Genomic DNA, 144,179 nt, shown 5'->3' with positions numbered 1-144,179 from the left:
ATGCCATACACATGTGATCCAGCGCCGTGTGCATTCAGTATTATATTTTCCGTCTCCTCTTGTAAAATAAGCCCCTGAGTGTATATCAGCCTATCCATGAATTATCTTTCCTTCTGAAGCACACACATTCCTGAGCCTGTACCACTGTTACTGTAGTAAGGGTTAAAGGAAATCAGATTCCTGAGCTGGAATAACAGGCAGCCGGAGGGTAGACAGGACATCAGATGGATCCTCTATACACATCACTTACACTGTCCCCGCCACCCTCCCCCTTTAACTGAAGGCAGGGAGGGGGACCAATCAGAGAAGAGGGCTTATCTCTCTTTTTTTTTTCAACCTGATCCAAAGCTCCGCCCCTTCTGCCAAACCGAAAAGGTAAAAAAAGAAGAATCCGTTGGCTGGATCTCCAGCCTTGTACTGCTGTTTTCCTCAAGCTCCAGCCAGTCCCCGCCCTTCTCTCTCCCAGTCCCCGCCCTTCTCTCTCCCAGTCCCCTCCTTATTATTGAGGTTTTTTTTCTCTCCGTCCACTCTGCGCTCCGTTTCTATATAAGCTCTCCGAGCTGTGCCCAGACATAGCTACACATCATATTCAGCTCCGTACATCGTCTTGAGAAGGTCCCCGACCAGCCATGGCCACTTTCAACGTCTCGCTGCAGGAGGACGTAATGCCGGCGCTGCCCAGGTTGGCACTCGGCTCCGCCGGTCGGGGCGTCTGTAGAAGCTTGTTCGGCCCCATCGACCACGACGAGCTGCGATCGGAGCTGAAGAGGCAGCTAAAGGAGATCCAAGCCTCAGACTGTCAACGCTGGAATTTCGACTTTGAGGCCGGTGCCCCCTTGAAGGGTACTTTCTGCTGGGAGCCCATGGAGATCAAGGAAATGCCACCTTTTTACAGGGAGAGCAGGCTGTGTCCTGCCAGCACTACCCCAGCGAGCAGGCAGCAGATCCACCTGTGCACCAGGCTGGCAGGGACACAAGTGGATACCAAGGAAGATGTACCCACAGAAGCGGTGGGCACACGAGAAAACCCAAAATGTGCCAAGGAGAACGCAGACAAGGCTGTCAAGAGATGCCAGGGAGTTAAAGGGCCAAGCAAAGTATCAACCCAGCTCAGGAAAAGAGAGAGCTGCCTGGTTATCACAGGTAAGATCCTTCACTGCTTTATAACGGATCGAATGACTAGCTTGGCAAGTATGTCAGTGAAGGTTCTTGCTTATCCAGGTCATGATATATCTGTCAGTAATTGGTCAGCTTCAACTGGACTGGTTCTGTAATGTTGAGAAAAAAATAATAATAATATGTGTGTGTGTGTTAGTCATACTCAACTGGACTGGCTCTGTAATGTTAAATATATATGTATGTAGTAGTAGTAGTAGTTGGTTGCTCTCAACTGGCCTGGTTCTAAAACATCAAATGTATATGTAAGTAGTTGGGTATGTTCAACTGGACTGGTTCTGTAATGTTGAAGGTATATTTTGTAGTAGACACACTCAACTGGACTTGTTTAGTAAAGTAGAAGATATAGCTGGTATAAGTTGCCCTCAAGTGGACTGGTTCTGTAATGTTAAAGATATATCTAGTAGTTGGTTCCTCTCAACTGGACTTGTTCCATAATGTTGAAGATATATGTAGTAGTAGTTGGTCACTCTCAACTGAAATGGTTATGTAAAAACAAATGTATATGTAGGTAGTTGGGTATGTTCAACTGGACTGGTTCTGTAATGTTGAAGGTATATTTTGTAGAAGACACACTCAACTGGACTTTTTCTGTAATGTTGAAGATATATCTAGTAAAAGTTGTCCTCAGCTGGACTTGTTCCGTAATTATGTGTGTGTGTGTGTGTGTGTGTGTGTGTGTGTGTGTATATATATGTATGTATGTATGTGTGTGTGTGTGTTGTTGGTTATGTACTTCAAATGGACTTGTTCTGTAATTTTATAGGCATATCTTGAAGTCGTTTTGTCACACTCAACTGGACTGGTTCTGTGACATTAAAGATATATCTAGTGGTAGTTAGTCTGGTTCAGCCGAACTGGTTCTTTGATGTTTAAGATCTACCTAGTAGTAGTCAGTTAGGATCAACTGGACTGTTTTTTTGACGTTGAAGATCTATCTAGTAGCAAGTAGTTGGTCAGATTTAACTTGAAAGATTCTGAAATGTAGATTATATTTCTAGTAGTAGTTGGCCATTTTCAAGTGGACTGGTTCTATGACATTAAGGATATATCTAATAGTAGTTTGTCAGGTTCAACTGGACTGGTTCTTTAATGATGGGCATATTTCTAGCAGTACCTAGTAGTAGTTGTTGGTCATTTTCAACTGGACTGGTTCGGTAATATATTTCTAATTGTATCTAGTAGTAGTTAATAATTTTTCGTTGGAAACTGTTCTGTGACGTTAAAGATCTATCTAGTAAGTAGTTGGTCAATTTCAACTGGATTGGGTCTGTAATTTTGAGAAATTTTTTAGTTTCTCTAACCTGAAGAAGTGGTTTGGAGAAGCTACAACATGCAGTCCAACCAAATGTGACCAACTGCTACTACTACATAATTATTGTCACAATAAACTTGGCTGGTTTAAGTGGAAGTTCTAATACTTATTCTGGCCACAGATTTGTTTGTTTGTTTGTTTTTTTTCTTGTTTTTGTGCTTTTTTTTTTTTCTTGTTTTATTTGTTATATAAAATCTGATTTGTTTGTTTTTGGGCAATTATAACCAGCTTTTGTTTGTAAAAACAGAGAGTTCTGGCCAGTTAGATAGCAATATACATGTATATTGTGGTTGAACTGGATGGACTTGTGTCTTTTCAACCTGACTAACTATGTAACTATGTATATATAGAGATGGGTCACCTTGATCCTTGTTTTGTAAGGCTAGTTTAAATTACCATATATAACTTGATTGAAACATTTTGGATGAAAATGTCATGACAATCAGATGTATTCTCCTAAATATTGATTACTTGCTCCAATTCTGGTTGATATTTGATTTCTTCTACTTGTAGAGAAAGCTCTGTTTTCCCATATTCATGTTAATTTTTTATTTTTTTTCCTTTAGATTATTTCCCCAAGCAGAAAAGACAAGTTACAAAATTTGACAGTCAAAAAGCAGTTCACACCATTTGCACTTTGGAACAGACCCCCAGGAAAAAAATCAGATGAATCTCTGGTGAGTAATCCAGGGTGGTGGACCTATAGAACGTCAGAATGTCTGTAAATAGGGCCTAAGTTACCGGTGTGACCTGAGGACAGCTGGGTTTGTAGGGTGGGGGTAAATAACAGCAATTTACAAAAGTGCAGAGATGTCTTAGTGAGGTTGTTTTGGTTGTAGAAAGTGGGAGTTTGCTCTTATTTTTCCATGCAGTTACTCAATCTCTTTAGCTCCTCCTTGGAAAGTTCTTTAAAAGAAAAAAAAAAAAAAAAGTTGCAAAACAAGCTGTACTGGCGGGAAGGGGGGGGGGGGGGGTTACAAGAAGGGAAGAATGTGGGGGAAGGGAGGCAGAGTTGTTCACAAGATAAACAAGGGCAGGGTCTTCTATTGGCAGGGAGCTGGAAGAGAAGGCGAGGGAAGAAGAGATTGAGTTGTACTAGCTTCACCCTGTTCCATAACACTGCTGCCTGTGTGCCGTCTTTTATATAATAACTGTATTTTTCTTCAATGTTTCAGGTTTGTTTAACGAATGACCAGTGAGAATTTAAAACTAAACACCTCTCTCCCGTATTCCTTCACAGATCAAGGAACGGAGGGGAAAGTGAGAGTGCAAAAGAGATCTCTATGTGCTGGACTGCAAAAGATTGATTTATCAAGAATGCTTGTGTCTGCCGCAGGGAGGTGCTGGTCTGGCTCGGATTGTGGACTTATCAGAGCCCCGTTTTAACAGCTCCCTTTGTACGCACTGTGCTACTTATCCACACTCAATAGTTTGAGGTCTACGCTATCTTTTGTTCCATTACCAAAAAAAAAAATCAGCTTATACTTAGCTGAGGGAAGAAAGTCAGATTGGTATGGTAGTCTAGACCTAGCCTGTGAATGTAACTACCATCTATGCCAGTTTGTATTTGGAAGGGCTGGTGACAACAGTTTTTTGGTTGTCCAACTTCATAGCTCCTCTTAATCTAGCCATATATTATATATTTTGATTGAACTACACTTTAGATTTACTCAAACGGAGGACAAACCTAAACAATATGTCCTCAAAGCTGGTTGGTCAATTCACTGCATAGTTGATGGTAGATGTAATGGAAAATGTACAATCAGATTGTATAGGGTATGTCCAGGCTTTGGCTTAATCTGGCCATACTCTATACAATCTGATTGTACAATCTATTTTAGATTTTCCAAAACTGTAATATAAGGACAAACCTATATAATCCATCATCAAATCAAGCAGGTCTCTGTACTACATAGTTGTTAGATTGAAGGCCACAACTATGCGTTGAAATTTTTTTGCAGTAATGCACTACAGTCCATATAACATGATTTCATATGAGTCATGTTCACAATTGTGCGCTTTCAAATGGAGCGTTTTTTGGAAAGGGTCAGGGACTTTTTTACTTGAAGCAGGTTGCGTTTTTGGTTCCATAGACATCAGAAATGCAATGCTTGTGGTGTTTCTGGTTTCTCCTGCATGGCAACTGATACTGCCCAAAAATTCTGAATTTGAGGAGCTGTTGTGTAACACAGGTTGCTTGGTTTATTTATTATAAAAAGTTACAAAAAGTAGTGAGCTTTAACCTCTGGCAACCAAAACGATCCCATCTGATTGGTTCCATGGTTCATTGCATGCCACTGCTGTTGCATTTTACATTCCCAGTTGTAGCTTATGCAAACCAATAGACATGTACAAACCTTATATGTAGCATTTGTATAATCCATGTTTTTGCACTGTTTTTATTATTTATATATATATATATATATATATATATATATATATATATATATATATATATATATATACCACCATTATGTACAGCAAATATGTAACATAAAGCATAAAGTTAAGTTATATATTTATATAACGTGTTGGATATATTCCAATGTTAAGCCATAATATTGGCTACAAAACGGTTATAGAGATTATACGTATGTCTCCATTTGGAGAGATAAAAAGTATGTGTTCAATAACTATGCATGTACAGTTATTTACCATATTTTATTCTGTTTGTATGTTTTTGTTGTTGTGCTTCTTTTTTTTTTTTGCAAAAAAACTAAATGTACAGACTATTGCTTTTCTGGCAATAGAAAAAAGTAAACTATATGCATTTTATACCTATGTTTTCTTGTTTGAGTAGTTTCTTGGTAGTTTAACAGTAGGGCAAGATTTGCATATTGTGGGTGATGGCAGTAGAGCCACATTTACACGGATGGCAGAAGAAATAGACATTTGAGCTGCAGTTTTACTGACCACCCAGCCTGCAAGTTAACATGGCTGGCGGACATGTTGGTACAAACAAAAGTACAATACAGATTGAGTATGGCAGTACCACAACCATACATGACCCATTCAAGGTGCAGTGCTGAGTTTGTGGCGCACTGGGCTTTCAGGCATTATCCAGGAGGTAGCATAACGCTACCTGTCAAATGCCTCTGAAAAGTGATCCACCATGGATGCTGAGGATATCTGCAAGTAAACAAGCTCGAACTGTGCTAATGTGACTGTGGTAAGCTAAAAAAAATTGATTGATTGCTATGGGTTGCTACACTAGGTAAACATACGACTGAAATATGGTCTGTGATTGGTTGCATACAACTATGGTATGCATATATGTTGTAACTTTGATGTCATTGTGCCTCACTTTTCTCTAAGCACCCCAGAGGGCATTCTTATAGGATCTATAGCACCCAGCTTTCTAGTGAGGTGCAGTGATATCATTGCTACCACTAGCAAGTGGGAAGAAGCCAGGTGAAATGTATTTTTTACTCACAAATATTTATTTTTTACAGCATTTACTAGGTGTTTCCTATTTAGGGTAGAGGAGAGGTCAGTAAAGACTGTATTTTAAGCAAATAAACCTAAAAACATTGGTCACTTCTGTCATAAACTCTCCTCCCTGGCTGTCAGCATTTATGTACACTGCGCTTACTACATTTAACCCTTTCATTATCAGGCCCTGCGCTCCATTTTGTACACTCAGGTGGCCAGACCATTTTTGCAATTTTTCCTTTGTTTTCTTATTTTTCACTTATATCTTTCAGAGTTTGTAAAAGACCCCCAAACCATATATTTTTTTGAAAGCACATGATCAGTAGAATAAAAAAAGTGCTACTGATTTTTTTAGACCCTGCGGTATTTGCGCAAAGTAAATTTGCAAAAAATACATTAAAACTATTATTAGTAGATAAAAACCACAGCACATTTTACAAAATTCATACTAAATATAAAAGCGATTGTAAAGGTAAAAGTTCTATGCATTAAGGTGAAAAAACATCTGACAATACCGGCCCCCTGAGCCCCCCCCCGTTATACTTACCTGACCCCTCGAAAGGTCCGCACCTGTCCCCAACATCCTCTTCACTGATCAGCCTGGCTGCTGATTGGTTGCAGTGGATGGATTGAAAGCAGCGCAATCATTGTCTCGCGCTGTTGTCAATCACATCCAATAACGTGGCGCGCTGGGGGTGGGGCCGAGTGATACAGCGAGCGGCTACAGCTGCCGGCTGTATCGCGGAAGCGCGCCTGCAAGCACTCCAGTTGTGGAGTCCTTCCAGGAGGGAGCCGAGACAGCCGCCGAGGGACCCCAGAAGACCAGGTTTGGGGCCACTCTGCAAAACGAGCTGCTCAGTGGAGGTAAGTGTAACATGTTTGTTATTTAAAAAAAATAACTTTATAATAACTCAACCCCTTTAACCTGTATTGAGTTAATAAATTACAAATATTTGTAATTTTTAAATAACGCCTCTTTACCAAATGGTGAAAATTGAAAAGACACAAAAGTGTAAATATCCAAATCTCTCAAAAAATGTGACGGTTTTAATTTTTCCCTTACAGCTTTCAGAATTTGTGAAAGACCCCCAAATACACTAAAGCCATTATTAGCAGATAAAAACCCAGCTAATTTAAAAATTCCTGCTAAATCCTTATTAAAAATAAAAGCCTGTATGGAGTTAAAGCTGAGTTCCACCCAAAAATGGAACTTCCACTGTCAGGATTCCCCCCCCCTCCGGTGTCACATTTGGCATCTTTGGGGGGGGGGGTGGTCAGATACCTGTCTAATGCAGGTATTTTCTCTCACTTCTGGCAAAAGATCGCTACAGTATCCACGGCATTCTACGCCATGTCCAGCTCCTCTTCCATTCCCATTGTCTTCAGAAAGATGCACAGGTCCCAGAAGACAGCAAGGACCACTTAGAACACGCAGCACGACTTACGTATGTGCATTAGGGAACCAGGCTGTGAAGCCGTAAGGCTTTGCTTCCTGATTCCCTTACTAGAAGTGCCAGCGCCTCATCCCGGAGCCCAGGGGATGGATCGGCTTTGGGTGAGGACATTGCGGGCACCCTAGACAGGTAAGGGTCCTTTTAAAAGTCAGCAGTATTTGTAGCTGCTGACTTTTATTTTATTTTTTTAAGCGGAAGTCCGTTTTAGTAATTAAAAGATTTGAATTTTTACATTGCGTCTTTTTGCAAAATGGTGAAAATCTAACATACGCAAAAATGTAAATATTCATAAAAAATGCTAATGCTGAAAAACTTAAAAAATTGCTAATACATGCTAAAAAATTATATTGCAAAACCGTTAAAAAAAACTTTGAAAAACCGTGTACAAACATAAAAATACAAAAAGTGACAAACAAGGGCTTAAATAAAAGAACACGGAGAGGAGAGTAAAAAGTTGAAACAAAGACCAGGCCCTCCAGCCAGGAATCAAAAATTCCACCAGGCCCAGCCCAGGTGGAAAAAAAGTGTGATATGGTGCAGTGACCGTGGTGCCATAAATAAAAGTGACCCGCACTCACAATGATTGTACGGAACCCCTGGACTGCCACTCCAGGGGCACATACACCATGGGCTTTTCAGGTTCGACCCTCAGCTGGACAAGTGCGGCTCTCCATCCCTGCCAGATAGAGAGCCCTTCCAGGTTTTCTCAGGGAGAGCCGCCGACTATAAAGCAGCCTTCACCGGTACAAGCCTTTCCAGGCCCCCATCAATCCGACAGATTTTTTTTTTTTAGTTTTGTGGCATTTTTTTTTTTTTTGTTTCAATGTTTTTATTGAAGAATTATCACATTAGATATAAACAGATATAAAGCAAAATATTACATCACATTCCAGTCTTGAAGTGGACTGTTGAACTGCAATATTATCAACTACGTGCTTATAGACTGCAAGAGAACTACAAACAATCAAGTACTAACCTCAGCACTCAGCTAAAGCTTGTAAAACTACCAGAGATTTCTATTAACTGAGAAGGTGCTGTAATATCTCTTGGAGGACTCTGTATTGGCTGACACCGAAAATTTCTGAATGAGATTGGGTATTCGGCCTCAACACCCACACACCCCGACCGGGATCAAACTGTGTGCAGGTGGCTGTCGGACTTCAAGTGGCCATATTACTCTTGAATGTCTTGTGCTTTATGCATAGTCGTTTAGTTAGCTATGTGCCGCCCAGATATTGTCATACCATTACGGTGCACTGGTAATGCACTAGAATGCTGTCTGTGAAGCCAACATAAAATTATGTTGGGGGGGGGGGGTAAAGGATGTGTAGGGAGGAGATGGAGGGGAGGGAGGGGGAGTGTGTGACTGTGTGAGCAGGTCCGGCTCATGAATTTAATCTGGCAGATTTGCATAGCACCACCCTGTGTCCACTCCAGGGTGACGCTGGCTCCTCCTCCGGATGCTGACAGGAACAGCGACCGCACCAATCTTAGCCAGAAGGCTGGGAAAACCCAGCCCTTCGGCCAGACCAAATGCAGCACCCATCCTCACCAGGAGCACCCTTCAAGCCTGCTCAGACTAAAATGATTAATATTTCACATAAGCACGACGTAACTTACAAAATTCCTGCTAAATTAGTACTAAAGCATCGTTCACATGTGGCATACTAAATTGTATGCCCATGGAGGGCCATGTATACCCACACAGGGATGCACAGGTGTTCCATGCATCCCTGTACAGGTAGTCCCATTTATGTAAATTGGGATGCAACGGTTGCACAGGCATAGCTGCTGTTCCCAATCTGACATCCGTGTGGGTGTGGGTACATGACAATGTGCATGTACAGACAATGTGAGCTCAGGAACATGCATGCGGACCTACATGGATGTAAAATTGGGAGCAACGGCTCTGTTCGTGCAGTTGCTACATCCCCAATTACATCAATAGGACTATAAAGGTACGTTGTGTATGCCCTGTGTGAACAAGGCCTTAGGCCCCTTTCACACAAGCAGACCAATAGGGTCTGCCTGTCTGCTTTTCAGGCGGGCCCAATTGGACCAGACATTGTTCTCTCTGGAGAGGCTGATATAAATAGACATGTGTCCGTTTACACCCGCCTGCATCCGATCCAGTCCAGTCTGCTAAAAACAGAAGGATGGGGATTCCATTCCCCATCTATCAAGCAGATCAGATCAGATGGTATCCAATGAAAATGGACAGGCAGTCCGTTTCCAGCCGACTGCCCTATAGAGAACAGCGGGCTGTTTCTGTGTCTGCTCTACATCAGCAGATCGGATGCAGACTTGTCATCCGCCTTCTCAGCAGGCAGATCCCCTCCTGAGCAGGCAGATCTGCTTGACAGAGTCCATGTGAAAGGGGTCTTAACAGGACCGGCCAGTCCATCAGGGGCGCCTGACTCATACGTTTTTTGTATGAGTTTTTTTTTTTTTAAGTTTGGGCTCGGGGCGCAGAGCATTGCACCCCGAACCCACTCACTTGTGACAATAGCAAATTAATATTTGCTATGGCCTTTCAGCTTCTTCCAAGGAAGCCATGGAGGGGTGAGTGTGGGGGGGGGGGGGGGACGGGCACTGAAAGTAGTCCTTTTCTCTGTATCAATTTACGTGAATGGAATAAAGATTCCATTCATTAACCATGTGGTTTAGTTACCCTGACTGGGCGTCATATGAAGTCCTGCAGGATAACAGCCACCACATTGTGGCGATCGGTGGTGCAGTGTGTCAGTCTGGCACACAGCTACACCAATCTCGGTAAAGAGCCTCCGACGGAGGCTCCTTACCACATGATCAGCCATGTCCAATCGCGGCTGATCACGATGTAAACAGGACAGACGGTGATCGGCTTTTCCTCACTCGTGTCTGACAGACGCGAGTAGAGGAGAGCTGATTGGTGGCTCTCCTGATTGGGGGCGGTCAGCGCAGCCCCATCCTCGAATGCCCAACTGGACCACCAGGGAAGCTGCCAGGACCACCAGGGAAGCTCCCTGCATGAGGATGGCCAGGTGCATCTCCCATGGCTATCCACATGTGAAAATTGATGCCCAACATATGCCAATCACTGCTCACAAATGGGCACTGACTGGCACCTCTGTGGCACAATAAAAAACAGTGATGCCCAGCAATGCCACCCATCAGTGTCATCAGTGCCTCCCATTAGTGCCACCTATCAGTGCCCATCTGTGCCCATCAGTGCCACCTATGGGTGCCCATCAGTGCCGCCTATGGATGCCCATCAGTGCTGCCTATGAGTGCCCATCAGTGCCGCCTATGAGTGCCCATCAGTGCCGCATACCAGTGCCACCTATCAGTGCCCATCAGTGCTGCCTACCAGTGCCACCTCATCTGTGCCCATCAGTGCCATATTATCAGTACGGCCATATCAGTGCCCATCATTGAAGAAGAAAACGTACTAATCTACAAAAAAAATTAACAGAAACAAAGAAAAACTTTTTTTATTTGTTGCGCAAAAAATAAATATCGCAGAGGTGATCAAGTACCACCCAAAGAAAGCTCTATTTGTGGGAACAAAATGATAAAAAAATTGGGTACAGTGTAGCATGACCACGCAATTGTCATTCAATTTGCGACAGCGCTGAAAGCTGAAAATTGGCTTGGGCAGGAAGGTGTACAACTGCCTGGTATTAAAGTGGTTAATAAACTGACAGTCTGATACATAGTAACACTTGCGGTTACTATTATCAGATGTCAGTGGGCATATAGGAGTGATCATAGTGATTGCTGCATGCGCCCAGGTGGTACACTGAGGGGGTGGTAAACACGTTTATCAAGCCCAAACATCCCCCACATCCACACTGCTCCCCCCTCCCCCAGCCGCGATCCCCAGCCTTTCAGATTACTGGAGCAGAAGCTGCAGGAGGGAAGGTGAGATGCCGTCCCCAGCATGGATGGATCGGGGGGTGCGGGGGCTGGTTTGGGGGGTGATTGGGGGGACACATCTAGACCCTCCCAAGCCCCATGCAGCACCTGACGCAAGCAGGCCTGGCAGAGGAGGGATGCCAGCTTATAATGGTAGCTGCAGGGGATCCAATTTGCGGGGGGGGCAGATCAGTTGGGAGAGGGGGGTACTCAGTGCTGGGGGTGAAGAAGGGGTGTGAAGGGAATAGGAAAGGAGAGTGGGGGGGGCAGTTTTAGGTGGAAGGGAGCGGCGGGGATGGAGAGGCTTGGGACAGGGAAGCAGTGGCAAGGAGGGGGGGGGGGGGGCGGTTACATTTAGGGTTAATAACTCTGATCAGCAGGTTGTAATTTGCTGATCAGCAGATTCTGGACAATTCTACTATAAATGTATGGTCATTGAAGTGGCCATGAGCTTATAAGAGAGGGAGAAAAGAGGCCACCTGGGGGGCAGTGTTGTAGGTCCGTACGGACCTGACAGCGAAAGGGTTAAGGCACCACTCTGTGCTGTACTGATGTGACTCCTGAATGCATGCGCAGGAGTGACGTCATTGCGGCTGAAGAGTTAAAGTGGTTGGAAAGTCAGAAGGTTTTTTTATTTTTATCTTAATGCATTTTATTATAAAGCATAAGTGGGTGTGGTCAAACGTAACATTGGAAGGGAAGTTAATGCAAAAGTTGACCTGCCCCCCACTACCACCTGCCACTTCCACCTCATGCCAAGATACTACAAGTGGCTAAAGAATCATTTCAGATCTTTATTTACATATTGAGGGGATCATTCAAAAGAATTTTAAGGAACAGTATGTCAAAATGTGGACAGTTTCTCCAAAATCTTTTGACTATTCTGGAGCAGGAGTAGGCACTAGGCAACAGATCAATCTGAACCAAATTAAAAATGCCTAAAATAGGGAAAAAAATACAATAAAACAAAATGTCACCGTTAAAATATAAACTTAAGCCTACCATAAAAGTGGACAGTCTCTGAAGGGGATTGAACGGTGTCAGTTGGGAGTGGACGTTGTCAGTAGGGGAGTGGACAGTATCAGTAGGGAAGTTGACAGTGTTAGTAGGGGCGTGGACAGTGCCAGTAGGGAAGTGGACAGTGTCAGTAGGGAAGTGGACAGTGTCAGTAGAGCAATGGATGGCGTCAGTAGGGGAGTGGACGGTGTCAGTAGAGAAGAGGACGGTGTCAGTAGAGCAGTGGACGGTGGCAGTAGAGCAGTGGATGGTGGCAGTAGAGCAGTGGACGGTGGCAGTGGATGGTGGCAGTAGAGCAGTGGATAGTGGCAGTAGAGCAGTGAACAGTGTGTGGGCAGTATCAATACAGCAGTGGACAGTGTTAGTCAGTGGATAGTGTCAGTAAGGCTGTGGATGGTGTCAGTAGGGCAGTGTCAGTAGGGCAGTGGATGGTGTGTGGGCAGTGTCAGTAGGGCAGTGGACACAGTGTGTGTACAGTGTCGGTAGGGCAGTGAACAGTGTGTGGACACGGTGAGTTTTCTTTTTAACCACTTAAGCCCCGGACCATTTGGCTGCCTAAAGACCAGAGGACTTTTTACAATTTGGCACTGCCTTAACTGGTAATTGCAGGGTCATACAATTTTGTACCCAAATTTTTTTCCCACAAATATAGCTTTCTTTTGATGGTATGCGATTGCCTCTGCGATTTTTATTTTTTGCGATATAAATGGAAAAAGACAGAAAATTTTGAAAGAAAATTATAATTTCGAATTTTTGTTATAAGAAAAATCCAATAAAGTCAATTTTAGTCATACATTTAGGCCAAAATGTATTCAGCCACATGGCAAGGCAGTACAACCCCTCCCCTCAACTGTCCCAATTTTGGAAAGTAGACACCCAAAGGAAATTGCCGGGAGGCATGTTGAGCCCATTGTATATTTATTTTTTTGTTCCAAGTGATTGAATAACCACAAAAAAATAAATAAATAATTTCTTTACAAAAAGTTGTCACTAAATGATATATTGCTCACACATGCCATTGTTATATGTGGAATTGCATTTAGCTGCTTCTCCTGAGTATGGGGATACGACATGTGTGGGACTTTTGGGAGCCTAGCTGCATACAGGGCCCTGAAAACCAAACAACGCCTTCAAGATTTCAAAAAAAAATATTTGATTTCACTGTTCACTACCTATCATAGTTTTGAAGGCCATAAAATATCAAGATGGCACAAAGTAGAAAATAGACACCCCAAGCTATTTGCTGAGAGGCATGTTGAGTCCATGGAATATTTTATATTTTGCCACAAGTTGCAGGAAAAAGAAAAACCTCTTCTTTTTTTTTTTTGCACAAAATTGTCACTAAACGATATATTGCTCAAACATACCATGGGCATATGTGGAATTACACCCCAAAATACATTCTGCTGCTTCTCCTGAGTACGGGGATTCCACATGTGTGGGACTTTTTGGGAGCCTAGCCATGAAAACCAAACACCGATTTTTAAGGGTGTACATTTCTGATTTCACTTCTCACTACCTATTAAAGTTTTGAAGGCCAAAAAAAGCCAAGATGGCACAACCCCTCCCCCCCCCTCCCCAAATGACCCCATTTTGGAAAGTAGACAACCCAATCTATTTGCTTGGAGGCATGATGAGTATTTTGTAGCTCTCATTTGTTTTTGAAAATGAAGAAAGAAACGAAAAATGTTTTTTTTTTCCTTTTTCCAATTTTCAAAACTTTGTGACATAAAGCGAGATCTGCAAAATTACCATACCTCTCAGCAAATAGCTTGGGGTGTCTACTTTCCAAAATGGGGTCATTTGGGGAAGGGGGGGTTGTGCCATCTGGGCATTCCATGGCGTCCGAAACTGTGATAGGCAGTGAGGAGTGAAATCAAAAATTTACACCCTTAGAAAGCCAGAAGGTGGTGCTTGGTTTTCAGGGTCCCGTACGCGGCTGGGACTCGACATGCCTCTCAGCAAATAGCTTGGGGTGTCTACTTTCCTAAATGGGGGGTTGGAACTGTCTTTGCATTTTATGCACAATATTTAGAAGCTTATGTCACACATCACCCACTCTTCTAACCACTTGAAGACAAAGCCCTTTCTGACACTTTTTGTTTACATGAAAAAAAAAACATTTTTTGCAAGAAAATTCCTTTGAACCCCCAAACATTATATATTTTTTTAAAGCAGAGGCCCTACGGATTAAAATGGTGGGTGTTTTATTTTTTTGGGAAAAAACACACTTGTTTAAATTTTAATGCACTAAAACACATGAAGTACATGGATACCAAACACTAAATGCTTTATAACTGCGCACAAACGCGCAGCAGCGACAAACTGCATACATTTTTAACCACATGCCGACCAGTCGCTGCAGTTATACTGCGGCAGAATGGCTCGGCTGGGCGAAATTACATTATGTAACGTTACTTTGTCCTGTGGCCACTAGGGCCCCCCCGAGCCGATGTGAGTGGCCAGCGGTCTCAATCAATCGCTGATCGCCGCCATTACTATAAAAAAATATATATTAACCATTTAAGGACCAGGCCTCTTTTTCAGATTTGGTGTTTACATGTTTAAAACAGTTTTTTTTTTTTTTGCAAAAAAAGAAAATTACTTAGAACCCCCAAACATTATATTTAATTTTTTTTCTAACACCCTAGAGAATAAAATGGCGGTGATTGCAATACTTTTTTCACACTGTATTTGTGCCGCGGTCTTACAAGTGCTCTTTTTTTTGGAAAAAAAATCACTTTTTTGAATACGCTGAGTAAATTGATACCCAACATGTCATGCTTCAAAATTGCTCCCGCTCGTGCAATGGCGTCAAACTTTTACCCTCAAAAATCTCCATAAGGGACATTTTAAAAATTCTACAGGTTGCATGTTTTGCATTACAGAGGGGGGCTAGAATTATTGCTCTCACTCTACCGATTGCGGTGATACCTTACATGTGTGGTTTTACCTCCTTTTTCATATGCGGGCACTACTCACGTATGCGTTCGCTTCTGTGCGCGAGCTCATCGGGACGGGGTGTTTTAAAAAAACATTTTTTTTAATTATTATTTTACTTGATTTTATTTATTTTTACACTTTAAAAAAAAAAAAAAAATGGATCACTTTTATTCCTATTCCAAGGAATGTAAACATCCCTTGTAATAGAAAAAAGCATGACAGGTCCTCTTAAATATGAGATCTGGGGTCAAAAAGTCCTCAGATCTCATATTTGGACTTAAATGTAATAAAAAAAAATAATTTAATTTGAAAAAATGACATTGAAAAAAATGTTCTTTTAACCACTTCAGTACCCAGCCATAGTCAAATGACAGCCACAGGTGGGATCTCCCATCCTGGGTGGCCGTCATATGACGTCCTCGGCTTTCCGCCGCAGAGCAGCTTTACCGGCTGTGATCCGCCACAAGCCGGCGCTGCATAGCCATATCTGGGAAGCTGCATGCACGGCGCATGTGCACGCTCCCGGGGGGGAGATGTGTAGTGATCGGGGCTGAGGCTGGCTGAAGCTTTTTCCCTAGCTACAGCCCAGCCCCAATCAGTGTAAAAAGCCAAGGAAATTGGCTATTTAGTGACTGGCTGTGTCCAATGACAGCCTGTCACTAAATGTAAACAAACCTGTGTGTAACTCCTGTAGCTGGGTTCTCCTCTTCACACACCGATCCAGTGTGAGGAGGAGATCAGCTAACAGTGAGTTACCACTACTGTACCCCAGTATATGTGTTACTGTGCCCAGATTGCCCCCCCTAAATAAAGAGTACCTGTCACCAGGAGTACTTGTCACCAGAGTACCTGCCACTGGAGTACCTGCCACCAGAGTACCTGCCACCAGAGTACCCGCCACCTTACCACCTGCCACCAGAGTACCTGCCACCAGAGTACCTGCCACCTCACCATCTGCCACCAGAGTACCTGCCACCAGAGTACCCGCCACCTCACTACCTGCCACCAGAGTACTACCAGAGTACCTGCTACCAGAGTACCCACCACCAGAGTACCCACCACCTGCCACCAGAGTACCTGCCACCAGAGTACCCGCCACCTCACCACCTGCCATTAGAGTACCTGCCAACAGAGTACCACCAAAGTACCCCCCCACCTCACCACCTGCCACCAGTGTACCTGCCAACAGAGTACCACCAGAGTACCTGCCACCTCACCACCGCCACCTCACCACCTGCCACCAGAGTACCTAAAGCCACTATGTTCAGAAAGGTGTACACCCCAGAAGAGGCATACCTAATACTCGGCCTGACCGATGAGCGCAATGGGGAGCTCTCACCGCTCAGTTTTGTTTCCGATTCTGTTTCGGAAAATATGAGCCCCCTGAAGGCAGCACATCAGGATCCAAATTGGAGGAGGAAGCAGTCCGTCCTAAAAGAAAACGGTCTGAACACCAGGCAGCTACCAGCAGTGCCAACAGCGGTAGACCCCAGGAGGAGAGGCCCGGTACAAGCACTGCTAGACCCCAGGAGGAAAGGCCCAGTGCCGCCAAAGAATTAGGGCCCAAACCCAGCTTTCAGAAGGCTTGGCAAACCCATTGTGGCTGCCTTCTACCACAGGGTCAGCCACGATCCCCCCTTTGCACAACAATTTATTGCAAACAACCTCAGCTCCAGCTATGCCCGCCCTTTTGAATGGCGATACCTAACAGTGGCGGAGTTTAAATTGTTTTAGGCCTAATGCTCAACATGGGGCTTACAAAAAAAATAGGATTTTTATATACAGCTTACCTGTAAAATCCTTTTCTTGAGAGTACATCACGGGACACAGGAGCTCATTACATAGTGGGTTATATAGGTCGCCTCTGGTGATTGGACACTGGTTAACCCCAATTAAGGAGAATTCCTCCCCTATATAACCCCTCCCATATGGGAGGCACCTCAGTTTTGTAGCAAAGCAATAGGAAACCACGTAAAACCCAAGAGGGGCGGGAGCCCTGTGTCCCGTGATGTACTCTCAAGAAAAGGATTTTACAGGTAAGCTGTATATAAAAATCCTATTTTCTTGATCATACATCACGGGACACAGGAGCTCATTACATAGTGGGATGTCCCAAAGAAATGCTCAGATTGAGGGGAGGGAGACACAGATCATAATTATAGACCACCATGGGCTGGAGGACCTAAACTGCAGCCTGCAGTACACTGCGCCCAAAGGCGATATCCTCTTGCCCTCTGACATCCACCTGATAGAATCTGGTGAATGTGTGGACTGATGACCAAGTTGCAGCCTTACAGATCTGAGCCAGGGAGGCCTGGTGATGCACTGCCCAAGAAGCACTTACAGCCCTAGTAGAGTGCGCTTTCACTTGAAAAGGAGGGATTTTCCCTCTAACACTATAGGCCTGAGAAATAATCTGTCTGATCCACCTTGAGAGAGTGGATTTTGATGCCGCCTGGCCCTTCCTAAGTCCTTACGGCAAAATAAATAAGCAATCAGTTTTCCTTATTTGAGCCGTTGCTTGAAGATAGATACTGATTGCCCTAACCACATCCAAAGTGTGCAAGGATTCTTCTTCTGCGGACTGTGGGTCCGGAAAAAAGGATGGTAGGATTACATCTTGATTCAAATGGAATCCCCAAACCTCCTTAGGTAGAAAGGACCTGTTGGGGCGCATGACCACCCGGTCCTTATGAACAATTAGATACGGCTCTTTGCTGGAGAGAGCTGCTAGTTCTGACACTCTTCTAGCCGTGGAAATGGCTACCAAGAAAACCAATTTTTTTGTCAAAAGAACTCATGAAGCCAGATGCAAAGGTTAAAAAGGTTGCCCCTGCAAAGCCTAAAGAACCAAATTTAGATCCCATGGGCATACCGGAGGTTTGACTGGCGGCCTTATCCGCATAGCCCCCTGGATGAAAGCCCGCACCAGGGAATGCGATGCAAGTGGCTTCTGAAAAAATACTGACAAGGCCAAAATCTGCACCTTGATAGTGTTTACGGCCAAATTCATTTCTAGGCCTACTGGAGAAAGGCCAAGATCCTGCTAATGACATACTTTCTAGGATGCCATGCCCTGAGTTCACACCAGGAAACATATGCCCTCCAGATTTTGTAGTAAATAAGCCTGGAGGCCGGCTTTCTGGCATTAACCAGAGTAGAAAGGACTGGCCCCGAAAGCCCACGGTCTCTCAGAATGTGGGTCTCAGCAGCCAAACCGTCAAATTCAGACTGTGTAGAGCAGGATGGTAGATTGGACCCTGTGAGAGCAGATCTGGTTGGAGAGGGAGGATCCATGGCCTGCCTACTGCCAACTTCATGATCTCTGCGTACCACGGTCGCCTGGGCCAAGCCGGGGCTACCAAAAGGACCGACTTCGTTTCCCTTATGACTCTTCCCAGGAACCGCGACAGAAGCGGGCACGGGGGGAAAGCATAAATCAGATTGTACTGATCCCAGGGAACTGTCAGAGCATCTGATCCCTGAGCAAGTGTATCTCTTGTTCTTGACACAAATTTGTCCAGCTTTCTGTTGAACCTGGACGCAAACAGATCTACGTCTGGAGTACCCCACCTGTGACATATGTCCAAAAACACATCGGGTGCAGAGCCCATTCTCCTGGGCACAACTGCTTGCGGCTCAGAAAATCCGCCTGCCAATTTTCCATTCCTGGAATGAAGACTGCAGAAAGGCATGGAACATGCTTTTCTGCCCAGACAAGTATGCGATTCACCTCTTTTTGCGCTACCAGACTCCTGGTACCGGCCTGGTGATTGATATAGGCCACTGCTGTGGCATTGTCGGACTGAACCCAAACAGGGAGGCCCCGTAGTCAGGAAGACCACCTTATGAGAGCCATATAAACTGCCCGGATCTCCAAGACATTTATGGGAAATAGCCTCTTGATCGCAGACCATCTCCCCTGCGAGCATGTCTCCTCTAACACTGTTCCCCAGCCTATCAGGCTGGCATCTGTCGTAATAACCTTCCCTGGAAGAGGAAGAAAGGTTTTGCCTTTCAACAAAAACTCGGTTTGTAACCACCAGACGAGACTCCTGCGTGTCCCTGGGTATAGACGCATAGGAAGATCCAAGGATTGGGGCTTCCTGTTCCAGGCCGCAAGGATGCATCTTTGCAGAGGCCTTGAGTGGAACTGGGCAAATGGAATGGCCTCAAAGGAGGCAACCATTTTCCCTAACAGTCTCATGCATAACCGAATGGGGGAAGATCTCCTGCCCAGAATGAGGCGCACCAGATCCCCAATGGCCAAGGCTTTTGGCCTTGGAAGAAACACCTTGCCCTGAGCAGTGTCGATAAACATACCCAGGTATTCCAACCTGGTAGCAGGCTGTAGGGACGACTTTTCTAGGTTTATAGTCCAACCTAGACGTTCCACGTGTTCTAGTGTTGTGGAAACACTGTGGTTCAGGGACGCTACTGTTTTCTCCATGAGAAGCAAGTAGTCTAGATAAGCCATGACGGCTATACCCTGAGCTCTTAGGTTTGCCAAGAGAGGGTCCAGAATCTTTGTGAAGACTCGAGGGGCCGTAGTGAGCCCAAACGGCAAGGCCACAAATTGAAAATGGCGCCGCTCTCCCACGAACCTTAGATACTTTTGGTGTGCGGGAAAAATTGGCACATGGAGATATGTATCCTTGATGTCTATTGATGCCATAAACTCTCCCCCTTGCAGGGAGGAGACCACAGTGCGAATTGACTGCATTCGGAAGGACCGGATGCGTAAAAACTGGTTCAGATCTTTCAGATCCAGGATAGGTCTGACACTTCCATTTGGCTTCGGAACAGTGAAGAGATTCGAGTAAAACCCTGAACCCTGTTCTTTTGGGTCCACTTCTACTATCACCCCTTGGGATAGTAAGTGATCCAAGGCCAGAAATAGCGTTTTTTTGCTTTACTGGATCCCTGGGGATCCTTGACCTTAGAAAGCAAGAAGGTGGAATCTCCTGAAACTCTAGCTTTCCCGCCCTTGAAGCATTCGCTCAGATTCTGGCAGCAGACTACATGAGCGTCATTTTCCAGACCACATTCCACCATCAGAATCCGGAAGACGACACCAAAAAAAATTTCGGGTGTACACCAAAAGAGGAATTAGGAAAGACACCAGCTTCCATTGCCCCGACTGTCCCTCCCAACCTGGCCTTTGCATCGGACAATGCTTCAGACGATACCACACTGTGGAAAACTATTAGCCCATATTTCTAATACTGCCATTTCCCCATTTTCAATTTCCATCATGAATATTTCCCTGCCTCAACCAACCATATCATTGTCTTCCATGTGAACTGACCCTGGCCTGTTTCTTGACTATGCCTACTGTCTGCATTGTTTATCCGCCATGTTTCTGCCTTTCAAGTGAACTGACATTGGACTGTATCGACTATGCCTCTGCCTACTGTCTATTTCTGCCTTTTACCTGCACTGACCTCAGCCTGTTGACCATGTTTTTGCCTGCCCCTTGGATTGATCTTTTACCCTGCTACACAGGGGTCTCACATATGTGAGGGGCTCCAGAATAGTATTCAGACTTCAGAAAACCAGTTTTTGTTTTTTTGTGTTCCCAGTACAGGGTCTGGTTGTCCGGAAGCTTCAAAGTGATTTGGGTGGGAGAAGCCTCTACCCCTGTCCCCATTCTTTCCTCACTGATGCCCTAAGCTTGATGGTCCTGCCTGCTCCCTGGACAAATACTCTGGCTTTGCTGACCATACCTCTGCCTGCTGCATGTACTATGGACAGTATTCCTGCCTGCTGCATGGACAATCCTTTGATCCTTTTGCTTCTGCTGACCACATCTCTGCCTGATATCTGGACCAATGCATTGGCTGTGCTGACAACATCTCTACCTGTACTGACTATTCCTGCCTGCTGCCTGATTTGCTGTCGCTGTCCATGTTCCTGCCTGCTGCCTGGGCCGATGCTCTCCTCTGTGGACCACTGCACTACTAAAACCGCAGGTAATCTTTTCTTTACCCTTTGCTCAGCAGAATGTATTTTGGTTTGTAATTGGTATGTACAGTACATGCTATGTGTTAGAAATATGAAGGGCCTTCAACAATGTGATAGGTTTGCAGGAATTTATGTGTGTAATTTATGCTCCTAGAACACCTGACGGTGCTACTTGGATGTTGGGCCTCGTATAAAAAAATGCGTTTTCATTTTTTGCCCACAGTTTCCAAAAACGTCTGAAAAAAATGAACCATGCAAAAGACTCATTATGCCTCATAGATTATACGTTGGGGTGTTAGCTTTCCAAAATGGGGTCATTTTGTGGGTGTTTACATTGTCCTGGTGCTCCAGGGTCTTCACAACTGTAATATGTGGTTGAGAAATGAGATGTGTAATATATGCTTGTAGAACACCGGACGGTGCTACTTCAATGTTGGGCCTCTGTATGTGGCCAGGCTGTGTAAAAGTCTCACACATGTGGTATCGCCATACTCGGGAGGAGTAGCAGAATGCATTTTGGGGTGTTAGTTTTGCTATGTACATGCTATGTGTTGGAAATATCTTATAATTGGACAACTTTGTATATTAAAAAAAATGCCCTTTCTTTTTTTTTTTTTCACATATTCCAAAAACTTTGGGAAAAAAATGAACCATTCAAAAGACTCATTATTCCTCATAGATTATACATTTTGGTGTTAGCTTTCCAAAATGGGGTCATTTAGTGGGCGTTTCCATTGTCCTGGTGCTCAAGGGCCTTCAAAATGTAATAGGTGGTTGAGAAATGAGATGTATAATTTATGCTTGTAGAACACCGGACGGTGCTACTTCAATGTTGGGCCTCTGTATGTAGCCAGGTTGTGTAAAAGTCTCACACATGTGGTATCGCCATACTCAGGAGGAGTAGCAGAATGCATTTTGGGGTGTCAGTTTTGCTATGTACATGCTATGTGTTGGAAATATCTTATAATTGGACAACTTTGTATAAAAAAAAAATGCGTTTTCATTTTTTTTCCACATATTCCAAAAACTTTGGGAAAAAAATGAACCATTCAAAAGACTCATTATTCCTCATAGATTATACATTTTGGTGTTAGCTTTACAAAATGGGGTCATTTAGTGGGCGTTTCCACTGTCCTGGTGCTCAAGGGCTTTCAAAATGTAATAGGTGGTTGAGAAATGAGATGTATAATTTATGCTTGTAGAACACCGGACGGTGCTACTTCAATGTTGGGCCTCTGTATGTAGCCAGGCTGTGTAAAAGTCTCACACATGTGGTATCGCCATACTCAGGAGGAGTAGCAGAATGTCTTTTGGGGTGTCATTTTTGCTATATACATGCTATGTTTTATAAATATCTTATAAATGGACAACTTTATGTTAAAAAAAATGCTTTTCATTTTTTTCCACAGTTTCCAAAAACTTCTGGAAAAAAATTAACCATTCAAAAGACTCATTATGTCTCATAGATTATATGTTGGGGTGCTAGCTTTCCAAAATGGGGTCATTTTTGTGGGCGTTTCCATTGACCTGGTGCTCCAGTGCCTTCAAAAGTATGATAGGTTGTCATCAAATGAGATGTACAATTTATACTCGTAGAATGCCTGACGGTGCTACTTGGATGTTAGACCTCTGTATGTGGCCAGGCTGTGTAAAAGTCTCACACATGTAGTATCACTATACTCAGGAGGAGTAGCAGAATGTATTTTGGGGTGTCATTGCAAGTATGCATATGCTGTGTGAGAGAAATAACTAAAATTATAATTTTCCCAAGAATTGTGGGAAAAAATTACAACTTCACAAAACTCACCATGCCTCTTACTAAATATCTTGGAATGTCTGCTTTCCAAAAAGGGGTAATTTGGGGGGTATTTGTACTTTCCTGGCTTGTTAGGGTCTCAAGAAATGAGATAGGCCTTCAGTGCATCAGGTGTGAACAGATGTGATAATTTTTCAATGATTTGCACCATAGCTTTTAGACGCTATAACTTTCACAGAGACCAAATAATATACACTTATTTGGGTTATTTTTACTAAAGATATGTAGCAGTATACATTTTGGCCCAAATTTAGGAAGAAAAATGTTTTATTTGCAAAATTTTATAATAGAAACTAAAAAAAATGTGTTTTTTTTTTAATTTCTCTTTTTTTCGCTTATATTGCAAAAAATAAAAAACCCAGCAGTAATTAAATACCACCAAAAGAAAGCTCTGTTTGTGAGAAAAAAATGATACAAATTTGGTTTGGGTGGAGTGATTGCCATTCAAAGCTAAAAATTGGTCTGGTAAGGAAGGGTGTATAAAAGCCCTGTATTGAAGTGGTTAAGAGGTATGGGCGGAAGTGATATTTTGACATCGCTTCCGCCCTCCTACGGTATAGAGGCGAGTGGGGGCAACCTTAGCCTCACTCGTCTCCATACCCAGCAGATGAAAGGACCTGATCGCCTCCGCCGATACCGATGGCTCCGGTAAGCCTCGGAGGGTGCAGGCGGGGGCGGCGGGAGGGGGGTGGCACCTCCCAAGCATTTCTTCAGGGAATTGACCTCCCAGCAGAATATAATTAAACATCTTTGTGAGGCTAGGGGTCAGTAAAGGGGCACATTTTTTGTAATAGGTGGATGAGAATCCATCCGGACCAGGGGCTGTTGAAGTTTTGAGGGATTTAATAATAGATGAGATTTCAGCATCTGTACAAGGTTCATTGAGTGTAGCAATTTGCTGGTCATTGAGTGTTGGAAGCTGAAGGGCATTCAACCAGTCCAAAGCAGCTGGTTGAGGATGGGACTGGGGGCCTGATAAAAGATTTTCATAAAAGGAGGTGAAGATTTGAAATATGTCTTGGGGGTGTGTCATTAGATTTCCCTTTGGATCGTGTAATTTGTATACATGGGGGGGGGTTGGAGTCATGGTTTAACTTTCTGGCAAACATTGCAGAGGATGAATTTCCATGCAGTAAAAATGTAGCTTTTTGAGAATCTCAGTGACTTTTCTGTGTCTTCAGAAAGGATTGTGTCTAGTGTTTGGCGTTTGGACTGAATACGTTTTGTTAACTCTGAAAAGTTGCATGGTAAAGTTTATTATATAAGTCCCCGAGCTCTTTAGTGAAGCATTTTATATCTGCCAGTTTGGCTTTGTTCTTGGCAGCAGCAGTGTTTAAAATATGACCTCTCAGAACAGCTTTATGAGCTGCCCAAATGGAGGTAGGAAGAACTTCTTCCGAGGTATTATATTTAAAATATTCTTCTAGGTGAGATCTGAGTTGCTGATGTATAGAGGGATCCGATAGAAGGGAGTCATTAAGGGCCAATTGAAGGGGGTGGGGGCTAGACCTATGTGTGAGGTCTCAAATGCTACTATATTATGGTCTGACCATGGGCATAGGAAAATAGAGGCATTGGAGGAATTTGTTAGCAGAATAGGTGTGCAAAAGATGTAGTCTAGCCTGGCGTAGCAATCATGTGGGTGGGAGTAGTGAGTATAGGCTTTAATACCTATATTGTGGGCTCTCCAGGAGTCGATCAACTGGAGTTTACTAAGGGAGCAATTGATACATTTAGAAAAGGCCTTAGAAGTGGGAACCACTTTGCTTCTATCAAGGGCAGGGTGGGCTGAAAGGTTGAAATCACCGCCAATGATCATATGTGGGGAGGTGAACTTGTCCAAGGTATCAAAAAATTTCGTAAAGAAAGATGACTGTGCTTCATTGGGGGCGTAAATTGATGCTAATGTAATATTACGTCTATTTATATTGCCCTTCATGATGATATATCTGTACATTATGGGAGAAGATTTTAAGACCCATTGTTACCTGAGGGTGGGAATTCTAGGTGGCATTTAGGAGATAGGAGATCCATCAGTACTGTACTAACATTGGTAAGTTGTATTTTTGTGTGGGTTGTACAGAAAGTTATAATTCTATGTACAAAGAATGTCACAATGTATATCGTGAGAGAGTGGATATGATTTGGATGTGTCCTATAGTAAACCAGTGTGGTAAAATTTTGTTTGAAACAGTTTGAGAGGTAATAGGAAAAGAGTCTTCCAGTAAACTTTTTACAAGAATTTGTTGCCAAAATGGCTAAACAGTAACAATAACAAATCAGAAATAAATGGAGGCCAGCAGACAGAAAGTCATCTGGCCTAGCAATGACTACCTGAGGACAAATCTGTCCTAATACCACCAGCAGGACCCGCCACCCCGCCCCCGGGGAGGATGGGGCAGCGCGCCCCGCAAGCGGAATGTGAGGCAAACCAACGATGGCGGATAAGCCAGGCAAAAAATTTACAATCTGAAAATAAAACAATATAACAGTGCATAGATATAAGAAAAACGCTCCACCAAGAACCAACAGTAACCCGTTATCAACATGGTAAGAGTATTGCGATGTATATATAGATAAGTATATATATGTGATACCGATCCACGCCAATGGGCATGATGAAAAAAGTTTGCAAAGAGAATCGATAACCCTTCTGTATAAGTGGTCATAGAAGCAAAAAAAAAAAAGGGGGGGAGGGAGGATGGGGTTTGGGAACAGTAGAGGAGAAGCATAATAGTTAGCCCATATCCATAGTGTCAATCATAGGAATGCTGATCTGAAGTAAGTTGATCTGGAGTGTTGATTACCTTTCTGAATAATGATAAAAAAATAAAAAATTTAATAAAAAAATAGAAAATAAAAATAAAAAAAAATTAAAAAAGGATGGGGGGGGGGCAGAATTGGGAGAGGACAATTTAGAATTGTAGAAAGGACAAAGAAGAAACATTATTTTGATTCCTGGTGTAGGGGAGTTTGTGGCTTAATCGTTTCTGTTGAGACCACCCGAGTGGCTAAAAGCCGACCATCTCATAAAGGGGGCTGAAGCCTGTAAACTTGTCTTAGCAGGTGATGAGACGTATACAGTTTTCATCTTTGTGCCTTTAAACCATATGTCTGGAGCTTAAGATGGCTGACATCTTGGGGTGCAGCGGGGGGAAGGAGGAGACCCATCAATGTTTGTAAGGGCGATTAGGGGAGCAGTCCAAGATGGCAAAACAACAAACAATAAAAAAAGTGCCAAAAAAGTTCAAGTCCCCTATCTTTATACTACTCCCATCCTCACTCACCCAGTCTCAGATGGAAATGGGGGCATAAGCCAGGCTTATTCAATCAAACTTGTGCACCAGAGAATGTCTAGGTTCATTAACCTGTCTGGTCCTGGAGAGAGTGTTGCCATCTTCTCTGATCTCTCTGGGTGCGTCTGGTCAAAGGCGTGGGCCATATAGGAGACGATCTAGGAGTGCCAGGTGGACGGTGTGATGGTGCTTGTTCCAAAAGGCCCAGCTTAATTAAGAGGTCTTTCCCTTCTATTACATTATACACAGTGTGAGTTGTGCCATTATGCAATATAGAAAGTTTAAAAGGGAAGCCCCATCTGTATTTAATTCTAGCTGATTGCAGGATGCTAGTAACCTCCTTCATCCTGCATCTGCGGTGTAAAGTAGCAGGGGAGATGTCAGGGTATATCTGTAGCCTAACTCCATCCAGCTCAATTCTTGGGGCATTTCTGGAGGCTCTCATGATATCTTCCTTGATGATAAAGTCCTTCATGTACATTATCACATCTCTGGGGGATTTGTCAGGAGTTGGTTTTGGCAGCAGTGCTCTATGCATTCTATCACAGGCAAAGGCAGATAATGGTTTTTCTGGAACCAGGTTGTGAAACAGTTTAGTGATAGCTTGATTCAAATCTGTAATAGATTTTGGGATACCGCGCACCCTTATATTGTTATGTCTGTTCCTATTGTCTAAATCTTCTTTGTGCGCTTGCATGAAGGAAAAGCTATCAGCCAGAGTTTCATAATCTTTCCTGAGATCATTGTGTGCAAGGGCTAGTTCATCATGCTTAGTTTCCAGAATATCTGTGCGGCCCCCAATGCTGGCTATCTCCTGTGACAGTACATTAGTAGATTTGTGCAGCTCATTTTCCAGCTTGTCTACCAGTCTCTCATAAATAGCTGACAGGCTAGCATCTAAATCAGCCTTAGTGAGGGGCTGAGGGTACTCACTGTTATTGGAAGGCACAGAAGAAATCTGTGTGGGGCTGTCGGAGGCCGCATGGTGGCCGGCGCCATTTTGGGTCATCTTCCTGGAAGTGCCAGATCTCTCCAGGCTTAGAAGGCAATTAGCGAGCGAGTGCTGGGAGCGTTTAAGCCCCTTTTTGCTCGATGGCATGCACGAGGGTGTCCCGCGGGGGTGATGGGGAAAAAATCCTGTGTTTTTGCAGAAAATAGCCCCGGGAATCTTGCCTGGCTGTTCCGGTCAGACGGAGCTCACATCAGCAGCGTCTGTCCCGCATCGCGCCGCGCATGTGCCTCCCCGGCAAATCCAAGCCTGATTGCAGAAAACTAAGGATATCCTAAACCTCTGGAGAAGCACACGGATTAGGTCTAGAGGACATGTGTTCTGAAAACTTTGACCAGATCCGTTCGTAAACTCTATTCGTACTCTTCCTTTCGGCATTAAGAAGAGTCGGAATGGCTTCTTCGGGACAACCTAAGGCTTAAAGCCTTGCCCTCTCAAAAACCAGACCCTGAGGTTTAGGGGATGTCAGGGCTGGCTTAGCCCTTCCTTCTCTGGGCTGGCTGCTCAGCTGTCAGCTAATTGCCAGCTCTTATCTCTCTCCATAGTTACCAGCTGTTCCTGATCATACTCGTCTGACCTGCCTACTTAAAGCTATCCAGCTCACTTCACCTCTGCCTTCGCCTTGGTCACATCACAAGAAACCATCTCCTGCGGTTCTGTTTAAAGACTGGCTTGCTGACATCCCTTCGGGCTCCTTTTCCTGCTTGCTGTTGCTCTACTTGGATCCCTGACTTCTGGCTTGGCTGATTACCCGATCTGGTTATTGAACTTTGGCCTGGCTGACTACTTGATCCGGTTACTGGACTCTGGCTATGCTTTGACTACGCTTTTTCTATTTACCTTTTTATTTTTATTTAATAAACAATTAATTGTACTTCTGTCTCAGTCTGATTCATGGTTTCTGACAGGGGAGCAGGACATAGATGCAGGGTTGTGCCTTGGGACAGAAGATCCGGCCTGAGAGGTAAAGGAATTGAGTCTCTATAACTGAGGAGTGTTAAGAGGGGAAACCATGGCCTGTTGGTCCAAAATGGTATTAAAAATGGTATTACTGCTATGAGATCCACCTCCTCTGTCCTGAGCCTGCGGAGAAACTGGAGTATCACCAGTACCGGAGGGAATGCATACACCTTGCCGAACTTCCACCGGTCCGTGAGGGCATCTATCCCATAGGCTTGGGGATCCTGAAACCTTGAATAATACCTGGTCAGCTTGTAATTGCATGGAGATGCAAAGGGATTCACTTCAGTAGACACTCCCAGTGTTAGGAGTCATTTGAACACCTCTTTGTGTAGGGACCACTCGTTGTCCATTTCAACACAAGATAGAAAGTCTGCCTGTAAATTCTGAACCCCTGGAATGTAGACTGCCAAAATGTTGGACAAATTCTTCTGAGCACATTTCATGATTGGCTCCACCTCTCATGGGAGAGACCAGCTGCAAGTTCCACCTTGCTTCCTTATGTAAGCCACCGCGGTTGTATTGTCCAACCGGAGAATCACTGAGGCGTTCTCTATCAGATGGTGGAAGGACCTGAGCGCCTGAAAGTTCTAGTCTATTGAATACAATCCTTTGAGATGGTGAGTTCCACCTGCCCTGAGCCACCTCCGATAGGCAATGAGCACCCCAGCCCTGATTGCTGGCATCTGAGGTTATTGTAACCCATGTGATAGGAAGGATCGAATGGCAGTTGTAGAGATTTTTCCCTTGAAGCCACCAAAGGAGAGACACTCTCATGGATGGAGTGAGAAGGACACGCTGACTCTTACTGGGATAATCCTATTGTTGGAGAAACCCTTTTTGGAATGGTCTAGTGTGCCATTGCGCCCACTTCACCATGGGAATGGTGGCTGCCATGGTGCCAATCACCTTCAGACATTGAAGAGCGGTCAGGTGAGATGAAGTGAGGCTTGAGCAAATCCTATCCCGGATCACCACAATCTTCTCCTCGGGAAGCGAGGTGGTGCCTTCCACCATGTTGAAATGGGCACCTAGAAATACGAGAGACTGAGATGGATTCAGGTGACTTTTCTCCAAATTCAGGAGCAACCCAAACTCTTGGAGAGTAGAAATTACTAGGTGTCTGTACTCTAGAAGTTGACCTTTGTCCTGGGCTAGAAGAGCAGGTTGTCTAGATAGTGGTGAAGACGAACTCCTTTAACTCGGAGCAGAGCACCAACACCTAACAGAACCTTGGAGAATACCCAAGGTGATGTCATGAGACCAAATGGGAGGCAGATAAACTGTAAGTGTTGATGGCCCACTGCAAAGCGAAGGTACTTTTGGAAGTCTGCTTCCACAGGAACATGAAAGCAGGCATTTTTCAAGTCTACTGACACCAACCAGTCCCCTGGATGAACCGACTGCTGAATCGTTAATAGTGATTCCATCTTCAATTTTTCCTTTCCGATAAACCGGTTGAGATAAGTCAAGTCTATGACTGGCCTCCATGTACAGTTATTTTTCTGCACCATGAATCGAGGGGAATACATACCTTTGCCTCGTTCACCATCTGGAACAGGAATGGCTGCGCCTTGAACCAATAAAGAGCTTACGTAAGCTAAAATAACTTGTTTCTTTTCCTCTGAACTTGGAAGATTTATAGGCATAAATCTTAGTCTGGGAGTGCTGTTGAAAACCCACATGTAGCCTGAGGAGACCGTCTTGATGGTCCAGAAATCCAGAATTGAGGCTGCCCTAACATGCCAGAAGTGGAGAATGCGAGCCCCCACCTGACATGTTTGAGCCGGCCCAATTTCAAAAGGACCTAGTGGAATCTTGGTTACCAGAGGAAGCCCCCTTTGTATGCTTTTTAAAATAGGACTGTCTGGATTGCCAAGATCTTGTAAATTCACGAACAGGCCTGTAGCTGCATGCTTCCCTTGCAAGATCGGTATTCTGTGTTCTTGAAAAGGTGCGTTTCTCGTTCTGTAAATGCCTATCCTGAGGGAGGAACCCTGACTTACCACCCGTGGCCTGGGTTATGGCGCTATCAAGCTTGTTGCCAAAGAGAAAAGTGCCCTGAAAGGGAATACATCATCAAGCTTGGTTAGAAGCTGCATCCGCCAACCAGGATCGGAGCCACAAGGCCCAACAGGCGGTAATTGCTGACAGCATCACCCGGGCCACAAGGCAAATAATTTCAATAGAGACCTCCCCCAGAAAGGTGGAGGCGAGCATGATTTACTGAATAGGAGAGCCCTTGGCTACCTCTTCAGAGATAGTTATAATGCCACGTACACACGATAGGACTATCCGGTGGATTTAGTCCGGCGGACCAGAGTCCTCTGGACAATTCGACTGTGTGTACGCTCCAGCTGACTTTTTGTTCCCAAAAGTCCGGCAGACTTTGAAAGAAGTCTTGACTCAAAATTGTCCACCGGACTCGGCTTTCCGGTGGACAATTCGCTCGTCTGTGTGCTAGTCTGCCGGACTTTCCAAATGAACGGACTAGCCCACACACGGACTAAAGTCCGTTCATTTTGAACATGACTTCAGGTACGACGGGATTTGCGAGATTAACACCTCGCGTGCCCTGTCGCCTGGTATGGGTTTTAAGGGTAACTCCTACACCGAAAAACGTTGTGGGGGTCCCCCCAAAGGCCATATCAGACCCTTATACGAGCACGCAGCCTGGCCGGTTCAGGAGGGGGGGTGGGGATGAGGGAGCACCCCCCTCCTGAACCGTACCAGGCCACGTGCCCTCAACATGGGGGGTGGGTGCTTTGGGGAAGGGGGGCGCCCTGCGGGCCCCCCACCCCCGAAGCACCTTGTCCCCATGTTGATGAGGACAAGGGCCTCTTCCCGACAACCCCGGCCATTGGTTGTTGGGGTCTGCAGGCGGGGGGCTTATCAGAATCCGTGAGCCCCTTTAATAAGGGGCCCCCAGATTCCAGCCCCCCACCCTATGTGAATTAGTATGGGGTATGATGTACCCCCACCCATTTACCTGGGGGAAAATAGTGTAAATAAAAAACACACAACACAGGTTTTTAAAGTATTATAAATATTGGAGAAACCGCGCTAATAAGTTCTAGGTGTAGGATAGACAAACCCAGGCAATGAACTCAAAAAATGTATATATATATATATATATGTATATTTTTAGGCTGCAGCCCCCCAAAATGAAGAAAATCCCCACACGGGGTTTCCACAACAATAAGTAAAACCTAAACAACTGGGGTATCTGGCGCTACCTTTTATCAGAAAATAATAATTAATAATTATAAACACTTGAAAGGAGAGTGTATTTTGGTGGGAAACCCTAAAAATGCCAGCAAATCCAATAACGCACCAACTTATTCTAAGAGCTAACCTGTCTCTCAAATAATAATCTTATATATCCAGTTACTGCCACATGAAGATATTGACTCCTTGTCAAAGGAAAATACAATACAATCCTTTAGAACCCACTAACTCTAATTCTGTACAAAATTAGACAAAACGGTAACCTCTACTAAAATCGCATAGATTGACCTTTTTGCGATTCAGACACAAATATGGTAAGTGTGACCTTATCTAATATATTTTTTACATCCGTGTTGAAAGAATATATAATTTACCAAAAAAATATATATAAATTATGTGAAGAAAAGAAAATCTAAATAACAAAAGTGATACTCAATGCGACCATAACCTTAAAGTCGCATGAGTATTAATAATGTGACTTATCCAACAACTCATCAGTTAATTAGTAAACAAGTCTAATTTGAAAGTGCAGATATCTAAAAAAGTGTATAAAGTGCAATTAAATACAGGTAAAAAATTCTAATTAAAATTCTAAAGTGCAAAATATATATCACAACAAATATTCCTAAAAAATACCCAACTAGGTGAATCGCAAAACTGAATAATAAAAATGAAAATGAATAATAAAGGTAGAAATAAATAAAAACCCATAAAAATTAAAAATTAAAAATAAAAAAATAAAAATAAAATAAAATAAAGACACATATAAAAAACACAAAACAAAAAACAAGCAAAAAAAGGGTTAATTATAAAAAAGAAGAAAAGGAAAAAACCAAAAAACCAAAACCCCCCCCAAAAAAAAAAAAAAGGTATATAGTGTCCACTTGTCCAAAAATCTTCAATAGTGCAAGTCCAACAGTCAATGTTCATAAGGTGACTTTAGTGCTTGTTGTAAAATCTTCAAAGTGACTTCCGTGCTCCCCCACAAGGTGCCCCACTCACCAGAAGAATACACCCCTGCAGGGGTATTTCGCCTTTAAACCAAATTTGAGGAAATCCAGCTTTTAAACCAAATTTGAGGAAATCCAGCTCCTTGGCCCATATGCTGTATGATCATTCGTATCCAGAAGAAAATTCAATTTTTGCCCTCATAGGAAAAAAATTATAGTCTCCATAGTGTAATATGTATAAAAATTATTTTAAAGGAGATGCTAATAAAATATTGAAAAAACGTTGTTTAAGACGAAGGAGAAACCCGGGCTCCTCCGCTAGTAAAAGAGCTAGCAGTAAAAAAGCAGAAGATAGCAGAGGAGCCCGGTGAGAAGACCCCCGAAGTCGGAAGAAGACCCCCAGATATGTCTAATAAAGTACTTTAAAAACCTGTGTTGTGTTTTTTTTTATTGTTTTTTTTTATTGACACTTTTTTCCCCAGGTGAATGGGTAGGGGTACATCATACCCCATACTCATTCACATAGGGCAGGGGGCCGTAATCTGGGGGCCCCCTTATTAAAGTGGGCTCCCAGATTCTCATAAGACCACCGCCCACAGACCCCGACAACCAACGGCCAGGGTTGTTGGGAAGAGGCCCTTGTCCTCATCAACGCCCCTTCCCCAAAGCACCATCCATGTTGAGGGTACGCAGCCTGGTACGGTTCAGGAGGGGGAGGGGCACTTGCTCGTCCCCACCCCCTTTCCTGACCGGTCGGGCTGTGTGATGGGATAAGGGTCTGCTATAGACTTTGGGGTGACCCCAATCCCGTTTTTTTTTTGCGTAGATTATGTCTACCAGCACTGTGACCCAAGCAGCATCCCACAACAAGAAATTAAACATGACGCCAGTGAGTCACATCAAATAAAGCAGCAAAAAACAACTGTTTTAAGTACTGTACCTCCAGCAGTATATATATGCTGGATGCTGGTTACTGTGTTGAAGGTTGGGGACTATATGCTCTCACCATGTTGGGGAGGTGTAGAGCTGGGAGGGAAGGGTTATTGTGACGGATCTGATCCCACACTCCGATTGAGTGCTTCCGTCAGTATATCCCGCTTCCTCCAATCTGACTATTTTCTCACTCACCCTGTACCAGGATGACACAGGGTGACTTAGCCCTTGTACACACGGTCGGAGAATCTGTCGGAATGTGTCCTATCGATCCGTTTTGTCGGATATTCCAACTGTGTGTGGTATGCATCGGACTGTTTCCGTCGGAATATCCGTCAGACCAAATTTTCCAACTTGCTGGAAATATTTTCCGACAAACTGGTCCGATCGGACATACCCCGATCATGTGTAGCCTACTCCGATGGACAAGGTGCCACACATGCTCACATTCAAATTCCGACATGGAAGCGATCGTTCAGGTAAAACTACTGCTTGTAAGCGATATAGCACATTCGTCACGCTGCAATGTTAATAATTCTTTCATGAAGCGCATTCTCTTGTTCTTTACAATGCTGCAAGAAGGAACTTCTTTTGATGCTCATAGTCACACACACTTCTCCCGAACTTATTTCCTGACTCTTTTTTAACCATTTCAGCAATACAATTTTTGATTTCGTCACATCTAGACAATTTTAGATTTAGTTTATTCGTTTTTTGTTTTTTCCTAAACATCTCCTTTTTTGTCAGTTTGCTAATTTCTCAATTTTTAGGGTGTTTTTTGTGTGTTAACTTACCACAACAACATTATTGTATTTTTGCTATATTGTTTATCTTTTTTAATCTACAGGAGGTTATTTAGTGTTGGTACCCCTTGTTATTCATTTCACTTTGTTTTCTTGAAATGTACCTGCCTGCTCACAAATAAACTGGCCTTTTTGAAGTAAAACACATACGCAAGTATTTCTTCAAACAAAAAATACCTTTATTTCGGTGTCAGTAACAGATAAAGAGGGAGGCAGCGATGTTGAAACTGGGGAGATTAGCGAAGCCTTTGGCCCCCAGGGCACACATCAACTATTTAAACGCCAAACTTGGTGGCCCGAGGAATACATATCTGAGGGAGAGAAGTCTGGTCCTGAAGTCCATGAAACCCGGAACAGCAGCAGATGACATCTATGTTCCCAGGCTGTGGTACTACAACAGGCTGCATCTTCAGTCAGACCAGACTGAACCCAGGTCATCACTCTCTTGTCTTCCTTCCACGCTTCCTTCCAGGATGTGGCTGTGGTGCTGGAGGTGTGGCAGAAGGAGGAGGAGGAGCAGGGGCATGGGCCAAACCACACAAGTGTGTTTCTTGTGTCATTTGGCCCAACATACCCTTGTTGAGGGTGTGTATAATAACCTCCTCACACAAGAGCTGTTGCCCCTGCTCCATTTTATCAAGCTTGCACGCAACCAAGGCGGCAAAGGCCTCTTGGTAGGTGGGTTTTGCTTGGAGGGCCACAGAAGCCTCACCAATCAGCCTCAGGGCCGACTCCTCCACATTCCCCCATTTCTCGGCCTTTTGCGTGGAAGGCGGAGGGGAGGGACCTGGCATTCAGTGAGGCTCCTTTGCCCGCCCACCGCCTGGCTGCCGCTTACCCCTGCCTCCTCCTGGCTGCCACTTTCCACAGCCACCTCCTGGCTGCTGCATTCCACACCCTCCTGTTCCTGGCTGAGTTCTTCCTGTGTATGAAAAAGGGACAGAGTTCATGGCAGCACACACTGGGTTGTGACTCCGCCCCCACAACCTGACAGGATTGGATTAACTATAAATTTGAAGGGGAGACACCCTGCTGCATTCTCTGTAAATATCATCACAAAAGAAACAGGGAGGGCAACTGTGTGCTGCCATGAAGATGCGTCAGGAAAGGAAAATTACGGAAAGGTGAGTATACAATTTTCCATTTTCCTGACGCCTTCATGGCAGCACACACTGGGAAATAACTCGCCAGTCGGGTGGGTGCAAGTAAAATAATATTTATTCCTTATAATGCTGAAGAATTGGCTCTAATGACGGATCTGCCGAAGTCGGCCATGGATAAATGAGCAGAATCCACCTGGTAGTGGGAAATAAAGGTATTCCTGGAGGACCACGTTGCTGCCCTGCATATTGTCTCTGGTGAGACCCTGCAATATGCTGCCCAAGAGGTAGCCACTGCCCTAGTTGAATGAGCCCTGGTGTCTTCAAGAATCGCCATATGCTGGGTGGAGTAAGCTTTTTTAATGGTTCTGACTAACCAGGATGCAATAGTGCATGAGGAGGCGGCTTGCCCATGCCTGGTTCCATGGGGAATGATCAAAAGAGAGTTAGTTTTCCTAAAAGAGGTGGTAGCAGTTAAGTAGTTCATGATGGTTGTTTTGACATCTAGTGGATGAGGATTACCCTCATCGTCCGTGAAGGATGGAAGGATGATGGTTGTAATGGAAGGAAGTTGCCACTTTGGGTATGAAGTGTTCGGAAGGTCTGAGTACTACTTTGTCAGGAAAGAGAATTAACTTAATGCTTGGATCTCCGACACTCTCCTAGCCGATGTAATCACAATGAGAAAAGACAGTTTTAAAGTCAAGTCCCATAAAGAGATAGTTTCAAAAGGAACAAATGGAGGAGAAGCGAGAGCATGGAGAACTATTGACAGATCCCATGATGAAAAGACTGGCCTCTTGGGGGGTGTAATGTTTAGATAGGCTCTGTAAATTGGATTACCAATGGGTGGAATGCCCACTTAGTATCTGTTTTAGCTGACAGAAGTGATACCTGAACCTTTAGGGTACTTAAGCTTAGACCCTTGTTGACCCCGACTGGAGGAATTCCAGGACCTGAGAGGGTTGCGGAGAAAAGGGAATTCCATCCTTTCTGTTGTGCCATGAAGCAGAATCTTCCCCAAACCTTTGAATAGATGGTATTGGTAGTGGCTTTCCTGGCTTGCATCAGGGTTGACTTCATGAGAACAGCCTTGCGCTCTTAGTCTAGCCCTCTCAATCTCCAGGCCATCAGGTGCAAATTCTCTGATGCAGGATGTAAAAATTGACCTTGAGACAGAAGATCCGGAGTTATTGGGAGAGGAACTGGAGGTTGAAGGCTGAGCTGTAAGAGTGTCGTGAACCACGGCCTCCTCGGCCACAGTGGAATAATCGTAAATACCGTCACCGAGGATCTCCGAAGCCTGGATAGGAACCTCACAATTAACGGAGTTGGAGGGAATATATACCCCAACTTGAAGTTCCATGGGTGAACTAGACAGTCCACTCCCTCCACCGATGGGAATGAACCTCTTGACAGGAATCTGTGGCACTTGGTATTCGTCTGAGTGGCTGCTAAATCTACTTCCGGCGTTCCCCAGATTTCCGTAAGGAGGGAGAAAGTCCAAGGGTTCAACCACCACTCGTTGTTGGATAGCGTTTCTCGACTCAGGCAGTCGGGTAGTATGTTCTGTGCCGCTGGGACATACACTGCTTTTAAACTTGTTAGATGTATCTGAGCCCATTCCAAGATGGGCCGAACTTCTTCCATCAAGGTGGCACTCCTGGTACCCCCTTGCTTCTGAACATAATACACTGCTACTTGGTTGTCTATTCGAATGAGCACATTCTTGTCCATCAGAAATGGTGCGAATGCCCTTAAGGCATAAACGGCTTCCCTGAGCTCTAAAATGTTCGAGACCAAACCCTGAGCCTGAATATGCCACTGGCCCTGGGCTGCCTGGTCTTGATAGTGGGCCCCCCAACCGCTCTGGCAGGCATCCGAAGTGACTACTTCCAGGTCTGGAGGGACTATCGGTTTGTATTTCCTGAGATTGCTCGGGCGCGTCCACCACCATATCGATTGCTTAACCGATCTGGAGATGAAGATGGTCTGACGCATTGAGACTCCATCCCACTGCCTGAGGAATGAGTTCTGTAAGGTTCTCACGTGTCACTGTGCCCATCGCACCATGGGCATGGTTGCGGACATGGACCCTAGTACACTCAGACAGGCTCTGGCTGGTAAGTGATTCCTTGATAGCAGCTTCTGCATTTTCTGTATCAGAGGCCGGATCTTCTCTTGTGGGAGCTGTATCTTGTTTGTTTTGGTGTTCAGATCTGCCCCTAAAAATATCATATTTTGTGTGGGTCGCAGACAGCTCTTTTCCCAATTGATTATCCACCCACTTCTGGAGGGTTGTAAGGAGGATCTCTCGTGATGAATCAACGTCTCTTGATCCTTTGCTAAAAGTAGGATGTCGTCCAGATAATGGTGGACGCGTAATCCCTTTTCTCTGAGGAAAGCCACCAACGGTAACAATACTTTTGTAAATGTCCTGGGTGCCGAAGAGATGCCGAATGGGAGGCACTGGAATTGGAAATGATGTTGGTTTATGGCTAACCGGAGAAACTTTTGAAAGGCCGGATGAATTGGTATATGCAGATAAGCGTTCGATAAATCTATTGAAAGCATCCAATCGCACAGATTTATTGCTAGAAGTATGGATTGAAGGTTTTCCATTTTGAAAGCCTCCACTTTGATATCCTTGTTGAGCATCTTGAGGTCTAATACAGGATGCAAACCCCCTGTCTTTTAGCAGAAACAAGGAAGAGTAGAACCCTCTTCCCTTTTGGCATGATGGGACCTCCAGGATCGCTCCCTTTTGTTTCAATTCTGCTACGTACTTTACTAGCAGAATCCTTTGGGGTACTGAGGATGGTACTCTGGTTGCCTGGAAATGATTTGGTGGGAGTCTGTTTTTGAATTTCCACCTGTGTCCGAATCGGATTGTGGACAATGTCCATAAATCCTTTATATGGTCTGACCAGATCTTGGTGAAGCTCCTTCTGTTCCCCTGCCGGGGTGGCCTTAGATTTCTGTATCCTTAGAAAAGAAGGTTTTGTGTTTTTCCAGTCCCTTCTAAATTCCCTACCAGGAGAGTAGGACCTGGACTCTCTATATTTGTCCAGAAGATTACGTCTGTAAACAGGTCCCTTCTGCGTCTTGGGTCTCCTGTCGGAGGGGATCAGGCCTAACTTCCCTCCTGTTACCTTGGATATGGCAGAGTCTAACTTGGCACTGAACAGATTTGCGCCATCATATGAAATTCTGCACCAATTTATTTTTGATGCTGTATCAGCCATCCACGGTTTGAGCCATAGCTCTCTTCTCGCTGTTACGGAGGCCAGCATAGCCTTGGCTGAAGATCTTATAATATCTACTGATGCCTCTGCTAGCTTGACTTCTTGCAGAGAGGAAATAATCTTTCCAATTTCAATGCCATCCTGTAGGTCTTTTTCTATTTTAGATGCCCATCCTGAGATGGCTGTGGCCACTGCTGCTGTGGTAATTGCTGCTGAAGACGTACTGGGAGCAGCTCTATCTAATGCTGGTGTTGTTGTTTCCAGCATGGACTCCCGCACTGATTCTCTTATGAGGTCTGTAGCAATTCTTGCGTCTGCGACAGGCAAGTTATCTGGCAGTGCCAGAGTGCCGCATACCCAGCAAGCGTTTGCTGCAGGTTGGGTGTGGTGGCTTTGACATTGTGAGGAAGGAGATCCCCTGCGACTTGATCGACTGTGGCATGAGTAGCTATGTTGTGAGTGGCTGTGTCTTCAGTGCCATGAAGGAGATCTTGAGCGGTTCCTGCGGGACATCCTGCTAGACATATGGCTAGACCTTCTCCCATGGCTGGAACTTGCGCCTCTTGATCTAGACGGGCTGCCAAAAAAATGCAGCATTTAACGTCTGGCACTCTTTTTTTCTCCCCTTCAATACTTACCTTGCCCGGTAAAGCCTCTTACCTAACTTGCTGATGGTGGTCTGCGTGGGCAGTGGACTCCATAGAAAAAAATCGGTGAAGGACAGTCTGAGATATAGAGAGAAATAATGTGTACATATATATATATATATATATATATATATATATATATATATACACATATACACATACAATTCACTTATAAATATAAATATATATATTATTTATTAACAAAGTTTATCTGCAAGAAACAATATAATAACAATAATAATATATATAGGAGTCCCACAGGGACTTACCTGGAGACTGCAGAGTGATCTACATGCAGAGGCAGCAACCTTCCTTAAGTTTTGCAGATTGCACAGCAGATTTACAGAGAAATACAGCTCTGTATTTGAAAATAGCGCCATTGCGGTGGCTAATTGACGTTCTGCGCATGCACAGAAGCGTCCTGAGTGTTCCGGCGCCATTTTGGATAAGGGAACACACATTAAAAACATAGGGGGAAAAAAAACACTAGCACTGCTCGTGCTCAGAGTGGCCGAACGGCGCCATCTAGGCTGGAATTACAGCATAGAGAAAACACCACTGAAGGAGAAACAAACGACGGCAATGACAGGGGACTACAAGAGACAGCAATCCCAAAGGTAGAGAAAAAAAGGGAATATAAACCACCACTTACTATAGGAATAAAAGATGGATATTATTTAAATAAGAGGAATTAATAGGCAAAAGAAGAAGGGGAGTCCACTGCAAAGGTAAAAAAGCTTCTTTAAAGCTTTGGTAATGCCAGAAATCCAGTAGCCCCTTGAGACCACCAGAGCGGGGGTTCCCTCCATAGAAGCTCCTTTAGAGACTGTACAGGAGGGACTTCCTAACAGGAGAGGCTTGAACCTGCTGGGGCGAATGCGGTAGAGGCTAATGCCCCGTACACACGAGAGGGATTAAGTCTGACAGACCTCCAAAGGAGTTCCACCGGAGTTCCGCCGGAGTTCCGACGGAGTTCTGGCGGACTTTTCGACCGAACGGACTTGACCACACACCATCACACCAAACTCCGACGGAGTCGAACGTGATGACGTACGACTGGATTCGACGTAGGAAGTTCCTAGACAGTAGCCAATAGCTGCCCTAGCGTCGGTTTTAGTCCGTCGGAGTAGCACACACACGAGCGGATTTTTCAAAGGGGACCGGGTCCGGCGGAGTTCCGTCGGGAAAATTTAAAGCATGCTTCATTTCTAAAGTCCGTCAGACTTTAGCTTCGCTAAAGTCCGTTGCAGCCCACACACGATCGGATAGTCCGCCGGACTCAGTCCGTCGGAGTTTGGATGTCGAAAAGTCCGCTCGTGTGTACGGGGCATTATTCATCTGTAACAGGAAAACTCCGTCCGTCCAACCTGTCAGGTGAGGATAAAAAAGAGAATGCAGCAGGGTGTCTCCCCTTCAAATTTATAGTTAATCCAATCCTGTCAGGTTGTGGGGGCGGAGTCACAACCCAGTGTGTGCTGCCATGAAGGCGTCAGGAAATTGGGTTTGCACTGTTGTTGAAAAAGGCACAACTTGAAAAAACATAAATATACCTAGGAGACACCTAAAACCAAGCCAAGCAGTAAATGAAGGAGTTTCATAGAAACATTTATTCTTAAAATGCTGCTCAGACATTGTCTGGCATATCAATGGCCCCCCTACCTACAAAGTAGTCCATGTATTGGGTTCTAACCTCACGGGCGCTTTGGGGGGGGGCAAGCCAGGATGAGCAGGTTCAAGGCCCGTGAGGTTATCTTCATTTTAGACTGCATAGTTCACAGAAAGTTTTTTAAGAAAATTGTGCAGAACACAGCATGCCAGCACTATGTGATTCAGTTTGTATTCCGCCATGTGAATAGGCGTAAGAAAAAGGCGGAACCAGCTGGCCAGTATACCAAAAGTGTTCTCCACCACTCTTCGGGCTCTGGACAGGCGGAAATTAAAAATCCTCTGCTCTGGGGTGAGGGTCCTCATCAGGGAAAGGCCGCATCAGATGGTTTGCCAGGGCAAACGCCTCATCCGCGACAAAGACGAACGGGAGTCCTTCCTGATTCTCCTCTGGGGGTGGCAAGCCCAGACTTCCACTCTGGAGACGCCAGTAGTACTCCGTCCGTGCGAAGACTCTACCATCCGTCCATTTTGCCCAACGTCCACATACAAAAACTCATATGTCGCAGACACCACCGCCAACATCACGATACTATGAAACTCCTTGTAGTTAAAATAGTAGGACCCCGAGTTGGGTGGTGGGACGATGCGGACATGCTTCACATCTATTGCTCCTCCACAATTGGGAAAGTCCCAACGACTGGCAAAGTGGAAGGCCACAGTCTGCCATGCCTGTGGTGTTGAAGGACACTGTGTAGTGAAACAAGAACAAAAATTAGTAATTTGACAAATCAACATTGCAAGCAGATTAGGCACCAACATTTTTTGGTCCAAAATAGTATAAGTATTTAAAGCCTAAAGTATAAGGTCCCCTTATGAGAGTCATCACCCCCCCATCCCTCCCCCACCCCCATCCCCCATCCCCCCCATCTGATGGGCCCTTGCTAAAAAATGAGGGGGGTGTTTTGGACAGGTAACCCTCTCCACTTGATTGAGAGCTGAATGCCTAAATAATGTGTGATACTTTGGGAAGCCCCTCCTTAGCTACACTATTGGCAGCCCACCGGACAGGTAAGAAGTGTCATAATCCCCCAAAAAAAAAAAAAAATATGGAAGCACATTTTGACATTCTGCTATTACATATCCAGATAATTAATAGGTTAAAAAACAAAATAAAACTAGCATTTGAAAGTATTGAGGCAGGCCCTTGCACTACATGCTTAGGTGAATTCATCCATAAATGTGATTATCAAAAAGGTAGAGTGTGTATTGTGTTTGGTAAAGTCATCAGATAGAGGATTGCTATCAGTTGAGCTAGCAGTTGGGGGGAGGGAGGTTCCTAATGAGTTTGGCACAACCCCAAAAATTTAAAAAATGTCACTCTGCATGAATTGAAGCACACACATCCCATTTGTAGACATTATAGGGGGTGTTTAGGGGAAAACAATACTATAGAGCTGACAAAAGACATTGGTAGACATGGACTAGACTATAGTTTGAGGGGCCAAGCAGAGCATGGTGGGGAAGTTAGTGAGGCAAATATGCCTGAGGACAAAGGGGCAGAGCATATGAATTAGAGCATATTGCAATGATGGTAATTAGGGAATGAGGAAAGAAATGCAAGACATTAGCAATCATGAAATACATAGAATGTGATGTTAAAGGATAAAACTTACCTTCATATAGTCCTTCTGCAGGACCTGAATTATGGCAGAACAGGTCTCTGGAATAATGATCCCCAGAGCCTGGGGGGAGATGCCTGTAGAGAACTTGAGGTCCTGAAGGCTTCTCCCTGTCGCTAAGTAGCGCAACGTGGCGATGAGCCTCTGCTCCGGAGTGATGGCTTGTCGCATGCAGGTATCCTGCCTGGTGATATAAGGGGTCAGCAAAGCCAGCAGACGGTGAAAAACGGGGTCGTCATCCGGAGATAATTCCTGAAATCATCAGGATTATTCTCCCGGATCTCACGGAGCAAAGGCATGTGCGAGAACTGGTCACGCTGGCGCAACCAATTCTTGGTCCACAAACGCCTCCCCTCCCTGTTCATGGACCGGGCTTGTGTCAAAGTAACAACCCCAACACGTAGCCCCTGCACAGCACAAATTCTACGACGAGTACGTAGATGAAACATGGTTTCAAAACGGTCGGCTCGTCAGAACGGACACCAGAAAGCACCCATAAACAGCAAGGCCTGAAAAAGAACGACCTGAATAGCAGAAGCAAGCAGACAATAAGAAATGCCTTTCAAAGCATACTATACCAAGATATAGTCCACAATGAGAAACAAATACTTACTGATTATACGCACTGATTATCAGATACGCACACACAAGCACAAACCGAAGAGCAGTAGCGATCTGAATCACTAATCTGAAAAGCGCGAATCGTCTCTCACCAAACTTCTACTAACACGAGATCAGCAGAAGGAGCCCAAAGGGTGCCGGACGTGGTGCTGAACTTCCCTTTTCTAGTCCCGCCGTACACGGCTTACGTCACCACGTTCTTGGCAACCGCAAATTCCGACAACTTGGTCCGACCATGTGTATGCAACAGTTTCGGACAAAATCCGTCTGACAAAATCCGTCGGACAAAATCCAACGGATTTGGTTGTCAGAATGTCCGACTGTGTGTGCAAGGGCTTAGACATAAGAGTTGTATGTGGAGCTGAAACATGGGTTTCCCAACCTTTTCAAGGGATTCTGGGCTCCATGTGCCCTCCTGTCACATCTCTCCCCTTTCGGCAGAAAACTAACACAGGAAGAGACGCCAGATGGGTTGACTCCGAAGTTAGTCCATAGTTCCAGTCCTCTGATGCCTGTACCCACACAGTACCCCAAATTATTCCAAACAGAGCACTACTCACCCAGCTAACCTCTGCCTCTCTCATAGAACATACTCCCTGCTGGGGGGAAGTGCGGACCGGTCCTTCCCCCTGGAGTCCTTTTAGCCGCAGGAGAGAAGACAGGGTAGTTGGGTTCAGTCCGTCATGCTGTTGGGCATCTGGGCCTACTGTCCAGAATCCCTGGGGTATACAGGTGGAGACTGAAGTCCCATCCACCTTTACAGGAAATCTGTCCTCTGTTTGTTGTGGGCAGAGGCCAGCAGCGCTCTGTTCCATTGCCAGCAGTTTAGCTGGGCGTAGGAGCTTCCCTACATCATCTGCTCCAGCTAATTGTTGGGGAGAGAGGCTGACTGCCCCAGCTCCCTGGAACTCAGCAGTTGTTGCCGGTGCTGGGCAGAAGTTGGTAGTAGTCTGCCCGGTTGCTAGCACTTCTGCTGGTGTTCTGTTAGTGGAGACCACAGGCCCATCCACTGACACCAGATCAAGCTGCAGTTGTGAGATGACGACTGCATTCTCTCCTTGGATCCTGACCTGCAGCTCGTGATAGACTGCCACCTCCTCACCCTGGGCCTCCAGAATTGCTGCAGGTGTGGGGCAGAGGTTTTGGACCCTCTGTCCGGTTGCCAGCACTTCTGCTGGGGGTTTGCTAGGTGGTTCCTCCTCTACAGAAACGTCTATTAAATCCTCAGTCTCTGGAATTGCTAAAAGTGTGGGACAGAGGTCTTGGACCCTCTGTTCAGTTACCAGATCTTCAGCTGGAGAAGTTTGTTCTAACTCCATAGATGCTGCTGGCAGAAAATCACATGTCCCTGTCAGTGTTGTGGGAGAAACTACCTCTTCTCTCAAAAAGGCCAAAGCCACTGTTGGTGCTGGGCAGAAGTTAGCAGAACTCTGCCCTGTTGTCAGCACTTCCGTTTTGGGGATGACAATCTCCGGAGTTTCCACTGCCGATTCTCTGGCATGTTGCTGAACGTGTTCTAGCAGTTTCCTGTATGCCCTTTCCAGATGCTGTTCCTTCCTTAACAAATGGTCCAAATCAGGTTTAAGCTCTCAGACCCCTGCAAGACCGAGCATAGCCTCTGTATATTCTCACAGGTCCTCAAGGGTAGGTTCCTCTTCATCGCCAAACACAAAACGATCTGTAAGGCTCTCCCACAGCAATCCAGGGCCTCCAAAGTCATATCCCTCCGGAGAGCATTCTGTTGTCTCCCCTAAATATCCCTGCTCTGCATGCCATTGCAGAGCCCGATAATGATTGTCCAGCTCTATCTCCTGCTGGACCAGCCTGTCCAAATCAGTCACCCATTGCTCCTGGGGCCGCTCTCCCAGGAATGCCATCCGCAATGACCGTTGGTCACTGGCCCGTTGCTCTTGGGTTGGAAAGCACTTGCCCTGTTTTATACCAGCGAGCTGAAGGGCTCCAATCCAGAGCTCCACCCGAATCTGCTGCCTGAGCTCCAGATATTCATCCTCAGACACAGTCCTTGTGTATGCTGAAAGGACGATCCGCAGCAGCCCCGGGAACTCTGATGCCAGGTCCATATCTCCGCTGGGGTGACCTAAGTCTGCTATCCCGATCTTGGATCCCAGTGAAGGTTTGGATGTCCCAGACTGCAGGAATAAACCCACTGCTTTCCACCAATGTGATGGATCTGATCCCACACTCCGATTGAGTGCTTGCGTCAGTATATCCCACTTCCTCCAGTCTGACTATCAGAGAGATATATTCTCATAGCTGCATTGAATTCAAGTCTAGCCAAAAATAGCTTGTAGAATCTTGAATGCTTTATTGGACAGAATACAGCCTTTTTATACACTTTTAACACAAGGGGTTAGATAATGAGGTAGTGCTGCTCATGGATACTCCCCCCTCCCCTATAGCAACAACTTAAAATACGATTACATAATTAACATGTTAATTACCCCAGCACTTAAGGCACCCTGGGTGACCAGACAGTCCGTCTTCGGAGGTCAATGTAATCAGCTCTTTCAAGGATTGTGTATTGTTCAGAATTAACAACCTAAGAATAGTCTTTACATATCCTGGGAGATACTGTGTATAAATATTACTTGCTTGCATTTTAAGTAATCCAAGATATATTTTCTCATTCACCCTGTACCAGGATGACACAGGGTGACTAATGCCGCGTACACACTACCGCAATTTTTGACAGCAAAGGTCAAAGATCTTGTGTGGGCTCCATCGGATCTTTGCTTGCCAAAAATCCGGCGGACTTTAGAAATAGAACGTTTTAAATTTTTCCACCGGAACTCTGTCGGGCCGAGAAATCTGTTTGTGTGTATGCTAGTCCGACGGACAAAAACCAACGCTAGGGCAATTATTGGCTACTGGCTATGAACTTCCTTATTCTGGTCCGGTCATACGTCATCACGTTCAAATCCGTTGGACTTTGGTGTGATTGTGTGTGGCCAAGTCCGTTCATTCAGAAAGTCCGTCGGAAACTCAGCCGAAAGTCAGTTGGAAAGACCGTCGGACATAATCCCTCGAAAAGTCCGGTCGTGTGTGCACGGCATTAGACATAAGAGTTGTATGGGGAGCTGAAACATGGGTTTCCCAACCTTTCCAAGGGATTCTGGGCTTCATGTGCCCTCCCATCACAGTTATGTTCAAAGTTTCTGTTGTACTAAGGTGGTATGTGCAGGAGGGGGGCATGGAATGAATGGGGGTGGGTGGTATGTGCAGGAGGGGGCCATGGAGTGAATGGGGGTGGGTGGTATGTGCAGGGGGGGGCACGGAGTGAATGGGGGTGGGTGGTATGTGAAGGAGGGGGCACGGAGTGAATTGGGGTGGGTGGTATGTGCAAGAGGGGGGCATGGAGTGAATGGGGGTGGGTGGTATGTGCAGGAGGGGGGCACAGAGTGAATGGGGGTGGGTGATATGAAGGAGGGGGCACGGAGTTAATGGGGGTGGGTGGTATGTGCAGGAGTGGGGCACGGAGTGAATGGGGGTGGGTGGTATGTGCAGGAGGGGGCATAGAGTGAATGGGGGTGGGTGGTATGTGCAGGAGGGGGGCATGGAGTGAATGGAGGTGGTTTGTATGTGCAGGAGGGGGGCATGGAGTGAATGGGGGTGGGTGGTATGTGCAGGAGGGGGGCACAGAGTGAATAGGGGTGGGTGGGCATGGAGTGAATAGGGGTGGGTGGTATGAAGGAGGGGGGCATGGAGTGAATGGGGGTGGGTGGTATGTGCAGGAGGGGAGTGCAAATGGGTTGAAAGTGTATGGTGTGAACAAGCCCTAATGCATTGCTCCAGCTCTGCAGAGAGTGACCACTGGTATGCACTGAGGAAGTGAAGCTAACTGCACACACACAGCGCCAGAACTAGCCTCGCACCTCCCTGCAGACATTGCTCTCACCCCTGGCATCTCAACCACAGTAATAACTCCCAAAAACTTACTGTCAACTTACCACCCTGCACACACCCTGCAGAAAGGACTTGCACTGCTTGTATCCCTCCCCATGGGATCTCCCATCTTGGCGCTATGAGCTCTCAGCATCCCATTCACTCCCATCTCAGCACTTGTCAGCTGCAACTCTGCCTGCTCCCTTGTTGTAAGATTTATTCTGAAAGTGCAGGAATACACTGAGTGGGAGCGCCAGAAAGAGCTGAGAGGGAGAGAGGATAATCCATGCCCGTGCACGGCCGTGTTTTTAGAAATGTGACAGGAGCCAGAGAGTGACAGGCGTGACTTTGTCTGATCCAGACCATGGGTACTCTGTAAGCCAGCCTCAGAGTCAGCTCTTAGGCAAATTAGGCAGCTGCAAGCGAGGCTCCTTTGAGCGCGAGGCCCTAGGCAACCGCCTAATTTGCCTAATTAGATAGCCGCCTCTGCTGACGGCGGTACAGCACACTAACACAACACAACAGACTAGGCTTAGCCCGTTAATGACAGAGTTTGCGGTGACAGATGTATGGAGAAAGCAAAACCCGACCACAAGAGCCTATACTTGTCACTCTACTAGCTATAACACAATGTCAAGGATAGACCTTATCCTAGTCTCAGACACTTTATTACCCAAGGTAACGGGAGCGGAAATTGCTCCTAGAGCACTTTCAGAACACTCCCCATGCTGGATATCTATCTCTCTGCTGGGGGACCCTCCCATACATGTGTGGAGACTAAATCCATTTTAGTTAACTAGTCTGCCAGATCTTGAAGCTATAGTAGGGGAGCTGAAATATATTTTGAATGACACAAATACTAAATATACTAACCCATCAAACTGGGATACATTTAAAAACCATGCCTGTAGGATACTGTCACAGAAAATCAATCGATTAAAACAATCCTCCAAACTTACCATGCAGATATCGACAGACAAACTACAAGAGTTAGAATTACTTACAATGCTGACCCCACCACTGATAATCTACATAAGGTTAAATTACAAGCCAGGGGGGTTTCTCAACTACATATAGAAAAGGCCAAGCAGCAAATATTCTTTGGCAAACAACGAGTATTTGAACATGGGGAAAGGGCCGGGAAATTGCTTGCGTACCTAGCAAACTTGAATGATAAACCTCCGGTAGTGGTCTCTTTAAGGACCCCACAGGGAGAGACTATCACTAACCCCCCTATGGTAGCAGCAAGGTTTAGGGAGTTTTATAGCGAATTATACAAGACTCAACTCACGCACACCCAGCAAGATATCCAGAGATATCTACACACCATAGAATTCCCTAGACTCAACCCTGAGCAGGTAAGACTACTTGAGGCTCCTATAACAATGGACGACGTAACGGAGGCGTTATCGCAGTTATCCAAGTCCAACGCACCAGGACTGGACGGCCTGCCCCTAGAATTTTACAATGCCTTTTCTGAAATTTTTATCCCCAAGTTAAAACACCTATACCAAAATATATTTGACAAAGGCGTGCTGCCTCCTTCCATGCAAGAAGCCCAAATAATAGTTCTTCCTAAACCAGGTAAAGATCCACACTACCCAGAGTCGTATAGACCCATTTCCCTTCTTCAAGTGGACATCAAAATACTGGCTAAAATATTAGCCTCCAGACTTAATTCAGTTATCATATCCTTAATACACCCTGATCAAACCGGCTTTATGCCTGGGAAGAACACCGCCATGAATATTAGAAGACTTTTTATGAACATTTAAGCCCGACATGACAATTTTGGCTCAAGGGTAATATTGGCGCTAGACACAGCGAAGGCGTTTGATTCGGTGGAATGGCCATACCTTTGGTAATGTCTATGGGGATTTGGATTTTTACCAAATTTTGTCAAATGGGTGCAAATACTATGTCAATTGCCAAAAGCACGAGTGTTTGTAAATGGGTGGCTATCTGATCAATTTCCCCTAGAAAGAGACACTAGACAGGGATGTCCTTTATCCCCACTTTTGTATGCCTTAGCAGCTGAACCCCTGGCCATAGCCATTAGGGCTACACCAGACATAGAGGGCCTTCGTATGGGTACGACAATGAAAAAAATAGGTCTATTTGCAGACGATACGATACAGATCAGGGACCATCACTACAGGCAGCACTTAGAATCATTTGAAAAATGGGAAGCTACTCTGGCTTGCTTATAAACTGGGACAAGTCCCAAATTCTTCCTATAGATCAATTTCCCCCGCCTCACATAAACCCGGACCTACCATTGGCCAGAGTTGCCTCAATAAAATATCTGGGCGTGCAGGCTACAAGGAATCTGGGGGACTACTATACACTTAACCACTACAGCCCCGGACCAATAAACACCTTAAGGACCAGAGGTCTTTTTCCAATTTCGCACTGCGCTGCTTTAACTGGTAATTGCGCAGTCATGCAATATTGCACCCAAACGAAATTTGCGTCCTTTTCTTCCCACAAATAGAGCTTTCTTTTGATGGTATTTGATTGCCTCTGCGATTTTTATTTTTTGCGATATAAATGGAAAAATTGAAAAAAAATATATATTTTCTTCTTTTTGTTATAAGAAAAATCGAATAAACTAAATTTTAGTCATACATTGAGGGCAAAATTTATTCAGCAACATGTCTTTAGTAAAAAAAATGTCAATAAGCGTATATTTTTTGGTTTGCGCAAAAGTTATAGCGTCTACAAACTAGAGTACATTTTCTGGAATTTACACAGCTTTTAATTTATGACTGCCTATCTCATTTCTTGAGGTGCTAAAATGGCAGGGCAGTACAAACCCCCCCAAATGACCCTATTTTGGAAAGTAGACACCCCAAGGAAATTGCTGATGGGTATGTTGAGCCCATTGAATATTTATTTTTTTGTCCTAAGGGATTGAATAATGACAAAAAAAAAAAATGCTCACACATGCCATGGTTATATGTGGAATTGCACCCCAAATATATATTCCGCTACTTCTCCCGAGTATGGGGATACCACATGTGTGGGACTTTTTGGGAGTCTAGTCGCGCACGGCACCCCAAAAACCAATCACCACCTTCAGGATTTCTAAGGGTGCAAATTTTTGATTTGACTCCTCACTACCCATCACAGTTTCGAAGGCCATAAAATGCCAAAATAGCACAAAACCCCCCAAAATGACCCCATTTTGGAAAGTAGACACCCCAAGCTATTTACTGACAGGCATGTTGAGTCCATGGAATATTTTATATTTTGCCACAAGTTGCGGGAATATTACAAACTTTTTTTTTTGCACAAAGTTGTCACTAAATGATATATTGCTCACACATGCTATGGGCATAAGTCAAATTACACCCCAAAATAAATTCTGCTGCTTCTCCCGAGTACGGGGATACCACATGTGGGGGACTTTTTGGGAGCCTAGCCACGTACAGGACCCCAAAAACCAAGCACTGCCTTCCGGATTTAAATATAAAATGCTACCAAAAAAACTGTTAGCGATCGCAGGGATCAGGCCTGACTCTGCGATCGCTGCAGTTATGTGTTTAGTGTTTTGTAAGTGACAGTGATCGATCGATACTGCACTTGGGTGGGCTGGGCAGAGGGGCAAAACGCAGGTGCTAGCAGGTATCTGGGCTGATCCCGCTAACAATGCGTTTTTTTGGAACCCTGAACTGCTGGGGACGCTAGTATAGATCTGATCAGATCAGATATTGATCTGTTCAGATTCTATACCACTACAGGAGGTTTATGCTTTGCGTGTGGGTGTTAGCGGTACTGGCACTAACCTAGCGCTGCCTGGGGCGATGCAGACCCTGACCCTAAAACCTAATTGATATCACCCGCCGGGTGATCAGGGGGTTAAACCTTTATTGGGTAATAAATGGTGGGTGCCCCGATGCTATAAAAAGCAAACTAGCCAGAGTCACCCATAACACTTATACGGTGATCAGTGGTGAAAGGGTTAACTAGGGGCAATCAGGGGGTTCAAATTTTTATTAGGTAGTATATGGGTGTCCCTGGCACTATATAAAAACCTGACGGGGAACCTAAATAACTAACTGGCTAACCAGCGTCACAAGTGACACTTATACTGTGATCGCTGGTGAAAGGGTAAACTAGGGGCAATCAGGGGGTTAAAACCATTATTGGGTAGTATATCGGGGTACCTAACGCTATAAAAACCTGGCGGTGAACCTAAAAAAAAACTAGCTACCTAGCGACACTAGTGACACTAATGCAGCGATCAGAAAAATGATCGCTTAGTGACAGTGGCAAAAGGGGGTGAAAGGGTTAACTAGGGGCAATCAGGGGGTTAAAACCATTATTGGGTACTATATCGGGGTACCTAGCGCTATAAAAACCTGGCGGTGAACCTAAAAAAAAAACTAGCTACCTAGCGACACTAGCGACACTAATGCAGCGATCAGAAAAATGATCGCTTAGTGACAGTGGCAAAAGGGGGTGAAAGGGTTACCTAGGGGCAATCAGGGGGTTAAAACCATTATTGGGTAGTATATCGGGGTACCTAGCGCTATAAAAACCTGGCGGTGAACCTAAAAAAAAACTAGCTACCTAGCGACACTAGCGACACTAATGCAGCGATCAGAAAAATGATCGCTTAGTGACAGTGGCAAAAGGGGGTGAAAGGGTTAACTAGTGGCAATCAGGGGGTTAAAACCATTATTGGGTAGTATATCGGGGTACCTAGCGCTATAAATACCTGGCGGTGAACCTAAAAAAATAACTAGCTACCTAGCGACACTGATGCAGCGATCAGAAAAATGATCGCTTAGTGACACTGGCAAAAGGGGGTGAAAGGGTTAACTAGGGGCAATCAGGGGGTTAAAACCATTATTGGGTAGTATATCGGGGTACCTAGCGATATAAAAACCTGGCGGTGAACCTAAAAAAAAACTAGCTACCTAGCGACACTAGCGACACTAATGCAGCGATCAGAAAAATGATCGCTTAGTGACAGTGGCAAAAGGGGGTGAAAGGGTTAACTAGTGGCAATCAGGGGGTTAAAACCATTATTGGGTAGTATATCGGGGTACCTAGCGCTATAAATACCTGGCGGTGAACCTAAAAAAATAACTAGCTACCTAGCGACACTGATGCAGCGATCAGAAAAATGATCGCTTAGTGACACTGGCAAAAGGGGGTGAAAGGGTTAACTCTAGGGGCAATCAGGGGGTTAAATCTTTATTGGGGGGTGATAGGGGGCTACCCTGGACCTAACACTAACTGCCCTGACAGTTTTAACTGTTACAACTGACACTGAATGCATTGATCAGTAAAGAAATGATCAATGCAATCAGTGACACTGTGACTGGGGGGGGCGGGGGGAGATCGGGGGGCGATCGGGGGGGATCGGGGGGGTTTGTGTACCTATGTGTACCTATGTGTCAGTGTAGTGTTTTGGTGCACTTACTTTTAGTCTTCTCCTCGTAGTCCGGTCAAAAAGACCGCCCCGAGGAGAATGACATCACTTCCTCCTTCCTGTGTAAACAATACACAGTGGGAGGAAGTTCGTCATTGGTCAGGAGCGATCCAGAGGGGGTGGCCAGAAACCAACGGCCATCCCCTCATCACGGATCGCTCCTGGAGGGAAACGGACCGCCGTATCCAGCAGGAGGGGGTCCGATCGGACCCCCCACCCGCTGGAAGGCAGGCACGTACATCTACGTGCTTGTGCCTGCCTGTGCCATTGTGATGACGTACAATGGCAATACGGCGGTCCTTAAGTGGTTAATATAGAACCCTTATTCACCCTGACCAAAACTAAAACACTAGCATGGGCCAAATTACCTCTTGGGGTTATGGGTCGAATCGATATTGTTAAGATGATCCTTTTACCAAAGATCCTCTACATGGTGTGGCACGCCCCCTTATGCATTCCATTAAGAGTCTTTAAAAAAATGGAAGTCATATTAAATACATTTGTTTGGGGACATGGAAGACATAAGCTAGCCTGGTTTACTGTTAAAAATCCCACTTCCATGGGGGGAACTTCTCTTCCTGACTTACAGGAGTACTATCTTGCAGCACAACTATCCCACATACACTACTTTAACACAACTGAAGTACAACGTTATGGGGCACTAGTGGGAGACAACCCAGGAAACCCGTTAGTGTCCCCAACACAAGCCATTTTTAGAGGGGGACAAGTACGTAGAAGACCCTGCAGATATAATGATGGTATGCTTATGCACCATCATAAAGTCTGGGAAATGGCTCTAAAAAAATGAAAACTAGGGCACATTCACCCCCACACCTCTCTATGGGCTAATAATCATATAATCATTATAAGCCGGAGCTACAGTATTTACCGGACCCGTGTATATGGGCCTCCTATGGGATAATCTACCTGCACCAAGTCATGACAGATACAGGACCCAAGATCTTCCAATCCCTCAAAGACGAATTTGCAATCCCACACCATCTGCGGTTTAGGTATCTACAGTTACGCCATGCACTAGGAACTCAGTTCAGGAACCTTGCGATCACTTTAGACCGCCCGCAGATTCTGAATATAATTTTGGGAACAGAATCTCAAAAACTGATATCTAATCTGTATCAGACTTCCCAAAATGATAACGGTGATCCAGAAAGCTAAGGAGGGGTGGGAGAAAGATCTAGGAGATATTAGTGACTCAGATTGGGACGAAATCCTAGATAATGTCAAAAGAATGTCACCCAAGCTTTCAGATAGGTTGACGCAGCTCTGCATAGTCCACCAGGCATACCTGACGCCCCAGAGGTTGGCCAAATTTCAGACAACGCATGCTTCAAGGTGCCCCTTGTGTAACCATGATCCAGGTACATTATACCACATGATATGGGACTGCCCCATTCTGCAAACATACTGGCTACAAGTAATTCGATTTTTACATGACGTAATGGGATCCCCAGTGACGCCAGACCCAAAGTTGTGTTTACTGGTGTAACGGCACCCCTAATATAAAGGGGGTTAACGCCGTTTACGATGTTCCCTCTCCTAGACACACATCCACTCACTACCAATATCCACAGCTAAACGACCCTTTCCTGTAGGAGCCAACCCCTCTGGCAAAAAGACGAGACGCACTCTGTCTCTTCTGTAGTAGGAATGACTTTATTAATGAGCAACATTGTAACTTTATACACAATTCAAGGCACATGCTTTAACATGAACAAGGGCCCAGCTCCACCCACACATCCCAAGACTCAACACCTCATCCTGACGTCTGCTAGGCTTCAAACGATCCCACCCAATACACATCTTTTCACAAAGGGTTGGCAGCCAGTCTGTCTGGCACTTTACAATACACACAAGGACAGACTTAAATGAACAATAGAAATGCAAAACAACTTAATTCCTCACAGCAATGATACTTAACCCCCATATACAGTATACATCCAATCTATATACAATGTATATACAGCCTTGAATATGGCTATCACAGACCATATCGGGGGTTTCTTTTATTCACCCTGTGTTCAAAGTGACCCCACTGTCACACATCTCCCCTTTCGGCAGGGGACTAACAGAGGAGGGGGCCCCAGACGGGTTGACTCCGCAGTTAGTCCATGGGTCCATTCTTCCAATACTGGATAACCCATCAACATTGCACTAGGAGCCTGGGAGGGCGTCGGTTTGCCGGGACAACCCATCAGCATTGCCGTTTTGCTTACCGGGTCGGTAGCTGATGGTGAAGTTGTAAGGTTGTAGGGCTAAGCTCCACCGCAGCAACCTGCCATTATCTCCGGAAGAGACCCGGTTAAGCCAGACCAATGGGTTGTGGTCGGTGACCAGTGAAAATTCCTGTCTGTATAAGTAGGGGTTCAGCTTTTTAAGGGCCCAGACCAGGGCCAAACACTCCTTCTCCACTGCCGCATAGCTCACTTCCCGGGGTAATAGTTTTCTACTCAAGTATGCGACAGGGTGTTCTCCTCCATCCTCCCCAACTTGGCTCAGCACCGCCCCCAGTCCAAACATGGAAGTATCGGTGTGGACAAGAAAACGTTTGTTATGTACTGGGGCAGCCAAGACAGGGGCATTTACAAGTGCTTGCTTGAGGGCTAGAAACGTGGATTCACAAGCTGGAGACCAGAGGACTTGCCTAGGTAAATTCTTTTTCGTCAGGTCAGTCAGGGGTTTGGCGATAGCACTATAATTAGGAACAAAACGTCGGTAGTACCCTGCAGTTCCCAAGAAGGCCAATACCTGGGTCTTAGTACGGTGCATGGGCCAGTTAGCTACTGCCTCTACCTTGGCTGGCTCGGGTCTCTGGTTCCCACACCCCACTCGGTGTCCCAGGTTCTGCACCTCCGCCATCCCTAGATGGCACTTGTCTGGTTTCAAGGTCAGGCCTGCGGCCCGAATTTTGTCCAGAACCACTCCTACGTGAACCAGGTGCTCCTCCCAAGACCCACTGTAGATCGCAATGTCATCCAGATATGCACATGCAAAATCCTGGAAGCCATCGAGGAGCCTATCCACCATACGTTGGAAGGTCGCCGGGGCATTTTTCATTCCAAATGGCATGACCTTAGACTGGTACAGGCCAAATGGGGTAACAAATGCCGACTTGGGGATAGCATCCTCGGCCAGGGGGATCTGCCAATAACCTTTACACATGTCTATTGTAGTTAAATAACGTCCCCTGGCTATACGATCTAGTAGTTCGTCTACCCTGGGCATCGGGTAGGCATCGGTGGTGGTCTTCTCGTTGAGTCGCCTGTAGTCCACGCAGAACCGGGTAGTCCCGTCTTTCTTAGGCACCAGGACTACAGGCGAGGCCCAAGGGCTGTCAGAAGGCTCAATGACTCCTAACTGAATCATCTCCTGTATCTCCTTCCGCATTTCCTCTTGGACTGCTTGAGGGATACGGTAGGGGGGCTGGCGGAGGGGTGCTTGTCCAGGGGTCTCTACCTTATGTACAGCCAAGGTCGTATAGCCCGGTCTTTGGGAGAACGTCGCCTGTTTCTCCCACAGAAGCCGCTTAGCCTGTTCCTTCTTTGCGGGGCTTAACCGGTCTCCTAGCTGTACAAGGCTAATGAGGTCAGTCTGGGGCTCTCTCTCTAGTAAGTCAGGGAGGGGTAAACCTTCTGAGTCGTCCGCAGCAGGGGCACATACTGCAGCAACATCCTCCTGCCGTTCCTGATACTCCTTCAGCATGTTCACATGAAAGGTTCGCTGGATTCTTTCATCTGCACAGCTGGCAATGACATAGGTAGTATCACATACCTGGGCTACTACTTTATATGGGCCCTGCCAAGATGCCTGCATCTTGTCGGTCTTCACAGGCTTGAGCACTAAGACCTTCTGCCCAACCTGGAAGACCCGCTGTCGTGCCCCCCGGTCGTACCATCTCTTCTGTCTTCCCTGGGCCGCCTGGAGATTCTCTCTTACCATCAGAGACAGTTGCTCCATGCGGTCCCTGAGTTCCAGAACATAGGGTACTATGGGGGTCCCTTCTTGCTCTGTCTCTCCCTCCCAGTGTCCTCTGATGAGATCGAGGGGTCCGCGGACCCTTCTCCCATAGAGCAACTCGAAGGGCGAGAACCCAGTAGATTCCTGGGGTACCTCTCTGTACGCAAATAACAGGTGAGGCAGGAATCTCTCCCAGTCTCTGCAAGAGTCCGAAAAGGTCCTCAGCATTTGCTTGAGGGTCCCGTTAAAGCGTTCGCAGAGACCATTAGTCTGGGGGTGGTAGGGGGAGCTCAGTAAGGGCTTAATATTGCACACCTTCCACAACTGCCGGGTGAGTACCGCGGTAAACTGGGTTCCCTGGTCAGAGAGAATCTCATTAGGGAACCCCACTCTGGTAAAAATCTTAACCAGGGCATCAGCTACTGTCTCTGCTTCAATGTTGGACATAGCTACTGCCTCTGGGTAACGGGTGGCGTAGTCCACCACGGTGAGAATATACTTCTTTCCGGATGGACTAGGCCGGGCCAGGGGACCCACAATGTCAACGGCTATGCGGTAAAAGGGCTCCCCAATAATAGGCATGGACATGAGTTTAGCCTTATGGTGGTCCCCCCTCTTCCCTATCCGTTGACATGTGTCACACGTTTTGCAGTATTGTCGCACATCCTGGCTAAAATTGGGCCAGAAGAAATTCTGTGTGATCCTATGGGCCGTGCGACGGAACCCTAGATGTCCTGCTAGCGGCACATCATGCCCGATTCGCAGAATCTCCAGCTGGTATTTCTTAGGTACCACCAGCTGTCGTTTCTGCGAAGGGGCCTTACTTCTCTGAGATGGCTTAGGGATCCTATACAGTCTATCCCCATCCCATTCAAACAGCTCCCCATCTATTCCCCTTTCCTGAGTATCTGCCTTAGCCCTATACTTGTGTAAGGTCGGGTCCTCCCGAGTTTCCCTCCCGAATGCTTCTGGGGTATCCCAGCCTAGGCGCGCCTGATCTAAGGTACGTGTCGGGGAGGATAGTCTCACCTGGGTCTCTGCAGCGAGCGGGCCGGTTCCAGCAGTACGTGTCTGTGCACGGGTAGTCACAGGGTTGACTTCATCGGGGCCCATTGGGGTGTAAGCAGAAAGGAGGGGGGCCAAATCATTCCCCAGTAGTACATCCGCAGGCAAGTCCTTCATCACCCCCACATTCACGTGTCCCGAACCAACCCCCCAATCCAGGTGAACACGGGCCACGGGTAGCCGGAAGATGGTACCTCCCGCTACTCTTACGGCTACAGTGTCTCCGGTGTGTTGGCTCTCTGAGATGAGGTTCTTCTGTAGTAGGGTCATGGTAGCGCCGCTATTACGTAAGCCATTGGCTACCGTTCCATTAACCCGGACCGTCTGCCTGTGTTGTTGCCTGTTGTCCCGGTTAGCTGCTTGTATTGGATCAGCCTCGTGCAGGACGCCCCAATGTTCTTCCTCCTCAACGCAGTGGGCCGCAGGCATGGGTGTGCGGGGGCTCCCCCTTGCTGGTTGTCTCCATGACTGGGACTGGATGGCTGGATTTAATGGACAGTTTGGCTTTTTGTGCCCTAGCTGTTTACATCCGAAACACCTGTTGGGTTTTGCATAGTCCTGGGAGTTGAACCTGGGCTGCTGAGGATAAGTGGCCGCTGGGGTTGGTGCTGAAGCTGTGTTAGAGGCTGATAAACTGGGCCGAGATGGTGGATAGCGCTCGCTTCCGCCTGACCTTCGAGAGTCCAGATATTCATCGGCCAAAGTAGCCGCTTGCTGTACAGTCCGTGGTTGCTTATCTCGTACCCAATCCCGTAGTACCGGAGGGGTGTGGTTAAAGAACTGTTCTAAGAGTACTAGTTGGGTGATGTCCTCTATGGTATGAGCGTGGCTTCCCTGGATCCAGCCCTTAAGGTCTCGCTGCAGACGATGTGCCCACTCCACGTATGTTATGTGGGTTTGTTTCCAGGATTCTCGAAACTTAATCCGGCTGGCTTTGGGTGTAATGGCAAATCGGGCTAGCAGAGCTTCTTTTACCCGGTCATAGTCTTTAGCGTCCTCATCCTCCAGGGCCCGATACGCATCCGCCGCTCTGCCAGTTGAATTACTTGTCAGTAAGGCGACCCAATCTTGGGGCAGTACTTCATGTATCTGGCATAGTCTCTCAAAGTCCTGCAGGAATGCTTCAATTTCCTCCTCTCCCTCCTTAAATAGTTTGAACGCCCGAAAGGGCAACTTACGGACAGGCGCTGCATCTTTAGGTGTTGTCTCCGATTGCCGTATTTCTGCCATTCTCTGCTCATGCTGCCGCTCTAGTTCTCTCTCCTGTCGCTCATCCTGCAGCTGGATGTCTCTAATGGCATTTTGTATGGCGGTCTCTGATGGGTTAGCACCATATAATGCCACCCGCTTTCGAACTCGTTGCTGAAACAAGTCTTCAACTGACCGGGGTCCTGCATCACCATCCCTCTGATCCATCTTGGTTAGTTCCCTGATCAAGGTGGCCTTGTTCTTTGTCCCACTGGTCCCTCCACGGCTCTCAAGTAAGTCTTTCAGTGTGGCTTTCCTGCAGGCTGCATAGCTGGTCATTTACTGTGGTGGTTTGAAGTGTCCCAGTAACTGGAGGGAAGATCCCACTGCTGCCACCAATGTAACGGCACCCCTAATATAAAGGGGGTTAACGCCGTTTACGATCTTCCCTCTCCTAGACACACATCCACTCGCTACCAATATCCACAGCTAAACGACCCTTTCCTGTAGGAGCCGACCCCTCTGGCAAAAAGACGAGACGCACTCTGTCTCTTCTGTAGTAGGAATGACTTTATTAATGAGCAACATTGTAACTTTATACACAATTCAAGGCACATGCTTTAACATGAACAAGGGCCCAGCTCCACCCACACATCCCAAGACTCAACACCTCATCCTGACATCTGCTAGGCTTCAAACGATCCCACCCAATACACATCTTTTCACAAAGGGTTGGCAGCCAGTCTGTCTGGCACTTTACAATACACACAAGGACAGACTTAAATGAACAATAGAAATGCAAAACAACTTAATTCCTCACAGCAATGATACTTAACCCCCATATACAGTATACATACAATCTATATACAATGTATATACAGCCTTGAATATGGCTATCACAGACCATATCGGGGGTTTCTTTTATTCACCCTGTGTCCAAAGTGACCCCACTGTCACAACTGGGTTTACTCCCTGACGCAGATATCGATAAGCACCTAGCTATCTTCATACTCTCTTCCTAGCCAGAAAGGTTGTGGCCCACACATGGATGCAAGATCTCGCTCCGACTGTGACAGATTGGAAAAGAGATGTAAATAACACACTCCCTTACAAAAACTGATATATAGGCATAGGAGTTGCATGCACAAATATGGGAAAAGTGGCTGGGTGATGGAGAAACATGTACATAGCAAATGGCAGGCACTATACTGTAACTCAGAAACTCAGCAAGAGTAACATGTGAAAAAGGGATAATAAACGGCTCATAAGGGAAAAGGGGGACCGTGGTTATGCTGATACGATCTCACTATAAGATAGATAATTGTGTGTGGATATATGTGACCATCAGACTATAAACCATGTACTCAATGTATTGTGATGTTGGTGTTGTACACACATGGAGATGATTGTACTTGTGTATGTGATCATTGAATAAAATTGGTTTTCCCGAAAAAAAATTAAAATAAAAAAATCAGCAACAAGACAACCTTGGACCCCAGTGCTACAAGCAAGAAAAATCCGACAGAGTTCCAGACTTTCTGGTCCCAACCAAACCTTCTACTCCACAAGGTACCCAGCCTTCATGCAAACACCAGTCTTCACTCCAAGGGTGTATGCAACGAGCAGGTATGAACTGTCAACCTTATGCAAGTTTGAACCCAGCACGCCTAAAGAAGAGATTTTTACCAGGTATGCCTTTGCACCGCACCACAATACACCAGCAGCCTACCCCAATGCCAATCAGGCTACTATAGACTTTGCCAAGTTCCTAGCCAAAAGAGAGCTAGGGGTGCCCAACCTTTTGAAGAGCAAGGGCCACTTAAGTGACTTGAAAACCGGTCACGGGCCACAATAAGTGGAGCAGGTGGATGGCAGGTTCGTGTCCACTAGGCATTTGCAGAGTGGACACAGGTGCAGCCCGAGATACTTTTTGGCGGATCATATTGGAGGTAGAACACAATTTGATTTACGTCTGCCACTACTTAGAGGTGAATGGAGGGTCCAATTGGTTGGACTGTTGGGCTGACTGTGTGAAAGGGGTCCAAGGCTGCTTTCACACTGATGCGCCGTGGCTTACCCACACCACATGTGCAACGCAGTGTACCTTTGGCTTTCCTACAGTTTGCAATAGACTTCTATTATATTCTGCAGATTTGGTGCACTTTCAGAAAGCTCACCAAATTCACAAGGAATAATAGAAGTCTATGGCTTAGTGCAGGTAACCTGCAGGTAAACTGCTCTGCACCTGCGGATCAGTTTGAAAGCAGCCCAGTAACCACTGCAGAACAGATATGCCCATATATACACTGTGATTTTAGTAATCAACTGACCTTTAATAACAGTATTCTTTCCATTCTATCCAAGAGCAGGAGGTCGCAGGTCACATCAGAGAGCTCCCCGGGCCACTGGTTGGGCACCCCTGCTATAGAGAGTACACTGTTTAAAAGGATAGAAGACTTCCCAAAAATACCTACCAGAGGTTACCAAAGACTCAGAGAATTCAGTGACCTGAGTATGGAGTTACAAGTTGCTAAAGCAGAAGGAGACTTACCTGGCCTTTCTTATCTTGACTCTGCTAGAGGTATTAACTCCTTAGCACAAAAACTTCCTTATGAGTTGCATGAAAGATGGATTACTCATGGCTGTAACTACAAACAAAAACACAATGGAGGTAATTTACTAAGATGAATGCGCTGCACCGGTTCATAGCTTAATTGGTGCACCAGATAAATCATTAATTGAGCATGTGAACCGGTGCACTCATATGCGCAACAGCAATAATAATATGCCATTGATAATAGCGCACGCTGTATCATTAAGAGTCCATTCACACAGGGGCAACACGACTTACAGCGTGACTTTGGGAGGCAACTTGGACATGACTTGAGTATGAATCACAGTGCGACTTTTGGCGACTTCAACACGACTTGGGGCGACTTACAACACAACTTTAAGTCGCTCCCAGGCCAGACGACTTTCATTTTAAATAAAAAAACGGCATGGGTTCCCCTCAAGAGCATACCCTTAGGTCTGGTATGGATATTAAGGGGAACCCCACGCCAAAGTTTAAAAAAAAGGTTAAAAAAAATCATGCCAAATTTTTTTTTTTTTTTTTTTTTTTACAGGATAAGAGATACTTTTAATTATACTAAAACCTCCAGAACAATAACCGCTCACAATGTCTTCCACTCTTTACAGTGTTTTTCCCCTTCAAATGCAGGCACTTTACACGTGACCGCGGTTCAAATTTTTTTTTTTTTAACGCGTGCCCCCCCCCCACTTCCCCCTCACTTATCCTCTTCCTGTGTCTGTTCCTTCCTTTCATTGTTTTGGTTTATGTACCATCTTTGGCGGGAAAAGGGGTCTCCACCCTTGCTGGCACAGTGTGATCCCATTGGGGTGCCAGTGAGTGCGGGATTCCTTCTTCCTGTTTATCACTCTAGCCTCAGTATATCCGTCATTTGCCTTATTATTGCTATTCATAGTAGTTTCATAGTTTCATAGTAAGTAAGGTTGAATAAAGACACCAGTCCATCCAGTTCAACCTGAGTGAGTGTCTACAATTATCCCTATCCCTGTACAGTACATTGCACACTCACATCGGTCCCTACCCTCAAGGAGCCACAATCCAAGGTCCCCATTCATATTCTATGGACAATTTTGGACAGAAGCCAATTAACCTACCTGCATGTCTTTGAAGTGCTTTATTATTGTTATGTTATGCTATGTTACTCCACTCTTTCATGTTGGTTGTTTACTATTTGGCGGATACTAGCTCTACACATATCCTATTTGGCTGTATTTGTATGTTCTTTCATATGTAAACTCAATAAAAAACTATTAAAACTAAAAAACGCGTGGGGGCCCCCCTCGAAATCCATACCAGACCCCTCAGGTTTGGTATGGATTTTAAGGGGAACCACGTGCCAAAATTTAAAAAAAAAATGGCGTGGGGGTCCCCCTCAAAATCCATACCAGGCCCTTATCCGAGCACGCAACCTGGCAGGCAAAGAGGCGGACGAGAGAGCACCCCCCCTCCTGAACCATACTAGGTCACATGCCCTCAACATTGGGAGGGTGCTTTGGGGGTAGCATCACGGGACACAGGAGCTCATTAGATAGTGGGTTATATAGGTCACCTCTGGTGATTGGACACTGGTTAACCCCAATTAAGGAGAATTCCTCCCCTATATAACCCCTCCCATATGGGAGGCACCTCAGTTTTTTCACCAGTGTCTATGGTGGTTGGTCACGTAAAACATGTGCTATGAAGAAAGCTCTGTGCAGGTCCCTGCGGGGGGCCTAAGGGCTACAACAAACCGGATCCATATCTCGGGCCGATATTTGACTCCTAAGATGGTATGGTACCCGGGCCTCGTCAGCCGAAGAAACGAGGTTTGGCCTGTAAGTCCTCTCCTGTTGGAAGACTGGGCTCTGAGAAAACCAGACTTGGTGTACTGTTTACACAAAGCGCACAAAAGTTTCTGGCAGAGTCTTTTACAAGGTCTGGATAGGAGGCTCTTCTGAGAAAGAGCCCCAGATAAACCTGAAGGTTGGCTAACACTGCTCGCCGTGATGGGTGAAGGCTGGAATTGGTCTGTTTCAGCAATTCCTGCGGTGAGGACAGGTAAGGGAAGTTAATCCTATATATATAATTATATGATGGATTTCTTCATTGTGAGTAGTTATATGTCTTACCTGGTTTCCACCACTAGAGGGAGTAAGAGCAACCTGATGCATACTTACATGCCTTTCAGTACACACGCTCAGTGAAGCCTGGTTCTCCAGAGGTCTCACATCTCCACTGCATTCCCTGCCACAACAAGGTAATACAGGGGTCCCTCGTAGTCTGGGGGTCCCACGCAGCTCTGATGAGACTCCTTTTCCCCCCCTGGATTCCGGCGGTCCTCGTGCACGCTCCCAGGCTAATGGAGGAGGGGGGAGTGTGGTTGTGAGCCGTGCACGTTGGTGTGCATGGCGCTGTACTGCGCAGGCGCCAGGCGGCAGTTTTAAAAGCCCAGAGCATCAGGGCACTGTAAGTGAGAGACACAGGAGCTGTGGGCAGTAAGCATCCCAGGGGATTGGATCCAGGCAAACTTTAGACACCTACTCGGCATCAGGTTGTGCACTATTAATTATATATATGTTATTGTGAGACTTTTAGCACAACAGTGATTGCATTTTGTACTAGTACCTCTGCTTGTAGCTTAGGACTATGTCTCCTCGTAAGAGGGTCTCAGGGGGAGGTAACAAGGGCACTGGTAAATCACCGCCTAGGTCAATGGGTTCTAAAAATGCCTGTAAGTTACCATCCACCCCTGCAAGACTGGAGTCAGCCTCACAGGATGAGTCAGTGCCCCTGTCAGGTTTTGCAGCCTCTCCTAATGTCCCAGCCTCGGTATATGTCACTGAGGACTCCCTTAGGGCCACATTGGAGGGTTTTGAAGGGAGAATCATGAATTTTATTTCTGCTTCCCTGAAAGATAGCAGGAAAAGGGGTAGATCCCCTCCCTCTGCTGAAATTCCTCTCTCAGATGATTGTTCTGACAATGAGGAGAGATCCCTGTCTTGGGACAGGGATCTTGAGCAGTCGGAGGAATCAGAGAAAGAGGAGAGAGTCCCCTCCTCCCAGGCGCTCAGAAAACAGGTGCAGTATTATACTGAATTGGTGCGTACCACATTCAGAATGCCTGCTGCTGAAGTCGCTACGTCCTCTGTTTCTTCCCTGGGAGTCAGGAAAATACCACAGACTGCTTTTTCCTTCCCAATTCATCCTTTAATGGATAAATTGATGTATGAGGATTGGGGACATCCCGATAAACTGTTTACTCCTCCTAAAAGGTTTTCTATGCATTATCCTCTGGAGGAAAGTTTCACCAAGAAATGGGGGGTCCCATCTGTCGATGCGGCTGTTTCTTGTGTGAATAAAAACCTGACCTTTCCTTTGGATAATGCTCAGGTATTTAAAGATCCAACTGATAAGAGGTTGGAAACATTATTAAAAGCCTCCTTTTCCATGACTGGCGCTGTAGTTGGTTGTGGGTTATGTCAGTTCCTCAAGGAACAGGTTAAGCGGATGCTTGGCCTCCTTCCCAGTGAGGAAGTGGAGAATAATGCAGAAATACCTCAAATTCTGTGTTTCATGATTGATGCGATTTTGGATTCTGTCCAACAAGCATCTTGTTTATCTCTCCTGTTGGTACACATGCGACGGACCCTATGGCTAAAGAATTTGGGCAAGAAGCATTTGATTGGGTTCCCGTTTAAAGGGGAACGTCTGTTTGGAGAAGAATTAGACAAATTCGTCCAAAAAATTTCAGGGGGTAAATCTACTCTCCTTCCAGTCAAAAAGAGCAAACGTCCGTCATTTAGGCGTTCTCTCTCTCCCGGAGCATCAAGCTCTAAGCAGTGGCGGCGGCCTTCTCAACCCTCCTCTACAGGAAAGGCTCAGGGCCGGGCCCAAGGGCAGAAAAAGACTTGGGGGCGGAAGCCTGCCAAGCAGAGCCCGAAAGCTTCCTTGTGAAGGGGCGCCCCCACTCTGCCAAGTGGGGGGAAGGCTTCCGCAATTTGCGGAAGACTGGCGGGAAGAGATCCGGGACAAGTGGGTGATCTCTTTGGTGTCTCTGGGCTACAAGCTAGAGTTTCAGGAGATTCCACCTTCTCGCTTTCTAAGGTCAAGGATCCCCAGGGATCCAGTAAAGCAAAAAACGCTATTTCTGGCCTTGGATCACTTACTATCCCAAGGGGTGATAGTAGAAGTGGACCCAAAAGAACAGGGTTCAGGGTTTTACTCGAATCTCTTCACCGTTCCGAAGCCAAATGGAAGTGTCAGACCTATCCTGGATCTGACGGATCTGAACCGGTTTTTACGCATCCGGTCCTTCCGAATGCAGTCAATTCGTACTGTGGTCTCCTCCCTGCAAGGGGGAGAGTTTATGGCATCAATAGACATCAAGGATGCATATCACCATGTGCCAATTTTTCCCGCACACCAAAAGTATCTAAGGTTCGCGGTAGAGCGGCACCATTTTCAATTTGTGGCCTTGCCGTTCGGGCTCGCTACGGCCCCTCGAGTCTTCACAAAGATTCTGGACCCTCTCTTGGCAAACCTAAGAGCTCAGGGTATAGCCGTCATGGCTTTTCTAGACGACTTGCTTCTCATGGAGAAAACAGTAGCGTCCCTGAACCACAGTGTTTCCAGAACACTAGAACACGTGGAACGTCTAGGTTGGATTATAAACCTGGAAAAGTCGTCCCTACAGCCTGCTACAGGCTGCAGGTTAGAATACCTGGGTATGTTTATCGACACCGCTCAGGGCAAGGTGTTTCTTCCAAGGCCAAAAGCCTTGGCCATCGGGGATCTGGTGCGCCTCATTCTGGGCAGGAGATCTTCCCCCATTCGGTTATGCATGAGACTGTTAGGGAAAATGGTCGCCTCCTTCGAGGCCTTTCCATTTGCCCAGTTCCACTCAAGGCCTCTGCAAAGATGCATCCTTGAGGCCTGGAACAGGAAGCCCCAATCCTTAAATCTTCCTATGCGTCTATCCCCAGGGACACGCAGGAGTCTCGTCTGGTGGTTACAAACCGAGAATTTGCTGAAAGGCAAAACCTTTCTTCCTCTTCCAGGGAAGGTTATTACGACAGATGCCAGCCTAATAGGCTGGGGAGCAATGTTAGAGGAGACATGCTCGCAGGGGAGATGGTCTGCGATCGAGAGGCTATTGCCCATAAATGTCTTGGAGATCCGGGCAGTTTATATGGCTCTCATAACGTGGTCTTCCAGACTATGGGGTCTCCCTGTTCGGGTTCAGTCTGACAATGCCACAGCAGTGGCCTATATCAATCACCAGGGCGGTACCAGGAGTCTGGTAGCGCAAAAAGAGGTGAATCGCATACTTGTCTGGGCAGAAAAGCATGTTCCATGCCTTTCTGCAGTCTTCATTCCAGGAATGGAAAATTGTCAGGTGGATTTTCTGAGCCGCCAGCAGTTGTGCCCAGGAGAATGGGCTCTGCACCCCGACGTGTTTTTGGACATATGTCACAGGTGAGGTACTCCAGACGTAGATCTGTTTGTGTCCAGGTTCAACAGAAAACTGGACAAATTTGTGTCAAGAACAAGAGATACACTTGCTCAGGGATCAGATGCGCTGACAGTTCCCTGGGATCAGTACAATCTGATTTATGCTTCCCCCGTGCCCGCTTCTGTCGCGGTTCCTGGGAAGAGGGAAATGAAGTCGGTCCTTTTGGTAGCCCCAGCTTGGCCCAGGCGACCGTGGTACGCAGAGATCATGAAGTTGGCCGTAGGCAGGCCATGGATCCTCCCTCTCTGACCAGATCAGCTCTCACAGGGTCCAATCTACCATCCTGCTTTACACAGTCTGAATTTGACGGTTTGGCTGCTGAGACCCACATTCTGAGAGACCATGGGTTTTCGGGGCCAGTCCTTTCTACTCTGGTTAATGCCAGAAAGCCGGCCTCTAGGCTTATTTACTACAAAATCTGGAGGGCATATGTTTCCTGGTGTGAACTCAGGGCATGGCATCCTAGAAAGTATGTCATTAGCAGAATCTTGGCCTTTCTCCAGTCAGGTCTAGAAATGAATTTGGCCATAAGCACTATCAAGGTGCAGATTTCGGCCTTGTCAGTATTTTTTCAGAAGCCACTTGCATCGCATTCCCTGGTGCGGGCTTTCATCCAGGGGGCTATGCGGATAAGGCCGCCAGTCAAACCTCCGGTATGCCCATGGGATCTAAATTTGGTTCTCTCGGCTTTGCAGGGGCAACCTTTGCATCTGGCTTCATTAGTTCTTTTGACCAAACAATTGGTTTTCTTGGTAGCCATTTCCACGGCTAGAAGAGTGTCAGAACTAGCAGCTCTCTCCAACAAAGAGCCATATCTAATTGTTCATAAGGACTGGGTGGTCATGCGCCCCAACAGGTCCTTTTCTACCTAAGGTGGTTTCGGGATTCCATTTGAATCAAGATGTAATCCTACCATCCTTTTTTCCGGACCCACAGTCCGCAGAAGAAGAATCCTTGCACACTTTGGATGTGGTTAGGGCAATCAGTATCTATCTTCAAGCAACGGCTCAGATAAGGAAAACTGATTGCTTATTTATTTTGGCGGAAGGCCCTAGGAAGGGCCAGGTGGCATCAAAATCCACTCTCTCAAGGTCGATCAGACAGATTATTTCTCATGCCTATAGTGTTAGAGGGAAAATCCCTCCTTTTCAAGTGAAAGCGCACTCTACTAGGGCTGTAAGTGCTTCTTGGGCAGTGCATCACCAGGCCTCCCTGGCTCAGATCTGTAAGGCTGCAACTTGGTCATCAGTCCACACATTCACCAGATTCTATCAGGTGGATGTCAGAGGGCAAGAGGATATCGCCGTTGGGCGCAGTGTACTGCAGGCTGCAGTTTAGGTCCTCCGGCCCATGGCGGTCTATAATTATGATCTGTGTCTCCCTCCCCTCAATCTGAGCATTGCTTTGGGACATCCCACTATGTAATGAGCTCCTGTGTCCCGTGATGTATGATCAAGAAAATAGGATTTTTATATACAGCTTACCTGTAAAATCCTTTTCTTGAGAGTACATCACAGGACACAGGGCTCCCGCCCTCTTGGGTTTTACGTGGTTTCCTATTGCTTTGCTACAAAACTGAGGTGCCTCCCATATGGGAGGGGTTATATAGAGGAGGAATTCTCCTTAATTGGGGTTAACCAGTGTCCAATCACCAGAGGTGACCTATATAACCCACTATGTAATGAGCTCCTGTGTCCCGTGATGTACTCTCAAGAAAAGAATTTTACAGGTAAGCTGTATATAAAAATCCTATTTTTATGTGTATTGCCGGCTCATCCCTAATGATAACATGACCTGTGTGCAAATATCCTTAAAAAAAACATAAAAGTGAACCAGCGTAAAAAACAAAAAAGTCAAGTTTAGAGGTGCGCCCATTCAACCTATACAAATGCATTTACGTTGCTTGACATTTACTAAGATTTTGCCAGCGCAGTGAACCAAAGCATTTGAACGTGTGCAAATGCCACGCGCTAATGCGCAGTGCATAAATTGACCTCATGCAGTTCTAAGTGTACTTGCAGGCACAGCAGGCTTGTTCAGAAAAAGTTACTTTATCATTCTATTTGTACCTGGGGGAGTGGTAAAGGATGTTTCTGGCCGATGAGAATCTGGCCCTCTATACTAACCACATCCAGGGATGGTTTCATTACGTCGATGACATCCTAATAATTTGGGATGGTTCACAGGACATGCTCCAGCAGTATTTGTTAAGGATGAACAAAACTTAATTTAATTTAAGTTTTACAATGTCTTTTGATGAACAATGTATAACTTTTTTGGATGTGGAGATCTATAATGTGAAAATGGCAGCCTTTCCAGCAAACTATACAGAAAAGCAACAGCAGGAAACACAATACTGCATGCTACCAGTTTTCATCCAAAAACGTTGCTTGACTCCTTTCCATATTCCCAATATATCACTTTATTAGTGCGTGGTTTACATATATATATATATATATATATATATATATATATGTATATATATATATATATATATATATTTCACATTCTATTCCACATTTACGTTTACTTCCCACATCTTTACCACTTTCTTACAATAGATTTGGATTATTGCTTCACCAGTAATATAATAATATCTCACATATTGCTCATATATTCATACACTTTTTTATATTCATTTACAGATGTTTTTATTCACAAACCATGCACACACATGAATTTTGGTGGGGTCCACTCCCCCAGTCACACCTCACCCTTTAGCATTCCCCGTCGCTTTTCCATTGTTTTTGCCACCTCTGCTCCTGTGGGAGACAATTGTCCGCAGGTTCGCCTTGGCATCTACCACCGCACTCCACATTCATTGTTGACCTGTAAGTATGGGTGAATGTTCCATCATTCCCCCTTCCCCATCTTATGTGTGTTCAGTTTATTTACTGTTCATCTTTCAATTTTTTAGACATCCCTACAGCGTCTGCTCCTGATGAGTGACAGTCACGAAACACGTCAAGTTATAGATGCTACAATCATTGCTATACATCCAGTTGTTTGAGCCAACAATGCTGCTACCTTATGTTTACAGTCAGTGACTATTTTATCCCTATTGTATGGGACGTCATATACAATTGTATCTTATGTTTATGTATTTATATTGCATAATATAAATTATACAACTCAACTTTAGATGGCTTGCGGGTCTTAATTTATCTCTGCTCCAGTAATGTATTGTATTGTATGTTGTATTCATGGAATAAAATGAATTTTGATAACTTTTAGTGCCTCCTTGCTCTCCAGCTGCATGCTTCACTCAAAGTCCTAAACCCTTTCTCTCTTTTTGCTGCGCAAAAGCCGGGATGGAGGTACCTCTGATTTCTACTTCAGAGGCCTCATTTAAAGTCCCAAAAGCTTTTCTTTTTCTTTTTTATTCCCAGTATTTGAGAATAAAACGCAACTGTATTGATGAGGAAACGTTTAAAAAAAGAAGCTGCAAACTTACTGGATAGGCTACAGGCAAGAGGTTATTCACATACCTCCCTAAAAAGGTCATATAAAAAAGCTTTACTGAAATCTAGAAATTACCTACTATACACCAAAAAAAAAACACACAAGAAGAAAAACAAACTAAGAATCATTACTAGATCTAATCAACAACATGTACAAATTCAGAAAATTATCGAAAAATGTTGGCACATGTTGACTCCAAATCTTTCCTTGGGTCATTTTGTGCCAAATAAACCTCTCTTTACCTTTAGGAAGACAACCGCTATCAGTGACAAGATTATGAGCAGTGAATTTAAAAATGTTTCAACCCGACTGAGTACATTGTAAATATAAGGGCACATTTATGTGCGGTACATGCAATTATTGCAAGTACATGCTCTTACAAAAAAATCTGATTCTTCCCAATGGTAGGATATTTTACCCTAAACACTTTGCAAATTGCAGGACTGCAGGTGTAATCTATCTTCTGCAATGTAGTTGCACCCGTTTCTATATGGGAAAATCCAAGCTGGAATTCTGGAGGAGGGCTTATAGGCACATCCGCAGTATGCAGGTGCAACCCGGACCTTCCCCTTGGACGCCATGTATCGTTGGTGCATGGCGGTGTGTTCCCCAAGGTCCAGTTTTTGATCTTGGACCGGATACATCCCAATCCAAGGGGAGGGGACTGGAATAAGACCCTCCTCCAGATGCAGCTTAGGTGGATCTATCAACTAAGAGCCACCCAACCACCAGGCTTAAACAAAGCCATAAGCGTCAAACCCTTCTTTGAGGGGTTTTCCTCGGGGGGCACTGGGAAGGGATTAAAATATGTTGGCTCTTCTCATCCAACATTGTCACTCTAGAAATCTAATGTCCTACGCATTTACATCTAGTGGGGTTAAGTTATTCCCGTGTCTATATATACATATTTATGTGTACTTTGAAGGTAATAAGCAATATACTATTCATTTTTGCCTTATTGTTCCATGTGCTTGCTTCAGCTGCATCTCTTTTTCAAACAAAGCCTTGTCATATATTTTGATTCCTAGTTGCGCACAGATTTGATATATATTTGTGCGCATAGATTTATACCCGGTATATATACGCACTACTATGATTCCATATAATCATGGCTTCTTTGCTCATTTGAGTTGCAATTTTTTCTTTTTTTAAAATAAAGTTTTTCACATGTATGTATATGTTGGAATTGAACATGATATATCAAAAGTTTCTACATATCTGTTTGTACAACCAAGCACCACACAGAATCTGCATAGCAAAAGGAATTCTCTTCAGCCCACCTGGTGTGCACGGAGCTTCAAATAGATTGAGGACAATGGTGGCTCCGGTCTGTCTGTGAGGACAAAAGGTGGGCCTAATGAGCGGGAAGGGCGTCTGAGATCGAATCACAAGATGTGAACCCAGTCGGAGCAGGTGCAATTCATGGACAAACACTGCCCCCCAGAGGTCAATTATGGCAGGACGGTCATAGATATTTATCCTGGGGGAGGAGATGCCCCAGAGACACTGATTCGTCCACAGGCAAAGGGGGGTGGGCAATGGGATGCTGAGGTGTGTTTATTAAAAAGGGAATCATCAAAGAGAACTTCCTCTTTTTCCATCACGAGGCTCAGTCACGAGGATCTGCTAAGTATACTGCTTGTATTGTATTCTGATTGTATGCTATGTATTCTTGTAATTTCTATCGATACCTTATGTAAGCTTTCTTATTTCCTTGGGATATAAATGAGATTTGATTGATCTTAGACCGTGTATTTGGTTTTATAGCTAATTGTTGTAGTATTGTGATATGAACGATAGCATGTGCTCAGAGTGTTATAGACTAACTAATCTATAGGGACTAGACAAATTAACACATAGCTGATAATAATAGTTCACAGTGATCAGTTACTTCATTTGGCACCCCAGAAAGGTGTGTAGAAGGTATTTTTACACAGAATCCACAAAAACCTAATGTATTTTTGTTTCTGAGTCCCTGTAAGCACAGATCCTCAAAGACACTAAGAACTGAAAATCATCTCTAGTGTGGACAAGATTGGCGCTAGCTCGCGAATTCTGAAAGCACGCTTGGATGAGCATGAAAATTCTGTGAGATATTTCACCGGTGAAACGGACGCGTAGAACCTGGTGAGAACTGTGGCTGATATATGTATGTACATTAATGTTGTATTGTGCTTTAGGCCTGTAACTAGAGGGCAAGTTGGCGCACTGGCGAGTTAGGGATCGATCATCCCTGGTTATGTGATATAACCGCAGATTGACAGGATAACCACACAACTTTGAGGAAAAAGTGGAAATCCTCACGAGTGTGAAATAAGTCTCTGTTCCAATAGGAGTTCCATGTGGCCTGCAATTGGAGAGGAGAGCATTGATTAAGAGTGTGTTCTCCTGAAGAAATTTGTGGTTAAACGGATTTGTATTTGTTTTTTTTCTTTTGTGTTTTTGTGTTTGTTGTGGTATTACAGGTGAAAGCTAGCTTCTAAACAGCTTTATCTGTGTCTTTGTGTGTGTTTGGTATCTGTTCGTCTAGTGTATTGCTAATGCAAAGTGTTGGTTAGAGATTGACAGGAATTACCATACATCTTTGAGGAAAAAAAAAAAAAGTGGGGAAAATATAGGTTTTTATTTCTACCCACTTGAGAGTGAAATAGCTCTGTTCCAATAGAAGATCAATGTGGCCTGCAACCTAAGAGTGTGCCTTGTGTCTTAGAATGTGCATTGTATCTTGTATGCTGTAGAACCACAAGTCACTGTAGGTTTAAACAGTTCGTATCTGTTTTTTTTTTTTTTTTCTTGTGTGGTGGTGGGACTACAGGTGAAAGCTAGCTTTTAAACAGCTTTATCTGTGTCTTTGTGGGTGTTATCTATCTATTTGTCTGTGTCTATTGTCTAAACAACTGTTCAGGGTAGCTAGTTGTAGATTAGCATGTCAATGGATATCCTTGAAACGTTTCTTGGGAAAAATGTTTGTATACAATTCAATAGTATAGAAAAGGATGCGTTAACACACCAATTCAATGATCTATTGAAACAATGCAATACTCATAATGAGGCCATAAAGTATAAAAAAATCTTCAAAAAAGGGCAAGAAAAAAGAGAATAGCCAATTCTGTATGCATGTTGCTGAGAATGAAAGAAATTGCGGAACAGAAAGAGTTGGAGTGGTATAAAGATAGAACGGAATTAATAGGAAAGATAGAAAATGTGAGTAAAGATATTGCAGCTATAGCGGCAAATGCGGACGTGGATGTTTGTGAATGTGAGGACATGAGGAATGAGATTGAACAATTGGTGACTGAGAATAGTTTGTTGGAACAGGGGTTAGATAAATGGAAGGAAACATGTATGTTGAGAGAACAGTGTATCGCATCTTTAGAAAAGAAAGAGGCTGGGAATGTAAATGCGATAGAAATGCTTAGGGCAGAGCTACAGGAATGTAAAATTCAGCTAGCCCAAAAAGATCATACCATTGTGTCTTTGAGAGCACGGGCAATGGAAAACGTGCACAGCCATTGCTGTGCTAACAAAGATGCACATTCCGTTGTGACACAGGAGCAAAGAGAAGGGATACCGATCGAACAGCAACCAGTATGTTCGGCTGACAATACTGAAGAGTCCCCGAATCAAAGTTCTTCTCTCTTCACTCCTGTGCCAGAAAGGACTGGGCAAGGATTAGGTATCATAAAAAGGGAGGATGGCACCCAATCCACAACACTCTCCATACAAAATCGCACAAATTTGTGCCAGATTTTGGGAAAGTTTGACACTAGTGCTTCACCCATTAGTCTCTCGAACAGGCTGGAAGCTGTAGTGGCACAGTACATTTTGAACAATAGAGATGCATGCGCACTCCTCCGCGCATGGCTTCCATTGCAACTGTGTGAAAAACTGCAAACACCAGTCGGGAGTCATAGAGGTCTATCTCCCGAGTTAAACTCAAATTGGGGGAACTCAGCAGATAGAATGAGGGAAATGCAGCGCATAATGGGAGGAAGAGATACTAGGGGTTCAGACACCCTAGAAAATACAAAGTTTAGAAGGGGAATTGATCCAATACTCTTTTGCAGTGAATACTTCTCCATTTATAAAGCCACATGTAATTGTCCTGATATGTCTCCTGATGACAATAGCTTTCTGTGTTCTATGGCTAATAAATGCACATGTATTGATTACCATACCAGAATTGGACTGAATTGGACTGAGGAACACAACCTCTTACCAGATATTTTATAAACATATTAAGGGACTGGGTTCGGGAGACAGATCAAGACAATAGGCCCCATAAAAGAGTTGCGGAGATAGTTAAAAGCGAAGCTAGAGTGAGATTTGCAGGCAGGTGTTACAGATGTGGCAATACAGGCCATGTGATAAATGACTGTAAACTGCCTAGGAGGAGCATGGGTGAGAAGAAGCCTTGGCATAAGAAGGAAGAGCAAAAACCTGGACCAGATAAGGTGGTGAAGGAGCCCAGCGAGGCACCTGATGCTACAATATATGTTCCTCTTTGGAGGGAAGTACAGAGGATAGAAAAAAGGCTTAAGGAAAACCGCAAGGAATATAAAATCCCTCCCCCAACCAATCCTTATTTTAAACCATAGGGATGTCAGGCCCTGGAGTTGTCCCTAGTATGTCAGCTGGACAGGGACAAAAGCGGCAGACCACGTATCCGAGGGGCGATAGGGGGCCATCGCACAAATGTACTTTTGGATACCGGAGCAGCTGTCAGCATAACGAATATTGAACTTCAAAAGGATCCCGCAGGGAGACAAATTTTCCTTAGAGGAATCGGGGGACAACTAGTACCTTCTGAGCAATCAATACCCGTAAACATAGAAATAAAGAGGTTATGTGTGGAACACAGTTTGTTTCTTTCCCCAACGCATGAGGGCACTATTTTGGGCTCTGATGTCATGGGGGCACACAAACTGATTCTCGATCTATGTAATTGGGTACTGTGGAAAGGGTCTAGATACAAAGGCAAGGTGCACATGGTCATGGACAGCGGTGAGGTTTCATCAGTTAAAACAAATGAAATCCTTGACCCGCAGGCAATACTGAAAACAGAGGAGCAAATATTGGCTAAAATCTTGTGGCAACATAACAATGTGTGGGCAACGTCTAAAGCGCAATATGGTAGAGTTTCAAACATGATTGTTAAAATTGAGGGCCCTGATCCGCCACCTCAGTGTCAGTACAAAATTCTGCCCGAGTCTATCCCATACATAGAGAGCACAGTGAGGAATTTGTTGGCACAAAATGTAATTAAAGAATGCCAGTCTAAAACAAATGCAGCCCTCTGGCCAGTGAAGAAGGAGGGGGGTGGAGGCCCACTGTAGATTTCCGTGCACTAAACAGATGTACCCCATCTATTACAAATGTAGTTGCCAGACATGATTACAGCACTGAAACCTTCAGCAAAGGTGCACTCATCAATTGATATATCAAATGGCTATTTTTCAATTCCCGTACATGAGGATAGCCAATACAAGCTAGCCTTTACATTTCAGGGAAAGCAGTATGCATTCTGTCGATTGGCTCAGGGGTTCAAATCCAGCTCTACATACTTCCACATCTGTATGGTGGACATTCTGAAGACATTTTCTGAGCCAGAATGCATCATTCAATATGTGGACGACATCTTGCATCAAACAGAGACAAAAGAGCAGCACTAGGCTCTGCTGGAGGAACTCCTGACACTAATCGAGAATGCAGGTCTGAAGTTAAATCCCAAAAAGGCGCAATTGATGAAGGATTCAGTATGTTTCTTGGGTGTGATAGTTTCACAGGGGGGAAGGACTCCAGACCCGAACAAATGTGAAACTATCAGGAAACGACCAAGACCAATCACTAAAACTGCTCTGAGGCAGTTCCTGGGAATGGTCGGTTTCTGCAGGGACTTCATTGAAGGCTTTGCGGAAAAGGCAAGACCCCTGTATGAGTTTCTCAAAGGAGACAAGAGGGAAACAGACCCCTTAGACTGGTTGGGAGAGCATGAACAAGCTTTCACCAAGCTAAAGGTGAGTCTGATGCAGGCCCCGGCCTTGAGCAATCAGAATGCCAATTTGCCCTTTGCACTACAAGTGTACGCCTCTGCTGTAGCAATAACAGCGGTGTTGTTGCAGGAGAGGCAGGGCAAATGGGTACCTGTGGGATACTGGTCCAGGGTACTAAGCCCGGTAGAGAGAGGATTCGATGAATGTGTCAGGAACCTTTTGGCAGTGCATTGGTCTGTTCTCGCCACAGAGCATGTTGTGGGGTTTGGTAAAATCATTCTGCAGACACCCCATTCTCCAATTAAAATGCTTTTGGAATGTACCCTCAGTGGAGTATCCTCCCAAAGGGTAGCCAGATGGCTAGTGGATTTGACACCCAGGAATCTGGCTGTGACCCACAATGCCACCTACACTCTCCCACAATTAATGCAATATGAGGGGGAGCCACATGACTGTGAGGAGGTATATCGGACCAGGACACAGGAGATGTTCAGGTTAGCATTGGGTAATGGAGACCTTAACCACTTCAGCTCCGGACCAATAAACACCTTAAGGACCAGAGGTCTTTTTGCAATTTCGCACTGTGCTGCTTTAACTGGTAATTGCGCGGTCATGCAATATTGCACCCAAACGAAATTTGCGTCCTTTTCTTCCCACAAATAGAGCTTTCTTTTGATGGTATTTGATTGCCTCTGCGATTTTTTTTTTTTGCGATATAAATGGAAAAAGAGCGAAAATTTTGAAAAAAAAAGATATTTTCTTCTTTTTGTTATAAGAAAAATCGAATAAACTAAATTTTAGTCATACATTGAGGGCAAAATTTATTCAGCCACATGTCTTTAGTAAAAAAAATGTCAATAAGCGTATATTTTTTGGTTTGCGCAAAAGTTATAGCGTCTACAAACTAGAGTACATTTTCTGGAATTTACACAGCTTTTAATTTATGACTGCCGATCTCATTTCTTGAGGTGCTAAAATGGCAGGGCAGTACAAATCCCCCCCAAATGACCCCATTTTGGAAAGTAGACACCCCAAGGAAATTGCTGATGGGTATGTTGAGCCCATTGAATATTTATTTTTTTTGTCCTAAGGGATTGAATAATGACAAAAAAAAAAAAAAAAATTGTTTTTACAAAAGGTTGTCACTAAATGATATATTGCTCACACATGCCATGGTTATATGTGGAATTGCACCCCAAAATATATTCCGCTACTTCTCCCGAGTATGGGGATACCACATGTGTGGGACTTTTTGGGAGTCTAGTCGCGCACGGCACCCCGAAAACCAATCACCACCTTCAGGATTTCTAAGGGTGCAAATTTTTGATTTAACTCCTCACTACCTATCACAGTTTCGAAGGCCATAAAATGCCAAAATAGCACAAAACCCTCCAAAATGACCCCATTTTGGAAAGTAGACACCCCAAGCTATTTACTGAGAGGCATGTTGAGTCCATGGAATATTTTATATTTTGCCACAAGTTGCGGGAATATTACAAACTTTTTTTTTTTTGCACCAAGTTGTCACTAAATGATATATTGCTCACACATGCTATGGGCATATGTGAAATGACACCCCAAAATACATTCTGCTGCTTCTCCTGAGTACGGGGATACCACATATGTGGGACTTTTTGGGAGTCTAGTCGCGCACGGCACCCCGAAAACCAATCACCACCTTCAGGATTTCTAAGGGTGCAAATTTTGATTTAACTCCTCACTACCTATCACAGTTTCGAAGGCCATAAAATGCCAAAATAGCACAAAACCCCCCCAAATGACCCCATTTTGGAAAGTAGACACCCCAAGCTATTTACTGAGAGGCATGTTGAGTCCATGGAATATTTTATATTTTGCCAAAAGTTGCGGGAATATTACAAACTTTTTTTTTTTTGCACAAAGTTGTCACTAAATGATATATTGCTCACACATGCTATGGGCAGAAGTCAAATTACACCCCAAAATAAATTGTGCTGCTTCTCCCGAGTACGGGGATACCACATGTGGGGGACTTTTTGGGAGCCTAGCCACGTACGGGACCCCGAAAACCAAGCACTGCCTTCCGGATTTGAATATAAAATTCTACCAAAAAACCTGTTAGCGATGGCAGGGATCAGGCCTGACTCTGCGATCGCTGCAGTTATGTGTTTAGTGTTTTGTAAGTGACAGTGATCGATCGATACTGCACTTGGGTGGGCTGGGCAGAGGGGCAAAACGCAGGTGCTAGCAGGTATTTGGGCTGATCCCGCTAACAATGTGTTTTTTTGGAACCCTAAACTGCTGGGGACGCTAGTATAGATCTGATCAGATCAGATATTGATCTGTTCAGATTCTATACCACTACGGGAGGTGTATGCTTTGCGTGTGGGTGTTAGCGGTACTGGCACTAACCTAGCGCTGCCTGGGGCGACGCAGACCCTGACCCTAAAACCTAATTGATATCACCCGCCGGGTGATCAGGGGGTTAAACCTTTATTGGGTAATACATGGTGGGTGCCCTGATGCTATAAAAAACAAACTAACCAGAGTCACCCGTAACACTTATACGGTGATCAGTGGTGAAAGGGTTAACTAGGGGCAATCAGGGGGTTCAAATTTTTATTAGGTAGTATATGGGGGTCCCTGGCGCTATATAAAAACCTGACGGGGAACCTAAATAACTAACTGGCTAACCAGCGTCACCAGTGACACTTATACTGTGATCGCTGGTGAAAGGGGGTGAAAGGGTTAACTAGCAGCAATCAGGGGGTTAAAACCATTATTGGGTAGTATATCGGGGTACCTAGCGCTATAAAAACCTGGCGGTGAACCTAAAAAAATAACTAGCTACCTAGCGACACTAGCGACACTGATGCAGCGTTCAGAAAAATTATCGCTTAGTGACACTGGCAAAAGGGGGTGAAAGGGTTAACTAGCGGAAATCAGGGGGTTAAAACCATTATTGGGTAGTATATCGGGGTACCTAGCGCTATAAAAACCTGGCGGTGAACCTAAAAAAATAACTAGCTACCTAGCGACTGTAGCGACACTAATGCAGCGATCAGAAAAACGATCGCTTAGTGACACTGGCAAAAGGGGGTGAAAGGGTTAACTAGCGGCAATCAGGGGGTTAAAACCATTATTGGGTAGTATATCGGGGTACCTAGCGATATAAAAACCTGGCGGTGAACCTAAAAAAATAACTAGCTACCTAGCGACACATGCAGCGATCAGAAAAGTGATCGCTTAGTGACACTGGCAAAAGGGGGTGAAAGGGTTAACTAGCGGCAATCAGGGGGTTAAAACCATTATTGGGTAGTATATCGGGGTACCTAGCGCTATAAAAACCTGGCGGTGAACCTAAAAAAATAACTAGCTACCTAGCGACTGTAGCGACACTAATGCAGCGATCAGAAAAACGATCGCTTAGTGACACTGGCAAAAAGGGGTGAAAGGGTTAACTAGCGGCAATCAGGGGGTTAAAACCATTATTGGGTAGTATATCGGGGTACCTAGCGATATAAAAACCTGGCGGTGAACCTAAAAAAATAACTAGCTACCTAGCGACACATGCAGCGATCAGAAAAATGATCGCTTAGTGACACTGGCAAAAGGGGGTGAAAGGGTTAACTCTAGGGGCAATCAGGGGGTTAAATCTTTATTGGGGGGTGATAGGGGGCTACCCTGGACCTAACACTAACTGTCCTGACAGTTTTTACTGTCACAACTGACACTGAATGCATTGATCAGTAAAGAAATGATCAATGCAATCAGTGACACTGTGACTGGGGGGGGAGGGGGGGCGGGGGGGGGATCGGGGGGCGATCGGGGGGGGGTTTGTGTGCCTGTGTGTACCTACATGTCAGTGTAGTGTTGGTGCACACTTACTATTAGTCTTCTCCTCGTAGTCCGGTCAAAAAGACCGCCCCGAGGAGAATGACATCACTTCCTCCTTCCTGTGTAAACAATACACAGTGGGAGGAAGCTTCTCATTGGCCAGGAGCGATCCAGAGGGGGTGGCCGAAAACCAACGACCATCCCCTCATCACGGAGCGCTCCTGGAGCGAACCGGACCGCCGTAACCAGCGGGAGGGGGTCCGATCGGACCCCCCATCCGCTGGAAGGCAGGCACGTACATCTACGTGATTGTGCCTGCCTGTGCCATTGTGTTGACGTACATTGGCAATACGGCGGTCCTGAAGTGGTTAAAGTCTGGGTGGATGGATCAAGGTACTGGGATGAAGGAAGTTTTCATGCAGGGTATGCCCTGTGGTGCCCCCAGACCAATGAGAAAATCATGACCAAATGCCCTCTAAGCTTTTCTGCCCAAAGAGCTGAACTGGAGGCAGTGAGAGAGGCCATCATGCATTTCAGTTCAGGTCCCATAACCATATTCTCTGACAGCGCCTATGCAACAAGGTCTCTGACCGAATACATGCCTTTGTGGCAGTCAAGGGGCTTCAGTGATGCCTCTAGGAGAGAATTGGTACATAGTGCAGTGCTAAGAGATATATATGGGAAAGAGCGACAACAACAAGGCAGATGAGCTGGCAAAGGAGGCACCCCTGATAGGGGTCAAGTGGACACCCTATGATGCTGAAGGGAGGCAGGCCTGGGGTGGAACATAATTTTGAGGAGCAGGAGGTGAAAGCAGGTTCACATGAACTCTTGCCGGTGTTAAGGATGCCTACCCCATGTTTAGCAGTTGAACAAAATAAGGATGAGGCCTTGAGCTCAATCAAAAAGCAGCTTAGAGCAAAAGCGGCAGATGCTCCCCAAGATTATGTATTGGAAGACGATCTACTGTTAAAAGAAACGTCAGAAGGATGAAGGTTTGTAGTTCCCTCCCAGCATCAAAAAGACTTAGCCCTTGAAAATCACAGGTTAACAGGCCACATGGGTGTTCAGGGTACCTTGAAATTTGTACAAGCTAGATACAGGTGGGAGACAATGGGAAACACAATCTCACAGGTAGTGCAGGAATGTTTAATATGTGCACAAATGAACCCTAGGCCAAAGGGACAGAAACCAGTATTAGCAACGGTACCATTAGCCAATGGACCCTGGGGAAACCTACAGATTGACTTTGTTGGTCCATTGCAAAGTACCCCTGGAGGATACAGATATCTACTGGTAGTGGTGGACGCCTTTTCAAAATGGGTGGAAGCTCTGCCCCTAAGTAAGGACTACTGCCACAGCTAGAGCTTTATGGGCCGAAGTTTTTTCAAGATGGGGGTTCCCCAAAGTCCTGGAATCCAATAGGGGGACTCACTTTACCGGCAGGGTCATGAAACATATTTGTGAGCTGCTGGGAGTAGAACAGAGATTCCATGTGCCATACCATCCACAATCGTCAGGAATGGTTGGAAGGATGAATCGAACATTGAAAGAGAGGCTTAAAAAGATGGTACTGCAATCAGGAAAGAACTGGCTGATTCATCTGCCTGCAATCCTGATGGCCGTACGAGGGTCTACAGCGAAAGGTACATCATTAACTCCATATCAGTTAATGACGGGGAGAATGATGAACCTTAGCCACCCAGCAGACCCAATACTTAATACCCCCTTGAGAGAGAGTGCTGAAAAGGACAGATTTCTGGTCCAACTGCAAGAACAGGTACAGGGGTATTTTCAATTTGCTGCAAGTAACATGGCACCTAAAGAGAAGGAGCAGCCTGAAAGGCCTCCCATTAGCTTGAAGATTGGAGACAGGGTCATGGTAAAGAACTTTGTTTCCAAGTTTTCATGGGACGCAAACTGGACTGGACCGTTCGCAGTCACTATGGCCCTTAGTGATCAGGTGGTCAAAGTAAAGCGGCTCATGGATAACAAGGGTGCAAAAGGCATGAAAAAGAGGGAGATAGAGAGATGGGTTCATGCTGATCAATGTAAAAGCTACTGCTGATAGGAATCGATTCGTCTCTTGTTCTTGTTTTCCAGAGTCCTGGTGGAGCAAAGATTGGCAAAGTCTCTGGATGGAAGGATCATAATTGTTGTGTTGGCGATCCATCTGAGCCATGTAACATCTCTAATTGACTCAGACGAATATTCAGGGGATGATGGCTGATGGCCGTACGAGGGTCTACAGCGAAAGGTACATCATTAACTCCATATCAGTTAATGACGGGGAGAATGATGAACCTTAGCCACCCAGCAGACCCAATACTTAATACCCCCTTAAGAGAGTGCTGAAAAGGACAGATTTCTGGTCCAACTGCAAGAACAGGTACAGGGGTATTTTCAATTTGCTGCAAGTAACATGGCACCTAAAGAGAAGGAGCAGCCTGAAAGGCCTCCCATTAGCTTGAAGATTGGAGACAGGGTCATGGTAAAGAACTTTGTTTCCAAGTTTTCATGGGACGCAAACTGGACTGGACCGTTCGCAGTCACTATGGCCCTTAGTGATCAGGTGGTCAAAGTAAAGCGGCTCATGGATAACAAGGGTGCAAAAGGCAGAAGTGCAGACTCAATCTGTGAATTCAGTGATATCTATGGGCTTACTGACTGGGGATTCTACTTTATTGCATCTGAGGCTAACTTACCCACATGTGATCAGAGAGGATGGGAGTTGGAGGCAGGTTGATATTTCCCTCTGTCGGAGGCATGACCATGACGTCCTTTGTATTCCAGGTCAATACACGGTGGTGAATGAGAAATGTTGGGAGGACGCGTCACTCTGTGTGCTGGATGGGGAGAACATTGCCGGGAAGGGAACACCAGTGTATTATTTGGGACATGGGAGAGTTTGCTTCTTTGTCCTAAAGGATACTAATGTAACAATAGTCATGGAAATAGGGTGTTCGCTGAACCTGACCATGGCAAGAGGAGCATGGTGTACCCTCGGCGGTGTCTCTGAGATCCAGACACAGGATGGAATTATGTGGTACCGCATATGGCAAACCTGTCTGTGGATATCAACCAGAACCGCCCTGTTAATCTGAGAGCCCTGAACCTTGGTATGGGAAGGAAGATACAGGAATGGTTAGCAGATTGGGATAAAGATGAGAGCCTCATGAGGATGCTGCAGCAAGAGAGAGCTAATGCTACTATAGCCATCTACCATAATCAGAATGAAATAAAGTAGTTAGTACATCAATTAGACAATGAGGTGGGAGGGTCTTGGTGGGAGGTAATCTTCCGACATTCCAATAAGGCCAACAGCATTTTGAATTATTTGATACATCCCGTTGTGGTATTACTCATTATTGCTGCAGTTTCGTCATTGGTTCAAGTTGGTATGTGTTGTTGGACCAGACATCTATATAGGAAGGTCTCGCATCTATCTATGCAAGTGGAGGGACGAATTGACGGTAAGGTCTCTGCATATATGGTAGAGGCTTTGCTGGCAGCGCAGAGCCCTGGAATAACACTGACGTGCCAAAATTGCGGTAGGGAAGGCCATCCTGAGCAAGCCTGCCTAATCCGACCCGTAGTTACGGCAAAGACGTATAGGCGGTGGGGAGCGGGATACGCAATTTGAGGGGTCCCATGTATATATGTATATTATGGTAATGGGTTGATTTATGTCATGGCGTAGTGTGATAAAGGTGTGTTTTAGGTTATACATGGGCGAAAGGCCCTCCTCGTGACTCTGGGTCTGAAAGCTGGGTGATATGTTACTCTGAATGTGTGCTGGTGAATTGTGAATGAATGGACACCCCATGCCTGTACTGCCATCCTGAAGATACCGAAGAGACAGAATGGTGACATGGAAGCTGTCGCTGAAGAATGGTGGTGATGTGTCACTCAGTGGCAAAGCGGCACGAGTTGGGAAGCATCACACGGTAAAACAATTATGGACTGCTCCATAGGACCTGTTTCTGCACATGTTGAAAGCACAGCACGGTAAGACCATTGTGGACTATTCCATGGGAGATGTCTCTGGAGCACACGTTGAAAACCACCGCACGTTACACAAGCTAAGAACTGTGTCACAGGTACTGGTTCGGAGACACATGTTGGGGAGCGACACGCGTTAAGACGGTTATGGACTGTTCAATAGGAGCCGTGTCTGAAGAAGGGTGGTATGCGCCTTTTAGGCGCAAAGCGGATAATACTGGAATTGAACATGATATATCTAAAGTTTATACATATCTGTTTGTACAACCAAGCACCAAACAGAATCTGCATAGTAAAAGGAATTCTCTTCAGCCCACCTGGTGTGCACGGAGCTTCAAATAGATTGAGGAAAATGGTGGCTCCAAGCTGTCTGTGAAGACAAAAGGTGGGCCTAATGAGCGGGAAGGGCATCCGAGATCGAATCACAAGATGTGAACCCAGTCGGAGCAGTTGCAATTCATGGGCAAACACTGCCCCCCAGAGGCCAATTATGGAAGGACGGTCAGAGATATTTAGCCTGGGGGAGGAGATGCCCCAGAGACACTGATTCGTCCACAGGCAAAGGGGGGTGGGCAATGGGATGTGGTGTGGCTGAGGTGTGTTTATTAAAAAGGGAATCATCAAAGAGAGCTTCCTCTTTTTCCATCACGAGGCTCAGTCACGAGGATCTGCTAAGTATACTCTTGTAATTTCTATCGATACCTTATGTAAGCTTTCTTATTTCCTTGGGAAATAAATGAGATTTGATTGATCTTAGACCGTGTATTTGGTTTTATAGCTAATTGTTGTAGTATTGTGGTATTAACGATAGCAGTTGCTTAGAGTGTTATAGACTAACTAATCTATAGGGACTAGACAAATTAACACATAGCTGATAATAATAATAGTTCACAGTGATCAGTTTATATATGCGTATATGTGTGTATATATCCTTCTGTGTGCAATAAAGGGCTAAGATTTGTGCACGTACATGCGCATAAAAGTACTTGTTTGGCATGTGGTGTGCACTAATACAATCATATACTGAAAAAAAATGTCCCCCTTTATCTATGCAATAGATTCCGCTATCTGTATAGTTGCCTTTATCTTTGTATTTATACATTTATACAGGCATGGACTGGCCATCGGGACTACCGGGTGTTTCCCGGTGGGCCGAATGGCTCAGTCAGGTACAGTCCTGGAGTCGCTTCTCTCTGACAGTGAGTGATCGCAATTTCACTCCTGTCAGGAGGAGCTGCTCCCGTCACTTGCTGGAGAGAGCATTAGGTGTTATGCTCCCTCCAGCCTGCAGGGGGAGAAAAACAGCCGTCAGACTTTCCTTCCTCTCTCCCTTTATCGCTTATTATCACATGACTGGAGAGAGGAACGAAAATCTGCCTTTAAAACTGTGAGTACATGTGAGAGGGGGAGGAGAGGGAGGACACACTCATGTGAAGGGGCTGCTGGTGGGGACTCTGATGTGAAGGGGCTTCTGGTGCGGACTCTGATGTGAAGGGGCTTCTGGTGGGGACTCTGATGTGAAGGGGCTTCTGGTGGGGACTCTGATGTGAAGGGCTTTCTGGTGGGGACTCTGATGTGAAGGGGGCTTCTGATGGGGACACTGATGTGAAGGGGCTTCTGGTGGGGACTCTGATGTGAAGAAGGCTGCTGGTGGGGACTCTGATGTGAAGGGCCTTCTGGTGGGGACTCTGATGTGAAGGGGGCTGCTGGTGGGAACTCTGATGTAAAGGGGCTTCTGGTGTGGACTCTGATGTGAAGGGGCTTCTGGTGGGGACTCTGCGAAGGAGCTTCTGATAGGGACTCTGATATGAAGGGGCTTCTGGTGGGGACTCTGATGTGAAAGGGGCTTCTGATGGGGACTCTGATGTGAAGGGGCTTCTGGTGCAGACTATGATGTGAAGGGGCTGCTGGTGGGGACTCTGATGTGAAGGGGCTTTTGGTGGGGACTCTGATGTGAAGGGGCTGCTGATGGGAACTCTCTGATGTGAAGGGGCTGCTGATGGGAACTCTCTGATGTGAAGGGGCTTCTGGTGGGGACTCTGGTGTGAAGGGGCTGCTGATGGGGACTCTGATGTGAAGGGGCTGCTAATGGGGACTCTGGTGTGAAGGGGCTGCTATTGGGGACTCTGATGTGAAGGGGCTGCTGATGGGGACTCTGATGTGAAGGGACTGCTGATGGGGTCTCTGATGTGAAGGGGCTGCTAATGGGGACTCTGATGTGAAGAGGCTTCTGGTGGGGACTCAGATGTGAAGGGGCTGCTGATGGGGACTCTAATGTGAAGGGGCTGCTAATGGGGACTCTGATGTGAAGAGGCTTCTGGTGGGGACTCTGATGTGAAGGGGCTGCTGATGGGGACTCTGATGTGAAGGGGCTGCTGATGGGGACTCTAATGTGAAGGGGCTGCTAATGGGGATTCTGATGTGAAGAGGCTTCTGGTGGGGACTCTGGTGTGAAGGGGCTGCTGATGGGGACTCTGATGTGAAGGGGCTGCTAATGGGGACTCTGGTGTGAAGGGGCTGCTATTGGGGACTCTGATGTGAAGGGGCTGCTGATGGGGTCTCTGATGTGAAGGGGCTGCTGATGGGGTCTCTGATGTGAAGGGGCTGCTAATGGGGACTCTGATGTGAAGAGGCTTCTGGTGGGGACTCAGATGTGAAGGGGCTGCTGATGGGGACTCTAATGTGAAGGGGCTGCTAATGGGGACTCTGATGTGAAGAGGCTTCTGGTGGGGACTCTGATGTGAAGGGGCTGCTGATGGGGACTCTCTAATGTGAAGGGGGCTTCTGGTGGGGACTCTGGTGTGAAGGGGGCTGCTGGCGGGGACTCTGATGTGAAGGGGCTGCTGATGGGGCTCTCTGATGTGAAGGGGATGCTGTTGGGGACACAGTGATGTAAGGGGGACACTGTTGAGGACTCTCACAATTAAAGTGGGCCGGTCATTATGAAGTCCATGGAATAAATAAATATGAATATAAGTGTCAGTATACAATGTGCAAATAATTTTCAACAGTAAGTGGATGCTCCTTCAAAAACTTAAATCTAAACGCATATAAACTATCATAACATCCATCTATCACAAAAGTGCATCTAGTGACAATAAACAGTAAAGTGCATTAAGTGCCAGATAAATATTTCATATAGTATTGAATATAAAATATAAATCAATCCATAGTGCATATAGTGTAAAACACAGATTTGAGTGGTATCCAGAGTCTGAAGCGTGACCAAAACAATGAATAATTTAATGTCCAATAAAGTGCAACAAAATAAAAGTGAAAGTGTCTAATTCTGTAGACAAAGAAAAAAAGGAAAAAATTGAAAGAAAAAAATTACAGTCCGTATCAAAGAATGCACTTAATATATCCACTCTGTCATAGACATATGATGGCTCCGTGAATAAGCAGTAATTCCACCGGTGATCACGTGAAAAGGTGTCCACACACTGGGTGCAATGGCTACCTTACCTTACTGCTGTAAAGTAAACAGCAAATATTCCTTTGGGCAAACAGTTGGTATAAGCAGCATGGGTGGCCCCCTCTAGGTCCTCAGCCCCAAAACTGTATACACATCCATAGGAGAAAGAAAACTCCAATAGTGAAGTATGCAATAAAAGTCAAGCTTTATTCTAAAAAGGACATAGTCCTGGGTACTCACATTTAACATGAAACATATAGGCAAACTATACACAAGGCAGCAGCATCAAACGAACGAACAGCACGTTCGTACTACAGACGTCACTTCCGGTATCCTCCTAGTCCAATCCTACGCGTATCGTCACTTGGACATGTGACTTCATCAGGGAATAGACTATAGGAGGAAGCTGACCCTTAAATACCGGTACGGATCGCGGCCATTTTCTTGCAGTCCGCTGAATACCATATCACTATTTACATACTAACCACCCTCGGCCATCTTACTGTGGCCCATATGCTAGGAAAAAACTAACGCTTCGGTGGCCATTTTCCCAAAGTCCGCTACATATCACTACGGATAATCGCGGCCATCTTCCTGTGGCTCATAACAACTAATTCCAGTATGTTCGTGAATGGCGGACATGTATTCGGAGCAAGTTATTCAACATCATGTTAGCGGTCGTAAACCCCACCTACTACCATTTTAACATAGCCTAATAGATGGATTATGTGGCTACGAGCGTATCTATGGCGGCCATAATTACATAGCCCGTCCTTACAAAACACGCTGATGGCCATAGACCACCTGCGGCCATTTTCCCATAGCTCAAGACTAGAAACAATCAAAAAAAGGAATACCCAAATAAAACGAACGGCCATTCGACTAAAAGTAGTGCTATTATATTAAGGTTTAATATTACTATTTGTAAAATCGCAATGGCGACCCATCAGTTTAGGTGCTCCTGATAGCGTTGAATTTACATATAGAACACATCCAAACAAATAAAACCATCAAGAGCACCCAAAAAAAGGGGGGTAATAACAACGTTAAAATAATTAAAAATTCAGTACTAAAAATTAAGAAAACATTTAAGAGTCCTGACAATAAAATACCTACCAGAGATTTAAATGATACCCATAGACCCATATTAAGAATCCCATATCATCCCTCAGTAATCCAAGATTTAACGGCCTAAAATTGATTATATCGTTAATCTTATACTAATCCCATAGTCTACTAAGTCCATAGTAACCACTATAACACTTACTAGTATACAAAGCTAAAAGGAATATTACAGAGATACCAAATATTAAAAGAATCTAAAAATCACTAATCAAGCAGTTAAAAATCTAAAAATCGCTAATAAAACAGTTAAGATCGAAGTCCACATTCAGTCCCTGAGGTACAAAAGTGTCTAAAGTGAAGATCCACTTGAATTCTAATTGACTGAGTGTCCTAACCTTATGACCCCCCGCCAATGCTTCTTGTAGGGCTCAATACCCCAAAAAGTAAGGTGGGTGGGATCTTTATTATGATGTGTACAGAAGTGTCTTGATACAATGTGTTTGTCGAACCCATTAATAATATTTTTAACATGTTCTTTTATACGCACTCTTAGGGGTCTCTTAGTGCGGCCTATATACTGCAGGCCACAACTACATTGTAAAGCATACATAGCTCCTTCTGTGTTACAGCATATAACATTTTTCACCTTATAGGAATTCCCAGTGCTTGTAGACTGGAAACTAAATTTCTTTTCAGGTGGACGTTTCGTTTTTCTACACGCATAACAGCGTTTACAAGGAAAAAAACCTTTTCCCGTAAAAAAGGTCAAACCATTGAATGGTGGATCAGGGACATTTTTAACAACCTTATCTCTTAATGTTGGTGCCCTCCTATACACAAATTTAGGGCATTGTGGTAACAGACTCTTTAAATGCACATCTGAGCATAAGATGTACCAATGTTTCTTAACGATCTTTTCGATCTTCCTGTATTGAGCATTATAATTCAAAACAAGGGGCACCTTCTTGTCTTCTATATTCGAAGTTTGTTTATCTCTGATAAGGTCTATCCGATTTAATCTTTCAACTTCCATAATCTTCGTTTTGATCTCTTCTTTCCTATAGCCTTTATTCATGAACCTCTGACCTATCCTTCCAGCTTGTGTCAAATAATCTTCGGTATCTGTGCAGTTTCTTCGCAACCGCATGAATTGTCCTTTAGGTATATTGCATAACCAGTTACGGTGATGACAGCTTCCTACTGGTAAATAGCTATTCTTATCCACATTCAAGATTTTATATGCTGTAACACAGAAGGAGCTATGTATGCTTTACAATGTAGTTGTGGCCTGCAGTATATAGGCCGCACTAAGAGACCCCTAAGAGTGCGTATAAAAGAACATGTAAAAAATATTATTAATGGGTTCGACAAACACAGTGTATCAAGACACTTCTGTACACATCATAATAAAGACCCCACCCACCTTACTTTTTGGGGTATTGAGCCCTACAAGAAGCATTGGCGGGGGGGGGGGGTCATAAGGTTAGGACACTCAGTCAATTAGAATCCAAGTGGATCTTCACTTTAGACACTTTTGTACCTCAGGGACTGAATGTGGACTTCGATCTTAACTGTTTTATTAGCGATTTTTAGATTTTTAACTGCTTGATTAGTGATTTTTAGATTCTTTTAATATTTGGTATCTCTAATATTCCTTTTAGCTTTGTATACTAGTAAGTGTTATAGTGGCTACTATGGACTTAGTAGACTATGGGATTAGTATAAGATTAACGGTCCATGATGGACGCTGGAGACGGCGGGGCGGTGATGAGCTGCCTGTGAGAGAAGGGAGGGACCCGATGACGGCGCCCGCGTGAGCAGATGGGGGCGGTCCCGCCGATCAGCTGGAGCACGTGAGGGGAAAGGACGCTGAGCTCCACGAATGAAGCCGCCCGGTCCGTCTTATCCCATCCCTACCCCTAAGCAGACGGATGGTACAAGGGAGGGAGCACACCCCCAGAGTGCTGGAGCTCTAACCGGCCGGTTAAGAGACCGCTGATCCCCCCCACATCCTTGTATTGCGCCCGCTGTGCCTGCATAAGATCTAAAGAGGGCATGAGCATAGCTATGAACCAGGACCAGGTGGAGTGATAAGCCAAAGTCTTAAGACATCCCTGGAGCACTGGAAGCACAGCGGAGCCACAGTTGGACACTTTCTTTCTCTCTCCTTTGGAGGCTGTATGGACTGAGGAGCGATTTGTTGAACATAGATCGAGCACTGAGGACCCTATAAGAATCCACCTCCTCTCCAGGTACTTTTTGAAATATATATGTTGAAAACATGTTGAATCTCATTTGAATCTGACCTGAATATCACCTGCTGAATGCTCTGGGAGGTCCGGGTTGGAGAGACTCTGTGTAATGAGGAGGAGTGGAACAGAGTGGAACAGTGGGGGCTCAGAGAACCGATTCCATACAATAAAATATTGAAGATCAGGATGTAATATGAATAAATGGAGCATAAATACAAATGACTGACTAGATGATATATACCCACAAAATGATGTATCTGACTTGCATATGAAGTATATGGGATGATCGCCGGAATGCAATATGAGATAATGTGCGGCCCTCTCTTTGGAAGCGTACTGTAAATTCCATCTAGATTTCACTCGAAACCGCAGTAACAGTAAGGACGGGAGGGATCTTCCCGCTTAATATCACAGAGAAAGCGGGAGTGGATATGGGGGCTGGGCTCTCAGCGCCGTACAGGTGGCACAATCAAAGAGACTGAATAAAGAATTTTTTCTTTTTAACCACTTTCAGACCGGACCATTTTGCTGGTTAATGACCAGAGGTCTTTTTACAATTTGGCACTGCGCTGCTTTAACTGGTAATTGCGCGGTCATGCAATGTTGTACCCAAACAAAATTTGCGTCCTTTTTTTCTCACAAATAGAGCTTTCTTTTAAAGGTATTTCACTGACTCTGCGATTTTTATTTTTTGCGATATAAACGTAAAAAGACCGCAAATTTTGAAAAAAAATGATATTTTCTACTTTTTGTTATTAGAAAAATCCAATAAACTCAATTTTAGTCATACATTTAGGCCAAAATGTATTCAGCCACATGTCTTTGGTAAAAAAAAAGTCAATAACTGTATATTTATTGGTTTGCGCAAAAGTTGTCACATCTACAAACTAAGGTACGTTTTCTGGAATTTACGCAGCTTTTAGTTTATGACTGCCTATCTCATTTCTTGAGGTGCTAAAATGGCAGGGCAGTACAAAACCCCCCCAAATGACCCCATTTTGGAAAGTAGATACCCTAAGGAAATTGATAAGAGGCATGTTGAGCCCATTGAATATTTTATTTTTTTGCCTCAAGCGATTGAATAATGACAAAAAAAAATTTTTTTTTTTTTTACACAAAGTTGTCACTAAATGATATATTGCTCACACATGCCATGGTTATATGTGGAATTGTACCCCAAAATACATTCTGCTGCTTCTCCTGAGTACGGGGATACCACATGTGGTCGACTTTTTGGAAGCCTAGCCGCGTACGGGGCCCCGAAAGCCAAGCACCGCCTTCAGGATTTCTAAGGGCATACATTTGTAATTTCACTCCTCACTACCTATCACAGTTTTGAAGGCCATAAAATGCCAATATGGCCCAAAACCCCCACAAATGACCCCATTTTAGAAAGTAGACACCCCAAGCTATTTGCTGAGAGGCATGTTGAGTCCATGGAATATTTTATATTTGGCACAAGTTGTGGGAAAATTACAAACTTTTATTTATTTTTATTTTTTTTTCACAAAGTTGTCACTAAATGATATATTGCTCACACATGCTATGGGCATATGTAAAATGACACCCCAAAATAAGTTCTGCTGCTTCTCCTGAGTACGGGGATACCACATATGTGGGACTTTTTGGGAGCCTAGCCGCGTACGGGTCCCCGAAACCAAGCACCGCCTTCAGGCTTTCTAAGGGCGTTACAGTTTTGAAGGCCATAAAATGCCAAGATGGCACAAACCCCCCCCAAATGAGCCCATTTTGGAAAGTAGACACCCCTAAATTTAGGGGTACACTAGTGAGACTAGGTAATAAATGGCGGGTGCCCTGAAACTATAAAAAAATAACTAACCAACCAGCGTCACCTGTAACAGTTATATGGTGATCACTGGTGAAAGGGTTAACTAGGGGGCAATCAGGGGGCTTTATGCGGTAGTATATGGGGGTCCCTGGCGCTATAAAAAGCTGCGGCGAACCTAAATACCTACCTGCCTAACTAGCGTCACCTGTGACACTAATACAGCGATCAGAAAAACGATCGCTTATTAGGCTGGGTTCACACTGGAGCGATGCAGGAACGCCACGAATCCGCGGCGGGTTCCCGCATCGCATGCCTCCCGGCGGCAGTTCACACTGCCCTATGCGAACTGCTGGGAGTGTCAGTGAAATGTTAATGACACCCCCAGATCAGTTTGCATATCGCAGTGTGATCTGCAAACTCGGATCGCATGGTGTGAATACCCATGCGATCCGATTCTGCTGCGGACCAAAAAAAGGGTCCCGTGCGAATTTGCGGTGGGTGCGGCGGGTGCGGCGCGAATTCAGCCATACTATCTGTATGGCTGAACTCGAATCGCACAGAGATCGGATGTGATTTGCACTGCAGTGCGGTGCGAATCACATCCGTTCTCATAAACCGCTGCAATGTGAACCCAGCCTTAGTGACACTGGCGACGGGGGGTGATCACGGGGTTAAACCTTTATTGGGGGGGTTAGGGGGGTACATTAGAACTAAAGGGAGCTAACCCTAACTGCCCTAACAGTTATTACAGTCACAAATGACACCAATGCAAAAAAAAAAAAAATGCAATTGGTGTCACTGTGACTGGGGGGGCAGGGGTAATTGGGGGGGTGATCGGGGGGTGAAGGGGGGGTGTGAGTGTGCTTGGCATGTTCTACTGTGTAGTGTCGTGTTGGTGCAACTCACCGATCCTCTCTCCTCGGTGCCGGAACGAAAAATACCGACACGGAGGAGAGATTACATCACTTCCTCTGCCTGTGTTTACATTACAGGAGAGGAAATGATGTCACGGAGCATTTCCATTCGTCAGGAGCGATCGCGAGGGGGTGGCCATGAATACATGGCCGCCCCCTCATCCCGGATCGCTCCCGTACGAATACCGACCGCCGCAGGCACCGGGGGGGCCCGATCGGGCCCCCCACCCGCGGGAAGGCAGGGACGTACAGGTACGCCCATATGCCTGCCCGTGCCATTCTTTCGACGTATATCGTCGTGCGGCGGTCGGCAAGTGGTTAATAACCCTGGGGAGGCAAAGGACAAAAGGGGGGAACATGAGGGGAAGAAATCAAAAGGCGAATGAATCAAAAGAGAGTCTTAATACAAGTACGATTCAGAAGTACCTGAAGGAAACAAGTTTAAAAAGCCCCGGAATAGAAAAAAAACTGCAGGGGGTAAAGGAGAAGAAGAGAGAAGTAATCAAGTCAGCACGGGTCCTGGGAGATAATTCAGGGGAGGAATTGGATTCAGATATGGAAGGTAAATTGAGGGGGCAGAGGGATATCGCTGAAATCCCCACAAAAGGTGAAATGTTGGAAATGTTCCCCAAACTTGAAAATACCACTTACTGAGGAGAGTGGAAGAGGAACTAACAGGAAAACAGGCCCATGAAATATTAGAACTGAAAACGCAAGTAAGGAAATTGCAAACGGATCAGCGGGACATTTTATATAAGTTGGGGGGGAGGTTGGGGAGGGTGATGAGGTTCCTTGCAGAGCCAACTAAGGTAATACGTACTGAGATAAGGAAGAAAAGAGGACGGAAGTATCACTTCCTACTGGAAAACTATAGATGATAAAATTGATAAAAAATGATAAAAAAGTAAATTTCCTGTCATATAATGTTAAAGGGGTTGTAAAGGTTTGTTTTTTATTTTCTACATAGGTTCCTCTAAGCTAGTGCATTGTTGGTTCACTTACCTTTTCCTTCGATTTCCCTTCTAAATGTTTTTTTTCTTTGTCTGAATATCTCACTTCCTGTTTCTCCTCAGTAAACTTATCACCATCATCTGAGCTGGTGGTTAGTCAGCCAGAACAGCTTACTGAACAGCTTACTGAGGAGCACCAGGAAGTGAGAAATTCAGACAAAGAAAACAAAGAAAAAAAACATTTATAAGGGAAATCGAAGGAAAAGGTAAGTGAACCAACAATGCACTAGCTTATAGGAACCTATTTAGAAAATAAAAAACGAACCTTTACAACCCCTTTAAGGGTCTGAACTCTCTGGCTAAGAGGTATAAACTGTTAAAGGAATTACAGCAGTACAGAGCAGAGGGGGTATTTCTGCAAGAGACCCACTTGTCTCAAGATACAAATATTAAATTATACTCGGATAATTATCCAAACTGGCTATATGGGGATTCGCCTATAAAGAGTGCTAAGGGAGTGGCAATAGGGTTCGAGAAATGTATAAAGTTCACATTGTTTGATAGGATGACAGACCCTGAAGGTTGATACCTGTTTGGAAAGGGAAAATTAGGGGATAAGATTCTCACCCTAGCAAATGTATATTGCCCCAATAAAAATCCTATAAGATATTTGAAACTAGTTTTGGGGAAGTTAGAAGATTTTAAGGTAGGGGATGTTGTCCTCGCAGGAGACTTCAACTTTTGTATGGACCCATCTTGGGATAGTACGTCCCGGGCTAGGGGGTTAAATTTGAAAGCACTGAAGATGATTAAACTTTGGATGAAACAACATCAATTGATGGATGTTTGGAGATTGCAGCACGATAAAATAAAAGATTACACTTTTTTTTCCCCCGTGCACGGGACGTACTCCAGGTTGGATCATATATTGGTTGACCATAGGCTGTTGGACCTAGTGACGGAAACCAAGATAGAAATAGTCACACTATCAGACCATGCCCCGGTGTCAATGAAGATGAGGATACTCGGAATGCAAAGGCAACCGTTTACGTGGCGTCTGAACGAGAATCTCTTGCAGGACGAGAAAATTGCGGAGGCAGTACTAAAGAAAATCAAATTTTATTTTTCCGTTAATGACACAGCGGAAATTTCCGGTGCCACTCTATGGGAGGCACATAAAGTATATATTAGGGGTATCCTCATCTCCATGGGCACAAGGAAAAAAAAAGAAAGACTAGAGAAAATAGAAAAGCTAAGAGAAGAGGTTTATAAACTAGAACAGGCCCATAAAAAATTAAGGGGGCAACAGCAGGAATATTTCCATTTATTGGTGATTAAGAGGGATGAACTTAAAGATATGATGGAACAGGAATCAAAGAGGACACTAGAGAGAGATATTACCTGGGAAATAAAATAAGTAGTCACCTAGCCAGACAGCTGAAAAGAAAGAGAGGGATTAACTTTATTGACAAAATACAAGACAAGAACGGGAAGATGACCCATACAACCAGGGAGATATCGGAGGTGTTTAAGCAATATTATGAAGCACTGTATAGCTTAGGACAGAAAGGGGCAAAAGATTTAGGGAAAAAAGATAAAATTAAAGAATTCTTGAATAAAGTGAAATTACCGAGTTTAGCAGAGAGTGATAGATGTAACTTAGACAGACCCATTACAGAAGAAGAGATCTTTAAGGCTTTGAAAAATACCGCCTCCGGCAAAAGCCCGGGACCAGATGGATTTACGATTTCGTATCTGAAAAAATATAAAGAGATCTTAGTCCCCAAGCTTTGTAAGTATATGAACGGCTTGGGCAGAGAATTCGGGATAGGAGGAGAGGCCTTGCGGGCCTCAATCACGGTGTTGTTAAAGGAGGGGAAGGATAGCACGCTTTGCTCTAGTTATAGGCCAATCGCCTTACTAAATGCTGACACCAAATTATTTGCCAAGGTCTTAGCATCTAGGCTGAAGGAAAGGATGACCGACCTGGTGCATCCAGACCAGGTCGGATTCATCCCTGAGAGAGAAGGTAGGGACAACGGAGTGCGTTCGTTGCTCCTGCTACAGGCCTTAAAAACGAATGGGTCCCCAGGACTATTCCTGTCGATAGATGCGGAGAAAGCATTTGACAGGGTAGACTGGGGACTCATGTTTGAAACACTGAAAGTGCTAGGCCTTGGACCAAGAATGATCCAATGGATCAAAGTGCTATATAATTACCCCCAGGCGTCGGTAAAAGTGAACAGGATGTCTTCCTCCCAATTTCAAATGGAGAACGGCACCAGACAGGGGTGCCCTTTGTCTCCCCTTCTGTTTGTCTTGTCCCTGGAACCGTTATTGGACGCCATCCGAGATAACCCAGACATAAAAGGGATTAAGGTGGGAGAAGAAGAGCACAAACTCGCAGCATATGCGGATGATGTGTTGTTCTATATCTCCAACCCAAGGATCACGATTCCGAACTTGCTGGGGTTATTGGAAAAATATGGGGAAATCTCGAATTTAAAAATAAACCTCAATAAGTCCGAAGTCCTAAATATTAATATCAAGGGACAGGAAAAGGTAAGACTCCGCGAGGAATTTCGGTTCCCTTGGCGAAAGGAGATTAAATATTCCATGATTAGAGGAAATTAAGAGAGAAATAAATTTTTTTTCAATATGTCACCTTTCCTGGTTAGGGCGGATCAATGCGGTCAAAATGGTTTTGACACCAAAGATTCTATATAAGTTCCAAATGTTGCCCATCTCTCTCCCCCTAGTTTTCTTCAGGACATTAAAAGGGTTAATCTCAAGGTATATCTGGCAACATAAAAAATGGAATTACGTACCGGTAATGTCCTTTTCCAGGAGTCTTTCAGGACAGCCACCTTTGAGAGACACTGGCTCCTCCCCTCTTAGGAAACACCGCCTTCATTTTCATGATTTAAGCCTCCTCCTCCCTTCGTTCCTCAGTTCTTCCAGAGTACCTCCGGCCAACTGGGGAGACACAAGAACACATCAAACAGATAAACTTTTAGTCTTACCTGACGGTCTCATGTGATGAGTTCCCGATGATCTGCAAAAAACTTGGGTGGGAACCGGTGCTGTCCTGAAAGACTCCTGGAAAAGGACATTACCGGTACGTAATTCCATTTTTCCCCAATCGTCTTTCAGGACAGCCACCTTTGAGAGGATAAGCGAGTACCTTGTCTTAGGGTGGGACCTACTGCTTGCAGCACCTTGTGACCAAAGGGCTTGGTCTTTGGCTGAGAGAAGATCCAATCTATAGCGCTTCACAAACGTAGAAAACTTGAACCACGTTGCGGCTCTACAGATCTGTTCAGGAGACGCACCAGCCCACTTTGTCTGCGGAGTTGCCGCTGTCCTGGCTGAGTGTGCTTTAATTCTAACTGGAGGCTTTAATACCCCAACCACACAAGTCTGCCCAATGGCTGACCTTAACCATCTGGTTAGCGTACGTCTAAAGGCTTTGGAACTCTTCCTAGCCCTTGGAAGTAACACTAAAAGTAAATCAGACTTCCTGAACTGACTTTGTGCCACCAAAATAATGAAGGACACATCTTCTAACGTCCAATAAGATGTGTTCCTGTTCTCTCACTGGTTTTAAACGAAAAATAGGCAGCATAATCTCTCGGACTCTCTGAGGATTAGAGACTACCATTAGGTAAAAAGGCCAGAATGGTCTTAAAAACTGAATGGTCTGGAAAGGGAGTGCCCTAACAGAAAGGGTTTCGAGTTTACTCACTTTCCTTGCCGTAGTGATCGCCACAAAAAACAGTTTTGAGAGTAATCAACCATAACAAGCCAGATTCTAATTGCTGAAAAGGTTCTTTGTGAGAACCTGTAAAACTAATGAGCGACCCCGGCTGGGGAGGGGACGACCAAAGGCTTGGTCTTTGCCTACTTAAGGCTCTAAGAACCTTACTATACCAAGGTCTGATATTAAATGCCCTTCCAGGAATACGCTAAAAGCGAAAACCTGACTCTTTAATGTTTATGGGGCTAAACCTTTATCTGCCCCTGACTGCAGGAACTCTAGAACGGCTACAAGGCTGTGCACATTGAAGGAGTTCTCTGAGCACCAGCTGTTGAACCGCCTCCATACCTTCAAGAAAATGGTCTGAGTTTCTATTTACCTGCAATTCAGAAGAGTGGCTATTAAACAGTCTGAGACCCCTTTGCCCTTTGGCAATTCCTTCTCAGTAGCCAAGCTGCAAGGATCCACCTGGGGACCGCAGATTGGACCCTGGGAAAGGAGACACTCTTAGACCGGGAAAACCTGGGGGGATTCCACTGACAGGCCCTTCAGAATGGAGAACCACGGCCTCCTGGGCCCAAGAGGTGTGATTAGAAAACAGGTAGTAATCTCCACCTGAAACCTTCCCTGACCCTGCAGGAATCAGAACGGGAGGGGAGAAAGCATAGCACTTAGAGAAACCCTAACTCTGTGCTTTAGTATGTCTGCTCCCGACCTCCCCTCTCCCCTGTTCATGGAACAGGAGATGGCTTCCTTTGCGTTTTCCCTTGAGAAAAAAAGAGGTCTATCCAAGGAATCCCCCAACTCTGGGTGATCCGTTCGAAAAACCTCCTGCTTGAGAACCTGGTTGCTCTGAGGAAATCTAATATCAGAATTTGCTCTCCTTTCAAACAGATCACTGGAAAGACAGGATTTTAATATTCGGCCCATCCGAGGATGGCCTTCGCTAGGACCCATAAGGATCCGCTCCAGGAGTCCACGTCCTGTCGACGTAAGCCACTGCCAAGGGATTGTTTCCATGACTCTTACATGAAGTCTCCAGAGAACTCTCTGAAAGGTCCTGAGAACCAGATCTACTGTTCTCAACTCCCTCCAATTTGAGGATCTCTTAGATTCCTTCCTCTCCCAGGTACCCTGTACCAAACAGGAGTCTAGGTGTGTACCCCAACCTAAGCCATTCGTATCGGTTGTAACTACCCTGGATACTGGCAAACTCCATTCTAGGTCTTGTAACAAACATGCTCCCTTTCCCAAAGGGACCTCTTTACCTGAGTTGGAACCGAAACCAAAAAGTCCCAAGACCCCTGACTGTGGTCCCAAACCTTCAAGATAAATAGTTTGCAGAGGACGGTAACATGACCCCGTCCACTGAACTGCTAGGAGCGTGGCTGTCAGTAAACTCAACCTGCCTGAGTTTTTGACGGTTGCCCTGGAGAAAACAACAGTGCTTTGTCTATCTTCTGGATCTTCTCCAAGGAGGGAAGATCTTTTGTTCTGTTGAGCCCAGCACCTACCCCAGGAAGGTGACCCCCTGGTAAGGAATTTAGGTTGGGTTTCTCTAGGTTCAGAGGCCAACCCAGGCTCACCAACAGGTCTTTTGTTACCTGTGGATCCCAAATCGACTGCGCCAGAGAAGGTACAAACAGGAGAAGATCGTCAAGACACACGATCACCGAGACTCCCCTGAGACGCAGGAATGCCAGAACTTCTACCATCACTTTGGTGAAGATACGAGGAGGAAAGGGATAGCCCAAAAGGGAAGCCAGGAGTCCCCGTCCTGTTTTGAACTGAAGGTGTAGCACCCCTACATTAGTTATCACTGCCAGCCTAAGGAAACGCTGGTGGTTCTCTGCGATGGGAATATGCAGGTATGCATCCTTACTGTCCATGCCCTGAAACAGTTTTGGTGGAGGAGGTGCCCTCACCCAGTGACCAAAACCAACGAAAGCCGTCTGTAGGTGACTAAGACACACAGACGCTTCAGGTTCAGGATGAGCCTGAACTTTTTCCAAAGGCTTGTGAACCACAAAAATGTGAGAATAGGACCCTTCCTATCTATCCTGCTGGGACCTGTATTACCACTTCCTGTTCCTCTAACTCCTGAAGAGGAAAGAAGAGCACATTTTGGCAGCTCAGTGACAAGGAGTCTCAAACAGGGGGGAGTTCTAAAAACTCCAAACGGTAACCTCTTCTGATGATCCTCATTACAAACTAATTGGAGGTGATCATCTCCCACTGGGGGAGGAAGGCCCCTTTTTATATATTTCCTCTTAAGGGAAACGGCCTTTATCTTATCAGCCGTGCGATCTCGCACTGCTTCAAGACCTGGCCAAAAACAGCAGGTCTCCAGTAAAAAAGGATTACACAGAGCTTTTGCATTGGACGCCTTGACCCCCTGCCATGTCTTCAGCCTTAAGGCCCTCCAGGCTGAGTTGGTCAGAGCCGAAGATCTTGCATACATTCGCCTGGATTGAATCGAAGCAGCGTATGCCAACTCCTTAAGCAGCGTGGGAAAGGAGGATAGAAAGTCTCCTCTGCCGTCATTGCTTCATGCATTAATCTGGCTAAGCCGACACTTCATATTATGAGCCACCCCTGTGGCCGCTATGGCAGGCTTAGATATTTTCTCAAGAGAAAAAAAAACCCATGCATCCTTCAGAAGTGAGTCCATCATTTCAAACCATAGGGTCTGAAAGTATTCCCATGTCCCCGAGGACAGGTCAGTATGCCTGGACATCTGAAGAAAGGTAGCCTCTAACCTGGGAGATTTTATTCCAGACAAGAGCTTCCTCCTGCGGGCGAACGAAGGGATGAGCCTCTAAAAACTTCCTGCTTTCCCCAAGCAAAGTTTAGAGTGTATGGACAGTCCAAAAATTCAGCTCCCCAGCTGACCGGACTGCCTATCCCGTTGAAGCACCCTCCTGGGCGAACGAAGGGATGAGCCTCTAAAAACTTCCTGCTTTCCCCAAGCAAAGTTTAGAGTGTATGGTCAGTACGAAAATTCAGCTTACCAGCTGGCCGGACTGCCGAAAGTAGACCGATAGACGATCGGACTGCCGAGTGGGGCCAGAGCTCCGCTCGGATAGCTTCAGTCTCTCCAACTGATTCAGCTAAGGTTCCTTAGCGGTGTCTCCCCACCGGAGGAAACACCATAACTGAGGAACGAAGGGAGGAGGAGGCTTAAATCATGAAAATGAAGGCGGTGTTTCCTAAGAGGGGAGGAGCCAGTGTCTCTCAAAGGTGGCTGTCCTGAAAGACGATTGGGGAAAAAACAAGAATTGCTTATGCAGTACTGAGCAGGGGAAAAAAAAGGGGGGGCCTTGCAATCCCGGATTTTTAAAAATACTATAATGTGGTGGTACTTACACGAGTGGTGGAGTGGGGGAAAGAAGCAAATAATAAAAGGTGGGTAAGTGTGGAAAAGGCAATGAGTCAAGCACAGTTAGGACGAATAATTTGGAACCCTCCTCAGTATAGGTCTATAGGCTTAAACACACACGAAATAACACGTAACGCACTTAAATTATGGGATCGAATACACGCACATAATAAATGGAGTTACAATTCACCTTTGATTTTTTTAAAAGACAACGATTATTTCATACCGGGGAAACAGGAGGTGGGGGGAAACTGGATAATAAAAAGTAATGCACAAGTAAAAGATATTATTTACAGAGGTAAAATAAACACGTTTCAAGCACTGAGGTTGGACACAGAACTTATGCGGATAGATCCCTAGCGGTACCTTCAGTTAAGCCACTTCATTACAAAATTGCCCCACCCAATTCGAAGTGACGAAGATTATAGGCCTTTCGAGCGGCTCTGTCTGAGAGATAAATCAAAAAATAATATAGCTCAAATTTATAAAATTCTATCAGCGGGGGAAGGACTGGAGGGCCCGCCCTATATTAAAAAATGGGAAAGAGAGCTGGGGATTCGATGTAGTACACAGACAATGGAGAAAATAATGAAATTAACTCACAGTGCGATGGTAGACAATAAGATGATTGAGTTAAATTATAAGTGCCTCGCAAGGTGGTATGGGACCCCAGACAAAGTGGGGAGATTTGTAATCGCGCAATCCCCAGAGTGTTGGCGGGGGTGTAAGATAATAGGAACCATGGCCCACATTTGGTGGGATTTCCCGATTATTAAAAAGTATTGGAAGGAGGTGTTGGATTTAATAAAGGTTGTAACAAATAAATACATAGCAGAAGATCCTTGGACTGTTTTGTTTCACGGGACCGAAGGCTCCGTGAGGCAATATAAATCATCTATAATCCCCATACTGCTCAGTGCCGCTAAAATCCAAAAAAATGGCGGGAGCCGGATAGTCCCAAAATACGGGACTGGATACTCCGGGTAAATGAAATACAGAACATGGAGTGTCCTGAGGAAGAGGGGGAAGAATTTGTATCCGGAGAGGGGTATATGGACAAATGGGTATCATGGATAGAATTTAAAAAATCATGGAGGTATGTAGAGGAAATGGTAAAATAAAATCGGGAATGATATACGTAGTGTTGGCAAGGGTGGATACAACTTTGAACCTACTGCAAGAAAGGGAGGGGGGGGGGTCGGAGGGGGGATATGAAATGTTAAGCATGTTCAGTTGTAAAAGATATTAAGAAAAGATTGAGTTTGTGACTGAATGTATTTTCTTTCTGTCTTTTTTTATATTCTATTTGTAAGGAAAAAAAATAAAAATAAATAAAGAATTAAAAAAAAAAAGTATAAGATTAACGATATAATCAATTTTAGGCCGTTAAATCTTGGATTACTGAGGGATGATATGGGATTCTTAATATGGGTCTATGGGTATCATTTAAATCTCTGGTAGGTATTTTACTGTCAGGACTCTTAGGCCGCGTACACACGGGCGGACTGTCTGTCCAACTAAATCCGTCAGACAATCCGACAGACAGTCCGTCCTACTTTCGAATGAACGGACTTGACCACACACGATGAACAGACAGTCCGCTGAAAGCTTGCACGATGGCGTACAGCACGTACGACGGGACTAGAAATAGGAAGTCCAAGACACAGCAAAGCACCCTTTGGGCTCCTTCTGCTGACTTTGCGTTAGTAGAAGTTTGGTTAGAGACGATTCGCGCTTTTCAGACTTCAGCTTAATTTGTCCGTTTACTGCGGCGCAGTCTACCTGTGAGGTTTGTATCTGTCTTTCGGTACGCGTGGATCAGTTGTACCTGTTGTTAGGCGCTTCTGGTCCGCTCGTTTCTGGGTTTCAGGTCGTTCTTCATAGGTCTGGCTGTTCTTCAGTGCATTCAGTTGAGCTTGTTTGTCCAGCCGACCGTTTCAAAGCCATGGAGAGTGGACGTACTCGGGAACGAGTTCGTGCTATATTGGGGCTTGGTGTTGGGGTTAATACTTTGACCCGAGCCCAGTCTGTGAACAGGGTGAGGAGGAGTTCATGGACAAAGAATTGTTTGCTCCAGCGTGACCAATTCTCGCATATGCCTTTACTCCGTGAGATCCGTGAGAATAATCCTGATGATTTCAGGAGTTATCTCAGGATGACGGACCCCGTTTTTCACCGCCTGCTGGCTTTGCTGACCCCTTATATCAGCAGGCAGGATACCTGCATGCGGCAAGCCATCACTCCGGAGCAGAGGCTCGTCGCCACGTTGCGCTACTTGGCGACAGGGAGAAGCCTTCAGGACCTCAAGTTCTCGACAGGCATCTCCCCCCAGGCTCTGGGGATCATTATTCCAGAGACCTGTTCTGCCATTATTCGGGTCCTGCAGAAGGAATATATGAAGGTAAGTTTGTTCTTTTAATATTGCATTATATGCATTGTATGTTTGTATTCATTTCATCATGACTTTTAATATCCATGACAGGAATATGATGTGAATGTCCCCTTTATATGAATGCATGCCTTTTTTTTTTTTTTTATGTTTTTTTTTTTTTTGTGTAATTTTTTTTTAGCTTTTTACCTTTTTGTGTCCCACGTGCATATTTGCTTTCACTAACGTCCTCAGCATGCAATCCTGGGCCCCTATACACCCACAGCCGAGACTGTTTTTCTCTATAATTCATATTGTCAGCTCCATTGTACTATTTTACTGCCCCCCCACCCTTTATATACTCTTTGTATACACCCTTTGTGTCTACTCATTAATTAGTCCCCCCACCCCACTCAAATTGGTTGCAGGTATTGTCTACTCATTAATTAGTCCCCCCTCCCCACTCAAATTGGTTGCCGGTATTGTCTACTCATTAATTAGTCCCCCCACCCCACTCAAATTGGTTGCAGGTATTGTCTACTCATTAATTAGTCCCCCCACCCCACTCAAATTGGTTGCAGGTATTGTCTACTCATTAATTAGTCCCCCCACCCCACTCAAATTGGTTGCAGGTATTGTCTACTCATTAATTAGTCCCCCACCCCACTCAAATTGGTTGCAGGTATTGTCTACTCATTAATTAGTCCCCCCACCCCACTCACCCACCTAACTTATGTCCCCTGGTCCATCAGAGGGCTGAGTAATCTGTGAATTGGGCCGTCTATTTTATTTTTTTTTGGCAGAATTTTTTTTTCAATATTTCTGTTTAACTGTTGTTCCAAAATGTTTTTGAGTTTTATTTGTTATGAATTGTTTTGATTTAATGACTAATTTTTTTTCCCTGTGTTTGACTCCCCAGTTTCCTTCCACACCACAGGAATGGCAGACTGTGGCTTCCCAATTAGCTGCCCGTTGGGACTTTCCCAACTGCGGAGGGTCGATCGACGGGAAACATGTGAGGATTGTGCCCCCACCCCATTCGGGGTCCTACTATTGGAATTATAAGGGGTTCCATAGTGTGGTGTTAATGGCGGTGGTGTCAGCACAATGTGACTTTCTGTATGTGGATGTGGGGAAGAACGGCCGGATGTCTGACGGAGGAGTCTTTAGGCAGACCGAGTTCTGCCACCGTCTCATCACTGGTGGCCTGGACTTGCCACCAGATGCCGAGAATGTGGAGGGTCTACCGTTTGTGTTTCTAGCTGATGAAGCATTCAGTCTGAGTGACCATCTGATGAAACCCTTCCCCCAAAGGACCCTCACCCCGGAGAGGAGTGTTTTTAATTACCGGCTGGCCAGAGCAAGAAGGGTTGTGGAGAATGCCTTTGGCATTATGGCCAGCCGGTTCCGTCTGTTAATGACAGCGATCAACTTAGCAGAGTATAAACTGAACTATGTAATTCTTTGCTGCTGCATTTTGCACAATTTTCTCCGCAAACTTTCAGGAAACCAGTACCTGCAACCTATTGGGCCTGAGGCCGGACTAATATTACCTGAACTCACAGGGCTGGATCAGGCCCTTCCTGGCTTAGCCCCCCAAACAGCACGTGAGGTGCGTGACCGGTATGTCAGCTATTTTAATGGTAGGGGGGCTATTCCAATGCCAGCTGACCAATAAAAATTTATTTTTCTTGAAATATGTATTGTCTGTTCACATTTTTAAGTTTGGTTCTTGTTTGCTTTTCACGGTGCTTGTCTCCTACATTCTCCTAATTCAGGGATATGCAATTGGCCAACCTCCAGCTGGTGCAAAACTACAAGTCAATCATGCCTCTGGGTCTCATACTTGTGGCTGTCAGTCTTGCTATGCTTCATGGGACTTGTAGTTCTGCAACAGCTGGATTTCCACTAATTGCATATTCCTGTCCTAGTGCATTTGTATTGCAAAGTGGTTTTTACCAATAGTAAATAAGGCCCTTTGTGACAGAAAACACAAAATGACTTCCCAAACTGGTATTGAGTATTGAAAGAAGTAGACACACGCACACACACATCTTTTTTTGGGAATTTTTAATAGTGCACATTCCAACCAGTGCCTCTTTTTTAGATATTTTTCTTTTTGTTTTGTTTTTTTTTGTAATTTATTTTTTATTTTTTTTGGAAACATATAAATATATAGATATATCTATATATATATATATATATATATATAAAATAAAATTATTAAAAAAATACATAAAATCAAATTTTTAACTATTTACAGAAAACAAGGGGTAAAGCCAAATTTTGAAGATGCACACCAAAAATTGGTAATGTCAACATGTGCTATGTACCATCATGAGTGATCAATGGACGTGTTTGGTGGGTGCAATCCCTTCCTCTCACATACTAGAATGAGGAAGGGTTTGCAAACACCAAATGCGTACATTGCGATCCTCTGATGGCACATAGCACATGTTGACACACCGTGTGCATCTTCAAAATTTGGCCTCTAAAAACAATGTTCTAAAAACATTAAAAACGTTTTGTCAAGGAAATGAAGAACATGATCTTTCGTTTTAGGGAAAAGGGGCTTAGATTCTCCCTAAAACATCGATCATGTTCTTCATTTCCTGCCTCATAGTGTCCAGTTGTTGTTGCATGGCATGGATGTTGTTCTCCATCAAATTAATCCTGCTATTCCAGGCCATGATCTGACCAATGAGTCTCTGGGCACTATCAGTCGTAAATGGCTCCGCGGCTTGTCCTTCCACAACCAGATCATCACCTAAAAACATGTGTAGATAAAAAATTGGTTAAAATATACAGCCATTAATTGTTTACCTTAAGCTGGGTTGTCAGACACTCACTTTGTGGGGTGCGTATCTCCACCACCTCTTCCTCCTCCACATCTAGCCCTGGGCTGGGCTGATCCAGCTCTGACACTGAGCTGGGCTGCTCCCTCTCGGACACTGGGCTGGGCAGCTCCATCACGGACACGGGGCTTGGGCTAACTGCCCAATCAGGCTGGTGAGGTCGGGGGGTCCTGGGCTGCTCCGCCTCTTGTCTGAGTCTTTGTTCCCCTATGAGAATGAAAAAACAAAAAAAAAAAGGTATACTTTTAAGCATAGTGATATTTGAGTTCAGAAATTGGAATATGAAACATTGGTTTGAAGTGGTGTACAATTATTAGCTGGTTATTACAAGATCCTAGTTTAATACATCATTAAAATGACATTTTTTTAGTTAGGCTGTGTTCAGACTGCTGCGATGTGCGAACGCTGCAAATCTACTGTGGTTTCACGCATCGCATGCCTCCCGGAGGCAGTTCACACTGCCCTATGTGACCTGCTGGGAGTGTCAGTGTAAAGTTTTATTGACACCTCCAAATTATTTCTCATATCACAGTGCAATCTTTAAACTCGGACAGGAATCGGACCACATGGTGTGAACACCCATGTGATCCGATTCGGCTGTGGACTAAAAAAAGGGCCATGTACAAGTTTGGGCCGGATGCGATGCGAATTCAGCCATACTATATGTATGGCTGAAATCGCATCACACAGAGATCACATGTGATTTGCACTGCAGTGCGGTGCAAATCACATTTGATCTCGTACATTGCAGCAATGTGAACCTAGCCTTTAACCAAACTGTGATACTTGATATCTTTTGTCCAAGTTTCACAGACGGACACACTCGAATCATCCCCTGGAGTACCTGTGTGTGATTATGTCAAAAAATGTACTATGATGTCCCAAACTACACTAAATGATTCCCAGTCCAGATGTTGAACCAGCATTTTATCTATCTATCTATCTATCTATCTATCTATCTATCTATCTATCTATCTATCTATCTATCTCTATCTATCTATCTCAGTTTTTTATTGAGACTACATTACACTGAATAAATTTATGAAACTTTATTAAAAATGTATATCCTAAACTGAGTGTGACAAATCAGTTTATCATGAACAATACAAAAAAATTAATAACTAATTAAAATCTAATCCAACACCAGATAAATTTACACCATATACAAATTCATGCTATTTACGTCCACATATACGAACAAGCATATTCGCTCATTACATGAACTATTAACTACACGAACGATCAAATTCGCCAGATTTACATATATAATACCTATACGAACGATTATGTCCGACAGTCACGATAAACGCGGAGTTTACTCACTTTTTTTCAGGGCCTTTTTGATTCGATGGTATTGGTCCGGCTCCCTGGACTTGATGTCGGACCATCTTTTCCGGAGCTGATCCTTGCCTCTTCGTACCCCAAATTTGCTTTGCAAAGTTTCGACAACTGTATCCATGATGCCGTTTTTGCGGATATTGGGTTTGGGATACGGGCCATTTTCCCCATCGTAATCCTCCCTTCTCAATATATCCACCATCTCCACCATCTCTTCAAAGGCCATGTTTGTGGCCTTATATCTCTTCCTTGCTCCGATAGGCATGGGGTTGAGGGCTTTCCTCCGCGCTGCTCACTGAAATTCCGCCTGCCATTTTCATCTATCAATCTCCCACAGCGGAACGAGGGTAAAAGGGGCGGGGAAATACGGTCACACGGAACGTCAGGGGCGGGCAACGTGGGCGACGCAGGCGGAGCTCGAACGCATGCGCTGTATATAAAGTGTTACCGCGAGGCCGTACGCTTGTCCGAACGGAAGCAGCGAGTGCTACACGTGACGGTAAGATGGTTATCTTTTTATTTTATTTTAATTTTAAGCCTGCGTTAGGAATGTATATAGTGAGATTTCACCTTGTTGATGGTTAATTGATTTTTATGTGGGTTGGTGGTTGAGTAGGGTTGGTGTTTTGTGTGGTAGTGTGGGGGTGGGGGTGGGTGTATGGGGGGGTAGTGTGTGTGTGTGTGTGTGTGGGGGGGGGGGGTAGTGTGTGTGTGGGGGGGTAGTGTGTGGGGGTAGTGTGGGTGTGGGGGGGTAGTGTGTGTGTGTGTGGGGTAGTGTGTGGGGGTAGTGTGGGTGTGTGGGGGGGTAGTGTGTGTGTGTGTGGGGTAGTGTGTGGGGGTAGTGTGGGTGTGTGGGGGGTAGCGTGTGTGGTAGTGTGTGTGTGGGTGTAGTGTGGGTCTCGCCTACATTGTCACAATATAAATAGTGTGCATTTGGTCTGACATTATTTTATTTTTTTTGTTTGTTTTGTTTTTTGTTTTTCAGAAATCAAAATGCAAAAGTATAACCCAGACCCCTTTAAGGAGGAGGCCTTCCTCTCCACATTTATCGATATATTAGAGTCGCACAGGAGCCTGTGGGATTCCAAACACCCACAATATTCCAGCCGTCCTGGCCGGAGGAAGACACTGGGGACAATTTTGACGTTTGTGAAAACCCGACTCCCCCAGGCAGACATTGACTTTGTGAGCTCCAAAATTCAGAACCTGCGTAACGTGTATAGGCGGGAGCGCAAAAAGATCCTAGACTCCCAAACATCAGGAGCAGCAGATCTATGTACCTAGGCTGTGGTATTACGACAGGCTGCGTTTTCTGGATGACACGTCAGAAGCCAGGCAGTCACTTTCCACTCTTCCGTCTACCCTTCCCTCCACCCTTCCCTCCACCTCAGGTGAGCCATCCCTGGAAGATCCAGACCCTTCCTTGCTGGACGAAGTTGATGCGCCCAGCTGGAGCCAGGTATATTTTAGTTTCTAAAGTTAGGATTGCTCAAATATTAATGATGTAAAGTTCAATGTTTGAATTGCTTCCAAATCTAGGATTTCATCACAAATTAAATTAGATATAAGTATACAGTAGTTTCCACAAATGTGGCTCAAATCTTGGGGAACTGATGGAAAAATGATGGTGTCAAAATGATAGCCTTTTGTATTTCAAGACAAATGTATTTGCAAGTGAGAACTGTAAAATTGTTAGTGATTGATGATTTCAAAATATAGACATATTTTATTTTTTGATTTCTTTGTTTTTTACACAGGATGAGCTCACCCAGGAGGAGGCCGGGACCAGTGGTATGGAGGAGGAGGCCGGGACCAGCCACACACAGGAGCTAGCTGGGCCCAGCAGGAGTCGGACCGAAAAGTCAGGTCCCTCCCCTCCGCCTAGCCAGCAAAAGGCCCAGGAGGATGACACGGACAGAGGAGGAGTCATTGGCACTTATACGCCAAGCCACCCAAGTGCTGAGCAAACCCCCCAATCCTGAGGAGGCCTACGGTACTTATTTAGCAAGCAAGTTGCTAGAAATGGAGAAGGCACAGCGCAACTTGTGCGAAGCCATTTTTTTGATGCGATTCAACGGGGTCTGAAGGGTGAGCTAACACCGACCACCAGACTGTATAACACAGACCCTACTGCTCCTCCTCCTCCTCCTCCTCCTCCTCCTACCACAAGTCCACCACCAGAGGCACAGCCTCCAGCGAAGCGTGGAGGGAAGGCTAGACGGAAGAGTCGGAAGTGACTGCCTGGCTTCAGTCTGCTCTGACAGAAGACGCAGGCTGTTGTAGTACCACAGTCTGGGGACATAGATCTCATCTGCTGCTGTTCCTGGTCTTTGGGATTCTAGGACCATGTTGTGCTCCCTATTTACATGTTACACAGGTTCTGAATTTTGGTGGCCACTCACTTGATGTGTGCCTGGGGGACAAAAGGCTTCACAAACTTCAAAATTGTCTCCAGTGTTGCCTCCCTCTTGATTTAGTTTTGTTCTGACGAAAAATAAATATTTATTATTTCCAAAAATATTGTATGTTTTTTTTTGTTATTTTGGCTTAAAAAAACAGAGTTTATTTGTGAGTAGGCAGGTACATGTCAAAAGACTCTGGGGGTTATTTACAAAACACACGTTCATGTTAATATAAATATGCTAACTTCAAGTGCAATTTTTAAAGCACTGCAAGTGCACTTGGAAGTGCAGTCGCTGTAAATTTGAGGCTTAACATTTGAAATGAGGGGAAGCTCTGCTGATTTTGAACATTCAATCATGTGTAAGCTAAAATGCTGGTTTGGGTATCTATCTATCTATCTATCTATCTATCTATCTATCTATCTATCTATCTATCTCTACTTACATAGTCCTGCTTGGCCAAAAAAAATGCAAGTCCATCTTGTTTCAAACCCCCCCCCCCCCCCCCCACAAAAATAAATAAATAAATAAATAATTTTAAACTGACAATAGTAGTTCCAAAAATATATAGTAATAGATAAATTCTATAAATTTTTTAATATATATATATATATATATATATATATATATATATATATATATATATATATATATATATATATATATATATATTTTATAAATATATATATATATATTTTTTATATATATATATATATATATATTTTGATATTTTTTTTTTTTTTTGATATTTTTCTAAAATTGGAATATTAATCATAGGATGAGGATGAATAAAAACATTTGGGATAACTCTGTGTGAATATAAGCAGCAAAGCTACTTCACTTTTCTTGCATTATGAAGAAGAAAAGAATGGGCTTTATTAAAAAAACACAAAATTAGCAGCATGACGAATATGCTAGCTTCAATACGAACACTAGTTTTACAAGACCGAGCGCTTCCGCCCTGTCCGCCCTGTAAATCCTTTCTGGGCATGCGTCATACTTAGTCCGTCCAACTTGCCTACTCACGAGCGGACTGTCCGCTGAAATCAAAGTTGGACGGACAATATTACGGAAATTCCGAAAGACTTAGTCCGCCAGACTGTCCGCTGAAAAAGTCCGCTGAAGCCCACACACGAGCGGACTGTCCGCTGAAACATGTTTCAGCGGACTAAGTTGGACAGACAGTCCGCCCGTGTGTACGCGGCCTTAAATGTTTTCTTAATTTTTAGTACTGAATTTTTAATTATTTTAACGTTGTTATTACCCCCCTTTTTTTGGGTGCTCTTGATGGTTTTATTTGTTTGGATGTGTTCTATATGTAAATTCGACGCTATCAGGAGCACCTAAACTGATGGGTCGCCATTGCGATTTTACAAATAGTAATATTAAACCTTAATATAATAGCACTACTTTTGGTCGAATGGCCGTTCGTTTTATTTGGGTATTCCTTTTTTTGATTGTTTCTAGTCTTGAGCTATGGGAAAATGGCCTCAGGTGGTCTATGACCATCAGCGTGTTTTGTAAGGACGGGCTATGTAATTATGGTCACCATAGATACGCTCGTAGCCACATAATCCATCTATTAGGCTATGTTTAAATGGTAGTAGGTGGGGTTTACGACCGCTAACGTGATTTTGAATAACTTGCTCCGAATACATGTCCGCCATTCACGAACATACATAATGGAATTAGTTGTTATGAGTCACAGGAAGATGGCCACGACTATCCGTAGTGATATGTAGCGGACTTTGGGAAAATGGCCACCGAAGCGTTCGTTTTTTCCTAGCATATGGGCCACAGTAAGATGGCCGAGGGTGGTTAGTATGTAAATAGTGATATGGTATTCAGCGGACTGCAAGAAAATGGCCGTGATCCGTACCCGGTATTTAAGGGTCAGCTTCCTCCTATAGTCTATTCCCTGATGAAGTCACGTGTCCAAGTGACGATATGCGTAGGATTGGACTAGGGGGATACCGGAAGTGACGTCTGTAGTACAAACGTGCTGTTCGTTCGTTTGATGCTGCTGCCTTGTGTATAGTTTGCCTATATGTTTCATGTTAAATGTGAGTACCCAGGACTATGTCCTTTTTAGAATAAAGCTTGACTTTTATTACATACTTCACTATTGGAGTTTTCTTTCTCCTATGGATGTGTATACTGTTTTGGGGCTGAGGACCTAGAGGGGGCCACCCATGCTGATTATACCAACTGTTTGCCCAAAGGAATATTTGCTGTTTACCTTACAGCAGTAAGGTAAGGTAGCCATTGCACCCAGTGTGTGGACACCTTTTCACGTGATCACTGGTGGAATTACTGCTTATTCACGGAGCCATCATATGTCTATGACACAGAGTGGATATATTAAGTGCATGCTTTGATACGGACTGTGAATTTTTTCTTTCAATTTTTTCCTTTTTTTCTTTGTCTACAGAATTAGACACTTTCACTTTTATTTTGTTGCACTTTATTGGACATTAAATTATTCATCGTTTTGGTCACGCTTCAGACTCTGGATACCACTCAAATCTGTGTTTTACACTATATGCACTATGGATTGATTTATATTTTATATTCAATACTATATGAAATATTTATCTGGCACTTAATGCACTTTACTGTTTATTGTCACTAGATGCACTTTTGTGATAGATGGATGTTATGATAGTTTATATGCGTTTAGATTTAAGTTTTTGAAGGAGCATCCACTTACTGTTGAAAATTATTTGCACATTGTATGCTGACTATTGATTCATATTTATTTATTCCATTTATTTATATTAATAGTGGAGCGCAACACCACTCAACACATATACAGTCTATTTATTCAGGGGAGGGTTTGAACCCCTGTCGGTGTTTTGCTGCAGCTACATTTTCTTTTTATTTTCTTTTTATTAGCTTGCTGTGCTTTCCTTTATTTTATATATTGTGGCGCAAGGATAATTTATAAATACTAATATAAATTTGTCTCTATGGCCTCCATCTTGCCACTCCAGTTGAGGCATTGTGTGCCGGTGGGGCGGGAGAGTGCGACGTCGTTCTGACGCTCTTGCTTTTGCACATGCTTGGCGGGGACCGCGCCGCGAATTCCCATCCCAGGGAACCGTTCAGGGCTTTCTGTATTAGGGATACTTCCCTAGAATTATCTGTGCGCAATTACTTGCGCCAGCTGATTTGGAGGCGCCCGTTTAAATGGATGCCCAATGCACTCCAGCATTCAGCAGTGTGTGGCTGAATGCTGAGATGTGCGGCTGGACGTCCATTTACTTATATCTACCAAGCAAGGTACGGTACTTTTTTTATATTGCCTTATGAACCCCTTAGTATATTTTGCACTGGGAGGCCCTTTTAAAAAAAAAAAAAAAAATGAATTAAATTACTTAGTTTATCTTTATATATATATATATATATATATATATATATATATATATATATATATACAAAATATAAAATAAAAAATAAAAAATGAATTCCTTCTCGTGTGCCTCTATATAATTTATATTATAATGAAATAAATATATGACTCAACAATTTATTATGGACTGCGCTACATGATGTTAATTTTAACTTAAAATAAAATAAAACAAATACATTTAAAATTCTTGGCGCCTCCCGTGTGCCGAGAATATTATAGTAAATGGGGAATTGCACCATGTTACAGGCGCAAATGTTTTGTAAATATGAAAACGGCAATTGCGCATCGGTGTGCTCCGCATCTCATGACGCAAACAGTTCCTAAATCAGTCCCAATGTGCCTTTTACACCCTTTAGTGAGTTTGTGGACTTTGTAGACAGACAAGCAGGAATGAAAGATGACCCCTGCTTAATTTTTCCAGTGTCTTATACCACTTCTTCTGGCCCTAAACAACTTAGAGCTCCAGTAGCATTGCACAAAACATTTCTTCCCACAGATTTGCAGAGTCTCAGCCAGAAGATCAAGACAGCGACCCTACTAAGTTCTGCACTCTACATAAGATGCCACATCCTCTTCTGAAATGCAGAGCCTTCAGGACAAAGCCAATCCAGGGTCGCAAAGCTTTCCTTAAAGAGAATAACATTGGTTACAAGTGTTGCTCTTCGTCCACACATTTTGCCAAGGACTTTAAGGTCAGTGTTTAATGTACAGAATGTGACAGCACAGAGCACAACACAGCTCTACACCCAAGGCCTACTCCAAGAACTTTCCCACTTGTTCATAGGGACAAGGAGCAAGGCAGGGAGACCAAAGACTCTAGTACAGACGCCATAGCAATCACTTCACAGGGCACTGAAGTCTGCAAAGGAAGTACAGGTGGCAGATCCTGCTCTAAAATCTGTCTTGTGAGAGTTTACCTAAAAGGACGCAGAGACCAAGCAGTCAAGCTCTACGTCATCTTGTATGATCAGAGTAATAAGTCACTAGCTAGATCTGTGTTTTTTGACATTCTAAACCTTAAAGGCCCTAGCAGTCCTTACTCCCTTAGGACTTGTGCAGGTACAGTGGAAATGGTGGGGAGAAGAGCTGACGGCCTACAAATTGAATCTATGGATGGTAAGACATGCCTACCCTTACCGACCATAATAGAGTGCAACCAGATGCCAGACAACAGATCAGAGATCCCCACGCCAGGCGCCGCAGCTCATCATACTCACTTGAACTACATAGCACATCTCGTACCCGAACTAGATGATCAGGCTCAGATAATCTTACTCCTAGGGAGTGACATCTTGCAAGTCCACAAAGTAAGAAAACTGATCAACAGTCCTCAAAATGCCCCATATAACCAAAAACTGGATCTCGGGTGGGTCATTATAGGTGATGTTTGCCTGGGAGGTGCACACAAACCGGCATCTGTTAATAACCTGCTCACTAGTACCCTCGAGAATGGTTGTCCTTTTCTTTTCCAACCCTGTCAAAATCACATACTCATAAAGGAGCTACCACGCAACAACCCTGTATCTCTTCCCTTCCTAAGTCCCCTCTGTGACAGCAATACCTATGAGGACGACCAAAGCGACTTAGGAAGCACAGTTTTCAAGAGAACAAAGAAAGACAACCAGGTAGCAATTTCCATTGAGGATAGGCTCTTCCTAGAAGTTATGGAAATGAGTATGGAGAAAGACGTGACTAATAGCTGGGTTGCACCTCTTCCCTTTAGGCCACAAAGATGACGTTTGCCTAACAACAGAGAACTAGCATATAAACACCTCATTTCCCTAAGGCACAATCTTCAAAGGAAACCAGAGATGAAAGAACATTTCTTTTCCTTCATGGAGAAAATATTCCAGAATTGTCATGCTGAGATAGCCTCAAACCTCAAAGACTCAGAGGAATGTTGGTACTTACCCATATTTGGGGTCTATCAAGAAGCCAGGGCAGATTAGAGTGGTGTTCGATTCCTGCGCCAAGTATGAAGGTGTCTCTCTAAATGATGTCCTTCTCTCAGGTCCTGGCCTTAACAACAGACTAGTTGGAGTACTTCTCCACTTTCGCAAAGATTCAGTCGCATTCACAGCAGACATACAGCAAATGTTCTATTGCTTTCTTGTTAAAGAAGAACACTGAAACTTTCTGAGGTTTCTCTGGTTCTGGGACAACAATCCCTCTGGAGACATCACAGAATATTGCATGAGGGTGCACATATTTGGCAACAATCCTTCCCCTGCAGTTCCTATATATGACCTCAGACACTCTGCTAGAGTGGGGGAGTTAGAGTATGGATATGCTTGAAGTCACTAACCACAAATGAAGCTGCAATCATGCAATCAGTCTCCTCAAAAGAACTCAACCAATGCTTGCTTGTTCCAACTTAAGACTCCACAAGATTGCTTCCAACAGTAGAGAAGTTTTAGAAGCCTTTCCTGTCCAAGATCATTCTAACGAGTTAAAGAACTTAGATCTGGGCACAGACTCGCTTCCCATGCAACGCAGCCTTGGTTTGTTTTGGGACTTAAGATCTGACACGTTTACTTTCCAAGTAAACACAGAATAAAATCCCTTTACCTGTAGAGGTGTCCTGTCTACCATAAACAACCTGTATGATGCCTTAGGCTTTGCAACACCTGTCACCATCCAGGTTAAGGCACTACTTGGAGACTTAACCTGTGAGTCACTAGATTGGGACCGCCCTCTCCTCACCAACAAGAAGAGCCTATGGCTAGAGTGGAAGGACTCAGTAACAGCTCTATCCAACCTTAAAATTCCACAACCATATGCTCCTCTGTCATCTGCTGATGTTCAGATGCAAAGACTTTGTGTGTTTTCAGATGCTTCTGTTAAAGCAATTGATGCTGTAGCTTACCTGACACTAGACACTAAAAGACAATGCCACATAGGGTTTGTAATGGGAAAAGCAAAACTTGCACCGCTTCCTGAACATACCATACCCAGGCTGGAACTTTGTGCTGCAGTATTAGCCACAGAGCTAGCTGAACTTTTTGCAATCAGAGGCCAAGTGAAACTCATTCTCTCTGACAGAGGGTCTAACTTTGTAGGAGCAGTAAAAGAACTTCAAATTCCTTCTAACTTGGATGTTCTCAGAGTAGAAAGATACTTGAGTGAACTAGAATGAACATGGATCTTCAACCCACCTCACTCTTCTCACATGGGAGGTGTTTGGGAGAGGATGATAGGCATAGCCTGCAGAATTCCCAACTCTATCTTTCTACAAGTAGGAACTGCAAGGCTTACTCACAAATGTTTAGTGACATTTATAGCAGAGGTTACAGCTATCATTAACACCAGACCTTTGACATCAATTTCAAGTGACTCTGAAGATCCAGTGGTCCTCACACCTGCCATGTTACTCACACAAAAGACTAGTCTTGCCTCTGCTCCAGTTGGAGAGTTTGTGAGAAGGACCTTTACAAACGTCAGTGAAGACAAGTACAAACCCTTGCCAATACCTTCTGGAACAAGTGGAGGGAACAATATATATCTACTCTACAAGTAAGGAGAAAATGGCACACTGAAAAGTCTAATCTTAAACCTGGTGATGTTGTGCTTATGAAAGATTGCCAGACACTAAGAAATATGAGGTCTGGTCACCAAAGTACTCCAAAGTAAGGATAATCATGTCCGTAAGGTCGAGGTCAAGATCTTTCAACAGAATGAAGCTAAAGTGTTCTTAAGACCAGTGACCAAACTTATTTGGTTGCTTTTTACGGAGGACTCTGTTAGAGACATCGCTTGATGTCAGGCGGGGAGTGTTCTGTCCATCAGATGTTATGTTGATTATTTGAACCTGCGTTGTTAAATTTACATGTAAAGTGTGTAATTTATATAAGACAATCATATGTGGTTTGCAGGCTCCATCTAGCATTCCTTTTTGGTATTGCCGCAGTTCTGTTTATTTGATTTCCTGTATGTGTAGTTTAGGAAGTTGTTAATAAGCTGGGACTTCTGGGTAGAATTTTCACAGGAAGTGAACCAGCCACCATTTTTATAAGACATTGCAGGAAGCACCATATGTCTTTCTCAGTCCATCGCCATCACCCCTTTGAGAACTTAAAAAGTATGTTTTTACTATCTGATCCTATATTGTATATCGTTGTTTCTGCAATGTATGCCGTATTGTATGCTATATTGTACTTATTGAGCTCTATTTCTGTTATTTTGTAATTTCACCTGGCTTGTTCTAATAAAACTGAGATCAAAGAAATATGGTATCTGAAGTTATTGAGACAAGAAGGTTTAACTATATGTCTTTGAGACAGAACACACTCCACATATGCAGAGCAGACATGGAAACAGCCTACTCTACTCTATTGTCCTCCACTCTGATCCGCCTAAACGGAAGGGAACAGATCTCCTTCTGTTTTTTTTAGCGGATCAGATTGGAGGTAGGCAAGGGTACACGGATACAAACCTGTTTACATCTGCGGCTCCATAGAAGTGAATGGAGGGTTCTGATTGGGTCCACCTGAAAAACAGACAGGCGGAACCCGATTGGACTTATCGTATGAATAAGGCCTAAGGCTGCTTTCACAATGATGCACTGTGGTTGACTCACACCGTGGGTGCAGTGCAATGTACCTGTGGTTTTCCTGCAGGTTAGTTGCATAGAATTCTATTATATACTGCAGGTGTGATGGATGCACTTTGTGAAAGGGCACCAAACCTGCAGGTAATAACAGTCTTTGGCTATGGTCTATGGCTCAGTGCAGGCAACCCGCAGCTGCACCTGTGGATCAGTTTGAAAGTGTCAGAAACCATGAAACAGACTGAGACAGAAGTACAATCAGATCACACTTGTTTATTAATAAAAAAATAAAAAGGTAAATAGAAAAAAGCATAGTCAAGCATAGCCAGAGTCCTGTAGCCAGATCGGGTAGTCAGCCAGTCCAAAGTTCATTAACCAGATCGGGTAATCAGCCAGGCCGGAAGTCAGGGATGCAAGGAGAGCAACTGCAAGCAGGATAAGAAGCCAGGAGGGATGTCAGCAAGCCAGTCTTGAAACAAACAGCAGGAGATGGCTCCATGAGATGTGACCAACGCAAAGGCAAATGAAAAAGTGAGCAGGAAGGCTTTAAATAGGCAGGTCAGACGAGCATCATCGGGAACAGCTGGTAACTGTAGAAAGAGAAGAGAGCTGGCAATTAGCCGACAGCTGAGCAGCCAGCCCAGAGAAGGAAGGGCTAAGCCAGCCCTGACAGTACCCCCCCTCAATGACCCCTCTCCCTCGGAGGGCCACCAGGCTTGAAACCATCTATGGAACTCGCGGAGGAGAACAGGGGCATGTACGTCAGAGGATGAAACCCAGGAGCGTTCCTCCGGACCGTACCCCTTCCATTGCACCAGGTACTGTATGCACCCACGGAACCTACGGAAGTCAACAATGGATTGTACCTCATACTCCTCATGGTTCTCAACCAGAATAGGGTGAAGACGTGGCACTGAGGTGGTAAATCAGTTACAGACCAACGGTTTCAATAAGGAGACATGAAACACATAAGAGATGCGCATACTAGGAGGAAGGTCCAATGCGTAAGCTACCGGGTTAATCCTGAGAAGGATATGGAATGGCCCAATAAACCGAGGTGCAAACTTCAGTGAGGGAACACGAAGCCGGAGGTTGCGAGATGACAGCCAGACCCTGTCCCCAACCTGGTAGGAAGGCGCAGGCAGGCGTCTGCGGTCAGCATGGATTCTGTACCTATCATTAGCATAACGCAAAGCCTCCTGGACTTGTACCCAAGTGGAACAAAGACCACGGAGATGCTCCTCTAACGCAGGAATACTCTGCGGAACAAATGAGTCAGGCAACATGGAAGGTTGGAAACCATAATTCACCATAAATGGAGACAATCGGGAGGCAGAATCCAAGGCACTGTTGTAAGCAAACTCAGCCCAAATAGGTCAGACCAGTTGTTATGATGGTCAGAAATATAGCAACATAGGAATTGCTCCAAGGACTGATTGGCTCGTTCTGCAGCCCCATTAGACTGCGGGTGATACGCAGAAGAGAACGCAAGCTGGATTCCCAACTGTGCACAAAAGGCTCGCCAAAACCGGGAGACAAACTGACTGGCCCTATCCGAAACAATCACCTTGGGTAGCCCATGTAAGCGAAAGATCTCCCGAGCAAAAATGGAAGCCAGTTCCTTAGAGGTGGGCAACTTCTTACGTGGAATACAATGACAGATTTTTGAAAAACGGTCAACAACCATAAGGATAACAGTGTTGCCTTGGGAGTTGGGCAATTCCACAATGAAATCCATAGACAGGTGAGTCCAGGGCCTCTCTCCATTGGGTATGGGTTGTAGGAGGCCCACTGGAAGGTATCGTGGAGTCTTACTCTGAGCACACACGGGACAGGCAGCTACGAAGACAGTAACATAAACCCATAGACTAGGCCTCCAGAATTGTTGAGAGATGGCCCAAATGAGTTGATTCTTCCCAGGATGGCCAGCTGCCTTGGGAGAATGGTAAGTCTGGAGCACTGCAGTACGGAGACTCTCTGGGACAAAGCAGCGGTCACAAGGTTTATCAGGAGGAGCATGGATCTGAGCAGCAATAATTTTGTCACCCAAAGGAGAAGTTAATACGACCAGGAGGAATCATAGGAACCGGAACCGACTCCGACTTGGAAGTGGAGGAAAATTGTTGTGACAAGGCATCAGCCCTTACATTCTTAGTACCGGGTAAGAATGAGACAATGTAATTAAAGCTCGACAAGAAAAGAGCCCATTGCACCCTTCTGGGAGAGAGTCGCTTAGCCTCAGACAAGAATGTAAGATTTTTATGGTCAGTAAGAATAAGAACAAGCACAGTGGTACCTTCAAGGAGATGTCTCCATTCTTTCAGGGCTAAAATGATCGCCAACAGCTCTCTGTCACCAATCTCATAATTGCACTCACTCAGCAGGTGACAACTTTTTGGAAAAGTAGCCACAAGGATGCATAGCACTCTCAGAGTTAAGACGTTGAGACAGAAGGGCGCCAACTCCCATCTCAGAAGCATCAACTTCTAGGATAAAAGGCAACGTAGGATCAGGATGTGCCAACACAGGAGCAGAAACAAAGGCAGCCTTGAGAGTCTCAAAGGCCTTAATGGACTCCAGAGACCAACTCTGTGGGTTACCGTCCTTTCTGGTCATATCAGTCAGAGGCTTGACCAGAGACGAGAAGTTACGAATAAACTTCCGAAAGTAGTTGGCAAAGCCCAGGAAATGCTGCAGAGGACGTAAACCCAAGGGTTAAGGCCACTGTAGGAGGAAGGGCTAAGCCAGCCCAGACAGAAAGCAGCCCAGTGTAGAAAACAGACATGCCCATTGCTGTTTGATTTTATAAAAAACTGAGCTCAATCTTCATGGCTGCTAAACTCCTTCAGGGCAGGTATGGCTAGCGGCTGCTGCTGTCCCCAGGGCAGGTATGGCTGGCGGCTGTTGCTGTCCCCCATGGTGGGTATGGCTGGCAACGACTGCTGCTGTCCTCCAAAGTGGGTATGGCTGGTAGTGGCTGCTGCTGTCCCCCAGGGCGGGTATGGCTGGCAGCTGCTGCTGTCATCCAGGGCGGGTATTGCTGGCAGCTGCTGCTGTCCCCCAGGGTGGGTATGGCTGGTGGCGGCTGCTGCTGCTGTCCCCCAGGCGGGTATGACTGGCGGCTGCTGCTGTCCTCCAGGGCGGGTATTGCTGGTGGCTGCTGCTGTCCCCCAGGGTGGGTATGGCTGGTGGCGGTGGCTGCTGCTGTCCCCCAGGCGGGTATGACTGGCGGCTGCTGCTGTCTTCCAGGGCGGGTATGGCTGGCAGCTGCTGCTGTCCCCCAGATGGGTATGGCTTGTGGCTGCTGCTGTCCTCCAGGGCAGGTATGGCTTGCAGCTGCTGCGGTCCCCCAGACAGGTATGGCTGGTGGCTGCTGCTGCTGTCCTCCAGGGCAGGTTTGGCTGGTGGCTACTGCTGCTGTCCTCCAGGGCAGGTATGGCTGGTGGCTGCTGCTGCTGTCCTCCAGGGCAGATAAGGCTGGTGGCTGCTGCTGTCCTCCAGGGCAGGTATGGCTGGCGGCTGCTGCTGCTGTCCTCCAGGGCAGGTATGGCTGGCAGCGGCTGCTGCTGTCCAGGGCAGGTATGGCTGGCGGCGGCTGCTGCTGTCCTCCAGGGCAGGTATGGCTGGTGGCTGCTGCTATCCTCCAGGCCAGGTATGGCTGGCGGCTGCTGCTGTCCCCAAGGGTGGTATGGCTGGTGGCTGCTGCTGCCCTCCAGGGTGGGTATGGCTAGTGGCTACTGCTGTCCCCAAGGTAGTTATACCCACCCTGGGAGACAGCAAGCCAGCCAGCTATACCGACATGTGGCATGCGGGCCTCCGGCTGAGCACCCCTGACATAATGTGACAGGGAAGGGAAATGGGCCCCTGGAGCATGGGCCCAGCACTATGCGATTATGTCCACAGGGGTCCCACTGCTGCCTGCACACTACAAGTCCCAGCATGTTTAGAACTTTTCCCTTCCCCATGCTGGCTACTGTCACTCCATGGGGAATTCAGGGAAGTCTCAGCCCCCCTCCCTTTTAATAGAAGCCCCCAGCCCTGTCAGTTTCCCGGACAGTAGAATGTACTCCGTCACCCCCATCCTTTGCTCTCACCATAAACATGTTTGCTTGCGGATCTACTGCACCCAGTTAGAGAGCACTTCCCCCAGCCAGGCCCTTGCCATTATTGAGGACAGGTGGGGGGGATTAGAGAGGGAAAAAACAAGGCCAGGAGAGATCATCAGGGAATGAATTGGAGCGAAAGGTGAGGGGAGGAGACCAGCGAGGAGAAGGCAGGAACAGCTCACGGGGGGTTGGGTAGGACAAATTAATGGGGGCAGGATCAACTCACATAAGGGGACGGGGCCAACTCACAGAGGTGCATGGATAGGGAGGACAGGGGGTTGGGAGGCAGCGTCATTCTAAGCAAGGGAATGGCCCTTTAGCAGATGACCTGCCTCCTCCACTCAGCAGCGTTCCAAAGGCACCTGTGTGCAGGGGAGGAGAGTGGTCTGTTCTATAACATACCAGCCCCTCATGCAAGCCTGCTGCCCACACACATAAGCGACATAAAACCAAATGTAACAGGGAGCCACATGGCCCCTCTAAAGCATGGATGGGGTCACAGTTGCAACTCCTCACGCTTCACCCATGATCATGACCCTCTGCAACTTTGTTCCGGCCAGCGATGTATGAATGCTGGTTCTGCACTGGTTGGATGACAGAGGGGTGGGTCTGAGTAGCAATCCCGCCAATACCCGTTCCAGCCAGCTTGTCCACCAATCCCTGACTGTGTTGGATGATCACACTGCTGCAGGTCCTACTGAGCCTGGACCTATCACATAATCAACAAAATTATGCGGGACAATGCACCTGCAGGGCGGGACAGCGGGACAGAGGTGTGAATGCGGGAAAGTCCTGCCCAATCCAGGACTGTTGGGAGGTATGGTAGCAGCCCCCCTAATACTTACCAGAGCCCCATCTCAGTCCAGCATTGTACACGAGTGTCTCAGCTGTCCAAGACTCTTCCTCTTGATAGGCTGAGACACAGCAGCAGCGCCATTGGCTCCCACTGCTGTCAATCAAGGTCAGTCAGCCAATCAAGAGATAGAGGAGACAGGGCTGGGCCACAGCTCTGTGTCTGAATGGAGCTCTGTGGGGGCACTCAACAGAAGGGAGAGGCCAGGAGCACCGAAGAGGCACTCAAGAAGAGGAGGATTGGGGCAAATCCACTGCACAGAGCAGGTAAGTATAAGATGTTATTTTGTTATTTTTATTGAAAGAAAAAAACTTTTTTAAAGACATGCTGGTAGGTTAATTGGATTCTGTCTAAATTGTCCTTAGTATGTATGAATGTGTATTAGGGACCTTAGATTGTAAGCTCCTTGAGGGTAGGGACTGATGTGAATGTGCAATGTATATGTAAAGCACTGCGTAATTTAACAGCGCTATATAAGAACCTGAAATAAATAAATAAAAATAAATAAAGAGACTTTACAATCGCTTTAAAATTTGAAAGGAAGACATAGAGAAGATGGCAGCGCCCATGACAGGAGCACTGACAGTGCAGTGCTGGAGGGCATCACTAGCCAGGAAAGTCTGTTATAAAGTGCTGATATGCTCTGCATACCAGAGCATTTTGTCCAAAAGCTCCTGGGGCCCAAATGAAATTTTTTTTTGCAAAAAGCCAAATATTTTTTTTTAAATTATGGATTTTGGAGTAGAGAATGTTTAACCCCTATTGCCATCTGTGTCCAGTCAGGAAATTTCTGTTCACTTCCTGACCAGTCAGATTAACCACTTAAGGACCAGGCCTCTTTTTCAGATTTGGTGTTTACATGTTTAAAAATTTATTTTTTTTGCTCGAAAATTACTTAGAACCCCCAAACATCTTATATTGTTTTTTTTCTAACACCCTAGAGAATAAAATGGCGGTCATTGAAATACTTTTTTTCACACCGTATTTGGGCAGCGGTCTTACAAGCAATTTTTTTTATATTGTGAAAGATAATGGTACACCGAGTAAATTGATACCCAACATGTCACGCTTCAAAATTGCGCCCGCTCGTGGAATGGCGTCAAACTTTTAGCCTCAAAAATCTCCATAAGCGACGTTAAAAAAATTCTACAGGTTGCATTTTTTGCGTTACAGAGGAGGTCTAGGGCTAGAATTATTGCTCTCGCTCTACCGATTGCGGCGATACCTCACATGTGTGGTTTGACCGCCGTTTTCATATGCGGGCCCTACTCACGTATGTGCTCGCTTCTGTGCGCAAGCTCGTCGTGACGAGGTGCTTTTAAAAACCTTTTTGTTTTTCTTATTTATTTTAATTGATTTTATTTATTTTTACACTGAAAATGGATCACTTTTATTCCTATTACAAGGAACGTAAACATCCCTTGTAATAGAAAAAAGCATGACAGGTCCTCTTAAATATGAGATCTGGGGTCAAAAAGTCCTCAGATCTCATATTTGGACTAAAATGCAAAAAAAAAAAAAAAGACATTTAAAAAAAATATACCTATATCCTATGGTATAGAGATGAGTGGGGGCCATCTTAGCCTCACTCGTCTCCATACTCAGCTAGCCAAAGGACCCGATCGCCTTCGCCACTACCGACGGCTCCGGTAAGCGGCGGAAGGTGCGGGAGGGAGGCGGGAGGGGGGTGGCACCTCTCCCGCCGCCGATAGCGGTGATCTCACGGCTAATCCGCCGCGGAGACCACCGTTATCGTACAGCCGACCGGCGCCTGAAGAGATGGATATCTCGGTTGTGGCAGCAGGTGCTGCCGTTACCGAGATATCCCTCTTCAAAAATAGGACGTACATCGTCGTGCACTGGTCGGTAAGTGGTTAAAGTGATTGTACGCTTTCAATTTTTTGTTTTTAACATTACAAACATGTAATACTTACCTGCTCTGTGCATAGGGTTGCCACCTGTCCGGTTTTGACCCGGACAGTCCGGGTTTGGACACATGTGCCCGGTTTTCAAGCCGCCTGAAACCCGGGCACATACAACATCAGTTCAAACTTGATCGGCGCACCCCGATTCCCGCGCCCGCCATCAGTGTTACACATTTATTACTGCCTATGAGACCTGCCTTCGAGCCGAGCTCAGCGTTGAGCAGCAGGCGTACCTATTCAGTCTGTGATTGGCTAAATAGGTCACATGTGGGCGGCTGAAACGAGGATCTCTGATTGGCCCGGTAGACCTGGTCACATGTGGAGGCGGGGCTGGACTATGGGTGATTGCGGCCCCCCTAAGTCCCGCCTCCTTACCTAATGTGTGCTGTGCTGTGTCTCCTCAAGACCTCAATGAGTGAGGTATCTTTCTCATCTGCCCTCTCACCCCCCTCTGTAAGCCACTCCCCATCTGTCAGCTCCCCTCCCCTGTCAGTTACCCCCCCTCTGTCAGTTAGCCCCCTCTATCAGCTCCCCTCCCCTATCAGTCACCCCCCCTGTCAGTTACCCCCTCTATCAGCTCCCCTCCCCTGTCAGCTACCCCCCTCTGTCAGTTACCCCCTCTCTCAGTTACCTCCCCTCTGTCAGCTACCCTCCCCAATCAAACTACCCCCCCTCTGTCAGCTACCACCCTCTGTCTGTTACCCCCCTCTATCAGCTCCCCTCCCAGGTCAACTACCCCATCATTCAGCTATTCTCCCCCCGTCAGCAACTCCCCCCTCTGTCAGCTCCTCTCCCCCGGTCAACTACCCCCCCTTATTCAGCTATTCTCCCCCCTCATTCAGCTATTCTCCCCCTCTGTCAGCTACTCTCCCCCTCTGTCAGCTTCCATCCCCTGTCAGTTACCCCCCTCTTTCAGTTACCCCTCTGTCAGCTCCCCTCCCCTGTCAGCTACCCCCGTCAGCTCCCCCATCAGTTACCCCCGTAAGTTACCCCCCCTGTCAGCTCCCCTCCCCTGTCAGTTATCCCCCCTCTGTCAGCTACCCTCCCCAGTCAACTACCCCCCCTCTGTCAGCTACTCCCCCCTCTGTCAGCTCCCCTCCCCTGCTGCCAGCTACCCCCCTCTGTCAGCTCCCCTCCCCAGTCAACTACCCCCCTCATTCAACTATTCCCCCCGTCAGCTAGTCCCCCCCTCTGTCAGATACTCCCCCCCCTCTGTCAGCTCCCCTCCCCAGTCAACTACCCCCCCCCTTATTCAGCTATTCTCCCCCCTCATTCAGCTACTCTCCCCCCTCTGTCAGTTACCCCCCCTCTGTCAGTTACCCCCCTCTGTCAGCTCCCCCATCAGTTACCCCCCTCTGTCAGCTACTCCCACCAGTCAGCTACTCTTCCCCCTCTGTCAGCTACTGCTCCCCCCCTGTCAGCTGCTCCCCCCCTGTCAGCTACTCCCCCCTCTATCAGCTACTCTCCCCCTCTATCAGCTACTCTCCCCCCTCTGTCAGCTAGTCCCCCCTCCTCATTCAGCTACCTCCCCCCTCTGTCAGCTACTCCCCCCCGTCAGCAACTTCCCCCCCTCTGTCAGCTACTTATCCCATGTCAGTTACCCCCCTTGTCAGTTACCCCTCTGTCAGTTATCCCCCCTCTGTCAGCTCCCCTCCCCTGTCAGCTACTCCCCCCCACTGTCAGCTACTCCCCCCCACTGTCAGCTACTCCCCCCCTCTGTCAGCTACTCTACCCCCCCGCCAGCTACTCCCCCTCTGTCAGCTTCCATCCTCTGTCAGCTTCCATCCTCTGTCAGTTACCCCCACTCTGTCAGCTCCCCTCCCCAGTCAGCTCCCCTCCCCAGTCAGCTCCCCCGCCCAGTCAGCTCCCCCCCATCAGCTACTCCCCCCCTGTCAGCTACTCTCCCCCCCTCTGTCAGCTACTCTCCCCCCTCTGTCAGCTACTCTCCCCCCTCTGTCAGCTACTCTCCCCCCCTCTGTCAGCTACTCTACCCCCCTCCATCAGCTTTCCTCTCCAGTCAGCTACTCTCATCTGTCAGGTACTCTCCCCCCTCTGTCAGGTACTCTCCCCCCTCTGTCAGCTTCCATTCCCTGTCAGTTACCCACCCTCTGTCAGCTCCCCTCCCCTGTCAGCTACCCACCCTATGTCAGCTTCCATCCCCTGTCAGTTACCCCTCAACTGTCAGCTACCCCCCCTGTCAGTTACCGACCCTCTGTCAGCTCCCCTCCCCAGTCAGCTACACCCCTCTGTCAGCTACTCTCTCCCCCCTCTGTCAGCTACTCTCTCCCCCCTCTGTCAGCTACTCTCCCCCCCTCTGTCAGCTACTCTCCCCCCCTCTGTCAGCTACTCCCCCCCCGCTGTCAGCTGCTCCCCCCTCCCCTCTGTCAGCTACTCTCCCCCCTCTGGCAGCCCTGATCGTCCTCTTCTTTGGTCCTCTGCCAGTGCTCCTAGCCCCTCCCCCTCGCTGAGTTTCCCCATAGTAAGCTGCTTTCTATGGGGACATTCATGCAGGCTTGTTACCAAGCCAAATCTGTGTATCCATTGACACACAGAAAGTGGCTCAACCCGGCCCCTCTTCCCTGTGATTGACAGCATTGGGAGGTAATGGCTTCTGCTGCTGTCTCTGAGTCAATAAGAAATAGATAAAGCCACTGCTCTAGTGCACATGGCTGGAAAAAAATCATGTTCTGGTAAGTATAAGGGGGGCTGCACTCAGGTTTTGTACCTTAATGCAGAGAATGCATTAAGGTACAAAAAACCTTCTGCTTTTACAACTAGTTTATGAGAAAAGCTAATCATACACTGAGCGAATTTTGGCTAGCTCCTGATAAACTGCCTGAAATCTGCTGCTTTGGTGGCCCTGCCTGCACCTTCCCACTTGACATCCTTCAAATTACAAATCAAAGGTTCTGGGTGAAAAATTGTCAGCCAAACAGCATCCGCATCCAATCAGATGCAGTTACTGTTTGGGTAGCCAGAAGGGGAGAGTCCAGCCCTGCAGTTTAGCATGAATGGAGGAATCTGTTTGATTTTATTTGTTCAGTCTTCTGATTCTATGTATGCATGGCCAGCTTAAGTTATATCGCGTACACACAACCATTTTTTCTGCAGGTTGTTCCGACAGAGTTCTGCTGAAACTGTCGTGCGTACACATGATCACACCAAAGTCCGATCGTTAAGAACGTGGTGACGTACAGTAGAGATTATGAGTATGTCTATATGTATATATATTATATATACATCTTTTTTATACATGTACCCTTTTTTCCTTCCTAGTTATCTATATCTATATATTTGGTTTTACAGTGCACTTGCTATGGAGGACATTAAAATCATTAGAATTCATCACTAATTTTCCATATTGCTAATGTACAGCATAAGCATGTTGTACTGGATATACATTTATACACATTCTGGAATAAAAGTTTTTCAATCATAATCAAATAAATAGTTTTATTGAACACATTACACATTACATTATATTTCATTATATATTTCGGCTATAATGTATAATCATGTGTGGCGCACATATGTATGCGCACTTTTCACACATTGTATACACACGCACATTGATATATATATATATATATATATATATATATATATAAAATTATACACGCTTGTGATTTTCTTTATTTCTATTATTTATTTATGTTTCACATACACTGTTGATGCACTTACACATATTATACTTTATACACATATTATATACATATTGGTTCACAGTTTTTTACTTTGTATTCATTGTCGGGTTTTTCTACTTGTCACATGGAATTTTATTACAAGTCTATATTTTTATATTCCTTTTTTTATATATCATTATCTGCACAGTCAAATTTTCCCCCTTTTTTTACATGGCACTATTAGGATATATGTATGCATGCATGCATGTATTTATACGGCTTTGCATGCATACATTCCTTTCACATAGAATGCACACTTGTGTAGGTATATATTTGGTTTGCTTTTTCACTATTGGCTTCTTTTTGTTTGATTTGACTGCTTGATAACACATGCTGGGATCCAATTACAATTGTGTTCCTGCTGTCTGCAATTACCTTCATAAATTTTTCAATCATGTGATATGCACTTTTTTGAGCTATATATTTGATGTTTGTCTAAGGCCGCGTACACACGCGCGGACTGTTCGCCCAACTTTGTCCGTCCAACAGTTTCGGCAAACAGTCCGCTCAAACTTAGCATGGACGGACATGGCCACACACGACGGACGAACAGTTTGCTGAAACCGTGCGCGATGACGTTTCGGCACGCACGACGGATCGAAAATTTCGACGTCCAATACACTGCAATGCAACCTTCCGACGTGGAAATCCTTTCTGAGCATGCGCGAGACTTAGTTGGCCGAACAAGCCTACACACGAGCGAACAGTCCGCTGAAACCTTGTTTCAGCGGACAGTTTTTCGGAATTTCCGTAAGACCTTGTTCGGCCAACTGTCCGCTGAAACTGTCCGCTGAAGCCCCACACACGAGCGGACTGTCCGCCCAAACACTGTTCAGCGGACAAGGTTGGGCGAACAGTCCGCCCGTGTGTACGCGGCCTAAGAGGTAGCCAGCAATAGTAAGCACTGATTCCAGTGCGAAACGCATCAGTTTTTGTACCCTTTTCCCTTGCTGTGGACTATTAGATGTGATATGACCTACGATTTTCAATAAAACACAGGATTTTAAGTCTTTTTCCGATGTGCGGCTATCCAGAGTTCTTGTCTTGCCTACCTGCGTTTTTTCTGCAGGTTGTTCCGACAGAGTTCCGCTGAAACTGTCGTGCGTACACATGATCACACCAAAGTCCGATCGTTAAGAATGCAGTGACATAGAGCACGTATGACGGGACTAGAAAAAGGGAGTTCAAGACCCAGTGCACCACCCTTTGAGCTCCTTCTGCTGATCTCGTGTTAGTAGAAGTTTGGTTAGCGACGTTTCACGCTTTTCAGACTCCAGCTTATTCCGATCGTTTTACTGCTGTGCAGTTTGTGCTTGTGGGTTTGTATCTGGTTTTCAGTGCGTGTAGTCAGTTATTATTGTATTTCAGTGCGTTCTTTTCTGCTCGTTACTGATCTTCAGCTCACTCTTCACAGGCCTTGCTGTTCTTCAGTGCGTTTGGTTAATTTCGTTCTGACCAGCCGAGCATTTTGAAACCATGGTGCAGGTGCATACTCGTCGTAGAGTTTGTGCTCTGTAGGGGATTGGTGTTGGGGTTCATACTTTGACCCAAACCTAGTCCATGAACAGGGCGAGGAGGAGTTCATGGACCAAGAATTGGTTACTCCAGTGCGACCAATTCTCACACATGCCTTTGCTTCGTGAGATCCAGGAGAATAATCCTAGTGATTTCAGGAATTATCTCAGGGTGACGGACACCATTTTTCCCTGTCTGTTGGCTTTGCTCACCCATTATATCAGCAGGCAGGATACCTGCATGCGGCAAGCCAGCATTCCGGAGCAGAGGCTAGTCGCCACCTTGCTGCACTTGGCCACTGGGAGAAGCCTGCAGGACCTCAGGTTCTCAACAGGCATATCCCCCCAGGCTCTGGGTATCATTATTCCAGAGACCTATTCTGCCATCATCCAGGTCTTGCAGAAGGACTATATTAGGGTAAATTTGATCAATTAACATCACATCATATGTATTTAACCACCTCAATACAGTGCACTTATAACCCCTTACTGACCAGAACAATTTTCAGATTTCAGTGCTCTCACACTTTGAATGACAATTACTCAGTCATGCAACACTGTACCCACATGAAATTTGCGTCCTTTTTTTCACACAAATAGAGTTTTCTTTTGGTGGTATTTAATCACTAATGGGTTTTTTATTTTTTGTGCTATAAATAAAAAATGCCGTAAATTTTGTGAAAAAAATGCCTTTTTCTTTGTTTCCGCCATAAAATTTTGCAAAGTAGTAATTTTTCTTCATAAACTTTGGCCAAAATTTATACTGCTACATATCTTTGGTAAAAATAACCTAAATTAGTGTAAATTTTTTGGTCTTTTTGAAAGTTATAGAGTCTACAACTATGGTGCCAATCACTGAAAATTGATCACATCTGATCAGGCTTTCAGTATATCAGGTGTATCTCATTTCTTGAGACACTAACAAGTAGGGATGAGCCGAGCAAACCCCCCGGTTCGGTTCGCACCAGAACTTGCGAACGACCCCCGCGTTCGAAACGAACGTTAGAACCCCATTGAAGTCTATGGGACTCGAATGTTCGAAATGGAAAGTGCTAATTTTAACGGCTAATATGCAAGATAGTGTCCTAAAAAGGGTTTGGGGACCTGCCTCCTGCCTCAGGGGACATGGGTCACTGCAAAAAAACTTTTTAAAAACTGCCGTTTTGGCGGGAGCACTGATTTTAATGACGATTAAAGTGAAAAAAAAAGGTGAAATATTCCTTTAAATATGGTGCCTGGGGGGTGTCTGTAGTATGCCTGTGAAGTGCCACGTGTTTCCCGTGTTTGGAACAGTCCCTGCACAAAATTACATTAAACGGAAATAACACCATTTAAAACTGCTTGCGGTTTTAATGTTATATCTGGTTCCTGCAATATGGTTGAAAATCATTCAGAAAAATGGCATGGGTAGCCCTCCCTGCCCATTACCAGCCTATTTGGGTCTTGTACGCATATTAAGGGGAACCCCGTACCCATATTAAAAAAAGGAAATGCGTGTGGCCCCCAGGCCCTATATACTCAGAACAGCAGTATACAGGCGGTGCAAACAAGACAGGGACTGTGTAGGTTTGTTGTGTTAAGTTGAATCTGTTTGTAATTTTCAACCGGTACATTTTTAAAGTGTAGCTCCAGTCAAACAAACTATTTTTAAGCTTTTTGGAAAACATAGGGAAGGGTTATCACCCCTGTATAATTTGTTTTGTCGTCCATCTTTTTTCATCTCACTTGCTGCTGTCTCCTTGCGTTTGCAAGTAGGAGATGTTTGTAAGTTGGATGTTTGAAAGTAGGGGCCTGCCCTATATTATAGCGGTATGTACTGGGTACAGAGCACGCAGACAGCACGCACTATCTCCTAACACTACTGACTGCAAGCTCTATTATTAACCACTTGACCACTGGGCACTTAAACACCCTTAATAACCAGACCAATTTTCAGCTTTCGGTGCCCTCACATTTTGAATGACAATTACTCAGTCATGCAACACTGGACCTATAGGAAATGTTTGTCCTTTTTTTCACACAAATAGAGCTTTCTTTTGGTGGTATTTAATCACCTCTCAGTTTTTTATTTTTTGTGCTATAAAAGAAAAAAGACCGAAAATTCTGCGAAAAAATGAATTTTTCTTCGTTTCTGTTATAAAATTTAGCAGATTAGTAATTTTTTCTTCATAAATTTTGGCCAAAATTCATACTACTACATATCTTTGGTAAAAATAAGTACAAATTGGTGGATATTATTTGGTCTTTGTGAAAGTTATAGAGTCCACAAGCTATGGTGCCAATATCTGAAAATTGATCACACCTGAAGTACTGACGGCCTATTTCCTTTTTTTTTTTTTTTTCACAAAATTGTCATATTATCAGGTTATTTCACACACACAGCATATGCATACCAAAAGACCCTGGAGAATACAATGGTGGTCGTTGCAAATTTTTATCTCACACGGTATTTGCACAGCAATTTTTCAAACGCGTTTTTTGGGGGGAAAAAACTGTTTTGTGCTTAAAAAACAAACAAAAAAAACAGTAAAGTTAGCCCAATGTTTGCATAAAGTGAAAGATGAAGTTATACTGAGTAAATAGATATCAAACATGTCACTCTTCAAAATTGCACATGCCCGTGGAATGGCGCCAAACGTCGCTACTTAAAAAATCCCCATAGGCGACGCTTAACATTTTTTTTACTGGTTACATGTTTTGAGTTGCAGAGGAGGTCTAGGACTAGAATTATTGCTCTCGCTCTAACGTTCTCGGCGATACCTCACATGTGTGGTTTGAACACCGTTTTCATATGTGGGCGGGGCTTACTCATGCGTTCGCTTCTGCATGCGAGCACATGGGGACATGGGCGCTTTAAAAAAAAATTTTTTTTTTTTTATTGTTCATTTTACTTTATTTATTTTAGTTTGACATTTTTTTCCCCAAAAATATATTTTTGATCACTTTTATTCCTATTACAAGGAATATAAACATCCCTTGTAATAGGAATATGGGGTGACAGGTCCTCTTTACAGTGAAATCTGGGGGTCAATATGACCCCACATCTCACCTCTAGGCTGGGAAGCCTGAAATAAAAAATAAAAAAAAGATTCTGGCTTTGATCGTACTGGCGAGTTGGTAGAAGCACCGGAGGGCGGTGAGGGGTGGGGGGCGTCTATGGCTGGGTATTTCAGGGTATCACCGAGTATGGCTGGGTATCTCCGAGTATGGCTGGGTATGGCAATTTATGGCAGGGTATTGCAGAGTATTGGCGGGGTATTGGCGGTGTACTACAGAGTAATAGCAGGGTACTGCAGAGTATTGGGGGGTACTCCAGAGTAATGGTAGGGTACTGCAGAGTAATGGGGGTTACTGCAGAGTAATGGGGGGTACTGCAGAGTAATGGCAGGGTACTCCAGAGTAATGGCAGGGTACTGCACTGCAGAGTAATGGCGGGGTACTGCAGAGTAATGGCGGGTACTGCAGAGTATTGGGGGGTACTGCAGAGTATTGGGGGGTACTGCAGAGTAATGGGGGGTACTGCAGAGTAATGGCAGGGTACTGCAGAGTAATGGCAGGGTACTGCACTGCAGAGTAATGGTGGGGTACTGCAGAGTAATGGCGGGGTACTGCAGAGTAATGGCAGGGTACTGCAGAGTATGCACTGGTATTGCAGAGTATTGGCAGGGAATTAAGGGGTTAAATTCGGTGAGCAGCGATGTGGGCACTGCAGATGCAGCCCACATCGCTGCTGACACCGATCTCTTTCCCCTCCGCTGTACCGATCGGTACAGAGAGGGGAGGGAGGAACCAGCGTCATAACATGACGCCGGTTTGTTTACAAGTGATCACTCTGTCATTTGACGGAGCGATCACGTGGTAAACGGCCGCGACGAGCGGCCGTTTACCGTGATCCGTGATGCGGACCCGGCGGTCACGGATGCTCTCGAGTGCGCGCCCCAGGGGGCGCGCGAGAGCAGAATTCTGGGAGGCCATTAATTAACGGCCTCTCAGAGTTAAACAACCGCCCTGAAGCCGTTAATCGGCAATGGGCAGTTGTTAAGTGGTTAAAGCTAGATCACTAGCTATATAGGTGAGGTGAATATAGTGGTGTATACTGCGGTCAGGGCACAGACAACAACCAATACACAGCAGCAAGATAGGAAATCAGCCAAAAACGATTGGTGTGTACTGTGTTGAAGGTACACAGAACACCCACTGCTTCAGATGCTAACACACTACACGAGGCCGCCTCAAAGGCGGCCTTATATAGTGTGGGGCGTGCACTACACAGCCTGAGCTATGATTGGCCACAGGCAGGATGCCTGTGGCCAATCATGGCTCTCCTCGCTGCTGGCGCTACGATTGGCCAAGCATGCGGGGTCACAGTGCATGCTTGGCCAATCATGAGCCAGCAATGCACTGCGCCACCGCAGTGCATTGTGGTCCGCGCGCGCCACTCGAATTTTGACGCAAACGGCCCAAACGTTCGGAATTCGCCGAACGGCCGAACAGCCAATGTTCGAGTCGAACGTACGTTCGACTCGAACACGAAGCTCATCCCTACTAACAAGTCAGGAAAGTACAAATACCAGCTAAATGACCCCCTTTTCTTAGTGAGTAGACATTCCAAGGTATTAAGTAAGTAGCATGATTAATTTTTTTAAGTTGTAATTTTTTTCCCACAATTCTTTGCAAAATGAAGATTTATTTATTTATTTTTTACAAAATTTGTCATATTAACAGGTTATTTCTCTCACAGAGCATATGCATACAACAAATTACACCCCAAAATACATTTTGCTACTCTTCCCAAGTATGGTGATAACCAGTGGCGGCCCGCCCATAGGGGGCGCCCGGGCGCCGCCCCCCCTCTCCCTAGGTGTAAAAAAAAAAAAAAAGTAAAAAAATAAAAATAAAAAAAAAAGTAAAAAAAAAACGAAAAAAAACAAAAACGGGCCCTTTAAGACATAAAAAAAAAAAAAAAATGTCATTTAACAATTTAACATAGTGTACTGTGGCGCCGGTCACAGTGCACTATGAGAAGCACCACGTCCATGCAATCACAAGATTGCATCCATGGCGCTTCATTTGCGGGTTAAAAACCCGCCTTGCCACTGCAGAACGCCGACTAGCTTCCGCCCGTAAAATCACTGTGATTCTACGGGCGGGAGCATTGTCATTCTTAGACAGGCAGTCACTTCCGGCTTTCGGCTGCTTCACGAAACCCGGAAGTGACGTAGGCAGCTCCGTTCCTTAGCCCGAGCGGAGCTGCCAGACAGTGAGAGGTGAGTCACCGCATAAAGGCTTTCTAGCCTCTACTTTGTGGAGAATGTTCGTGCATTTAGCTGAATGAATGCAAAAAGCTTTCACAGCCAGAAAGGTTTCCCCAGGCCAGGCGACTTTTGCCGTGGCCAATCAGAGAATGAGCTCTGAAGGGGGAACTCCACGCCAAATTTCTGAAAAAAAATTTGACGTGGGTTCCCCCTCCGAGAGCATACCAGGCCCTTAGGTCTGGTATGGATTCCAAGGGGAACCCCCTACGCCGAAAAAATGGCGTGGGGGTCCCCCCCAGATCCACACCAGACCCTTATCCGAGCACGCTACCCGGCCGGCCAGGAAAGGGGGTGGGGACTAGCGGGCGCCCCACCCCCCCTCCTGAGCCGTACCAGGCCGCGTGCCCTCAACATGGGGGGGTGCCTTGGGGGAGGGGGGCGTGCGCCCCCCCACCCCAAAGCACCTTGTCCCCATGTTGATGAGGACAAGGGCCTCTTCCCGACAACCCTGGCCGTTGGTTGTCGGGGTCTGCGGGCGGGGGGCTTATCGGAATCCGGGAGCCCCCTTTAATAAGGGGGCCCCGGATACCGGCCCCCCACCCTATGTGAATGAGTATGGGGTACAATGTACCCCTACCCATTCACCTGTGAAAAAAAGTACAAAAAAAAACAACACAGGGTTAAAATATTTTATTGCACAGCTCCGGGGGTCTTCCGTCTTCGGGGGTCTTCTCGCCGGACTCCTCCGCTATCTTCTTGTAGCTCTTTTGCTAGCGGAGGAGTCCGGCTTTCTTCCTCGCCGCCGGCCTCTTCTCCCGACTTCGGGGGTCTTGTCCCCCTCTTCGGTTCTTCTGCCGGGCCACCGCGCCTTCTTATAGCTCTTTTAGAGGCGGTGGCCCGGTCTTCTGCTGCCGCCGCCACTGCCGCCGCCCGTTCTTCTTCTTCTTCTTCTCCTTCTTCTCCAGGAGATGTTGCCTCGACGATCTCCCTGGCCGGAATGCCAGGGACGCGCTGCGCTGCCACTTTTATAGAAGAACAATGGGGCGGTGTCACATGGGTTGATGTCACATGGGTTGGTCACATGGGTTGATGTCACATGGCGACTGTGACATCAACCCATGTGACCAACCCATGTGACATCAACCCATGTGACACCGCCCCATTGTCCCTATATAAGTAGCAGCGCAGCGCGTCCCTGGCATTCCGGCCAGGGAGATCGTCGAGGCAACATCTCCTGGAGAAGAAGGAGAAGAAGAAGAAGAAGAAGAACGGGCGGCGGCGGCGGCGGCAGCAGCAGCAGAAGACCGGGCCACCGCCTCTAAAAGAGCTATAAGAAGGCGCGGTGGCCCGGCAGAAGAACCGAAGAGGGGGACAAGACCCCCGAAGTCGGGAGAAGAGGCCGGCGGCGAGGAAGAAAGCCAGACTCCTCCGCTAGCAAAAGAGCTACAAGAAGATAGCGGAGGAGTCCGGCGAGAAGACCCCCGAAGACGGAAGACCCCCGGAGCTGTGCAATAAAATATTTTAACCCTGTGTTGTTTTTTTTTGTACTTTTTTTCACAGGTGAATGGGTAGGGGTACATTGTACCCCATACTCATTCACATAGGGTGGGGGGCCGGTATCCGGGGCCCCCTTATTAAAGGGGGCTCCCGGATTCCGATAAGCCCCCCGCCCGCAGACCCCGACAACCAACGGCCAGGGTTGTCGGGAAGAGGCCCTTGTCCGTATCAACATGGGGACAAGGTGCTTTGGGGTGGGGGGGCCGCACGCCCCCCCCTCCCCCAAGACACCCCCCCATGTTGAGGGCACGCGGCCTGGTACGGCTCAGGAGGGGGGGGGCGCCCGCTCGTCCCCACCCCCTTTCCTGGCCGGCCGGGTAGCGTGCTCGGATAAGGGTCTGGTGTGGATCTGGGGGGGACCCCCACGCCGTTTTTTTGGCGCAGGGGGTTCCCCTTGGAAAATGGTGGGCGGGGTCATGATGGGCGGGGTCTGGCGCCCCCCCCATCCAAAAACTTCACCAGCCGCCACTGGTGATAACACATGTGTGGGACTTTTACACAGCCTGACCACATACAAAGGCCCAATATTGAAGAAGCATCTTCAGGATTTTACGAGCATAAATGACACATCTCATTTCTCAACCCCATATTACATTTTTGAAGGCCCAGGAGCACCAGGACAATGGAATTGCCCGCAAAATGACCCCATTTTGGAAAGCAGACACCCCAACGTATAATCTATGAGGCATTTTTTCCAGAAGTTTTTGGAAAATGTGGGAAAAAATTAAGACACATTTTCCTGACGCCTTCATGGCAGCACATACTGGGTTGTGACTCCACCCCCACAACCTGACAGGATTGGTTAACTATAAATTTTAAGGGGAGACACCCCACTGCATTCTCTTTTTTATCCTCACCTGACAGGTTGGATGAACAAGGTTTCAGGAATCTACAGATGAATAAAGCCTCTTGCTGCTATCGCCCCAGCAGGTTCAAGCCTCTCCTGTTTGGAAGTCCCTCCAGTACAGTCTCTAAAGGAGCGTCTATGGAGGGAACACCTGTTCTGGTGGTCTCAGGGAGCGTCTGGTTCTGGCATTTTTACAAGCTTTAAATAAGCTTCCCTTTCTGCAGTTGAATCCCTTAATCTCTCATAGTTTCTCTCCATTTTTATTCTCCTACTTTTTCCTTTTTTCCTTACAGTGGAGTTCTGCTGGTCCTTGCTGTCCTCCACAGCTGTCATGGCCGCCGCTAGTATCTCTGTTGTTCTGCACATGGCAGAATCTGCAGCTGGATCAGTTTACTTCGTCTTGGGAGGGTATTTCCCTTATCCAATATGGCGTCGGAATCCTCGGGACGCTCTGCGCATGCGCGGAGTGTCATTCGGCCGCCGCTATGGCGCCCCTTTTAAATACAGCTGTATGCTCTTCTGCATACTGCTGTTTTTGTTATCTTCTGCCCTGTCTCCTTGGAAAATTTGTCAGCATCAGGTAAGATCAGTTTTTTTCTTTCACATGCTGCTCTCTTTGTGTACCAGGGTAAATATATATATATTTGAATGGCATTTATGGGTTTCTTAGCCTTAAAGGGACATACAAAAAAAAAAAAAGGAAAATAGAAATAAAAATAAAAATATATATATTTATTATACATATTTATGTATGGTTTGCGAGGAAATTCTTTTTGTGTTTTCCTTAGCCTGTACTGTCCATCTTTCTATGGAGTCCACTGCCCACACAGGCCACCGTCAGCAAGAAAGGTAAGAGGCTCTACCTGCTGTAGGTAAGTATTGAAGAAAGGGGAGGAAAAAAGAGTGCCGCCTGCTAAAATGCTATATTTTTTGGCAGCCCTACTGGAGCAAGAGGGGTAAGCCCCAGACATGGAAGAAGATAAAGCTGCTCTTCTAGCAAAAGATCGCACAGAAGTTGCTCAAGATCTCCATCTCATCATCAGAGATGCAGCCACACTCAGCACAGCCATTCGCACCACAGTCGCTCCCGGCATAGTCGGTCAGACCGCAGGAGGTCTCCTTCCTCACATCACAGTCGTCACACCAGACCTGCAGCTAACGCCTGCTGGGTATGCGGCTCACCAGCACTGCCAGACAAACTTGACTGCCGTTCTTGCTTCAACGAAGCTACCAAGGAAAAGGAGGCAGACGCAAGGATGACTATTGAACTTATAAGGGAATCAGTGCGGGAATCCATCTTGGAGAAAACAGTACCCGCTATGGATGTGGCAGTCCCTAGTACGTCCGCTGCACAACCCTATCACTCCCAAGCTTCAGAATCTTCTTCTGATAATGAGGGTCAGGAAATGTCTACAGGATTTGATTTTTCTCTGGTAGAGCCCTTCACAAAATCAGTCAAAGAAGCAATCGGCTGGGAAGACGATACAGCTGAGCCACAAAAGATTATTAGTATTTCCCCAATTTGAAGAAGCATCCGGAGTCTTTTCCGTTTATAGAAGAACTCGGGGATCTCATTAAAGATGAGTGGGAGAAATCAGACAAGCGGTCAAGTCTTGCTAACAGGCTGGCGAAAATGTATCCTCTAAACAAATCAAAGGTAAAGCCTTTAATTAATGCTCCCATAGTCGATTCCTCTCCGATGCACCTAGCCCGTCATGTTACCTTACCAATCAAGGAGGCGGTCTCCTTTAAAGACGTACTCAATCGTAAGATGGACTTGGAATTACAGAAGGCATAGTCCATGGTGGGGGGGTTCCTGCAGACCAGCTATTACCACTGCGGCGGTGGCAAGAGCCATCTCAGGATGGGCTACTAAAATAGAGAAGGATCTACTAGATGGCACAGAGATGGAGAAAATAATTTCTTCTCTGCAAGAAATCAGGCTGGCAGGTGACTTCGTAGCGGAGGCCTCAGTAGACATCATAAGGTCCTCAGCTACAACAATGCTAGCTTCGGTGACAGCGAGGAGGGCTTTATGGCTTAAACCATGGATGGCCGATACAGCATCTAAGATTAACTGGTGCAAAATTCCTTACGATGGCTCTAATCTTTTTGGTGCCAAATTGGACTCAGCCATTTCTAAAGTCACGGGAGGGAAATCTGGTCTAATTCCCTCCGATAGAAGACCCAAGGCTCAGAGAGGGCCTTCCTTTAGACGCAATCTCCCAGATAAAAACAGAGAGTCCAGATCCTACCGTCCTGGTAGAGAGTTTAGGAGAGATTGGAAAAATACTAAACCTTCCTTCCTGAGGATGCAGAAAACCAAGGCTACACCTGCGGCGGAGCACCCAAAGTCATTTTGAAGGTTCGCCCGCCCACCCAGCCCATGTGGTCGCCAGGCTGAAGAATTTTGTTCAGATCTGGATGGGTCATATACAAGGCCTTTGGGCACTGTCCACAATCAAATTTGGGCACAAGTGGAAGTTAATGAACAAGCTTCCAGGAAACCACTTCCAGCCTACCAGAATACCATCCACACTATTCAAGAGAGATCTGCTGATAAAATACGTAGCAGAATTAAGACAGAAGGGGGCTATCGTAGAGGTCCCATCAGCTCAAAGAGAGAGAGGATTCTACTCCCCTTTATTTTTGGTAAAGAAAAGGACGGGAGATTTTCCTCCAGTGTTAGATCTCAAAAAGCTCAACAGAAACATCAGAGTGGAAGCCTTCAAGATGGAAAGTCTCCAATCCATACTTCTAGCGATAAATCTGGGCGATTGGATGCTATCAGTAGATTTGTCAGATGCCTATCTTCACATCCCAGTCCTTACGGCTTTTCAAAAATTCCTTTGGTTCGCCATAAATCATTGCCATTTTCAGTTTCGGTGCCTTCCATTCGGCATCTCCTCAGCACCCAGGACATTCACCAGGGTTCTATTACCATTAGTGGCATTCCTCAGAGGGAAGGGTCTACGAATCTATCATTACCTGGATGACATCCTACTATTAGCAAAGAGCCAGGAGATATTGCTTCAGCACCGAGAGATTCTTCTTACAACTATACAGTCTCCACAACTTTGGATGGATCGTCAATTGGAAGAAGAGCAGTTTGCAACCCACTCAGAGAATGGTGTTTCTGGGAGCGGATCTAGACACCAAACTAAACAGGGTACAACTCCCACAGGCAAAGATTCAGCCTCTAATACAAAAGATGCGGAAGCTGCTATCAGCGAATCATCTGTCAGCCAGGGTCTGTCTGAGTATGCTGGGGTCTATGTCTGCGACCATACCCATGGTGCAATGGTCTCAATGGCACATGAGGACCCTGCAGAACTCTTTTCTCAAGCAGTGGGATGGAGTATCCATGCATCAGACCATTATCATCTCCATGTCGGTAAAGCAATCAATATGGTGGTGGACACACCAAAGCAATCTAAAAATATCCAAGCCAATAGTCCCTCCTGACCCAGAAGTAGTGACTTTGGATGCTTGCCAGAGCAGCTGGGGAGCCCACTATCAAGATCTAGCAGCCCAGGGCCGATGGCAGGTCTAGGCTCAAGGGGTGGTTTCCAACATACTCGAACTCAGGGCGGCTTTTCACGCCTTGAAAGCATTCACGCCTTTCTTGACAAGGAAAAATGTGCTTATCAGAATGGACAACAGAGTGGCAGTGTCTTATGTACAGAAGCAGGGGGGTACCAGAAGTGACACTCTGATGAGGGAGGTTCATCCCATTTTAGAATGGGTGCAGATACACCTGGCAGATTTGAGGGCAGTTTATGTCCCAGCAGTACAAAATATGCTGGCCAACTACCTGAGTCGGGAGACTTTGTCCAACAACGAGTGGTCTTTGAGTCCTCAAATTTTTTCTCTCCTGACAGAAGCCTGGGGGATGCCAGAGATAGACCTGGCAGCCACACCAATGAACACCAAGTGTCGCAGGTTCCTATCAAGGAGTCCATTTCCGTCACCCGAAGGAATAGACTGTCTGATCCATCCATGGGATTTCAAGTTGGGGTACATATTTCCTCCTACTCCATTGATTGCGAGATTCCTGTCCAGGCTTCGGAGTTCCTCAGTGACAATAATCGCAGTGATTCCACTCTGGCCGAGGAGGCCGTGGTTTATGACTCTTCTGCAGCTCAGTCTTCAACCTCCAATTCCTCTTCCATTAAAATGGGACCTTCTCTCACAGGGACAGTTCTTGCATCCAGCTCCTGAGAAGTTACATCTGATGGCCTGGAAGTTGAGAGGTCTAGACTGAGGGCACAAGGCTGTTCTCAGGAGGTCATTTCCACCCTAATGCAGGCCAGGAAGGTTTCTACTAATTCCATCTATGCAAGAATTTGGGAAAAATTCTGTCTCATGGCCCAGGAGAGGGATTGGAATCCTCTTTCTCCAGAACTGCCTCAGATTCTAGAGTTCCTTCAGTCAGGAATTAACAAAGGCCTGAGCTCAAGTACCCTCAAGGTTCAGGTATCTGCTCTTTCCGCTAAGACAGGCACAAAATGGGCTTTCCATCCACTGGTTATACATTTCCTTAAAGCTAGTCTGAAGATAAAACCTCTTAGGAAACCTATTTTTCCATCATGGGATCTGTCAGTTGTCCTCCATGCCTTTTCCAATCCACCGTTTATTCCTTTTGAGTCTATTTCACTATGGGACTTAACTTTGTAACTTTCTTTTCTCATTGCAATAACATCAGCCAAGAGAGTATCAGAAATTCAAGCACTGATTATTTCAGAACCTTACTTAGTATTCTTTCCGGAAAGAGTGGTTCTTAGACCCTCAGATCGCTTCATACTAAAAGTAGCTACTTCCTTCCACTATAACCAAGACATTGTCCTTCCATCCCTCACCAATGATCAAGGAGAACCTCATCCGCAATTCCTGAAGACATCAGGGCTCATTCTACTAGGGCAGTGGCTACCTCCTGGGCAGCATATTGCAGTGTCTCTCCAGAGACGATATGCAGGGCAGGAACTTGGTCTTCCGAGCATACTTTCATTTCCCACTATAGAGTGAATTCTGCTCATTTGTCCTTGGCAGATTTTGGTAGATCTGTTATAAGAGCCAATTCTTCTGCGTTGTAGGAATAAATTATTGTTTGCATATACCCACCCGTCTGGTGAGTTTTTTCCCAGTGTGTGCTGCCATGAAGGCGTCAGGAAAATGGAAAATTGTATACTCACCTTTCCGTAATTTTCCTTTCCTGACGCATCTTCATGGCAGCACACAGTTCCCACCCTGTTTTGTTTTATGATGATATTTACAGAGAATGTAGCGGGGTGCCTCCCCTTCAAATTTATAGTTAACCAATCCTGTCAGGTTGTGGGGGCGGAGTCACAACCCAGTGTGTGCTGCCATGAAGATGCGTCAGGAAAGGAAAATTACGGAAAGGTGAGTATACAATTTTCATTATTGTTTTACACAAAGTTGTCCATTTATCAGATATTTCCAACACATAGCATGTACATAGCAAAGATGACACCCCAAAATACATTCTGCTACTCCTCCTGTGTATGGTGATACCACATGTGGGAGACTTTTATACAGCCTGGCCACATAAAAAGGCCCAACATTGAAGTAGCATCTTCAGGCGTCCTACGAGCATAAATGACACATCTCATTTCTCAACCACCTATTACAATTTTGAAGGCCCTGGAGCACCAGGACAATGGAATTGCACCCAAAATGACCCCATTTTGGAAAGCAAACACCCCAACGAATAGTCTATGAGGCATAATGAGTCTTTTGAACGGTTCATTTTTTTGCAGAAGTTTTTGGAAAATGTGAAAAAAAATGTAAATGCTTTTTTTTTTTACACAAAGTTGTCCATTTATCAGATATTTCCAACACATAGCATGTACATAGCAAAGATGACAGCCCAAAATACATTCTGAGTATGGCAATACCACATGTGTGAAAACTTTTACACAGCCTGGCCACATACAAAGGCCCAACATCCAAGTAGCA

General features: G+C 45.4%; 1 protein-coding gene across 1 annotated transcript; it reads left to right on the top strand.

Moving 5' to 3' along the window:
* The first annotated feature begins 494 nt into the window (after positions 1-494).
* LOC143933924 (cyclin-dependent kinase inhibitor 1B-like) lies at positions 495-5,272 on the top strand. The gene is made up of 3 exons (XM_077457080.1): positions 495-1,143; positions 3,058-3,168; positions 3,732-5,272. The coding sequence occupies exons 1-2, from the start codon at positions 630-632 to the stop codon at positions 3,159-3,161; spliced, it is 618 nt and encodes a 205-aa protein (XP_077313206.1). The 5' UTR covers positions 495-629; the 3' UTR covers positions 3,162-3,168; positions 3,732-5,272.
* The last annotated feature ends 138,907 nt before the right edge of the window (positions 5,273-144,179 follow it).

Source organism: Lithobates pipiens, unplaced genomic scaffold (assembly GCF_037356315.1).
Source record: "Lithobates pipiens isolate NorthernLeopardFrog02 unplaced genomic scaffold, aLitPip1_a1.2 Scaffold_27, whole genome shotgun sequence".
In the NCBI taxonomy this organism is placed as follows: Eukaryota; Metazoa; Chordata; class Amphibia; order Anura; family Ranidae; genus Lithobates; species Lithobates pipiens.
Note: the sequence above shows the minus strand (reverse complement) of the source record. Positions and strands in the feature narration are given on the sequence as shown.

Bases quoted from the DNA above. Each gene is read 5' to 3' on its own strand.
- LOC143933924 (XM_077457080.1), top strand. From the start codon at position 630: ATGGCCACTTTCAACGTCTCGCTGCAGGAGGACGTAATGCCGGCGCTG. The intron at 1,144-3,057 runs GTAAGATCCTTC...TTTTTCCTTTAG, and splicing joins GAGCTGCCTGGTTATCACAG to ATTATTTCCCCAAGCAGAAA.